Source organism: Lygodium microphyllum, chromosome 3 (genome assembly GCF_053477565.2).
Source record: "Lygodium microphyllum isolate KBCC chromosome 3, Lygodium_microphyllum_v1.1.10, whole genome shotgun sequence".
NCBI classification, from domain to species: Eukaryota; Viridiplantae; Streptophyta; class Polypodiopsida; order Schizaeales; family Lygodiaceae; genus Lygodium; species Lygodium microphyllum.
In genome coordinates, this window is record NC_141137.1 from 48,875,509 (window position 1) to 49,019,687 (window position 144,179).

Consider the following 144,179-nt stretch of genomic DNA (forward strand, 5'->3'; position numbering starts at 1 on the left):
CCATTATGAGGAGAAGCCAAATGTGAGCTCGGACATTGGTTGAGTCCTGACTTGTATATCAGATGAGGTCTATGTGACCGGATGGCAAAAAGGTGACTGTTGTGGGTCTAATCTTTGGGTTAGATGGAGTGGTTAAGCTGGTAGCAACTCGAGGCACATTGCATTGAGTTGCGTGGTAAGGGAGTTAAAAGGGGCCCCTATTATGGGGTCCGGGGGCCGCGGAAGCGGCCCCTGGCTGGGGGGTCCCAGGGAGGCAGCGCCCCCGGCCCGATGGTAAAGGGAATATTCCCTGGCCGACTAGTGGAGGCTCATATGGTAGGTCGGTCAGCAGGCCGACCTAACGACCTTCGCGGGCTATAAAAGCTAAACCCCTTCGCAGCCATCATACACTCATCTTTCACCGAGTCAGAGTTGTTGTTCCAGCTAGCCTTAAACTCTTCACCTATCTTCTGTCTAGATCGCCATCTAAGCTTCACACAGTGGAAGCGCACGGGTGGACAGAGCCATCTTTGTATCAGTTGTTTGGAGTTAAAGAATTTACTGATTCTCCTCTTATCTGTTGTGTACTCTCTATCTCTTTCTCAGATTCTGTTCGCTGCGCCGTGTAATATTTTACACAGAGGAGGCTCTGATACCATGTGACAAATTAGAGTTTGCAACAAGAAGAATGTGCACAAAAGGGAGATGAGAGCTCAAAGTACAAGAACAAAATCTTGCTTACTAAGTTCCTTAGAGTACAACTTGGGTACACTCTTTCTGACCACTGATAGTGACCCATAGGCTATTTATATAGCCTCTGCCAAGCTAGGGTTAGGGTTTCCCTTGCCCCTTAAGGCCATTCACATACATTTACCCTCATAGACCCTTGCTTAGGGCGGATTCCCATGCCTATATTCTAACATAGTGTCCATTTAAGTGGCCTACCATGTCATTAAAGCCTTTTAAGACTTACTAAAATTGGTAGCTTGATCCCCTTCCCTTGCATGCATGCAAAGATCAAAGATTGACAAATGCCTTGGAGTAGGAGATAGGTATGAGATCCAATCAAGCTGCACTCTAGGGGCATCATATGGTTGAGATAGAACATTTTGTCAAGAAGGATCAAGGCATCATCAATGAGGATAGGAAGTGAGTTGAGGCAATGGCTATTGGCAAGGTCTGCTTCAAGGCTTTGGTGGTGCTTTCACTTCAATAAATTAGACAGTGGTATTTTGATATGCTTCTTTTAGTGCTTTTTCCAAATTTTATGGATTAATTTTAAGGAGGGGTTCAACTATTAGTTCTCTAACCCTTTCAAAGGAAAAACTTTCATGCAACATGTTAGGTTTGTGGCCAAGCTATTTTTCCATGGAGGTTTTGGGTTGTACATTGGTATATAAGGGTAACTTGATTCTTTCCATGCTCTGGTCACCCTCCTCCCTAGATACGATTCTACAATATGAATGCCTAGTTTAGATCCCACTCACAGATCTACCAACATGGCTTGATGATGAGATTGCCTCCATTGCTGGTGCCCTTGGAAGAGTACTATATCTCCCATCAAATACCTTTGCCTTTAGGTCCCTCAAGCTAGAAAGAAAGGTCTACATTCATTGGGATTATAGAAGAGATCCTCTTGAGTATCTTAAAGTACATGACCATCAGGGTTTTGAAGTGGTGGTGTAGGGATGACTTGACAACTTCCTAGATTCTTGATATATCTACAACCAATGTAGCCACTTCACCAAAGAATGGTACTTAAAAATATGTTGATGTCAATAAAGAGGTGGTGGGGGAGCCTAAGAAGCATGGCACAAAGTTGGTGCAAGTAGAGGCATTATCGTGGAAAGCTATTATGAATGAATTCCCCACTAGAGAAAGACTAGTCAAAAGTGGAAGGACCCTGCTATTGTGTGTACTATGCAAGTGCCATGAACCATGTTTTCTAGGAATGCATAGAAGTCGAAGACATACAGAGAGCCTTATCCAAGTGGGTGAAACAAGGTAACTTTCACACCAAGATTGATGTACAGGGTGCTCTCTTTTAGGACTATGGGCAACTTCATGAAGCCAATGCAACATTATAAAATATGATTAGAGTCATCACCATCAAGGCTATCTAAAAGCATAGAAAGGCCAAGCTTTTTGGAAAAGTCACTAGGCATGCTACTCTTAACAAGTAGCTATGTCAGAAGGAGATCCTGATAGACTTGAAATGGTTAGGCAAAAAAACATATAATTATAGGGTGTTCTATAAGTCTCTACTAACTAAGTGCTCTCAATTAAGTCTTACCTCCTTTTTTATGAATATGCAAATATACTTTTCTTTAATTCATATATCCACATTATTTTTAAAAAAAAGAGCTCAGTGAAAGTTACTAGACATGCTACTCTTAACAAGCAACCATGAAGGGAGGAGATCCTAATAGCCTTTCAACTTAGGCAAAAAGCATCTAATTATATGGCATTCCATAAATCTCTCAAGAATACTAATAGAGTGCTTCTCAATTAAGTCCCATCTACTTTGTTGGGAAAATGTAAATATATTTTTCTTTAATTTATTTATCTACTTTACTTCTTTATTTTGCTTGTAGGTTCGAGAGGTTCTAAACCACCAAAAGGCCTCCCAAACCTACACATCCTCCAAACCTATTCAAAAATAAAAAAAAATCCCCCCTTTTTTTAACTTCTTTCTCCCCCTACGTCCCTCACCTCTCTCTCTCTCTCTCTCTCTCTCTCTCTCTCTCTCTCTCTCTCTTTCTGGGTAGCAAGGTACAAGGGTAGGCAATTGACTAGCACGGCGGGGGTGGCGAATTGAGTGGTGGGAAATAGGGCATAGCCAATAGGGTGGGGTGTGATGGACTGAGTAGCGGGGGGTAGCAAGGTAGACCACATATGGCAGGGGGCAACAAATTAAGTAGCAATGGATGGGCGGCTAGCCAATGTAGCGAGGGTAGTGGATTGAGTGGCAGTGGCGAATGTGGATGATGATGGAGAAGAGGGAGGGAGTTAGAACATAGAGAGAGGGAGAGATTAAGAGAGTAAAAAGGAAGAGAGAGAATTTAAGAACTAGGTTAACAAATGCAACTATGTAAAGGAGTAAAAGTTCCATATGCAATTCTTGCATGTTTGTTATGTAGCAGTTTTAATGATGGTGTTTAGATATGTGACATGTTTTAAAGCGAAGTGCATTTGTAGATAAGTTTTAGCATTATTTAAATACATGGAGAATCTCGAAAGGAGAATATGTATACTTATATAGTTTGAGTCACTGATCATGATTTTGAACATTCACATTTTTTTGGTATGTTAAATGATGTTTCTTCTTTTCAAAAAACAATACTTTTTACATCTTCTTGGGCGTCTGTATAGGTTGTTGTACCCTGTCACGATTGCCTTTTTATTACGGATGGTGGCTTGCTCAAAATTCCTAGCCTTGTCTATGCTATCAACTATTGCTTCTATGTTAACCTTGAAGTTATCCTCGAATGGATGGAATGTTTCTATATCTTTCTTCATTTTCTTGACGGGATTTCTTCGGTGTTGTTGGATTCTTTTCTCCATGTTCTTCATCTATCCTACATACTCCTTGTCATTTTTCTTACATCTTGTGCTATAGATGAAGTATTTGCTTTTGTGTCTCTGCATCGGCGCTTCTAGACTAGCTCGTGGGTCTTCGTTGTAGACATTGTCGAATGATATATAATTACTTGAGCTAGTGGGGTAGGACTTGTAGTGGTTGAGGCTGCAAGTTTCATGGCACTTGGCAAAAATTTGGTTTATTCTTGGTTTTCTTCTATCTACATTTCTGCGAGAAAATTTGATATTGTTAGTTTTTTTATAATGTTTGAGAAGAAGTCATGTTTGAGAACTTGCATGCTACATAGATTATGTTGCTAAATGGATCAGAATTGGAACCATGTTTCTAGATGTAGACCTCTCTACTCAATAGGTATGTGACCTTGTCGATTGTTATTGCAAGATTGTCACGACCATGGTAGTAGTGGTTATTTTTCATGTAATCTTCTAGTGTGTCCTTGCCTTCTTTTTTCGTGACTTCTACCAATTGGTTAAATCCATAGTGTAGCAGCTCAATTGGGTATGCTCCAATGCCATTTGTTCTTATGTTCAAAAGCACTTGGCCATGCTTGTTCGTAGTGGATTGTCAACCAAGTCTTTGTACTCAAGTTCAAGTATGTTGAGTATGTGTGAGAAATCCTAAATGTTAAGTGCATATAAGTTAGCATTTTTGTTTCAACTAAAAATGAAGGGTGCAAAGTTTGGACGAGATTGTATACTAGTTGCAAGCTTGTCATCTGATGTGAGATGCCATTCATTGTTGAGAATTTGAGTGCATGTGGCCATCAGTTTTTGGAGGTCATTATATGTTACGAAGCCGTTGACATATGTTGATGGCTTTTGTCTAGTGCGTTTGCTTCTCATCCGGTTTTTTGTCACATTTTTGCAATTTTGTGTATTTGCAAGACAGTTCTTGATAGGGTGTTGGATGTTCCAGTGGTTTTAAATGTATAGCTAGAACATCTATATGCATAGGTCAATGTGGTTAGATGAAGTAATATATTTGTATTTTTATACATACTGGGTATCATTTGGATTGTGCATACCTTGTTTGGAGTCATCTTTGTCTTGATGGATATTATATATCTATAAAGGAGAAAATGAGGAAAGCACATTAGTATGTTAATAAATCTATTAGTTAGAGAATAAAATTTGAAAAACACATTAGTGTATTAACAAATAACATTTGAAAGAAGGTTTAGAAGATTGATTAATTACTTGCTACAAGAAGCATATGAGATTGTTGTATGGTAGAATGTGTTGTGTTTAATCTTTGTTTGTTTTTTGTTGAGTTGTATTGTTTATGTACCCGAGTCATGGTATCAAGAAAGGTGTCAAAGTGAAGGCAGATGGATCTAGAAGGCCAACGATACACAAACTTCTTCTTTCGAGTACGCAAGAGAGCATTACATAGACTACTTTGAGCAGAATATCCTTCTTATATGTAAAAGTGTTTTTTGGTTGACTATGGCTCCTTGCGATTTGTGACTGGTGATCGCGTATGCGAGTGTTAAAGAGAACGTGGATTTATGGTACCACTTGCTATTCAGTGCCTTGCGTTGGTGCTTATTGCACTACAAGGTGAGCTATTGGTTCATGGACTAGATCATGACTTGGATTCCTAATATAATTTTGTCGTTTGATGTGTCAATATGGATTATCTTACATATCACACCATTTACTGCACTTATGGTGAGGTCAATGTTCTTAGTTATCATTGCAATCATGCCAATTGCTATCTTGTTTATCTCGTGGAAGTTATTGTCATGTAGCCAGGTCTGCAATGCCGGCTCGTCAATTGCATTCATCTAAACTTTGATGGTCTAGATCTGTTCGACTATGTAGTATTTATGTAGAATATGCTTGTTGTAGTTGCGAACATCTTCCTTGTGTGTGCATATGATTGTTATTTTTGGGTCCACTAAATTAAGGACGTCCTTCTCATTGATCATGCATTGATGTAAGCATTCATGTATCTCTCTCTTTGTTGGACAATGATGCTTGATCACTTATAGAAATTGTAGGAATAGCAAGTTGCGTGCACACCGAATTGAGGTTTGGAGAGTGTGCTACTTTCCATGTGCCTAGTATAATGAGGAGGTGATGTGACATTGTTCGCATAACTTGATTTGATGGTTGTAGATAGACCATAGCTGTGTAAGATTTCCAAATAGTATCACGAGCTTCTCGTTTACTGAATGGACTAAGTAGTCAGTCTTGGCTCACTAACTGATGCACTATTATATCAAATGTTGTCCTTGTTAACATGGAATCTCATCAATGATGATTGCACCAACTTCTTGTATTGCAATGTAGTGTTTGTATGTCTCTTTGCAACTATACTAGATATTGCTATGCATGTACTGGTTTCTTGAATTGGTACTGGACCGTGGTGGATAGGTTGCATAGTCTAGATGCAACTACTCCTATGGTTGTTGTCAACAATGCGCTCTTATTCCTAGCAATGAGGTTGCAATTACAATAATGTATAAGGAAGCTCTTTCCACCACTGCCTGGTGTTCCACTAATGTTGTGTAGGTCGTATGTCGCATCAATGAGGTGATTGTAGACATCTTGTTGTTCTCTTGTTAGAGTACTGTTAGGAAATGTCTGGAACTCTTTCATGAGCTATAACATCCTTATCCTTATTGATGCAACACTACTTTCGTAGTCAGAATCTACTGGAGGTATTGTGAATGTCCTTGGGTTGTATTTGATGAAAGGGATGGCGGGTTTGGTTCGAGAGGTGAGCAAGTTTCTTTGTGTGTAGTCTGTGATAACATTTTGAGTTCTTCCTCATTGGCCACGAGACCACAGAGTTGGCACTCGATATAGTATGATTGTGCCAAGTTCTTGATGCTTATTAGTTCAGACTCTGACCTAAAGGTTATTTAATGTAGTAATGTGTTAAAGAAGAAACCTTCAGTTTGGTGGCTTGGGTGAAATTTAGTAAATCGCACAAGCATTGTATACTCCTCCATGGTATTGCCATAAGCATTGCAAATAGTGGATTCCTAATCATATGCATTGGTGGTTTTGGTGATGATGTAGTTTTTGTGGTAGTGATAGAATGTTACATGCTCTAAGCTTGATGGTCGGGCACAACAAAGGTCTACTGGGTGCATGAAGATATTCCCTATCCTTGTAAGCTTTTGTTTTCATATTTGTGCAGGGGACCTATCAATGTACTCAGTGAATAGGCTTCATGTGACTATCGGGATTTGTAAGCAATTTAACACTGCTTCAATGGGGTGACACTAGCTCGCACAATGCTGCAACGAAAATTAATTTTTGCTTGTTTAAGTCCAAGTCTTGTAGTCCTAGTCTATTGGCATCTTTTGTCTAGATGTTTAACTTTTCGATCGGCTGCACCTTCATTGCATACTTGAGGAAGTAGTAGGAGATGGAAGAGTTCGTTACTCGTAGAATATTCATGTGAGCTCCCCAAAGAAGCAATAGCATTGAGTGATATGGCACAACATTTCATTGCTTATCTCCAAGACGGTAGTAGATATATAGTTGAGTTTCAAGATCTATTGTTGGTTCTGTATTGTCACGTTGTTAGAGGGGTTTTAGTCGAAAGGTTGTATCCACCAGGGATTAGAGATAGAAGGAAGTAGAGAATAGGAGATAGAAGAGAATAAAAAGAATAGACAAGAGGTACACAAGATAAAGACAATGCTCAATGAATCAAAGCACTATGTATCGATAGAACCTGAAATTCCTTATTTGGCACTACTCATAAGCAATCTCCAAGCATTAGATCTCCTGGAGCTCCCTTGTAGACCAAAAATGTGCATCAAACAGTTGCTTCTTCTCTACTACTCATACCACAAATCTGATGGTTCTATTGGCCCCAAAAAAGGGGTAAAACCGCAGGATACCTGCTCATAATTCTTCCAGATCACTCCTTCTTCTTTTCCCAATTCAAAGTGTTATTTTCTACCTATCATTTGCAATCGCAATATGCACGATTTCGCCAATCCTTCTTTTTGCATGAAATCTCCCAAACTGATTGAAAAAGGAACTTGTTTTTTTGCATGTCACCCTATTCTAAAAGTTTTTATAGCTTTTTAGGATATTTACAAAAAAATAATATCCAAAATATCAAAAATAGGCTAAACTTGTCCAAAAATCTAGTATTTTTAAACCATCTATACTATGGACACTGACACTAATGACTAATATGGCATTGACTCTCTACATTAATAAGAAAGTCGGATGACGATGCGCTCTAGAGTTTTTCATATAGTGTCCGTGTAGTGGCACGACATCCACCCCCTCTAAATCTGCACATCCTCCGGTATGTGCCACCGATGCACCACCCGGGTCAAACACCCATAGCACCAACTTGTCGCTTATCATGCATATAAAAAGGCATCCTCCTAGATCATAGATCAAAATACTCAGTATTTGTACAACTCTTGAGCCATACCTAGTACCTCCTCTAGAGGCTATTGATTCTCCATATACATGCTATCAATGCACCCATCAACAAATATATAGTAACATGCCTACTCTTTCAAAGTCCAACGCATAGAAATTTGCTTATATTGACAATTGTGTACCACATCAAACATAAAGTGAGCCTCACTTGCATCCAACACATTCTCGCCATCACCAAAAATAGTAAAGCTATCCATATCTTGAAGCATTTTTGAATTGCCTATCAAGGTCTCTGATAAATCATCCAAAACATTCTCCATTTGTAGACCATTGCATCTAACATCCTCTAAAGACATATCCTCAAGCTCATGAATTGTCTCAAAAATGATAACTTTATCCTACAAATCATGTGTATCCAACAAGTCACCAATCTCTGTTTGAGTCCCTACATCATGTAAAACATGAGCTGCATAAACCTCTTCAGATGCATTAAGAAAATCTACAAATGCAATGGCTGACTCTTCCACTACATGATCTTCCAAGGCATTCATGGTTATCTTAATACCATACTGTAGCTTATATCCCAGCTACTTGCCCTCTTGCTTACTATCCTATTTTTGCTCCTATCCAATCTCTTCCATTACATACTCGAAAGGTGACTGATTTGAAACTTTAGGAGGATCCACACTTCTTCTTGTCACTCTCTTAGATATCCTTGCATTATCTTCAACTCTCTTTTGTTTCTCTTCCATAAGTACATCCGTGTTTTGCATCTTTGCTAAATATGCATCCATTGAATATGCATCTACTGGTGATTCCCAATCAGTTATGTCAGGAATGTCTTGCCCTATATGAGACATTTCACAATCAGTAACTTTCCTCTTTTGAACTGCATGCAAAGCATGTGCCCATATTGCAACCTTCGAACCAACCATCACTTTGGTCAAGCATTCTATCCAACTGTAGACCAAAAGTAGAAGTATGTACAATCACATAAGCATTTCGGATAGCCACGTCTTCCAACAACTTTTGCATACCTTCCTTTCCAAAATTCAAAGCAAGAGGCAATCTCTTTTCTTGTGCATGGATCTTGCCATCTTTCCAAAAGATGCGCTGTCATGCGAAGGCCTCCTGATAAGCATCATAATCCTTCCTTTCATGATACAAACTATCACACCACATACATCTTTTCCCTAGTTTGGGAGCTGCTATCCACCCACTTTCTTCTTGCCTTTCTCATCCAATTTTGCGACCTTCAAGTGAAGATCCCGCATGCCTTTGACCAATTCATCTAATAAATCTTTCTTCCTAACATTAGGAACAACAAGTGCAGCCATAGGATTAGCCACAAAAGTGGGTGGCTTACTGGATATATCAATTTTTTTGCCCATAACAGTGGGCAAGCTAGATACATGTAATCTTTCTCTTCTTCTATGCTTTTTTACCAGTGCAGTAATAGCTTCCTTAACATGCCTCCACTCTATTTTAAGCCATGTCTCTATAATCTAATCCTCTAACAAATCATCAAGCTTCTCTTGAAGCTCAGGATTTGTCGTTTGTAGAAATAATTCAATTTTTGGACTTGCAAGAGTTTGCTATTCTACAAGATTTAACTGCACGAACTAACTTTCAAATTCTCTTAACAACTCTGTAGCCACAAGATCCTTATTGGGTTATAGAATCCACTCTTGAAAAGTCTTGCACATAATCAAACCGGTGTCTTCAATGTAAAATTCTTCCCTCAGTGACTTCTTGAAAGCTTCTTAGTCAGTATCCTACATGTACAATTCAGTAACTCGGGCTTTCAATTCATGTACAGTGACCTGTACAAAATATCGGCTCCATGCAAGTTGAGCCACCCTAAAGAACTCCATATTTTGAGCATAAGTATGCAAATATGTAGAGACATTCCTGCCATCAAACAATTTCATCTCACGGTCTATTGCCAACAGAGCATTTATCACAATAGTTTCTGTTTGAGCAGAAGTCTACACCACCTGTTGTTGTATCTACATAAGCATGTTCATATTCTACACTAACTACTACAAAACATCACTAGAAATTATGCTTGAAGGTTCTCCCATCTTGTCTTTCCTTCCAACGACCTTTCACGTTGGGTTCACCAATGTCGAAGAGGTTTTAGTCGAAAGGTTGTATCCACCGGGGATTAGAGATAGAAGGAAGTAGAGAATAGGAGATAAAAGAGAAGAAAAAGAATAGACAAGAGGTACACAAGATAAAGATAAAGCTCACTAAATCAAAGCATTATATATTGATAGAGCCTAAAATTCCTTGTCTAGCACTACTCAGAAGCAATCTCCAAGCATTAGATCTCCTGGAGCTCCCTTGTAGACCAAAAATGTGCATTAAATAGTTGCTTCTTCTTTGTTGCTCATACCGCAAATCTGATGGTTCTGTTGGCTCCGAAAGGGAAGTAAAACCCTAGGACGCCTGATCATAATTCTTCCAGATCACTCCTTCTTTTTCCAATTCTGAGTGTTGTTTTCTGCCTATCAACTGTGGTCGCGATGTGCACGATTTTGCCAATCCTTCTTTTTGCATGAAATCTCCCAAATTGGCTAAAAAAACAACTTGCTTTTTTGCATGTCATCCTACTCTATAAGTTTTTATAGCTTTTTAGGATATTTGCAAGAAATAATATCAAAAATAGGCTAAACTTATCAAAAAATCTAGTATTTTTGAACCATCCATACTATGGACATTGACATTAATACTAATATGGCATTGACTCTCAAGATTAATAAGAAAGTCAGATGACGATGCACTCTAGAGTTTTTCACACTATGTCCACATAGCAACACGACAAGGTGAGGCGTATAGAAATCCATACTTGCATTTACCGCATCCATTAATTTTGCTTATGTAGCAGGTACAATGGCACCTATGAATTTGCTTTGCCATGATGAGGGCTCTTAGTTTTCTTATCGAACTGTACCTATCATCATTAAATGGAATGTACACGAATATTTTGTTTGTTATATTTGCAAGGTCTACATGATATAACTATAGAATGACATATGCATGTAAGGAGTCCCTATGTTGGATCTCGTATCTAATGACATGGTGCTAGACACGCCCAATACAAGTAGCTCTACCAAGGATGTACTGGTTGAATAAAAGGTGAAACATGGTGTGGAAGAGGATGACACACTCGACGGGACAGTCTTTCAATGAGAATTTAGGATTCAACTCCTTTGCAATGCATTCCAACTTGTTGATCTCGGCCCACCTTGTACTAGTGACCTCGTCTATAGTGAACCTAAGGAACAAATGAGGTATGCCCCATACATTGACCATTGTGATAAGGTCCTTCAAGTTATGTCAATTCTAAGATGGGAATCCTAGTATTGAAGCAAGAACATTATAGTGAAGGATGTGCCTGAAAACCTCCTCATTAGAACAGTGCTTGTTTGTGTGCCTATAGTTGTCGACGTCCCTTTATAGGAAAGTTGTGCTTGTGATGTTTGCAATAAAGATAGCCTGTTTTAGCTAGTAAAGAATCAGGATGTGTAAGGTGTACATAGAGAACAGGGTTGATGCCCACTACATCTTAATGTATTCACTAAGATAGATGTTACCATTGTAAGCGCCATGGCCAAGTGGAAAAAGGAATGGAAACATTGCATTTTCCAAGGTGATATTTAGGCATGGCAAGCTTCTTGCAGGCAAGTTGTCTATCATCCTGAACGTTGATATTCTTTCTACGAGTTGGTTATTATTTTGTAATATGATGCATGCGAACTTGTGTTGATCGTCTCTTTGGAATGCATATTGTTAACTTGGCTCAACTATATTGTCTAGCAAATTGTAACCTCTCTCATTCTTGTGTTCTCCTTGGAGCATTGATTTGAATGGAGAGCTTTCACAATGGAGCTCTATAATCCTTTTGATGGATTGCTTGTTGAGAATGCAAAGCCTTGTCCTTGGTTGTGGATGTTATGTTATAGCCATGTACTTCTGGATTAGTGGATTATGTAGCATGTTGAAAGCGAACATATCCACAATATATGATGTAGTCAAGTCAATTCTAGTAGATAGCCACGAAAGCGATCCATGATTCTAAGAGACTAAAGGATTTTTTAGAATAGATCGATGGGGTCCAAGATTCCGTTCACAATTGCTCTTGTCATTTTGTAGACCAAGATGGATGTATCAATTATGCTTAATAGTTAAACTTGCAATGGATTTGCATTGAGAATTCGTTTTGTGTAGTCTGGGAACAGTGAGACCACGTATTTGTTTCTGTCTTTGTTCTCAAGACATGGTTGGCATTTCATTATCATCATGTTGACTCCATGTTGATAGCATGCAAGGATGGGAATAGTTCTTGATAAGGCCATTGTTACTTGTATTTCTTTTGTAGATGGATTGTTTTTTTGTGAGATGACAACATGATGTTACATTATGACTATACCATAGAATCACACATTGTGTTGCCTAAGATGATTCGAATTTGTCTATGTCATACCAAATTACACCAAAGGTTTTTAGTGATGTTTTTCTACAAGCCATACTTTTTCTTTTTCTAGAAGTCGTGAAGGATGCCCTATGAATTTGTTTTTGTGTAGCATCCATTGATGCCAACGAGAACAATACATTTCAATCATTCAACCGCACTACACTTGTTCATGAAAACAACATGGTATACTTCGTAAATATATTTCCTTAAAAAAGCTAGTTTATGTCTTTCACGTGCAAGGACGATGATTTTCTTTTTTTTTTCTCAATAGTAATTCTATTAAATAAATAAGATCAATAAACAATAACAATACTTCAAAAACTAAATGAAATGAGAAAACGTGCTATATAGCATGCCGAAGAGTTGGCAAATGTATTTTTGTAACTAAATAATTGCATGAGAAGGTGCCATTCTCCCATCCATTCAAAATATCGCATTTGTTGAAGATATACGGTTTCATTTTTTTCAGTACGTTTGAAAGATCATTCGTTATGCTTTCGTTTTTTCCATACATTCAAAAAATCGTTTTCTTTCCCTTTCATTTCACTACTAATTAACTATTAACTAGTACAAATACTATTGATATTACATAAGTATAACTAATTAGCTAATAATACTACAACTATTAATATGTCAAACTTATTAAGTTTCGCTAATATTACTAATAAGTCTAATTACTATTTTTTTATAACTATTAATTAACTATTAACTACTACTAATACTACATAAGTTTAACTAATTTACTAATAATAGTACAATCTCTCTCTCTCTCTCTCTCTCTCTCTCTCTCTCTCTCTCTCTCTCTCTCTCTCTCTCTCTCTCTCTCTCTCTCTCTCTCTCTCTCTCTCTCTCTCTCTCTCAGGTCTTGCCCTACAAACTTTTTTTTTTCTTTCCCTCTAGCAACCCCTGAACACCTCTCTAGCTCCCAAGCCGTCCGCTAGCTTCACCATGCTTTGCCTAATCTCGTCTTTTACAAGCCCTACACTTCACTTTAGCTTACCCAAGTCATCAGTCCACCTCTCTGCATCTACCTATGCAAGTATTCAATCCATCCAACTATGCCTGGTGGTGGTGCTAAACCTGGTAGTGGCTTTGATGTAGTAATGATCAAGTGTAGCTATTGCGGGTCTATCGTTGCATGCCAACTATCAATGGTAGCGCTAAGGGTGTGCTTTGCTAGGACTCAGCATGGCCAGGTCATTATCCTTTGCAATCACTAATTGCGATTCCTTAAAATCAATTAATCGCTTCAGATTCCTTACAGTTCCTATTCTATGATCACTTACTAACTGTAGCTTATGAACTATCTATCGTATGTCAAATAAGTTGATTGTGTGTAGCATGCTTGCCTATTGACTGTCTAGGCACGTTTTTAGCAGTCCATCGAGAGACGTCTAAGCGTCGCTGCTCAGCACTCCCATGGAATGTTAAGGGGTTTTATCCCCTAGGGTTTCTCGAGTCCGTCTCACAATGCATTCGCGGCTGAACCCACTAATACCCAAGCCGAAGCAGATCCATGCTACACTTGGTTCAAAGAGAATGGGAAATGAGAGGGATGCGTCGCGCTCAACCTCTCTACCTATAGAGCATAGTCCCATTCAGGTCCCCTAAAATGGCATGAATTGGGGTTCTAATCTAACAATTTATAAGGGTCGATCGATAAAACCTTGTGAGAAGCCTCCCAGTTCTCTGGGACCACCTTGTCGTAAGCTAGACCCCTCGGGGGTTCCGCCCACCCGCTTCCCTCATTAGGCGTTCTTTAGTCATTTAATTAGGTCCTACTACAATTATGTGTGATATTTAAAATTAGCTTCCTTAATTAAGCCTTTTAGGGAACAGGGTTCATTTGTGTAATTTATAGCATAGACACGAATGCAGAGCAAGCAGTCCTTTTGACAAACAAGTTCAAACAAGTTTCTTAACTTATCTTCAAGTTAATCTTTGTCTCCTATCCATACATGAGAAATTATATGTTCCTTTTGCCCTGCAGAAGTAGCTAGTCCAAATCACATGGTACTGAAATTTCCATCCTTTATCTAGAATAGGATCTTCCAGTGCCACAAACATTTGGGCCATGGAGGTCTTTCAACTCCATTCTGGACTTGGCAAGGGGTATCCAAAGCTGCCCTGACTCGCAAGCTGCCTAGGAGTGAAACATTATTCCCGTGGTTGGCCTTCTCACCACTTGACCTTCGACCTGTGAATCAAGCACTGCCCTTTTTGAGTTGATTTGCTATGCAATCATGGAGGTGATCCACCCATGCAAAATATCCTTCCTTAATTAATCTAGTTAAGAATCAAGCACAATCAAGGCAGTCAATCCTAATGTCGTCTTTTAAGAAAATATTCCTTTATCCCCAAGGCAATTTTTCATCACAGACCCCCACCATGAATTTACCATCAATCACACTTGGAATAATCATCCAAACGACAATCTAACAATTAGTTGAATGTAAAAGCATTTAGGATTTTGTTTGATCAACCAACAAAACCAATGGTATTTTTTCAAACAATGCAAGAATAGATGCGATAACATTTTCATCCACATATTCACTCTCCCCCTTAGGATCTAAGAGCGATACTATGCAAAATTTTACTTAACACTCCTTTCTTTCGGTTAAGGCATATGTTAAGGTCTCATACAACTATAGAAGATGTAAGTTCTATTGATCACTTACATTGATTGACAACACAACCTTCTTTCCAACAAGTATAAAAGTAGTGGTCTTTCCTTTGACTTAAGGTTTCCTAATCCTTGAGCTCTTCACTTGCCTTTGAGGCCTAGAGTTGTTGTTTGTATCTAGCCTAACCCCGAGTTGGATTGATAAACAAAGTAGTTATCAAACGGATCTCAAGGCATCTTAATTTTAATCCTTATGATCATTGTTTGTACTAACTACGCACATCATCAAGATCCGAATCTATCAAACATGAGCTATTGTGATATTAGCAAGAGCTTGGGCAAAGATCTAGAGTTTCTAAAATGAATTTCCTTTAGGCTAGATTGCTTACCATGCAATCCCTCAGGTGTGCAAGCTACAACATATCTGGTGCACAGATCGGACGCCGTATGCACGCGTAGTGAGCATTGGAAGGTCCCCAAGAACAAAAAAACTCTACTTTTGCACAAAAAACAAGGAAGAAAGCTTGCATGACATGAAGCAAGAGACTAATTGGGTACAATTTTCCCCCATGCCTTATGTGAGCGCTCCACAAAGCATGTATTTTATATATTATTAATCTTCAAGCTCAAAAATAGCCCAATTTACAATTAGCACGCTTTAGCTTTTGTGTTTGCTTTTGTGCCACTAAAGAATTAAAGCTATTGGACGCCCAAGGAGTTAGGCAGTATCCAAATACAATGTCCAATACAAATATTTAAATCGTGTGCCCATGCGCATACAAAAATAATAAATAAATATCAAGCGCTTTAATAAATAAGCGCGTCAAAATATTGGCGCCATGCCTAAGATGCGCGCCCATCAAAAATTGATAATAATTTGAATACACGCTATCCTCCAATGCTTCCCAACGCCACTGCTGCTTGCTCTACACATCAACTGAAGCATTCACAATTGTTAGAAAAATAATAAAATTAAACCGACAAAATATCTAGCAGTCTTCAGCTACAAAATAAATAAATTGGTTAGAACTCAATCCTAACCTTAATTTATTACGAGTACGCACTCTAAACTCATAAACATTTATTAATTTAAATATGTATTTTGCGAAATTACCTGCTATGGAATCACCCACTTGCACATTAAATTAATAAGACGCCCGAAAAGGATAGGTGTCCCCATCGACTTTTTGCACAAAGAATTCACCTTGTATACGAGCCCCGGTAATAAAATTTTACGTAATCCACTGCAAAACCTCACGGAATCCACCGTGGAATATGCCTCCTGGTATCAATATCCCTTCAATATGGTGAAAACATACCTACTAATTTGCAAGAAGAGGGAGTCGACAATACCTTGGAACCTTATATGTTGTTTATGTTATATATGAAATTATCGCATAGCATCCAGGTGCAATTAGCTTCTCTTGATACATGCATTTTGAAAACTCGATCTTTTGGATATTTGAAATGAATTTGCACATTAAATTAATAAGACGCCCGAAAAGGATAGGCGTCCCGTTCGCACAAAGAATTCACCTTGTGTATGAGCCCCGGTAATAAATTTTTACGTAATCCACTGCAAAACCTCACGGAATCCACCATGGAATATGCCTCCTGGCATCAATATCCCTTCAATGTGGTGAAAACATACCTACTAATTTGCAAGAAGAGGGAGTCGACAATACCTTGGAACCTTATATGTTGTTTATGTTATGTATGAAATTATCGCATAGCATCCAGGTGCAATTAGCTTCTCTTGATACATGCATTTTGAAAACTCAATCTTTTGGATATTTGAAATGAAATTCATTCTTTTCAATTAACTATTCTCATGTGGTATAGTACGGGGCCTAATGTATCTCATGCGAGAATCAAAGCAAGCATCTAACAACTTGGAAATGTATTACTTATATCCAGTACCGTAGTTGTATTAACAGTGATACCCTCACTCGAAGCTTCATTGTTGATTGTGGGATTGCTATCCACACGTGACATTCTCCACTTGGGGGCCATTCTCAATCTTCCTCTCTTTAAGTGCAACCTCTGCAAGAACTTCAGCAACCTCTTACTCAAATAGAGGGGGAAAATGGGGGAAATAAGCTCGTGGGGTAGAAGAAAAAGGGGAGGTGCATGTGGTCACCCTCTAAGGAGGGGAAGAAAAAAAAAAGAACCTTCTCTCTCTCTCTCTCTCTCTCTCTCTCTCTCTCTCTCTCTCTCTCTCTCTCTCTCAGCAGCGTGCTGGTCGTCCTCTTCTTTTTTTCTTTCATTTTGAGGGGGGGGGGGGGGGGGGGGGGGGGGGGGTTTATAATGGGAGGGAGCTAGGGGAAAGGTGGTATGGGGTGGTGGTGGTGGTGTCTCACCCCACCCACCACTTATCGGTGTGGTGCATGGCAGCGGGGGTTCTCAGCCCCCCAAGTGGCCACAGATTATGGCCGAGAGGGCTAGGGGGGGTGGTAGGCCACGTGGCCTCCCCCCTTATCGTTGTTATCATTGGCTTCTTCACTCCTCTCCCCCCCCCCCCCCCCCCCCCCCCCTGCCACCTGTTTGGCATCGACAGGGGGGGGGGAAAGGAGATTATTTTTTTGTTTTGCAATAATTCAGTGAAAATTAGGGGAGGAGGGGGGATTCCTATGGAACACGCAAAGGGGGGTTTTATTACATTGTGTATCATGATTGAGACAAACTAAACAATGAACCAAGTTGGCACTTACTTTGACTAAGTCTATCTAATTAACTACTACTAATAAGTCTAACTATCATAAGTGTAACTACTAATACTACTAATAAGTCTAACTAATTAACTAATAATATTAATATTACATAAGTTAGTACTAACTAATATATTTACTAAGTATAATACTATAATCTAATCGTTTAAACTAATGGTTTAAACTAAGATGATGAAATCTAGTCTAGTCGTTTAAACTAGTTATTTGAATTATGACAAAACTAACTATACAAAGGAAGGATAAAGACTAACTAATCATGTTGACTAATTATAATAAACTAATCATTAAAAGAATGAAGAAAGGACGAAGATGAAGGAATAAATTGTTTAAACTAATATTTAAAAGAACGAAGGACGAAGATTTGAATCTAACCTTTTGTCTTGCAAATGCAATGACTGACTAACATACATATGCATTTCCACACACTTGTATATGACCTTGCTGATAAAGAGGAGGATCTTGGTGAGTTGCTGAGTCCCAAAGTTGAAATCATGGACTGTAGGTGCTTGTTTGGTATCTTCACACAAGTTATTAATGATAATTTTGATAAAGCTTTTGATGCTAATGAATAGGTCTTGTGGGTTGCTCCTTTGATGTAAATAGAGATGGATATGTCTCCCATGTTGAATCATGAGGAGGGGGAGTGATTACGATAGCATGGACAACCAAAATAGTACATGGGCAACATGTGCCTTTCTCTCTGGTTGTTGCTGATGATTATGATGGCTCTTTTTGTTTTTGTTGTATGGCATGGATTTTCCATAGGTTTGGTAAAGGAGATGGTGATACTTAATGTGTAGAGCATGGGGGTGTACATGTAGTTCATTCAATTAGACCTAACGAAAAGTGCTTTTTAAAACTGATTAACATGCACGAAAGCTGCATCTGTAATTAATGTGCATCTTGAAAACTACTTTTTTTCGTGAAGTTGATCAGCTTGATGAGGGCATCGATGGAGAGTAGTGCATGTCGGCCAAGAAAAAGGCCATTGAGGTGAAGGCATGATCCGAGTTAAAGCAATAGGAGGCCGATGGTGCAAAATTATTAGCACAGTTGCTCACGTAGGGCAGTATGTTGCCTTGGACATACACAGCTTTGGCACGCCTGATGAATCGTTGGGATCGATGAGGATCTTCTTCTCGACCAGATTGTCTCCGTCACTTTTGATTCCAATTCGATTGATGCAAAAAAATACAAAACTTCTTTTTGTTTTTTTTCTCCAAAATCCATTGACTAATGTGAAAAAAAAAATTAAAAAACATTACATAGCTACACCTAGAGAGAGAGAGAGAGAGAGAGAGAGAGAGAGAGAGAGAGATAGAGAAAAGAGAGAAGAGAGAAGAGAGAAGAGAGAATAAAAAAATAGAAAAGAGAGAAGAGAAAAAGAAAAAGAGAAGAGGGAGAGAGAAGGAAAAAAGAGGAGAGAGAAGAAAAATAGAGGAAGAGAAAAAAGTGAAGTTGCCATGCGATAGGGAAGTGAAGTTGCTCTATGCTAGTCCATATTATTAAAAAAATAACCTTAATACTCACCCTTAAGTAGAAGGCATTTTTGCAATGTTTGTTTTTTTGTAAATAACTTTGCCATAATTATCATTGGTTGGTTTAACCTCATGTGAGTATGCATGAGTTTGATTCCAACTTCCATGGAAAATCAGGATGTCCTAATTATAAACACTTTCACATTAATAAAACATCAAGATAGTCTAAATATTTTGCTCGTTAAATAAAAGTATCATTCAATGCGTGCACAAAACGCTAGGCTGCTTCGCGGCATCATGTGAAGCTACCACGAAGCAGCAAAGCAAAGTGGCTCAATAATCCATTTCTCCTCTTTCTCTTTCTCTCTCCCCCCAATTTCCTCTATAAATTATTTCTCTCCTCTCCCTCTCTCTCTCTGCCTTTTTTTTAAATTTTATTTTCTCTCATCTCCTTGTTCCCTCCCTCCCCCCCCCCCCTCTCTCTCTCTCTCTCTCTCTCTCTCTCTCTCTCTCTCTCTCTCATTGTTAAAACATAAGGAGGTAATCTGAAGTGAGAAATAGACTTCTTTCCATCTCTAGGAGCTTTGGAGCCATGAAAACTAGTCTTTCAATACGCCTTTCACACACACACACACACACACACACACACACACACACACACACACACACACACGCGAGTATCACATCCGCACATTGTTTTGTAGTTGTGCTAGTCTAAGCACGTCTTCAACAGCATTGTGCATATTAACTTGTGTGGTAAAATGCATACAAAAGTCTTAGGCTTTCCAGTAATGGCACTGCTATTCTGTTCATGAGGGCGTTATACCTTTGACTTGAGAAGAGAGTGTGGACTATCTTTACTTACAACTAGATGGTGGGATTAGGTATATCAGCCAAGTTGATTCCATTGTTTGTGTAGACTTTCTTCTTATCCATTCCTAGCATCCCATAGTTGTCCCTCTTCGGCCTCTTCTCTAGCTTGTCCACTAGTCCCAAGGCCTTCTCTACAGAGTTTGGGCTAAGTTCTCAACTTCCACCTTTCTCGTGGCATTTCCTTATCTGATTGTTATCGTGGCACTATTCTTATAGGCATCAAAGATCCTCATGAACTCAGTGCATTTGCCAAGGAGGAGGAGAGAGAGAGAGAGAGAGAGAGAGAGAGAGAGAGAGAGAGAGAGAGAGATTTCTTACTAACATTAACTTGCACTAACGTTAATAATAGCATAAACTAACAATAAACTAAATAAACAATCCTCTCTCTCTTTCTCTCTATCTAATAACACTAACAAAACTAATCCTAACTAATATATTCTCTCTCTCCAACCTAACTAACTAACCTATCCCCCCCCTCTCTCTCTCTCAAACTTAACAAAATGCACAAACCAATAATAAACCAAATAAACAACTCTCTCTCTTCCTCTCTAACTAATAACACTAACAAAACTAATCCAAACTAAAAAAATAACAAATACACATTCACACATACATACACACAAAACAAATACAACAAAACTATAGCCCATGCCGCACACACACAGAGAGAGGGAGAGAGAGAGAGAGAGAGAGAGATTTCTTACTAACATTAACTTGCACTAACATTAATAATAGCATAAACTAACAATAAACTAAATAAACAATCCTCTCTCTCTTTCTCTCTATCTAATAACACTAACAAAACTAATCCTAACTAATATATTCTCTCTCTCCAACCTAACTAACTAACCTATCCCCCCCTCTCTCTCTCTCTCTCTAACCTACCCAACTAATAAACTAACGAACCTACCCCTTGTCTCTCTCTCAAACTTAACAAAATGCACAAACCAATAATAAACCAAATAAACAACTCTCTCTCTTCCTCTCTAACTAATAATACTAACAAAACTAATCCAAACTAAAAAAATAACAAATACACATTCACACATACATACACACAAAACAAATACAACAAAAATATAGCCCATGCCGCACAGAGAGAGAGAGAGAGAGAGAGAGAGAGAGAGAGAGAGAGAGAGAGAGAGAGAGAGAGAGAGAGAGAGAGAGAGAGAGAGAGAGAGAGAGAGAGAGAGAGAAAGAGAGATTATCAACTTGCACAATAGTCGTTAAAAATTACTCGAAAGACCAAGCATTGCAAATAAAACTCCTTTGCTCACAAATATACAGCCAAAACACCAACAAAGAGTGATATAATAAAGTAAACTACACCAAGCAAACTCAAAAAGTAAACCAACACATCTCTCTCTCTCTCTCATATATACATAAACCTAACACGGTGTCACTAAATTGATTGCTTATTACGCATTCTCTATTTTTTAAAAATTTATGTTAATAAATTAATGACTCACTTTTCTTTAAGTGTTGAAGATGATCTAGCATGGCCATGAGACCATTTAGAGACTAGTATTCCTAGTGCATCACTTAATGGGGTGACCAGATCAATGTGACGGGGATATCTGGTATAGGCAGTACAAGTTATGAAGGGGGAAAGAAGTGTCTGCCAAGGATAAGAGTGTACACAAGGAGTTACACATAAATGAAGATGGATTAAGTTCTAAGAAGAGAAAGTGCATTAGCATTGTGTATATGTATTTATGTGTGTATCTGGGGATACCTAGGAATGTTTACTTGTGTGTAATGAGCATTGCATTCATTTGGGGTCATCCTCTCCCTTACAAGTCAAGGTTTAAGGTCTTTTCTTTCATTAAGAAAGACAAGAGAGGTAATTCTCTCACTAAGAAAGATAAGAGACATGATCCTCTGAGGAGAGAAGTGATTTTCTCTTTCTAAGGTCTAAAAAGACACAAGCTTTTGTGTGGAAGTCAATCTTAAGGTAGTTGCATGGACCACACAAGTTAAGAGTACAGTTTGGAAGTCAATTTCCCTACTGTGTTGTCAATTTTGTATTTAATGAAATCTCCTTAAGGTGGTTGCATGGACCACAAGTTAAGAGTACATTTTGAGAAGCTGTTCTTTAAAAAAAAGACATGGTGAATCCATTTTTTAAACATCTCATGATAGAAATACGATCTCTAAAAATGGGTCATGTGGGTTATCGAAAACTACGAGATCTATAACTGTTGTGTTTGACGTTTTTTCATCCTAGCAATACACAGAGAGATATCTCAAAATTGGTGCTGCAGAGTAGATCTTGGAACAACCACATCTTGCATGAAGATAAACTCAAGTCTCTCTCCAAGAAAAGAAGCTCTTGAAAGTCTATAAAAGAGAAGGCTCTCCTTGGGTCTGAGAGAGGTGAATGAAGCATCACTTTGCATGCATCCAAGAGGAGAATAGAAGGTGCAAGTGCTGCGGAAGCTTTGCTGAAATCAAGTGCCAAGAGGAGAGCCCTACACATATTGTGTAGGAGAGAAGGAGACTCAAGAAGGATCAAAAGGTGCCAACTTCCAAGTTGTGCAAGTGTTAGTCAGTTGTATACCGTGCAAGGAATCGTAATCTTGTTTCCAATATCTACAAGTAAGAACTAGTTTATGTGTAACGGAGGAGCTTGCTCCTTGTCAATAATATAACTCCACAAGGAGGGGGGAGGGGGGGATTGGCCTATCTTGCAGTCCCTAGTGTGTTGTCAATTTCTCTATCTCTATCTCTATCTATCTCTCTCTCTCTCTCTCTACAACTTTCTTTTCTCTCATCTGTTCTCTCTCAGCGGCAGCATAATATTCACCATATATGTTTTAAGTATATAAGAAAGTCGAGTGTGTATCTCAGACCTTATAACACACTGTACACATAAACTGATAAATGATTAATAAACCTACTAATAAATTAATAAAATAATAACAAATAACAAACTAATAACCAATCAACAAATAACAATAAATAAACCAACAAACTAAGATTAACAGATCTCTCTCTCTCTCTCTCTCTCTCTCTAACCTCTCACCCCCCTTCTCTCTCTGTCTCTCTCTCTCTTTAACCTCTCAGCACCCCCTCTCTCTCTCATCTCTCAGCACCCCCTTCTCTCTCAAACCTCAAACCTCTCACCCTCTCTCTCTCTCTCTCTCTAAACGTCATGGAGGAGGCCACAAGCGTCTGGCTAGCAGGTTTGGTGGGTTGGGCAGGGGGGAGCATTTGGTAGGTGAATGAAAGGCTCTGGCAAGTAGGGGTAGGTGTGACCATGAATGACAACAAAGAGTCTCTCTCTCTCTCTCTCTCTCTCTCTCTGTGTGTGTGTCTACACCGCCATGGAGGGAGGTGCAAGCATCTGGCTAGTGAGCGGGTCTAGCTGGTTTGGTGGGTGGGTTTGGCGGGTGGACGGGAGCGTCTTGTTGGTGAGCACCAAGCTCTAGCAGGCGTAGCCGGTGGGCGCTAGCCAAATGAATAACAGCGAGGAGGCTTTTGTTGGTGGGTGGGGGTGGGTGCAAGCGGACATGGGCCTTTGACATGGACAAATGATGCTTTGTAGGTGGATGACACCTTGGAGCCTTGCGAACGGGGAATAAACAGAGCCTTTGGCTAGTGGGCATGAGTCTATGGAGAAGGCAAATGATGCCCTACAAGTAGACTCGTAACGCACAACGAAAAGGACGTACTTATCACCTTTTCCAATCATTTCCAAACATTGAAAAATTCAAACTGGTGATGATTGAAAAATTCAAACCTTTTTCCGATTTGGGTAACCTCAAGTTGGGGAGCTCTCTAATGCTCGAGTGTATCTTGAATCTATAACCAAAATAATAAAATAGTATAGTTATAGATTACCCCTCGTTAGAAAGAAATACAATCCCTCAAATCTTCAAAATCAAGGCGTGGTTAAAGTTCGCATCGGCCTTTAGAATTCCCTTGTGTAAAACGTGGTTTAACGCTGGCGTGAACAAACAAACGGGCAGGTGCGAGAGAGATTCCACGATCGAGAGAGCGTCACAGAGAGAGAGAGAAGGGGGGGGGGCGGGGGAGCTCGAGCTCTCGGCCATCGTCTCATTTCGCTGTTTCGGAACTCTGTAAGTACGCAGCCTCTCTTTCTCTTTCTCTGTGCAGAACTAGATCCCCGTTGGGATGAATCAGATACGAGGCAGTTTGGATTCTTGTCTAATCCATTATCTAAATGTCGAGCACTGCCTTGCGAAATTTTGCCACATAGTTAACCTGGCTTGCACTCTGTCAGTTTGTCTGAGATCAACAGAAGGAAATGTGCAAGTCAGAATTGCTTACTAGCAGCTTTACTCCATGTGCTGGTTAGGTGTATGCTAGTCTTCCCAATACGTGATTCAAACTGTTAATGGTAATTTGAGGTAGAATTTGAAGGTGTTCTACGCTCTCCCCGATGATTGTATTACGGCCTTGCCTTCAGCGACAAAGAAGATGCTCGAATGGAAATGATGGAGTAGCAGCCTTCCCTAGGCCTTGTTAGAGACAGACCCCTAGTTCAGTGCCGTTGCCTTTACTCTGCACTCAAACATAGGTTCCAGATACTGCACGTGTCACAGTTGGAGAATTTAGTGCAGAGATCTTGTATATGCTTTACATTTCCCATCCATGGTGCAATAAGTGATCAGGTAGCAAAACATGGTACAAGTTTGAATAGTACACCTGTCAATGCATCATGTGCTGTAAATTGGCAAAGCGACACTACCTGTTGATGCTTCATGTGCTGTAGATTGGTAATTGATGGTTGCTACTCCAAAAAGTTCATGTGGACTCGTACCTTTCCAAGATACCTCAAAGCAGGACTTCACCTCAAAGATCCACTTGATGCTGATCACATGGTGAGGTGGAAGAGCCTTTGAAGTTAAGGAGAGAGCGATGGTGTCTAGGAAGGCATGGATTGCATCAAGAGCTGACATGTGAAGTGCTAGGCAAAACGTACAAACCTCATTTGGGAATTCTTAGGGGAGTCTCATATGCAGAATGATCTTGCTATATGAGGGGAGAGGGAGTGGGTGGGTTCGTTGGATCAAACATGGATACTAGGGGGATTGGTGTAGTCAAGGAATGGGAGAGGCAGCTTGGGGTTGATGGTTGTTGTGGTCAGCTAAGAGCTCTTAGTGTGAAGTGATTGAGATGTCATGAGTTAAGTCCATCTCGCTCTTGCAAAACTTAGTGCTCAATATAGCTTAGGAAACTCTTGTAAGAGCATTGGTTTTGATACCATTTGAGGATGCACTAGGGGAATTGGTGTAGTCAAGGAATGGGAGAGGCTTGGGGTTGATGGTTGTTGTGATCAAACATGGATACTAGGGGAATTGGTGTAGTCAAGGAATGGGAGAGGCAGCTTGGGGTTGATGGTTGTTGTGGTCAGCTAAGAGCTCTTAGTGTGAAGTGATTGAGATGTCATGAGTTAAGTCCATCTCGCTCTTGCAAAACTTAGTGCTCAATATAGCTTAGGAAACTCTTGTAAGAGCATTGGTTTTGATACCATTTGAGGATGCACTAGGATCTGTAGAGAAAACATAAAGTGTATGACACTGATTTGCAATGAACTGAGAAAAAACACAAATGAAGAGAGGCGAGAAAGACAGGTAGGATGAAAGTGAGTGAATAGACGAAGTATGCTAGGTGTGATATAGTAGTTGTTGAAGGAGCAGAGAACTGTCTAAGAGTCATTGTGTATTTTGTAGCATAGATGCCAAGTGCTGATGGGAAGAAACAGAATGGTGCCAAAACTTGGACCAAACACAGCATGTGTAAAGAAGCTGTATGGTTTGTGGGGAGAGACACAAAGTGTACGGCAAACACAATTACAAGGAAACTTAGAAACACAAAAGAAGAAGAAGAGTGGAATAATTAAAATCGAATCATGCTGAATAAATCATGTTGATACAATGGAGCAAAGCTCTAAGATGATTGCTCTATCCTGGCTGATCAAGTGGCAGCACTTGTAGGGAATCTGCATGGTGAAGGGAGCGAAATGCAATCCTCCAGGCAGTAGGATGTCAAAGTAGATGGTGTAGAAGGAAGGACAGCTAGGTGTAGAGGGAGTGAAACATGGTCCTTAGGGGCTGTTGGAGTGAATAAGATGATCACTGGCAGTAACCATGTGCTTTGGAGATGAAGAACAATAGGGAAACTTGCTATGACAGTAATTTTCATCGCAGCAGGGTCTGCATCAGCAAAACACAGATCTGCCCAGGGTGTAGACTACTTGGAGGAGCCATGTGTGTGATGCCAGGAAGCAGCTGGACAGCAGAATGCAAATTTGCCAGCTTGGAGAATGGTTGCCAGCAACAAAACAAGGGTTGCCAACTTGGAGAAGAGGGTTGCCAGTAAGCTAGAGGTGGAATGGTAGGTGGGCAGCCAGATCTGCCTTGAAAGCACAGCTTGTAGGATATGAAACAAGGCGTCAGCAGCAGCAGACAGTACCATAGGATCCTCCACAAACTGCAATGTCCTTTGTGTCGGGGTGTAGGCAGCAGTGGAGGCGCTGAGGAATGAAGGGGAGAATGTTAGAAGATGAGATTGTAATCTGAGGTGCCCTATTTATAGGCATTCCACACTCTCGAGTAGTGACCTAGAATATTGGCACCCAACCTTTTTGAGGGTTGTAAGTGTGAAACCAAAAGGGAGTCAAGGAAAAGAAATGCACTTAACGACTGGTTTTCTGAACACCCCCACTCAAGCCCAAAAAGGTGTCATAGGAGGAGTGAGAGAGAAGATTGACCATGTAGTTCAAAATTCCACTTGAAAGGAGACTTGTAGTGAGGAATAGTAGACTGGATGAGTTGATAGTACTCGAAACTCAGCCTCGAGAGAGAAGCCACAAGCTTCATGTCTCCATGGTGATAGAAATATGCGTGTCCTATTTGTAGGCACTCCACACTCTCGAGTAGTGCCCTAGAAGATAGGCACCCAACCTTTTTGGGGGTTGAAGTGTGAAACCAAAAGGGAGTTAAGGAAAAGAAATGCACTTAATCATTGGTTTTCTCATCAACCCCTCTCAAACCCAAAAAGGTGCCCTAGGAGGAGTGAGAGAGAAGATCCACCTTGTAGGCCTGAATTCCACTTGAAAGGAGACTTGTAGTGAGGAATAGTAGGCAGGATGAGTTTATAGTACTCGAAACTCAACCTTTAGAGAGAAGCCACAAGCTCCGTGTCTCCATGTTGATAGAAATATGAAGGCCTAACCACTAAGTCATGGCTGAAACATCCAAGGCCCTAGACTAGGTAGAACCTGTAGGTCCTAGGTATCAATAGGTGAGATGGTAGCTTGATGTCGACGACCACCCCATCCAAGGGAAGATGAAGGAAAAAGCTTTCTCCCAAGGTGTGTGAAGGATCGGACAATGAGTAGGGACGTCCTCTGAAGTTGGAGGAATGGGATTTTTGAAGTTGAAGCAAGATAACCCCCCTTTGAATCCCCTGTTGAGAGAAGGGAATCTAAAAACTCATGGAACATGGACTCCAAAGTGTTCGATGATGAAGGAAATGCAGCTAGTGGTATCAAAGAAGGTAGCTGGGGCTACAATGGAATAGAAGCTAAACAACTCCTAGAGGTGGTCTCTTGAACGTGAGTAGAAGAGGTTGTTAAAATCACATGTATACTCTGATACTGTGTCAAAATAGTGTGACGGGATAGTATACACTCTAGGATTTGTGGGAAGAAACATAGTGTGTATGGTGTATAGCAAACATTGAGAGAAGAAGAAACTCAAAAAAAACATAGAAGAACAATGATGAATCATAAATCATGCTAAGTGAATCAAGTTGATACAACGGAGCCGAGGCTCTGAAGATGACTACATTGTGTCGTCTAATAAGGGGTAGCACTTGAAGGGAATCTAATCTATAGAGGAAGTGAAACACAATTCTCCGGGTAGTAGGGTATAGAAGGTAATGTCGGAGATGAAGGACAATCGTTGCCAAGGGAGTGGAATGTAATCTTTTGGTGCCATCAGAGTTGAGGAAGAAGATCACCAGCTACGGATGAAAACTTTGGAGGATAATGAATCATAGGGCGATTTGTTAGATGAAGGAATTAGATCCTAGATGGACCGAAAAATTGCAAAACACAGCCTAGGTAGAATAGCAGGTGCTTGCCGGAGGTGGAGCTGATGTTGGGAAGTGCCCAAACAGCAAAATGCCGCGTGGGATGATGGCGCCTAGTGATGAGGAAGGTCACCTAGTAATGGAGTAGTCAAATGTAGTAGTAGAATGACAAAGTAAAACGCATCAGTAAAATACCGTGGTAAAATGCCATGGTAAAATGTCAAGTGAACACGGATGTTGTCACAAGGACGTAAAATTTTCGAATGCTTTGCTTTTATTAGAGATATTTGATTAATTTAATAATCAAATGTGCAATGTTGTGATGCACATAGGAGATATTTCATGGTTATTGGCTAAGAACCCCGAGGAAACAGTGGGTGTCAAAGGCAAAAGTTGTAACAAGTTATGCCAACTAGGTTCTAGATGACAGTTGGTGTCAATTTGGCCCTAGGACAATTTGATTGACCTGTAAGTGTCAATGGTGACACTAGGGACTAGACATTAATTAATTAATTAATGCTTGTCTAAGGGTCAATTAAGGCTCAGGACCACTTGGGGTTGCAAATGGCTTAGCCAATTAATTTGTGGGTAGGCACATCTAATTTTGGGCAGGGTAAAAAAGGGTCGAATTGATTTTCAGAATTAATTAATTCTAAAAATTAATTAAATGACTGGAAATTGCTAGAAAATGAAAAAAGAAGGCTGCCAGTTGGCAAAAATTCCGGAAGGCTGTTTGGGGTTGGTACTATAGAGGTTTATTCAATGCATTGAGGCTAAGAGAGAGAGAGAGGAAGAATAGGTTGTTGGTTGCATTTCCCAATTGTGGAGACCATTTGGACGTTGCCAACTACAGGAAATACCTTCCCAGGAGTAGGTGACAGCATTTATGAGCCCTACAAGAGTTGGCGACAGTTTTAATGCAAGTGACAACCATATCTGGCGAGTTTGGAAGTAGGTGACAGCTTTTGGGCTGATCCAGACAAGGGCAACAGCCATTTTGAAGGGTTTCCCACGAAGAAATTCAGAAATTTCTCTCTCTACAGCATTCTCTCACCTTCTCCAGCCTATTCTTTGATAATCCCAGCAAATAATAGCTATTTGGAGCATATCTCAGCCAAATTTGGTGGTTAGCTAAGGAATTTCTGCTGTAAACCCTAATTTATAGTAGAAATTAGGGTTTAGCAGCTACACGTGCTAGCAATTAGAGGCATTGCAAACTGAAATCAGCAGATGGAATTCTAGGAATTGCCAAAGATTTTAGATGCTAGCCTATCCCAATTGATTTGGGGCAGCATTTGCCTAGTCAAGGGTCAAGATTTGACAAGTCTTGGGTAAAGATCAAGGGGCAAATTTCTCAAAAGGCTTGTTGATCATTTATGACAGCAAGGGGCATTTGGATCAGCGGCGGAGAAGATTGAAGAATCTCAGTTGTACTCTCTCCAATTGCAGTACAAGTTAAAGAAATACCACAAAGGGCACGAATTTTGGGGCTAACATAGTGTCCAATGTCCAATGTTGTATGGCAAATTGTGCATTTCAGTTTTGTGAAATTGTTTGGTGCTGTAATTGAGTGCTAAATCAGGTCATTGCTAAGATACCATTAAATCCCTTGACTTGGTGGGTCCGAGGCACTTGATTGCAAGCCAAAAGCTTTATGCTAGTGTTGAATTTGTGCTCAGCTGAGTAATAATAGCAAGATGTCGTCAAACAATGAGATGGAATCAAGTAGTGATGATGCCTCTCAATATGAACATTCACATGGGGAAGAAGGAAATGCAATGCTTGATCTTGGACAAGTCTCATAGTATGGAAAACAAATTGAAAATGTTGCTGTTGGTTAAGATACAAGGCCGTCAAGGCAAAATGATGCTAATGTTTAGCAAGGGGAAGAGGAATTTGATGATCAATTAAAAAATTGAATGAGCAGTAAATCTCTTTGCTGAATTGGCAAAGGATCCTTAATTCACTCGATTTTCAAATGCGTCAAAGAAAGACAACAAGGGGAAGAATAAGAAATCATCTTCTACATCTTTAGGACAGCAAGATGCACCGAAGAAAATGCCAGACTTCTCATGAAGCTCCCAATGATGCTAATGAAGAAAAGTAGTTGGTACCAATGAGGCAAGGAATGCAAATGTAAGGCCATCATGGAAGTGCTAATCTAATGGATTTTGGACAACTGGGTATGCATACAATGATGGGGCAGCTAGGATACTTTGGTTGTAGCATCATTTTTCATGTAATGGTTGGTCAGGAACTTTTATGGGAATTTATAGCACAACTCCTTATGGTATGCAACAACCTATGCATGGTGTGCAAGGCCAAATGTATTCGGAAATGACTGGTAATATGCATAACCCTATGTATGACGGCATCAATTTGATGCATGGGGCAGAAAGTGGCATGTTTGCTTGCATCCCCAAATGCTTATGGGACCTAAGGGATGAGTGCTGTTCATGTAAATGCTTTTTTTGGTGTTAGTCATGATGCAAATATAGCAAATGCACCCTTTTGCAGTAGCCAATGTATGATAACTTGACTCCCAAAGGGGGAGCAAAAGACTATGATGAGGGTGGAAAAGGGGTGAAGTTTGAGCATTTCACCGACGAATCCTTTGAGATTCGGAAGACAGCCACTTTCTTGAAGGGGAATGCATTGCAGTGGTGGTCCATGCTCTTAATGTAAGGTAGAGCATTAGCACCATGGGTACAATTCAAGAAAATGTTTGCATTGAATTGATTGACTAGTACGTTTGAGGTGGATATCATGACAACTTGGAATAAGCTAGATGCAAAACAATGCAAGAACTTGGAGCAAACGTGGACAGTGAAGAGTTCTTTATTGCTCCACTTGAGGGTTATGATGTCTTGCTTGATATGCCTTGGTGCCATTGTATGTATGCGGTGATTGATTCACATGGTAAAGTGATTACTATTTACATAAGGACAAGATCCATACTTAGGATGTAAAGTTAAAAGGGGAATCTGTCCTTGTTGTATTAGTTGTTGCCATTTCCAAAGTAATAAAATATCACCTTTCAACATATTTGGTCTTTACTTAGGATAAGGTTGATAATGAAAATGTTGAGGATATGTCAAAGTTAGAGAAGGATCACATTTCATTTTTGAAAATGTATGTTGATTGCTTTTCTTAGTTACTTTCGGGGCAGCTATTGCCTAAAAGCCAAGAGGATCATGCTATACATCTTATCCTTAGAAGTAGCCCACCTAATAAGCCACCTTACAGAGCAAGTGTAGCTCAACAGGAGGAGATAATGAGTTAGGTAAATGAGTTGTTAGAAAAAGGGATGATTCAGCCCAACTTATCTTCCTTTTGTTATCTAGTGCTTTTGGTGTATAAAAAAGATGGTTTGTGATGCATGTGCATTGACTATTGTGTTTTGAATAAAATCACGATAAAAAATCGGTTTTTGATTCCTCAAATGATGATGCTGTGAATAGATTGTATGGGGCCAGCCATATTCAGCTGTATAGATCTGAAAAGTGGATATCATCAGATACACATTAGACCGAAGGATATGCCTATGATAGCTTTCAGGACATCTTTTGGGTTGTATGAGTATCTTGTTATGCCTTTTGAACTTACGAATGCTCCGCCATTGGATGATGACTGCATATTTAGGTCACATAGGGGATTTGTGGGCATCTTTTTTGATGAGATGATTGTCTACTCAAAGAATGAGACAGAGCATAGAAAGCATTTGGACATTGCATTCAATGAGTTGTGTAAGCACATGCTGGACATTAATGATAGGAAAAGTGATTTTTTTTTGCATGAGGTTCACTCTTTGGAACACATTGTATTGGTTGACGGTATTCGTATGGACTCTATAAAGGTTGAGGCAATATGCTCATCGATTTTTGAGTCTATGCTCCTATTATACGAAGTATGTACATAGTTTTGCTGAAATTGCATCTCCATTACATGCCTTGTAGAAAAAGAATGTACCATTTAGACGGACAGCAGTGGAAATTTCAGCATTTGATAAGCCTAAAAGAAAAGACGACTTCAGATTCTGTGCTTGTGTTGCTTGATCTAAGGAAGTCATTTGTAGTTGAGTGTGGTGCATGTGGGAATAACATTGGGGCTGTTTTAATATAGAATGACCGAGTTGTAGCTTATGAGAGTTGTCTTCTCCATGGTGTAGAGAGAAATTTGCAGATCTATGAGAAAGGGCTCTTGGCGGAAATACTACTTGTTAGGGGCTCATTTCATAGTGTAGGCAGATCGTTAGACATTGAGGTACTTTCTGATGTAGGCAAAGTTGTTAAAAAAGCATATGAGATGGGTAAACTTTATCTCTTTGTTCCATTTTCAAATTATACACATTGATGGTAACAAGAATGTTGTGGTTGATGCACTGTCACCTAAGCCTCAGATTTCAACCATTAGTATGGTAGTGAGTTGGATGCCGTGATTGATCGATATGTGACCGATTTTGATTTTGCCAATATGTATGATCAACTTTGCAATGACTAGAGGCATGAACACTTTGTGCTTAGATATGGTTTTTGATGATGCATGGATGACTATGTATCATAGAGCAATTTAGGTTTAGGGTGATCATTGAGAGTCATGGTTCTCCTTATGCAGGGCATAGAGGGATTGATACCACAATCAAAGTAGTGGAGTATTTCTTTTATTGGCTAGCTTTGAGGCATGATGTAGAGTAGTTCGTTAGGATATGTATCACGTGTTAGAAAGTGAAGCATGATAGGCAAAAGATGCCGAGTTTGTTGCGGCCCTTGCCTATTCTACACAGGTCTTCGCAAAGCATTGTTATGGATTTTATCTTTGAGCTTCCTAGGATATCTACAAGCAATGATGGGATATAGACTATCATTTGCAGATTCAGCAAATAGGCTCATTTCATTCTGGTGAGGAAGAAGATAAAGGTTAATCATATGGTACATTTATTTTTGCACCATGTATTTAAGTACCATGGTATGCCAGAATTGATTCTCAATGATTGTGATTCTCGGATGACCAATATTAGATCTTTTGAGGTGTTATATATCTGAGCATAAGACAAAATGGGAGTTGTATTTGCCATTAGTAGAGTATGTATACAACAATATGGTGTGTAGTTTTCCATTGGCAAATCTCAATTTGAGGTTGTTGAGGATGACAAGAAGTTACTATCTATCTTGCATACTAGGGATAAGATCTTTGAGGCTGATTGCTATGTGGAAAGCTTGGATGCAGCCTATGCAAAGTTAAAGTATGCACTTCAGAGATCTTAGGAAAAGCAAAAGGAGGTAGCTAATTGCCATAGACATGCTTTGCACTTTGATAAGGGTGATTATGTATTGTCGTATTTTGAAAAGGCAAGGTTGAAAAATATGAAAGTAGAGAGAGGTTGTATCCAAAGTTGAGTATGTGATACTTTGGGCCCTTCCAAGTGTTGGAGAAGATTATATATCTGATCCAATTCCAGCCATATCTCCCTAGCCATTGTTAAATGCTCTATATGAGAGATGACAGCTGTAATACATGAGAGAGAAAAACGAGCGAACGCGTGCATTGAGTTTATCCCAATGTGCCTGAGCCTTTGCTAACTCCGCCTTCTCACTGGAAGAGAATTTGGACTCGTCTCGCGAAGAAGGAAGATTAATAGCCTCTGTAACAAGCTCTGCCAAATCATAGGACTCCGATATGGCAAGCATGTAACCCCTCCAGATGTGGTAGTTCTCACCATCGAGCTTTTGATCTGAAAACAACCCCATCTGATTGTGAAAATATAGCCTGCTAGAACTGAGGTTTACTCGTCTTGTTCCCTCTTCACTCGCCGGAGGCGATGAAAAGGTAAAATCTGCACCTGAAGGCAAAAAACACAGCCTACTTCTTTCTCTAACAGCAAAAAAGGCAGTAGCTTTAGCAAATCTTCTCTTTTCTTGCACGCCCACACTTGCCTCAGCCTTGTTTTGATGCGCAGCCCACTTGTCGCACTTGAACGTTGAAAATGCAGCCTTGTGTCGCATTGAAAACTCCTCTCGAGATAGATCCACCCTAGGTTAGTCCTTCAATGCTCTGATACCATGTTAGAGTGAAGCAATGTGGAAGCAAATGACCATGACAAAGAGTGAACAGAGAGAGAAGAGAGAGAGAGAGTGAAATGCAGAAAATCTGCAGTGAAGAATGCTGTATAAGGATGCAAAATTATACACAGGTGCAGAGGAAATACCTGTGTATGTCTCCACCTCGAGGACCTCGATCTCAGTCAGCCCTGAGTATAATCTCCGTCACCAGCAGGCTGAAATCTGTCAGATACAAGTATATAAGACTGTTGGAAACTCAGCCTTATAAAGGCTGAAAAGAATGCCTCAAAATAACCTGAAATAATCAAGTCGGTTGCATTCAGTGCAGACAGTTTGATTGCTGCTACGTGGCACTGCTGATGTGGCACATGAGATGACTAATGACTCAACAGAGATCTACTCAACAATATATCATCTACATAAAGAATGAGAATCAAGAGGTTATTCCCATCTTTGTGGACAAAAAAGATGCTTTTAGTATGTGAATTTTTGAAGCCAAGAGCAATCAAATATGCATGTATTTTTTTGTACCATGCCCTAGATGCTTGTTTCAAACCATAGAGAGCCTTATGCAACCAGCACACTTTGCTCTTTGAGTCTTTTTGAACAAAGTTGAGAGGTTGAGTGACATAAACCTCCTCACGAAGATCACCATTCAAAAAAGCACTATTCACATCCAACCGATGCACATGCCAATCAAAATGGGTGGCCAAAACAATGAGTCCACTTCTGACTGCATAGCTACCATCCAATACTTATCCTCTAAAGCATCATATTTAGAGACAGGTTTCTAATTGCATGCAGTAGCTATAAGTGCTTGCACAACCACGTTACCTTGTGCATGGCGAGTGGCTGCTCTAGTTCTATCAGGAAGTGGAACGGACTATTTGCTGACCTGTAATGTATCTAATAGGCATTTACGAATTATTTTAGCTTCCCGAATAGTGGCCTCTCATCGGCCACTTCATCATCAGCAATGCCTTGATCAATGGGCTGAAAATTAGGCTGTTGTTTTGTATGTGTTTACTATTGATTTTGCTATTGTATGAAACCAGCCTTCCTTCTTGGAATGGGTGGTGATAACGTGATTTAAGAGTTAATTACAGCAATAAATAAATGCACATAAAATGAAATACACACTTTACCATAACATTCTTGGACAGTAGACTCCCTATTGGCTCCAAAACTGGTGCCCCTTGCGGTATTTCTTTAGCTTTCATTCAATTGGAAGGAGTACAACTTGAGATTCTTCAATCTTCTCCTGCTAACCAATTGCTCTTGCTGTCATAAATGACCAGCAAGCCTTTTGGGTCATTTGCCCCTTGATTCACCCAAGACTTCTTCTCCAATTTGACCCTTGGCTGGCCAAGTGGTGCCCCAAATCAATTCGGGATGGGCTGGCTCCTGAAATCCCTTGATAATCTTCAATTATCAGCTCTGCTGATTTTAGTCCCTCGAGCCTTCAATCTTTGGCATGAATCCCAAGGTGGCTGCTAAATCCTAATTTCTGCTATAAATTAGGGTTTACTGCAGAAATTACAGATCAGCCCACCAAAAATGGCTGAAATCTTCTCCAAATGGCTAAGAATTGCTGAGAATGGCTGAGCATAGGCTGAAGGAGATCAGAGAATGTTGTAGAGAGAGAAAATTCTGAGATTTGTCACGAAGAACTGATTAAAATCAGCTGTTGCCCTGCTGTACCAACCCCAAACGGATGCACCAACAACAATAGGAGCATCAGAGACTGTGATCTTTAGGAGAAAGTGCATTAGTAGCAATTGCCATCTTCCCAAGGTCAAGAATATGCAATCTCCATCACCAAAATGGTCTCCAATGGCTGGGAATTGGCTCCAAAAGCTGGCAGCAATAGTCCAACACCTCTTTCCAACAGCTCCAAAAATGAAAAACGAGATTTTCCTCTCCCTTTAGCCCTATTTAGCCTTTCCCCCACTTGTATGGGAAAGTTTTGCCAAATGGCAGCTTTCTTAATCCATTTTCAGCAATTTTCATCAATTTAATTAGTTTTTAGAATTAATTAATTCTGAAAATTAATTCAGCCCTTAATTCATGCCTAGAAAATTGACCTTGCCCATCCAAAAATTAATTGGCTAGGCCATTTGCAACCCAAAGTGGTCCCATGCATTAATTGACCCTTGGACAAGCATTAATCCATTAATTTATGCCTAATCCCTAGTGTCACCACTGACACTTAATGACCAATTAATGGTCCTAGGGGCAAACTGACACCAAAATTGACCTAGAATCTAACAAGTGTAACTTATTACAACTTTTGCCTTTGACACCTATCTTTTTCACAGGGTTCTTGGGTCTTCAACTGTAAAAAAAGTAGCTTGCACCTCACATGTGCATCTTTTAATTGCACATTTGATTAATCCTTTAATCAAATGTCAATTAAACATAAGCAAAGCATAAAATTTTCACGTCCTCGTGACAATTGTAAATATTGAGTTTGCTATTGTAAACCCTCAGTAGGTTGCTGAAATTGACCAAAATCATGTGCACTTTGTTGAAACGATGGCAACAAATTGTCAAACATGTCCATAGGCCCCACATTGGGTTGATTTTTGCAGTCCATGAAGGGTTGGCGAGCATATTTAGTGAATACCATATCTCTACTAACAAAAATCTTGTTTGTGGATGGTTGGTACAAGCGATATCCTTTACTTTCTGCATTGTAACTAATAAAAATGCATTTGATAGCCTTATGTTCCAATTTATGTCTTCATGGTTGTGGCACCAAAGCATATGCCAAACAACCTTACCCTTCGAGTTTGAGGACTACCATAATTTCCCTTTGTTCCTATTGCTGGCTGCAAATGCTTGATTTTCCATACTTACGTATGATGCCGAAATTATGGGAGGGCATCGTCAAACACTCCTTCAGCTGTTGGCGACAATGGCTGTCACGGGGATGAAGTGGATCTTGGGTAAAGAGGCTAAATCGACAGCTGTTGGGGCAGCCACCCTGCATAAGGAATTCAATACCCCCCCCATTTCAGCATTTTGCGGCGGGCAACGTGCACGTGCCTTCAAAAAGTACCCAGGGGTTAGAATGTGGATCCGAGAGTTCTCGAAACCTCCGTTATGTACTAAAAGAGTCCACAAATGGACCTGGGCTTCCAGGACTGTGCGTTGGCTAGAGAAGTACGTCCCTGAAGCACCTCTACTCGCTGTAAGATATCATGTCCGGAAGAAATGGGAATGGCAACACGAGTGTGTGAGACTCGCCTCCTATAATGAGAACAAGCTCGAATGCTCAAGGAATTACCTCTTTCGCACTAACCTATCGGAGAACGTCAAGGCCTCGGAGGAAAGGTTTCTGTGCTTAGCACGGGTTGGAGGGGTGAAGATGGCGGATAGCTATCGACATTCTCGTAAGCAAACCTGCTCTCTATGCAGCTCTCACGAAGTAGGAACCTCTTATGCACACATCCTGCTTTCCTGTCCTGCGTTGACCGATGAACGTGACAGGCACATTTCGGGTATTATAAGTGAAACTCGCAACCTTTTGTCCGGAGGGTGTACCTTAGAGGATGAAGCTACGCTACTCCTTGGTGGGGAGATTGGCGGGGTGTGTTTGCCCAATTGGGTGAGCACTCGTCCGCACTCGAGGAATGTGGTCCCGGGGCATCGAGCATTATATTCGTGATCCCTACCCTTCGCGGGTAGGGAGATGATGATATCCTCCCTTTGTGATCTTGTGCGCAAGCTCGTACTCGTACCAATGATGGCACTGCCTCGCTCAAGCAAGCGAATGCTGTTGGGAGGCAGTGTTTGCTTGAGTGCGACGGGACACCACCTTTGAGCCGACTCCCAACCTTGGGGTATGGCATCCCTTTGAGGGAACCCGCCGGGATCGGCGGTTTTAGCTGGTGAGAGTCCAGTACTACCTGGACCCCTGCACCGGGGTGCTAGGTGCCTACCTATGCTCCACTCATTGGGAGGTGTCTTCCAAGGACTTTGGTTCTGAAGGAAGTAGCGAAATCATAAGCTAGTTGCACAGGGTTCCGCCTTTGAGTCTGTTTAGGCACCCGGCTCAAAAAACAAAAAAAACAAAAACAAATTGTACTTCTTGTAAGAACAATGACATCAATGCATCAAATGTGTATGCCTCAACATCTCCTTTTGCAAGTAAGCAAAGTGTAGTGATGAAACTATGATAAGTATCAGGTAGGTCAACCAAGACTATAGAAACAAGAGAAGCATTGGGAATTGTTTCGTCAATTTTTTGAAGCTTTTCCATTATGTCCTTAACACGTGTAATGTATGCATCCACTGAATCACCCTCTATCATGTGCTCCATCTCAAGTTATTTGTGCAAATAGGCTACACGAGCCTCATTGCATACTTGATACAATGAAGCACGCTTATCCCGAGCATCCTTGGCCGTTGTGCATGACTGAATATGCAAGATAACTTGTCTTTTGTACGAGAGCGCACTCAAACCATGAGCTTGGGCATCATACCTATCCCGTCTCAATTGATTTGCAATGGGATGTGTAGTAGGGCTTGGTGCGGAAGATCTACTAGTGACAGTGGATGAACTAGATGAACCTTTAGCATTTTGTGTTGGGAACAAAGGGTCACCGTGCCTTTTACGGTGTTCGGGCGTGCACACACCCTTATACATGTACTATATATATATTATCAAAAACCTAAAGTGGTACTTTGAGATTGTACCCAGTGCCCACATTGAGTCCTGTGCTCTCTCTCTCTCTCTCTCTCTACTCTGCACTCCCACTCTCATTGTGCCAACCACAGCATTGCGTGTCTTAATCCTCGCGTACTTTGCCGACAAACTGGTATTAGAGCTTAGGTTGTTGGAGCTGTGTTAGGACAATTGTCAGAGCTGCGTCAAGACTACGTCAGGACCGTGTTAGGACAGTCTGTTAGGTTGCGTCAGACAGTCCGTCAAACTGCGTCAGTCCATTAGACTGCATGAGACAGCCGTCAGACTGTGTCAGTTTGTCAGGCTGCGTTAGACAGTCTGTTAGACAGACTGCATGCAGCAGTCCAATCAAGGTAACAGGACAGATTTTTGATTATTTTTCAGAATTTCAAAGGTTTTCTGAATTAAACCTTCCACCCATTGAGGGGCATTCACATGCGTAAGCTTAGTGAAGTTTTGAGCGGAAAAATTGGGGCGTTTCCTAGATTTGGGGATTTTGATGCAGAATAGGACAATTTCATTTAGAAATTGCAAATTTGGTGCACATTTTCCCGGGAAATTTGGGGCTTTTCACATTTTAGTGAAAATTGTCAATTTGACTGAAATTTGTGCACATGGGACATGAGAAAATTGGGGCTTTTGCAGAATTTCATCAAATTGTGCAATAATTGCTTGGTTGGTATATGCACTTGGGTACATGTATTAATGCAATTTGGGCAAATTCGCCTTTGAAAATTTGGGGCTTTTGACCGCAATTGTCAAATTTGTGATTGAGAATGCATTTGGAACAGGAATTGCAGTAGAATTTTGGGGATTTCACATGCAATTGGTGCATTGGCCTATAAATCTTGCTGTAATTGAGTGGACTGCAGTAGGAGACATTCTCTAATTCTGGAAATCAATTTGCAGATCTTAAATTTCTGCAACTTCTTGATTTTCATTGCTGGTTGATACTTGCATCGTACCATGGTCATTTATGTGACATTTGGGCTTGGATTTGCTGACATTTGAGTCAATTTAGTGTTGCAAATCATGGTTGGAAACAGTGACAGCAGCTACTACCTTTTGCACATCAAGAAGCTTGAGGGGGCACACAATTTTGCAATATGGCAAAAACAATTCTACAATGTCTTGGTGCAGAAGAAACAATTGAAGCCATCAAAGCGAAGGGAATAAGACCAATAGGTATGGAACAAGAAGAGTGGGATGATTTGGATGAGCTTACATGCTCTACCATAGAGCTCTTAGCGTCAGACAACTTGCTCTTTAACATTGAGAATCTGAATTCTGTATATGAAATGTGGCAAAGACTTGAGGGATTGTATGCTTAGAAAAGTGCAGCCAATAAGGTTTATTGGCTGAAAAAGTTGACAGACCTTCGCATGAAGGAAGATACAACCATGTTTGTACATTTGAACGAGTTCAACTAATTTTCAATCAGTTGATTGGTTTGGATTTCCACATTGATTATGAGTTCAAGGCTACTTTCTTGCTATGCACTTTGCCTGAAAGTTGGGATACTTTCAGGACAGCTTTGAGTAACTCAAATGCTCAGTTGGTATATTCTAATGTGGAGAGTTCTTTGCTGATGGAAGAACTCAACAGGCAAAATAATTCAGTAAACAAGTCTTCTAATGCATTGCACACTAGGGGTAGATTTCAGCAAAAGGTAGTTTGAAAATAGAGCACGCAACAAGTCTCGTGGCAAAAATGTGGAGTGTCATCATTCTGGCAAGAAAGAGCACTACAAATGGAACTGTTTTCAATTGAAGAAAGAGAGAGGCAAAAGCAAAAACACTGAAGGCAATAAGGCTAAGAAAAAGAACAACCAACTTGCAAAGAAAAACAATGTGAAGATAGAGAAGGTAAATGTAGTCATTCATGAGAATGATAGTGACGGTGATGTACTCCTTACTTCTTCTTTGAGTGTACATGTATTGATTGCAGATTTGATGATGACATGCATACTTGGATACTTGACTTGGGTGTGTCTTTTCATGTCATACCACATCGTGTGTGGTTTTTCGACTATAATGGTGATGCATGTGGTGTTGTCTACTCGGGGAATAACTATGTATGCCAAATTGCAAGTATTGGTAGTGTGAAATTGGAATTTCAGCATGGTTCCATGTTTGTTTTGCATAATGGGAGGCATGTACCTCAATTCAAGAAGAGCTTGATAAGCACATGGCAGCTAGATGACAAAGGCTATCATACCACCTTTGGGGATAGCAAATGGAAAATTTGTAAGGGCTTTTGCATTGTTGCCAAGGGCTCTAAAAGTGATACTTTGTATCCTTCGTTTGTATCTAACGTGCGTGACCATGTAGTTGCTATAGCCGACTAGCCAAGTGTTTCTTTGTGGCATAGTTGGTTGGGACACATGAGTCAATTGATAAAGGCGAAGAAAAATTTGTAGCTGAAAAAGCTCCGTCATGTGTGAATGTTGATGTAGAAGGTGTGATTGGCATCAATGTTGATGGATTTGAACAAATTTCACAAAAGCTCCAAATTTATTTGTTGAAATTTGGGCTTGAAGATGAAAAGCCCCAAATATTTGGCGTGAAATTGTGAAATTTTTGTTTATTGAACAAACACAAAATCCCCAAGGTTAGGGTGAAATTTGGGGTTTTAGGCAAAAGCCCCAATTTGTTTGAAGAAATTTGGTGGCAATTGATCACTAATGCAGAAATCTCTTAAATTTGTGCTTGTGGAGGGACTACGTGTGAATAGGAGCTTGTGTAACTCAAGGGCTATTGAAGGAATTATATTTCATGTTAAATTTAAATTTGAAACTGTTGGACTGTGGGACGCAGGTTGTCGAGGTATTAAACGGGGCTGCTGCGTGAGGTGGGTCAACGCTAAACTGTCGGGGAAGAGGCAACGGGTGTGATGGATTGTCACTTGTGTGCTGAGTTGAAACTATCGAGATAGAGGTGGAATACATGCGAAGGGTAGAAGGGGCTGTCGGTTGACAAAATGTGAATCATTGGGGCGTCTGTAAGTAGACGACACGTGAAATAGACTGTGTGGGCTGTTTTGACCTGTGGCTTCTGGTGCAAGCTGTAGGTGAGTAGGACAGGGCAGTTGGCACATTAGACGTGAGGACAAACTGATCAATGTAGGAATTTTTAGGCCATGGCTGTCAACGAACAGGCTGTCAGCAACAGTACAGGGTCTATTGTTGTGAGCTATAGGGCACACATTTGACTCAGCCAGGCAGCGACCAACAATTGGGGAGATGGTGACTGCACCAGCCATGTTGCTTAAGTTGTCGGGCAACAATAGGTAGTTAGGGATTGTAGGCAAGGAGGAGAGCAGCCGAGCATGAGGCTTAACAGTGGCTGAAAGGTATGACTTGGATACCATTGTTAGGTTAGGGTTCAGCAGCATGCATGCACACATATGCACTCAGTGTGAACAAGTGGACAAGAAGTTAGAAGAGAGTGCTGGAAGGTCACATCCACAATGTGAGAATGATACGAGAGTACAATCTCCAATGTAATAAGTACCACACCCATTGATAGGTGTTCACATGGGGAAAAAACCCCTCTTTAGCTAGAAGGTAAAAACTGCCAGTGGATAAGGGGGCGTACACACTAGAACTTTGGAGGAACTTGATAAATGTAACAACTTAAGGGAATGAGCTTGAGATTGTCTTGAGTGCAAGTGCTAGTTGGTGTACATTCAACAATATGTTTTTTCAAGACATGAGATACTTTATCATGTTCATGGTTAAACAGTAGTTGTGGGTCATTCAGGATGGCTGTATAGGGAGTGTTTACAAGTGGAGTCATTTAACCATCATATGCGGAAATTATAGATGGATGTATGCTTGATAGCATTGATTGTATGTTTGGATGCACTACTTGCAGGTTTGTTCATAGTGAATGCTTTCTTGTGGTCATCATTTATCACTACATAGTAGTTGTCCATTCTTTGGGTTGTATTGAGGGCCTATGTTATTGTCATATGAGATGTTTTTGCATGCGGATCCTTTCCCATGTTTTGTCAATTCACTTGGGGATGTTGTCATCTTATGTATTGTTAGCATAGAATATGGTTTTGGAAGGGCCACATGATAGAGCAATGGCTATATGACATGGGATGTTGTTGGGCAGTTGGTTATACCTTACGAGGGTCCATGTGCATGATCTTGCAGGGTTTATGTTTTGTATCAGATTGGAGATACTAACTTTTGGAAAATAAGAAAAAAATGAGGGAAAGATAACTCTCTCGATAACTAGGAAACATGAAAACAAGGGAAGAAAGGAATTAGATTTTGTAGGTCCAAGAAGAAAGATAGAGATAAGGGGAGAGAGAAAGAACACAAAAGGTAAAACAAGGGGGAGAGAGAGCTCAGTTGCAATCAACAGATTGAGAGAGGGTGTGTGAGAGAGGCACGAAGTTACGGGTTTGTAGACTACAGTACCTACTATCCTTGGCTTTGATGCATTCAACCCTTCTAGGTATGCTCGGAATCCCTGCTAATATCTATTGTATTGTTCTAGAATCATGGTAGCATTGATTAGCATGCATTAAGTGAAATAAAAGCATATTTGTGCTATTTGGTGGGTTTTGTGCACCACTCAAATGGCGATCGCAAGCCTCGGACGGTTGAGTCGTGACTTGGCTTGGACGTTTGAGCCACTTAAGCGTCCACTCAGACCACTCGATCTCATACGACCATGCTCGGATGGGAACCAGTGGGCCTCGAATGGCCGAGTCTGAGCCTCGGACAGCTGACCTTGGATATTTGGCCAAGCTTGGACACTTAGATAGGCACCCCTCATCTAAGTCGTCTAAGCCTGACCTCTTGGATGTTTGAGTCGTGTGAGTTGAGGGATTTTATGTATGTAGATGGGCTGGTTTGCTGATTGTTAGTGTGAACCTTAAAGAGGATCAAGTGGTTTACATGGGAGTGGAGTAGTTGAATCTCTGTTTTTTGCAGCTTGGCATCTTTTGAGCTCTTTGAGGAAAGGCATGTGCTATTTTGCTGAGGTAGACAGCTTGATTTCGATACTATTTTTATGGGCTGCCATGGATGTCATGGGTGCATGTGTAAACAGGACAGAGATTTCAAGGGAAAAAAAAGAAAATTAGTTTCATAGAAATCATACCTATGGTTTGATGTGGAAATGGTTCTTTGGCTTCATAAAGAGGGAGGTTACATGCAAACTATGGTTTCAGGGAAGAACATGGTACAACCTTATTGTTGTTGAGTGGGTTTATGGATTCATATTTGAGATGGAGAGGGCCTTTAGAAGCAGGAAGGTTTGGTAGATGTGTGCCTTTTATCTGGTATGCTATGTTGTACTAAGACTTTGTTTTAGAAATAGTTTGTATTCATCTTTGCTTGAGGCACAAGAGCACTATGTGTATCAAGGTGTGTGCTATCCATAGGTTGAAAGACTTTGGGTAGTTTCAACATGCCTGATCAGAGAAGAGAGTTCTTGTATGGAAGACTCACAATGTTCATTATGTGAGTAATACTTAGACCTTTTGAAGGTGCTTGACAGAGCATTTGATGAGGTTCGGTCGGGTGTCAAAGAGTTTGACAAAGTTCTTGTTCCAAAACAGATACTAGCACACAAGAAAATGAGGATTCGAGATAAGTTTCATGTCGTTCTCTAGTTGATTTTTGTAATTATTCATTCACTGACGAATGTGAAGTGGATGGAAGAGGATAACTTAGCAGATTCACCTTAGAGATAAGATTTGGAGTATTATTTGATACTAGGGGTTCTTTTCATCCCCAGTTATGCACATGCTCTATGTATCTAGAAGTCACTCGGTGATCTTGAATGACTGGTATTGTAGGCTGCCAGTATACTTGCTATTGAGACCTCTAGAATATGTGTTTTAGACACACAAGTTTCTGGAATTGTTGGGTTGTTTTATAGTCGGTGGCTCCTTGAACCAGATTCACAGTCGAACCAACTTGTGAAGCTGGTATGCTTTGAGGAATTCAGCGAGCTTTTGGCTTGGAAAGTCTTCATACAGAAAGCGTTCTAAGAAAGTGGAAAGGCTACCGGTACTAGTCTTCATAATTCTTACTCTATTTATGAGTTTTTTGAAGTCAATTGTTTTTTAATTGTTATTCTTGTTATTATTTTGTTTGGTAATAAGTTGCTTCATAGGTATGCAATTGAGGACGGCTGTAAGTTTTCGAGAGGGGTTTATGTTACAGCCATGAATAAATAGTAATTTAACAATGCACTTTCTCTGTGGTTTAACCCCAAAGCTACTGCGTTAGGGTGTTACCCTAATTTTAACAACATAACCCTAATTTGGAACATAGAGGGTAATGAGATGGAAAGTGTACTGATTGTATGATTTAACAGCAAAGGATCTAGAGTGATCAAGAATCAAACTTTAAATACAGATATAATATATATATAAAAACTACATGACTGCAAAGAGGATTTTGAGATCATTCATCTGATTTTAATTCTGGGACTGATGATGTGGCAGCACATGGATCATATTTATCTGATCACATAATTAATATTTTAATTGAATTAGTTATTTAAATCAATTAAAAATCATTTATTAATTATTATCTTATTTAAAAGATGTGTTTTGCTATTTAGTGTAATACTTGACTTTTTGCACAAGAAAATTTGGGAATTCTTTTCATTAGGGTTGGATCTATGGAGGTAGGGTGGTTGTGGCTGTTCATGCATTAGTGGTGCCTGCCCTGCATCAGGATTCAGTAGTGGCTGCTTTGGACTGAGTTGTGGCTATCTAAGCTGTGTATGTAGCTGATGTCAGGGGTACTAGCTTTCCTGTGAGGAGATGAGGCTCGGTGGTAGTCAAGGTTGTGTTTGGCTGTAATTATGGCTATTTTGGCAGCAGCAACCAGAAACGTCATGAACATTTAGAAACAAAATGTTAGAAATGTGTTCCATAAGTTTCTTTCAAGTGGGGGTAAAATAAGAAACACGGGTTTTTTTATATATAGGGATTTTTAATAGTTTTGACTAGGGAAAGAGGTTCTAAACCTCTATGGGACTCTCTCTTAAACAAAGAATGGCCAATTGAGCTTGAGTGATAGTAGAGTCAATTGAGAATAATACATTACATACCCATGATCCATTATTGACTTGTCACTTATATCAAAGTGTAATGAAGCAAATTAGCCACATTAGTTCATTTTCCTTTACCAAAATAAATTATGTAAATACCTTAGCCATGAGGGTACTAGGGTTTACTACAAAAAGGCAAGAAGTGCTAATGTAGGGAGCTTTTTGACACTTACACTATTTTTCTTGAGATTTCTTGTTCATCACCATCTTGGGGTGAGTACCAAGCTTTGTTTTCTTGTATCTTGATTTTAGCTTCCATGGCTACGTTGTGCTATGGTATAGCGGAAGATGTCTATGGCATGGCCATGATTGAAGGATTTCATGTTATTTCTTGTTATTTTTTTAGTTCAGTTCATTAGTTTTTCTGTTGATTTTCATGGTAGAAGAGACCTTCTTTACATTGGTATCAAAGCATTAGTTTAGATCTTGTCAGAATTCATTTTCATGCATTAGATCTAGTTGCAATGGCTAGGGAGGGAAAACTGCAGTTCAAATTTAGTCACAGAAGTTATTTCCTTCATAACCATAGTTAGACATGGAGATTTGTCACAAAGTGTGACCAAAATGGAGGTTCTTGGCATAAACCAGTGGAAAATGGTGAACTCTAGCAATTTGGGCAGGTCGTGACTAAATTTGAATCAGAAATTTTGGGCAAGATGGACAAAATGGAGTCCTCAAGACTTTTGAGAAGACAAAAGCTTCGTTACTTTTTCTTAAAGAACGATCTATTATTCTTCTCTAGGTCTATTCTTTTCTCCCATGGAAGATGTTTATCTTGAATCTTCCTTCCATGGCAATATCTCTTTTGTAAACTTTTGTAGCACTAATCCTTGCATTCTAAGGATCACTTGGAGTACCATTTTGACTATGGTGCCAACCTTGTCAAAGTTGCTGTGGAATGGCAGGTTATTCTTCTAAACTGTAGGCTTACGAGCAGTCCATTCTTTTGAACTGCAGGCCTACGAATAACAATTGAGAGAGTCATATGCGTGCCTATCTCTGACAAACCCTAATTGTCCATCTCTTTCCAATTCAATACTATCATACTCTCACCCGTTGGTAGCTCTAGTCGCTCTGCAAGAAGCATGGCATTCTTGCTAACTCAACCAATGCAAACATGGTGAATGACTCAACCAATGCAGACATGGCAAACGCACTCTAGGCCCTGCTAAACAAGGAAAGTGCATAGAAACCTGAAAAGAAAAAAAGAAAAACGGACATCCAAGAGCCATGAAATGTCTTCCATCGCTGTGATGATGAAGGGGAGCACAAACCGGCTTGAGAGGGAAATTCGCAAACCCCTCAAGTCACGAATCCCACGCATTTTTCAATTTAGGTGCAAGTACCGACATATAGAGTGATGTATTTTGGCCTACAACATGATGTACTTGGCAAATGACTCCATGATGTATTGACAAATGTTTGGGCGGCATGATATGTGGGCAAATGTATGACAGCATGAAACACTCGTCAAATATGGACAAAGATATGTAGAGCAACATGTATGCTTATTGATGCATTGAAGTACTTCAATTCAGCATGGAAGAATCTGTCAGCAAATGCAAACAGGGATTCATTGTTGGATTACTTTCCTACAGTCACAGTGGGATTAATCAACTTGTTTTGGGTATTTGCAGAGATTATTCAGTACTTGCAGGATGCAGGGAACTGCAGACAGCCACTGAAAATTGCTTACAGAAATTTCCGTACTGAACTAATTTCAATGTTTGATAGCTCATTGGAAAGGAGACATTCTTAGTTTCGAATAGAGCCAAGAAGTTCATCATTTGGATCATTGAAGCTCAAGATATGTGAGTTTTACTGTTGCTGTATATTCAGGACAGGTCATCAACTATGGCCAAATACAAGAAGAAGGATCCCATCATGGATACTATCAATGAAGGATTAAAGGATGACCAGCAAGAAAGAGAGCATGAAGTCTCCCAAGAAGCTATTTACCATGTGAGCCATGATAATGAGGAGGCGGAAATGAGTTCAACTCATGCTGCAGTCAACAATCAAGTGAATGGGGATGGCACAACTCATGTATCTACAGATTCTAATAACTTTCAGCAACTATCCAATGATATAAGGGAAATGAAATCGGGCATTGACAAACTTGTGGCTCTCTTAAGCGAGAGAATATTACCTACATCAGTCCCAAATGTTCCAAGCCCTCCCATTGTTGAGGAGTAGCCAAGGATCACAATGCCTAAGGTTGTGGGCCATTATGAGGTTGGAGAATCATCTAGAGCTCAACCATTTCAATTTTAGCCTTGTTATCAGCCAAAGGTTCACACAAACTCTCATGGTCAAGACCCACAAGAGAGGATCCATGCTAACTCTAAGCATGATGAAGACACACATGGGTGTGATCCTTTCTACAAATCTTTCTATGTTCAACATCAACCATCCCAAAACCTATCCATGAAGAGAAGTTTGAAAAACAAAAATCATATCATGGTCAAGCAAGTGGGGGCAATAATTCTCATGGGCAGCACCATTATAATGGACATGGTCATATCAATTCAACCCCAAATTTTTATGGGCAGCAGCAGCATGTTAACAATAATCATGCTTACAATTAGTCTTCTAAGCAAAGTCCTCATTCTAATTATTTTTGGCCTCATCAAATTAGTGGGCAGTAACCTTTACTAAATGCTGCAACAAATATTCAATCTCCTATGTATGGACAGCATCAAGGAGTATATGGACAACCACATGTCATGGGTAATTCCCTCTCTTAGCCACAAGGACAATATAATTAGCCACATGGATTTGGAAACCCCCATGAACAGCAACAACCATATGCTCATGGAACATGGATCAACGATCCTCAAAGGAAAAATTCATTTGGTGCAAATACTTATGGGCAGCAACATTATAATAGGCAACCGCATCAATTTGAGAGGGAATACAAGGAGAAGATTACCATTTCTAATTTCAAGAGCAATAATCCATCCACAATTGAATTAGAAGAATAGTTTGACAAACTTGATATGTATTTCTCTTTGTATCTTAGACCAGAAAACGCTAAGGTTAAGTTTGCAGCCCTACACTTGGAGGGATATGCACACACTTGGTGGAGGTACATGTCAAGGATCGATCATGAGTTCTTGACATGGGAAGCATTAAAGAGAGCAATGATTGAAGTATTTGTATCTCCAATTGAAAAAGAGAGACTAGAAAAGAAGTAATATGTTCTTGAACAAAGGGGATTATTGGTTAGAGACTATTCTAATCAGTTTCTTAACCTCTCTACGTATGTGGACAGAGTATCCGACAATGCCAAGCGAAATAAATACATATTTGGGCTTGAATCTTCTCTATCTTCGGAAGTAGGAGCCATGAAACCTTCTTCCTTACAAGTAGCTATAAAATTGGCTGAAAGGTATGGTCAAAAGTACAAGAATTTTCTACCAAGAACAAGGCATCATTTTCAGCCAAACCAAAGCACTAGGATAGTTGCTAATTTTGGGCAGACCAAGACTGATTTACAGTATGGAGGAAAGCAATCAAAAACCTACGGTAAGATTCCTTCATTTCCTACAGTTTATGGGTCAAAACAGGGCACTAATTCCAGATTTAATGCTGAAAATAGATTAGATGGAAAAAGGACTGAGATTAGTGGAAAAGTTTCAGCTCCTTTGGTGCAAGGCAAACATGTTTCCAATGACAAACTGAAGGACATGTACGCAAAAGGACTATGCTATAAATGTGGAGAGAAATGGTCTCCGATTATAAAGCAAAATGCAAAGCCAAGAATGTCAAGGTAAGCATGATCTTTGAGGAAGATTCGGATGTTGTAGTAAATGACGGCAATGTATTTCAGCTTGAGAGCCCATTCGCTCTTGAAGAGATGTATGACCATGAAGAGGACAGCCATGAGGAGTTTTATGATTCCATGGATAGTTTTCCATTTGAGTTGGGTGGATATTATAGGATTGTGATCTAGATTCTTTGAGGTTATGCTCTATTTCCCGTGACACATGGAATGGTTCTAAAGGGGATAATACCCTATGCCTTAGAGACTACATCAATGGAAGAACGACTCATATTCTTATTGACATCGGGATTACTCATAGCTTCATAAACACAAAGTCTCTTGATTGGCTGAAATTGAGCTTTCAAGAAATGCATTCCTCTGTATGTATTTAAGTGGCAAACGGAGGTTGTGAGAGCAGTAACCAATTTGCTCTAATGTTCCTATTACTTTATCTTCATCATGTGATACTTCGGTGAGTCTTATTGCTTTGGAAATAGGCGCCATTGATGTGATACTTGGCTGTAATTGGTTGAAGAGTATTGGCAGATTTACCATGGATTTGGAAAGGCTACAAATGGAATTCCAATGGCATGAATAGCAAGTTATTCTTTAAGGGATTGAGAAGAAGAAGTTAGAGGTGATCGGTCCTAAGAATATTAAGAGGGAAATCAATCCTAAGGCATGTATGTTTACTCTTCTCTTGTCTAAGATTGATGAGGATCAGTCCTCTTCAAATCAACCCTTTATACTTCCCAAGGACATGGATCATTGCCTTTGCAAATTGTTGGAAGATTATGATGATCTATTTCAGTCTCCCTCTTCTCTTCCTCCCAAAGGTGAAGTGGATCATCCCATTGACTTGCTTCCAAATACCAAGCCTATCAATAAGCCTCCGTATCGTCTCTCAAAGGTGGAGAGAAGAAGTCGAGCGCCAAGTAAAAGAATTACTTGAGATGGGTCTCATACAACCAAGTCAATTTCCATTTGCTTCTCTCGTTCTTTTGATAAAGAAGAAGAATGGATCATTCTATATATGCATAGATTATCGTGAATTGAATAAGGCCACAATCGATTTGCGATCGGGATACCATCAAATACGTATGAAGGAGGGAGATGAATATAAAACAACTTTTAGGACTGAAAGGAGACTATATCATTTTATGGTTATGCCCTTTGGTCTTTTAAACGCTCCAGTCACATTTCAAGCATTGATGAATAAAATACTTCAGCCACACAAGACAGTTTTGGTCTTCTTTGATGATATATTGATATATAGTAAGAGCAAAGAAGAGCATTTACAGCATGTTAAAGAGGTGTTTGACATCTTGAGGAAGAACAAATTGTTTGCCAAAGCATCTAAATGCACATTTATGACCAAAGAAGTGGAGTATTTGGGGCATATTGTTGGGAAAAATGGTATCAAGGTTGATCCGAAGAAGGTCCAATGTGTTAAGGATTGGTCCACACTGACAAATATCACATCATTGAGGGGTTTTCTTGGCTTGTCTTCTTTCTATCGAATGTTCATAAAGAATTATGTGCATGTGATTGCCCCGTTGACCCATAGGTTAAAGAAAGAAGCTTTCTTTTGGGATGAAATAGCCGACACATGTTTCAATGAGCTTAAGCAACTCCTCATTTCAGTATCTATATTGGTCTGCCCTACCCCGACTTCTCTAAGGTCTTTACCATCTATGCGAATGCTAGTGGAAGAGGATTGGGGGCTGTTTTAGCCCAAGAACATGGTATCATAGCCTATGAGAGCAGAAAATTTTATGGAAAAGAAAGGCAAATGCATGTACATGAGCAAGAGATGTTGGCTATATTATATGTGGTGAAAAAGTGGCATCATTATCTTTATGGGTGCTACTTTAAGGTGAAAAGTGACCATAGGGTGTTGAAGTACTTTCTTTCTCAGTCCAACTTGTCTCCTATAAACAAAGAAGATGGTTGGCAACCCTTCAATCTTATGATTTTGAGATTGCATATATGGCTGGAAAAGATAATATAGTGACAGATGCGCTCTCTAGAATGTGGGCTTGTAATGTATCTACCATCTCTACTATATATAAGGATTGGATTAATGACATACAAGAAGAATATTTGATGGAGGAGCATGTTGCCACAATTATGCAAAAATTACAGCAAGGGAAAAATGAAGACCACCCAAATTTCAAATGGCATAATGGTCTCTTATCGTATAAAGGGAAGGTCTACTTGATCCCTCAAAGTAATTTCAAGCTGAAAGTCCTTCAAGAAATGCATTCTTCGCTCTTGGCTGGTTATCTTGGCCTCTTCAAGACCTTTGAGAAAGTACATAAAAGTTTCTATTGGAAGGGATTATGGCGGGATGTGAAGGAGTATGTTTCCCATTATTTAGAATGCCAATAAAATAAAGATTCTTCTTTATTATCAGCCGGCCTCCTTCAGCCCTTGCCAATTCCACAAGGAAAGTGGACCGATATCTCTATGGATTTCATTATGGGCCTCCCTACCACAAGGCATGGTTGGAATAGTATCTTTGTTGTTGTGGATAGACTTACCAAATCAGCCCATTTTCTTCCTACAAAGACGCAGTTTTCAACCAATCAAGTAGCCAATCAATTCATGGAAGGGGTATTCAAGTTATACGGAATGCCTTCGAGGATTGTGTCGGATAGAGATACTAGATTCATGGGAAATTTTTGGAAGAGTTTGTTTAGTTCCATGGGCACTACTCTTACTCCAAGTACTGCTTACCACCCTCAACACTAATGGCCAAACAGAGAGGGTTAACTGTTGGGTGAAAGCCTACTTGAGACATTTTTGTCATGACACTCAATCCTCTTAGGATAATTGGTTGCATCTTGCCGAATTTTGTTACAACAATACATATCATATGAGTATTGGGATGGCTCAATTTGAGGCACTCTATGGATACAAGGTTCAAATTCCTTCAGCCATGTTTCATGAAGAGGTTAATCCACAAGCAAAGGATGAGCTAGAGAGAATGGAGATGCTTATGAAGAAATGTAAAGAGAATATAAGGAAGGCACAAGATGTCATGAAATCCTATGTTGATGATAGGAGGAGGCACATAGAATTTGATGTTGGAGATTGGGTCTTTTTGAAAGTTCCCAAGTCTCATTATGCTACTCTCAAAGGAGGGCACAACAAGCTGGCTCTTAGATTTTATGGCCCATACTTGGTGTTGGAAAAGATTGGAGAGCTTGCATATAAGCTCAAATTACCTTCTACTACCCGCATACATAATATTTTTCATGTATCACAATTGAAGAAATATGTTGGGCTAGTTACAGAAGTTATTGAAGAGCTTCCACCACTTGATGAAGAAGGACTTATTGTTTATGATCCTGAGAAAATCATTGGGAAGCGTGAGAAGGTTCTTAGGAACTGAACACTTATTGTATTTTTGATTAAATGGAAGGACCTACCTATGGAAGAGTCCACTTGGCAACCCTCTTCATACTTGGATGCTTTTCCATGGCTCTTACAGGAAGAATTATGACAATCTGTGCAGGAGCAGCTTGCTGTATAAAAATACTGTCATGAATTAAATTGCCTTACCAACATCAAGAAGTGGTTTTGATGGTATGGACTGATGCTTTAGGTTGTGTACTTCATTTCTATGCCTTTAACACTCAATTGGACACTCCAGTCAAAAGTTATGGCAGTTTTACGAATTCAGTCTGGTTTGGACAGCAAGAAGTCATTTCACTGTTTCAGATTCATTATGAGATTTCTTCATGGAAAGTGCTTCCACATTTTTCTGGATCTTCATCAACATGATTTGTTGCTTTCTATGGTGATTCAGAGTGTTGTCTTGAGCTTTTGGGATATTGTTTTGGGGCTGTGGCATAGAGATCAAGGTTTTCCTGTGCAAGTAGTGGTCATATGTTTCCAAATTGAAGGATTCTGGGGTCTATCTGTTGTCCAAAGAAAGGGTGCAAGGTATTTGGGCCAATCTGGCTTGATGTCTGGGTGTAAATTTGTGTAATTGTGTTGGAGCAATCTAGCTCCAGTTTTCTTGTGTTCACTGTTTCTTTTGAAGTGCTGAATCTGTTCTACAACTTGAGGTTCTATTGCTCTTTTGAAGTGCTGAATCTGTTCTATAACTTGAGGTTCTCTTGGTCTTTAATTATTCAAAGGCTGGTTTCTTATTATGGCTCACTTGAGAGAGAGCAAAACAAAAACTGTAACACAACATTTGTCTTTGCAGCCACAATCCTCCCAGGTTTTTTTGCAGTTGATGTAGCGTTTATCATCCTTATTTTGGATATGTTTATATAGTTTCTTGGAAAACCTTTAAATACTGGTGGTGTTTACTTACCTTGAATGATTTAACACTAAAAATATTATTAATTGTCATGTTTGGCATGTTTTCTACTGGTGTAGGATAAAGTTGAAGATTATGTCTGGTGGGGCTTATTTACCTTTTGAAGTAGGATACAATCCACATCCAGAGGGAGAAACTTTTGGAGGAAGCTCAAGATTTCCTACAAATGAGGTGAGTTAATGTACATCCTAGTTGAGGATTTTTATTCTGTTGCTTGTTTGAAATAAGCAATTATACATATTCTCATTTACAGGGCTCCCTAGCATAGCCTCACAGAAACTGAGAGTCTACATTTTCTTGGACTATATGTATATTTTATTTGAAAGGGTGGAAGTGTGCTAAAAGTCAGTTAGGACTAGTTCTAGCCTTTGAATGTGTTCTCTCTCCACTTCATCTTTGAAAGTTCTCACCACTTGTAGCAGTTTTTACAACTGGTTAAGAGTCTAGACAGTGATTGGTGATTATGGTGCTTCAATTCTTGCGATGCGACTAGATGGATAAGTATGGGCTGGGTAGGTTTGACAGACTGCTATGGTGATAGAGTGCTATGCATGAGCAGTGAGGGATACCGCATTTTTGAGCTGACCACTCACATAGCACCAACTTGCAAAGTGCTTGATGTTCATTTCTAGGCTGCAGCCTGTATAATGTCTTTTACCATGCTTTGAGGATATGTCTGAATCAGTCTGTTTGGGTACTGGGTGAGTGCAGATGCCTGATGGTTGCTGTGGTGATTTTACACAAGTCTCAATTTATCTGCAGTTTGGAACTAACTTCTGCAAGCTCTTAGGCTTTTGCTCTAGACTTTTACATGTTTGGGCTTTATTTTTGCATGTAAAGAAGAGAAGGGGTGGCAAAATCTAACATTTTAAGTCTTGAAATGGCAATAATTGATATATGGTCTGCAAACCAGAACTCTCACATGCTTTTGCATTCATGCTGATTTAGACTGCCTGCATCCAAGTTTTTAAAAATTTGTAAAACACATCTACAGTCTGCACTAACACATCGTTACTGAAACATTTGCAATATGCATGTTTTTTCTTTGCTTTTCTGGGGGTTGGGGGGGGATCTCAGGATGGTCGCTTGATGGACATTGATACAAGAAACGCCTCATTTCCAACTGTGCAAAGACAAGACGTGTCTGCTAGGCAGGACAATGCAGCAGGCTCTCGGGGCTTCCCACCTGATGCCTCAGCAACGCTGTATGTTGAGGGAATTCCTGCTGATTGTAAAAAGAGAGAAGCAGCTCGTATCCATTTATTTGTAATAGTATGCATTTTGAGTAAGACAAAAGACTATAACGCTCTTGAGTCTTGACAGAACCTTTTACAATTGTTGCAGTAAACTTACCTACTTGCGGCTACCATTCTAATCAATTCACTTAGCTGATAATGCAGACATATTTCGCCCTTTCATTGGGTTCAAAGAAGTTCGTCTAGTCTACAAAGATGTCAAAAGGGTATGTATCAAGTAGCTCATTGTAGTTTGGACTTGCAAAGCCAGTTGATTCTTTGTGTGTGCTGCACATGTTATGGATGCAGTTAACTTTCTTTGGGTTGGCTTCTCGCTTACAAATTTATTTCAGCAAATATAGATCAATATCTCTGAAAGCATGTGATCGACATAGGGTACATAATGGTTAGCCCCGTCAAGTAATTATACATTTGGGTTATCCCAAGGGTGCTCTATTTGCATGGACAGAAATCTATATACTGATTCCTTTTTGTATTGGGCATGGAGACCTTTTGGCGGAACAAATCTAAATAGAAAAGGCCATTTCTTCTCCAAGCTGGTCATAGCTTTGCTCACTTGCATGGGGATCTTATGTTCCTCAACATACATTGACGACACATGTGCTACCTCTCTGTTGATCAATTTTCTAAATCAAGATTAGCTTTCTATAGTCGTGCTAATAGATACGTGCATGTCAATGAACATTTGTGCTTAAGGGTTGCTAGACTAACACTAATTTGGAGGTGGCATGATGGGTGCTTTTAAAATAAAACTACTTGGCTGCCTCTGTAAAGAAATACTTTGACACAGAAACACAAATAACAATTGTACGACAAAGCACAGAATGATAAAAGAACATAGTTAGGGTTAGGGTAACTTAGAGGCAATGAATATAGAAAATAAGTGAAGTGATATAACTACTGAATATACAATGCTCATGCAACAAACACACTATACAGTGAATGAATACTGAACCTCGAACTTGTGTATCTCAAGGATCAGGGTAGGGGTAATGAGGTGGAGTGTGTCGTACTCTGAACGGATTTCGAATTGCGGCAAGGTAGCCTCCGGATGTCGAACACCAGTAAACGCAATAGTGAGAAGTTGGATTTGATGTAGATGATAGTGAGGAGAGAGAAAGACTAAAAATGTAAACTGCAGGGGAGAGAAAAATTAAAAACGTAAGCAGGACAACCTGCAGGAGAGAGAAAGACTAAAAGCCTAGGTTGCAAGAGAGAGAAATACTAAAAACGCAGGAAAAACCAGCAATAGCAGTCAATATGCTGAAATCAGATCCGAACAATGTGTGGTTGGTTGGAAAGGCACTAGACTGTTGTAGAGAGCAATGGCCAGCTTGGACCACAATGTCCTGTGCATTTGGGGTGTGGGCAACAAGCTGAAATACTTGAAATCTGCCAAAATGAGATTATTTTCTACATGGAGAGTGATCAGCAACAATCGCTCTGCTATAAATAGTTGCAAATTGTGGGTGGAAGGCTGGAAATAGGCGCTAGACTGTAGATGACAGCAAGGGACAGTTGAGATTGCAAAGTGATGTGGGCAGTCACTTGAAACTTGCAAAAATGAGATTAAGGGCTGAATGGAGGACAATATACTTGTTTATAGAAAGTTTGGGCCCTTCCAAGTGGGTTTGTGCTTATGGAACACAAGAACTCTCTAGGATCGCATTTTCTTTAAATAAACTAGGTTTTTTAATTAATTAATCAAGTTTTAGGGCGGTTTAAGTAAAGCTAATGCATTTTTAGCTCAACACCCCCTCTCAAGCCCAACAATGGTGCCATGAGAAATATCTTTTACCCCAAGGCGTCCCACCTCAAAGCAGCCAGAGCATCGGACAAAGGATGCGCGTCGGTTGCTCAGTGGCTTACTAAGACTACAAAGGTGATGATTATCTTACCAAGGGAGCCCAAGTGATTACCCCAGAGAGGACAAGGCATCGAATAAGGGGTGCACGTCGGCTGCTCAGTGGCCTACCAAGCCCTACAAAGGCGGATGGAATCAGCTATGGATTGTTTTTTTTTTGTTTTTTTGAAAATTGAAAATTTAATAGGTTTAGCATTAAGTGTGGGTTCAAGGTCCTCAAGTGAACCTTTTCCATAGTCAACTGATTGCACTCTATCTTCCTCATGATTTCTACCATTAAATTGCAAAGCAAAAGAGGTAAAAGACGAAGGAATAAAAGACAAATCTAAAGTACCTTGCACCGGAGTGGATGGAAGAGGATGAAAGAATGGAACATACTATGGATGTTTTTCTCCAACAGGAGGGCCCATCATTGAGGGAGGTCTCAACGGCCCTACAATATCATCAGATTTATGCGCAACATCTGAAGAGAGAAATTCATGCATACATTCATTGAGTAGCTTCTTCTAAAGGGCAATCCTTCGATCGAGCTCCTCAATCTTCTTTCGTCTAAGTCCATGATCACACGATATTCTTTAGTGGAAAGCTTGTATAGCCTTTCTTTCGTGTTATCAGAAGTGTCTTCCACCATATCGGAACTTTGTGGAGCAAGTTGTTCTGCCCACTCTCACTCGGTTCTTGGCATAGGTTGTTTTGGAGACTGAATTGGAGTTGATGTGTTCGAAGTCATTTGAACCTACTATTGTTCTTGCTTCTTGCGGAGAGCTTTAAGATCAAAGGTCTAGATTTCTCAGAGAATACCAGGCTCTGATACCATGTAAAGAAATGCTCTGACACGGAAACACAAATAACAATCGTACGACAAAGCACAGACTGATAAAAGAACACAGTTAGGGTTAGGGTAACTCAAAGACAATGAACATAGAAAATAACTGAAGTGATATAATTACTGAATATACAATGCTCATGTAACAAACACACTATGCAGTGAATGAATACTGAACCTCAAACTCGTGTATCTCAAGGATCAGGGCAAGGGTAATGAGCTAGAGAGTGTGTCATACTATGAATGGATCTTGAATCGCAACAAGGCAGCCTCCAGATGTCGAACACCAGCAAACGCAGCAGTGAGAAGTTGGATCTGATGCAGATGGCAGTGAGGAGAGAGAAAGACTAAAAACGTAGATTGCAGGAGAGAGAAAGACTAAAACGCAGGCTGTAGGAGAAAGACTAAAAACGCAGGAAAAATCAGCAGCAACAGTCAGTATGCTGAAATCAAATCCGAACAGTGCGTGGTAGGCTGGAAATAGGCACCAAACTGTTATAGACAGCAATGGCCAGCTTGGACCGTGATGTCCTCCGCATACCGGGTGTGGGCAGCAAGCTGAAATACCTGAAATCTGCAAAAACAAGATTATTTTCTAAATGGAGAGTGATTAGCAACAGTCGCTTTGCTGTAAGCAGCTGCGAATTGTGGGTGGAAGGCTGGAAATAGGCGCTAGATTGTAGATGACAGCAAGGGACAGCTGAGATTGCAATGTCCTTTGCGAAAGGGGTGTGGGCAGCAAACTGAAAACACCTGAATCTTGCAAAAACGAGATTGAGGGCTAAATGGAGAGCAACATACTTATTTATAGAAAGTTTGGGCCCTCCCAAGTGGGTTTGTGCTTATGGGACACAGAAACTCTCTAGGATCGTGTTTCTTTTAAATAAACTAGGTTTCTTTATTAATTAATCAAGTTTTGGGGTTGTTTAAGTAAAGTAAATGCATTTTTAGCCCAACAGTCTTCGGTAACAAATTCGATTAGGACTGTAAGCAAGTCCTTTCCTGCTTGGGTCGTTGCCCTCAAGTGGGCTGAATGAGATTGGGAAGCATTCACTGGAATGCTTTGTTTCTTGAATTGCTGGTTGTCTCATACAATTATCTTTATCCACATTGCACATTGGGATACATCTTGGATCTTGTTAATGATGATAACTATATGGCTTTCCCCACATAAGGGAGTATAGGTGGGTGGTTTTATTTAGACCGATGCAGAATCCAATGTTTACTTTTAGCCTTTCATCCTGTACCAATGTACCATGCTGAGAATCAATTGAGGTTAGGAATTAGGTTTTGATTGACATCCACATTGCCTTGGATGGTGATATTCATGAAGATGAGGTTATGGATGTCTTATTGCATTTGTCTATGGATAATAGTCCTAGTAGAGATAGCCTCACCAATGAATTCTTTGAGGCTTATGCTACTCGTTTGGTTAAACCCTTGATAGCCATGTGTCAATGGGTCTAGGAGACGGGGGTGTGAAGAAATACCCTAATGCAGAAACATGAATGAAAGCGTACGACAAAGCATAAATCGAAAATGACATAGTTAGGGTTAGGGTAACTCAAAGACAATGAATATAGGGAAAATCTGAATGAATGACTGAATACTGAATATACAATGCTCATGTAGCAGACAAACCGTGTAACAATGAAAACTGTGCCTCGAACTCTCGTGTCTTGAGGACTGAGGCAGAGGTGCTGAGTGGGAGAGCGTGTCATATTCCTGACGGATTCCAAAGGCAGCCTCGTGATGTTGGACAACAGCGAACGCAGCAATGTGTAATACCGGATCAGTGTCGCACATGCAAAGGAGAGGGAAATTAGGAAACCCAGATGCAAGTGATGACATGGCAGCTTGTATGGCAGCTAATTGTACAAAACACATGCTGTTCTGGAGTCGCCTATAGAGCAAGGTGGCAGCCAGCAGTGGCAAACACAGTAGTTAGCTACCACGTGGCAGCTAGCTGCAGGAGGAGAGAGATTTGCTATAGACGTTAGGGTTGGATAGTAGCAATCGGTGGTACAAAATGCACGATGAATGCTGGAAATAGATACTTAATGGATGTAGACAACAACGTGCAGCTTCAATTGAGACGTCTTCTCCGAATGGGGTGTGGGTAGTGAAGTGAGATAGTTTGAAACTTGCAAAAACGAGATTAGATTGAATGGAGGGTAGCATGCCTATTTATATAAAGTTTTAGGACCTTGTACTGCACATCGTTTTAAAAATCTGAAACTGTACACCATTTTAGGATTTTCATTAATTAAGCATTTTGGGGATGTTTAAGTGGCTAATTTAGCATGTAATGCTTATTTTAGCTCAACATCCCCTTTAGGTCCAAAAACTGAGCTAGAATGGAAGGCCAACAGAAATGTTTTTTTGTTCTTTTGTGTTTTTACCCTAAATGTCCCACCCCAAAGCAGCTAGGCATTAGATAAAGGGTGCACAATGGTTACCTAGTGGCCTACCAAGACTATAGGAGCGATGGTTATCTTACCGAGGGAGTCCAAGTGGTTACCCAAAGAGGCTAGGGCATTGGACAAAGGGTGCATGTTGGTTGCCTAGTGGCCTACCAAGTCCTACAAAGGCGGATGAAGCCATAGTGAAATTTTTTGTTTGTTTGTTTGTTGTTGTTTTCTTTTGGGTTTGATAATGATTGTTTCAAAAAGGGGAGGTGGTGATCGAGTAAACAATGGTGGGAGACTAGTAGCTGGATCCAAAGGCTTTCACAAAATAGAAAGGCTTGTATGAGGGAGGTTAAGTGCGCAAGATAAGCATTATAACTGAAGTCTGAAACCAGCCTTCCTTCTCGGATAGGGTGGTAAATCCTTGATTACAATTTAATTACAGCAACAAACAATAAATGCAAATCTGAAAATATAAATTTACCTACTGATCTTGGACAATGCACACCCGATTGGCCCCAAAATTGGCGCCCCTTTCGGTATTTCTTTAGCTTTATTGAAGAAAAAGTTGACTTACAATGGGAATCCCTTTTGGTATTTCAACTCTCCTTGTTGTCCAGACTCCAAAGTGACCAGCAAGTCTTCAATCTATTTTGCCCCTTGATTCAAGCACTCGATTGGCCTTCATCCACTTCATAGACGATGGAAATGCCCCAAATTCAATGGCTGGCTAGTCCTCCACCTAAATTCAGCTGAAATTCACCTTCAGCCTTGTTGAATCCAAGTCTTGGAGCTTCCAATTTCTGGCACGCTTGCCAAGGCTGTTGCCAAACCCTAATTTCTGCTGTAAATTAGGGTTTATAGCAGAGAAATTTGCAATTTCTTAGCCTCCAAGGGTCCGAATGCTGAGATCTTCGGAGCAAGGTTGTCAAATGGTTGGGAGATGAGCTGTCATTGATAACTAGCCTATGGTCACGCAATTCTTTGAACACCATATCCAAGTGTTTTCTATGCCTTGCCTCGTTCTTTGAATAGACAATCATGTCATCAAAGAAAGTTCCCACGAATCCTCTATGTGGCCTGAAGATACGATTCATTATCCGATTAAAAGTGGCAGGAGCAAAAGGCATAGCAAGAAACTCATACAATCCAACAGATGTTCTAAAAGCTGTCTTAGGCACATCTTCTGGTCTAATGCATATCTGATGATACCCACTTTTCAAATCTATACGGCTAAGTATGGTTGCCCCTTGCAATCTATCCATAACATCATCGATCCGAGGAATCGGAAAGCGATTCTTTATTGTGATCTTGTTCAAAGCACGATAATCAATGCACATACGCCATGAACCATCCTTTTTTTGTACCAAAAGCATTAGAGAACAAAAAGGAGATGAGTTGGGGCTGAATCAACCCTTATTCTAACAACTCATTTACCTAAGTCATAATCTCCTCCTGCTGGACTTCACTGTCTCTGTAGGGTGGCTTATTAGGTTGGCTACTTCCAAGGATAAGATCTATGCCATGATCTTCTGGCCTTTCAGGCGCTAGCTACCCTCGAAGTGACTGAGAGAAGCAATCAGCATACATTTTCAAAAATGATATGCGATCCTTCTCTAACTTAGACATGTTTCCAACATTCTTACTATCATCTTTATCCTTAGTAAAAACCAAGTATGCTGAAAGATGCTTTTTCATTACTTAAGAAATGGTAGTTGCAAATACAACATGGATAGATTCACCTTTCAACTTTACATGAAGTGTGAGTACCTTTTCCTTATGCTGAATAGTGATCTTTTTTACACAAGAATCAATCACTGCATACATACAATGACACCACAGCATACCAAGCAATACATCACAACCCTCAAGTGGAGCAATGAAGAACTCTTCACTGTCCACATATCCTTGTATGTGCAATCGAAGCTTTCCAATGAGTGGTGTGACAGGCTCTGCATGGCCTTTACATGCCATTCCAACTTCCCCCATGGGTCCCATCTCATCCTTTTTGATGCCTAGATGGGCGGCTATGTCAACAGAGATGAAGTTGGCTCGTGCAACATTATCAAAGAAAATCAATGCATGTTGATTCCTAATTTTTCCCCATGCCTCTGCACAACTCAGTAGCATCATCATTGGGGTGATCACTAATAACATCGGGCACCAATCCCACTGATGTTTTAGGCTTCTCTCCTTTAGAATCTCCTTGATTTTCTGATTTTCTAGCTTGCTGTCTATTGGGACAGTCCCTTGCAATGTGACCCTCCTGTTCACAAATAAAACATTTATTTGCAGACATCAATTCCCTTGCAATGTGACCCTCCTGTTCACAAATAAAACATTTATTTGCAGACATCAATTCCCTACGTTATGCCAATGTTTTCAGGCTGATATTTAGATCTGCTCCTTTTCTCAATCTTAAACAACTTTTTATTCGGATTATCCCCATTCTCTAGGAAGCTCAAATCCTTCCCACGCAGCAAAGCATCGGCTGTAGCAGTAGTCTCTATAAGCTAAGACATGCTAGACACGGTGGATTTAATACAAAAATCCCTAATTTCTTTGGGCAGACCACAAATATATTTTTCCACTTGCTCATGAAGGGGTACGGGGTGATAAGAAGTAGTAGGCAACAATGCATCCCAAAACTTCTTATTATATTGCTCCAAATTTTTACATTCCTTAGCATCCAACTTATTCCAAGCTGTCATGATGTCCACCTCAAAGGTACTTGTCAACCAATTCGATGCAAATATTTGCTTTAATTGTATCCACACTGACGGTGCTCTACCTTGCATCCAAAGAGTGGATAACCATTGTAATGCATTCCCTTTCACGAAAGTGGTTGGCTTTCGAATCTTTGAGGACTTCGTGAAGTTCCTCCTTGAATAGGTTGCATCAAATTGCTGAATGAAAGTCAAAGCTTTTAGCCTATCTTGTACATCGCTGAAGGACTCAAACTTCACTCCTTTTCCACCCTCATCATAGTCTTTTGCTGCCCCTTTGGTTGTCAAGTTGTCATACACTGGATACTGCAAAAAGGGTGCATTTGCTGAATTCACATCAAAACCAACGTGAAATGGAGTATTTGCATGACCAACATTCATTCCTTGAGCCCCATAAGCATTCGGGGGTGTAGATGCAATACCAAACATGCTACTTTGTGACCCAGGCATCAAGCCAATGCTGCCATACATAGGGTTTTGCATATTTCTAGCCATACCCGAATACATTGGGCCTTGCACTCCATGCATTGGTTACTACATACCATAGGGATTTGTGCCATACATTCTCGTATGCGATCCTTGTCCAACCATAGCATAAAAAATCATGCTTCCACCAAAATATCATGGCTGCCCCATCATAGCATGCACACCTGGCTGTCCAAGATCCATTGGATTGGCACTTCCGTGATGGCCTTGTATTTGCATTCCTTGGCTCGTAGGTACCAATTGTTTTATTTCATTGGCATCTTTGGGAGCTTCAAATGAAGGGTTTGGCATTCTCTTCGGTGCATCTTGAAGTCCCGAAGATGTAGAGGACGTCTTCTTCTTCTTGCCTTCACTGTCCTTCTTTGGAGCATTCAAAAATCGGGTAAATTGAGGATCCTTTGCCAATTCAGCAAAGAGATTTGCTACTGTCCTCATCCGATTCTTGAACTAGTCATCAAATTCCTCTTCACTTTATTGGGCATCAGTCTTGAGCCATGCATCTTGCCCAATAGAACATTTTCAGCTTGCTGTCCATGGCCTGAGCCTTGTCTAAGGTCAGGCATTGCATTTCCTTCATTCCCATGTGAATATTCATATTGAGAGGCATCATCACTGCTTGAGTCCATCTCACTGTATGAAGACATATTGCTGTAATTTCTCAGTTGAGAGTAAAAATCAGCACTAGCACAAAGCTTTGGCTTACAATTAGGTGCCTTGGGCCCACCAAATCAAGGGATTGAGTGATATTCCGGCAATGGAACCATGAAACCAGCCTTCCTCCCCGGATAGGGTGGTAAATCCCTGATTACAACTTAATTACAGCAACAAACAATAAATGCAAATCTGAAAATACAAATTTACCTACTAATCTTGGACAATGCACACCCGATTGGCCCCAAAATTGGCGCCCCTTTCGGTATTTCTTTAGCTTTATTGAAGAAAAAGTTGACTTACAATGGAAATCCCTTTTGGTATTTCAACTCCCCTTGTTGTCCAAAGTGACCAGCAAGTCTTCAATCTATTTTGCCCCTTGATTCAGGCACTCAATTGGCCTTTACCCACTTCATAGACGATGGAAATGCCCCAAATTCAATGGATGGCTAGTCCTTCACCTGAATTCAGCTGAAATTCACCTTCAGCCTTGTTGAATCCAAGTCTTAGAGCTTCCAATTTCTGGCACACTTCCTAAGGTTGCTGCTAAACCCTAATTTCTGCTGTAAATTAGGATTTACAATAGAGAAATTTGCAATTTCTTAGCCTCCAAGGGTCCGAATGCCGAGATATTCGGAGCAAGGTTGTGAAATGGCTGGGAGATGAGAGGGGAACCTGTAGAGAGAGAAAATTCAGAGTTTTGTCATGAAGAATGATTGAAAATCAGTCAAGTGCAGCTGTTGCCCTTCCACAACAGCATGCAGATGCAAAGAATTGAAGAAAATCAGTCATTTATTACTACTGCCCTGCCTCAACAGCTTGTAGATGTTGTCTTCTGCTATTGATTGGTCTTCTTTTGCCCTGGTTGCCTCAGAAGGTCCTCCATTGGCTGCAAATCAGATTAGCAGCCTCTCCTCCCTCTCTCTTGTAGGCTGAATTTATAGAAATGCCTCTCTCTAGTCTCTAAAGACGTTTTTCAGTCTTGCATTAGGCATTTTTCACAAGTGGCAGCCTTCCCAAATGGTTTTTCCAGCATTTTTCATAATTTGAAAATTTATCTAATAATTATTTCGGTGTCTAGAAAAATAATGTGACTGGCTAATAATTAAATTAGCTAGGCAACTTTCATTCCCGAGTATCTCTGCACCATCTTTGACCATCAGATTGGCGTTAGGTACCATTAAACGCCACTTCTCTAGTGTCACCAACTGACACTTATGTCCAAATGGATGACCTAGGCCAACAACTGGCACTGGATACCGCCAAGTATCTATGAGGCATAACTTATAGCAACTTTTGCCTTTGACATCCTGCGATTTCTTCGGGTCCCGTGCTTGTACATTTACTTTAACCCCAGTTGCACCTCACATGTGCATCATTTACTTAATCATGTGATTAAAAATTAATCCACATGTTAGGTGAGGTTTCAAAAATACATGTCTTCATGATAATAACAAACTTTCATCTTGCAAACGCTCGGGTGTTCCTCCCTACCACTATTGGATATTGATGACAAAGAAAGAGGCTAGTGATGTATGAAGCAAATATGGTGAGTATGTGGAGAAGCAAAGCTAAGTAGGCGAGAGAGACTGCCATGTGCAATGCTGCGAATATGGTGGATCTAGAGTCAATTGCTTAGAAAGACCGAAAAGGGATAAATATACACAGATGTATATTTAGAGAAAAAAAACGAATGTATTGGAGTTATGCAAGAGATAATGTAGGTGTGATTATGCTCATGCAAAATGCTATGCAATGGTATCACTTGGACAATGCCCTCGTAGGAAAATTATTCACTCTCCGAAGCACTCTTTATAATCATATCATCTTGATAATGCGGATGAAGATATAAAGTACCGTATACAAAAAATATCTGAAAAAAAATTGTAAATAATATCTTGTCACATCGAAGAGAAAAAAGCTGCTCCCTTTGAATTGGAAGGGAAAGCTAGAGAGAATCACTCTCTCCTCATCAATCTGAAGAAGTAGAGGAGGGTGTACCCAAGTTGATCTTGGATAGAATATATTGTAACACTGGTCGATTTACTACCTTAGTCAATATATTTGCTAAGTTGTTGGATGAAGGCATAAACTCGAGGCAGATGATGCTTAGCTCAACCTGCTCTTTGGTGAAGAGGAAGTGGATTCCCGCATGCCATGTCCGTAATAATCGGATTGCTTGTAAGGGCAATGACACTTTGATTATCACAGTAGACAACGGTGGGAGAGTCACATAGAAATTGAAGTGTCGTGCTAACCATCAAAAGAGTTCCATACTCAGCCTTGGTCATGAAAGCCATCATTCACTCTTGATTATGGCTAGCCCAAGAGATGGGTGTAGGTAAAGAGGTAGACCCATGGGAACGTTGGGTGTTAGGATCTTCTATCAAGTCAAAGTTAGTGTACCCTTGTAAGCATAAACCAATTCCATAAGTTAGGCCCTAAGAATAGGTACATGGTAAGTATCTCAAAATACAAAGACATGCAATTCAATGTGACATCCTAGGTGCATCGAAATACGGACTAAGCAAACTAATTGAGTAAGCTAAATTTGACCTAGTGTGTATCAACCAAAGAAGCTTCCCTACCACAAAAGTATAGGTGTGCTCATCGAAGGGCTAACCCAGGGTATCCTTAGAAAGGTGGACAGTGGAATCAAGAGGTGTGGCCATAGGCCATGTCTGATTTGTGCAATATTGGTTCACTAATTGAAGAGCTTACTTTTGCTATGATATATAAATACTAGCTGTAGATTGTATTACCTCCATCCCCAAAAAATAAAACAACAAACCAAGGTCTGTCATCTCAAAAGTAGAGCAAAGATGGGCCTTAATTTTTGCTATGATAGTAGAATAAGAGCCGGTGATAAGTAAATCATCTATATACAATAGGTTGAGTGGGAGGTGATGTGGAAGAGAAGACGACTTGACATTATGAGAGCCACCTCTTGACGTGGACATCGGAGGTAGTGCCAACATTTCAGAAGCTGGCCTTTGCTTGGTGCCATTCACAATATTTCATAAATTCTTTGTGACAAGAACATGTTGTATCATGTATGCCCACATAGGATACTTGGTACTAACGAGCTTGTTACTGGTGTCAAACATGCCTAACAAAATCATTATTATTGCTAGACATGAGTGAAAATAAATAATATGCTAATAATCAATTGAAGAGAGAAATATAAATCCGTGAATAATATCGAAGCACTAATAGAAGAGTTGTTGGCTACTTCAATGGAGTTAAATAATTCAACAATACTATTTTTCTCTTGCTATTTTCTTGCTGAGGAGAGATAAAAATATTGTGAGATAAAATATTACATGAATAAGGCGGTTGCTAGCAATATGTTGAAATCAAAGTTTAAAGGCTTCAAATATGAAGGTTCAAAACCATTTGGTCATTTTGCTTAAGGGGTACAAGAGGATTGGTTTTTTAAAAACTACTTTTTGGAAAAGTTAATGCCTAAAGGGAAAATTTTATTTGATGGAAAAACTCCATTTAAGACTAGCACTTCATGCACTGCCAAAAAGAACATATCACATTAAAAGTAAAAATACAATAAGAAGTTTTTTCCTCCCATCAATTGAATTTCCCATGGCCCCAGTACCTCTTTGCACTATTATAGTTGCCTTTTTATGTTTTTACAATAAGTTAAGAAATCTATCTAACTCTATGCCAGCAGTTGCTATAAGACAGAGGATGCAAGCGTTATGTAGAACGATTGTGCGCAAAGCGTCTATAGGTGGCTCTTTAAGTCCCTTGTCAAATACTTGGTTGAGGATGCTTCGATTATGTGAACAACAGCAGAATTTGAGAAGATTCACCAAATAAATGCACCCAATAATTGAAGTTCTCGTCAAAGTATGGAAAAATCAGAACAAATAGCCAAATAATGTGATTTTGTTCATGTCAAGGCCAAAGAGAGTGATTTGAGGCAAAAGCCCCAAATTTTGGGTGCCTTAGATGTGAAATTGGGCAAAACCCCAAAATTTACCTAAAGATTGAAGAAAAATGGAAGAAATTGGATGAAATTATTACCAATTAATACCAAAGGCTACGCCTCAAGCTGAATTAAGCCTCAATTTTGAGGGAATTGGTCGAATTTTAGAAAAGCCTCAAAATTTTTGGATAAATTTGGGTAAAATTGAGCTTGAATGGTGAAAAGTATAACTAGCCTTCCTTCTGTGGATGGGTGGTAAATCCCTGATTACAACTTAATTACAACAGCAAACAATTAATGCAAATCTGAAAATACAAATTTACTTATTGATCTTGGACAATGCACACTTGATTGGCCCCAAAATTGGCGCGCCTTTTGGTATTTCTTTAGCTTTATTGAAGAAAAAGTTGATTTACAATGGGATTCTCCCGATTCCCCTTCTCAATCCAAACTCCCCTTGTTGTCCAAAGTGACCAACAAGTCTTCAATATTTTTTGTCCCTTGATTCGGGCACTTAATTGGCCTTCACTTCATAGACGATAGAAATGCCCAAATTCAATGGCTGGCTAGTCCTCCACCTGAATTTAGTTGAAATTCACCTTTAACCCTAAAAAATCCAAGTCTTGAAGCTTCTAGGCATGCTTCTCAAGGCTGCTGCTAAACTCCTAATTTTTGTTGTAAATTAGGGTTTACAGCAAAGAAATTTGTAATTTCTCAGTCTCTAAGGGTCGAAATGCTGAGATCCTTGGAGGAAGGTTGTGAAATGGTTGGGAGATGAGAGAGAAAACTATAGAGAGAGAAAATTCAGAGTTTTGTCGCGAAGAATGACTGAAAATCAGTCAAATGCAGCTACTGCCCTGCCATAACAGCTTGTAGATGTGAAGAAGTGAAGAAAGTTAGTCATTTACTGCTACTGCCCTGCCTCAACAGCCTGTAGATGCTGTCTCCTGCTGTTGATTGGTCTTTTTTTGCCTCTGGCTGCCTCAGAAGGTCCTCCAATGGCTGCAAATCAGAGTAGCAGCATCTCCTCCCTCTGTCTTGCAAGCTGAATACACTAAAAATGCCTCTCTCCAGTCTCTAAAGACGTCTTTCAGTCTTGCATGGGCATTTTTGACAAGTGGTAGCCTTCCCAAATGGTTTTTCTAGCATTATCTATAATTAAATATTAATTTTCAATCTTTAAATACTGAAAATTAATCTAATAATTATTTCAGTACCTTGAAAAATAATATGACTAGCCAATAATTAAATTGGCTAGGCAACTTCCATTCTCGAGTGTCTCTGCGCCATCTTTAACCATCACATTGGCATTAGGTACCATTAAACGCCACTTCTCTAGTGTCACCAACTGACACTTATGGCCAAATGAATGACCTAGGCCAACAACTGGCACCGGATACCACCAAGTACCTGTGTGGCATAACTTATAGCAACTTTTGCCTTGACATCTCATGATTTCTTCAGGTCCCGGGCTCATAAATTTACTCTAACCCCAGTTACACCTCACATGTGCAATATTTACTTAACATGTTAAGTGAGGTTTCAAACATACATGTCCTCATGACAAAAAGCCTCAAATTTGACTTGGAAATTGAAGAATTTTTGTGACGATTTTACCTACATGGGACTTGATGTTGCATTAGTTGGGCCACAATTCAAATGAATTTGGACAAGAGTGAAAAAAGCTCCAAATCCGGAGGCAAATTTAGAGAGAAATTGAGGTTGTCCAGTAAAAATCCCCAAATTTGATTATGGCCCGTTGCAAATTCCTGTAGTTCAGTGAAGAATTCTTGAGAAATAATGAGAAGCCCCAAAATTTTTGATGGAATCCAGGCTGAATTGGGTGATCTTGATTAAAATTTCTTGAATTTTTCCCAAATTGTGCTTCGAAAGAGGCAGATGTGTGAATAGGGCCCCACTTGTTGGAGTGATTAATGAAAGGAAAGTAATATTAAAACAAGCGTGATGTGTTGAGACTATCGGTAGAAAGATAGCAGGTTGTGTGTTAATGTGGACAGGGTGGCTAATCCCAGACAGTGTGATGGTCAGCAGGTCCAGGTGGTGATGAGGGTGGCTGGTTAGCGTAGGCACACGGCAGGTTTGAAGGTGGCATTTGGATTGTAGTGCGTTGGTTGTTAGGTCATAGTAGGGGGGTAACAACAGGTTAGTGAAAGGCAGGTTGTGTGACTAGGGTGTTAGCACAAGGGTCAAGACAAGTGTGGGAGTCAAAGCGGGGAGGCCAGGCAGGGTCGAGGCTGATTGCAAGAGTGCTTGTAGGCTGAAGTCATCAGCATGCGACTAGCATGCAGGGCAACTTCTTCTAATGAATGGCAGCAGCTATAGAACAAAGCTGTGGGCAACAATCGATATGGACAGGCAGAGAAGATGATATCATGGGATGTGGTCACCAAGAATTGAGTCGATGCAGCGGCAATGGCTTGTAGGGCAGCGGGCAGAAGTGTGGCTCTCAATGGCGATGGTTGCAAGTGATGGTGATGAAGGGAAATGGCTTTGATACCACTATTGGCCCAAGTGTGAAGTAATTGCACAATTAATTGATAGAGAATGAAAGATATTGCGAGAATTAATCGACGCACAATAACTCAATCGCAAAATGATAGGTGATGTATTAATGAATAAGAGAGAGTACAATGCTCAAGAATAATGCCACACTTGTGTACTAATGAAGCACAAAGTGTATTTTTATAGTAAAATGAAACCCTAAACAGTTTAATCATCATAGGAAAACCTAATCCTAGTGTCAAACAAACAGTGTCTACTAGGACACTAGGGGCAACAATTGCATTAAATGGTAGTTTAAATGCTTACAGAGCTCGAATCATGGATCAAAGCCTAAAAGGCATCAATGCGTAGCCCATGAGATGGCCTACATTGCCCACCTTGATCTTCTCTGTTAATGGAATGCTTGCAATGGCACAATGAATGTCGAGTTAATACATGGATAATTACTTGAGTTCCACTCATAGTTACATGACTCTTTTCTAGCATTTGATTGTTGGACTCATTTGATTGACTGTGGTAGGAGATTGAAATTGCCACATCAATCTACATCATGAGCTCCAAGAGTTCTCCATTAAAGAAGGGGATGATTTGAAAGTTATGGTGGTTGAATATAGGAAATTAGTCATGGGGTTCACTATCACTAGCTTACTTGAGTCAGATGACGATTAGGTTACGCTATTTTGCGCAGCAAATTATCTTGTTGCCTTGATTGCTAACCTTCTATGAGCCTGAATTTCAACTACTAGGTGATGCTCGGCTGCATGACCAAGCCCAAAGGAAAATCCCCTATTTTCATTCCTATCCCTAGAGGGGACTTTGCTCTCCACCTTTGCAAAGAGAAAATCTAGACTTGGAAGGAACTCTCAAGAATGGAGGGCAAGTCCTAAAAGTTTGATTCCCCTTCCTTAGACATATTTACAAATACTAAAGTAACTAGGCGAAATATTCATAAAAGGAGTAGATATTGTAGTCACTGCCAGCACTTAGGTCATGTGGATGAGGATTGTTGTCCGAGACCTTCTCCCCATAATGATGAGACATTGAGCACACCCATGGGTGGTACTCTCCCTTGGGCTGTCGGGAGGGGGGTCGTCCTCTACCACATGCTCTTGCTCCTTTTGGTGCCCATATGACCTAGTGGCTAGTCTGCTAGTAATGTGACTTACAAACAGCCCCCTCAGTCAGTGCCTTACATGACAATTAAAGGCTTGGTTGACTGGTTGGAGACCACATGTGTTGATGTTTTTTGTCCATGCAGCTTCTCCTCCCTCCCTGTTTCCCCTGACAAAATATTGAAGAATGTGCATGATGGTGGCTCTACCCTTAGGCTAGATTCTTCTTTTGTTCTCCAGTGTAAATTAGGCTAGTACATTTATTAGGTTAATTCTAGCACTTTCTCTTACTCTTTAGCTCTTTAGACTAATTGAGTTGGCCCCCCAGAGGCTACTTTGTTTTTAGGCTATGTATTGTTAGGACTTCCCTTTCTTCTTCTTCCATTACACTTACTCTTGTACTTTATCTTTGTTGTATTTTTACTCTCTGAGCTTAACTTTTCATTCTTTATTAGCTTAGCACCGAAGCATCTCAATATGAAGCACTAGTACGTACGTTCTGGTTTCTTTTGGTACTTATAGGTTGGGCTTGTATTTTAGTCAACAACCAACACTGCAAGTATCCACCAGTCCTAAATGGGTTGGAGATATTGCAGCTCCATGTTTTCCCTTTGTTGAGTCGTACTTCCCTGACCAGCACAGAGGCTTCCCTTCCCAAGGTTGAGCTCCAAGCATTTCTTGATGCTGTCATGGTGACTGCTTTGACAAGTTCATCTAGTTGAGGTGCTTCACTTTATTGACTTCTTTATAAAACTTTTGGCACTGTTGTCAATATGAGCTCCTTCTCCATCGGCATCAACATCCACGGTTTAAGAGGGGTTTGCTTTACTGGGCATGAGTATGCCCCTTTATGGATTACCCATTTGCATTTCCATTGTATATATATGTTGGGTGATAGATGACGGAGAGACAGATCCACAAAAACGATGAAAAGCACGAGTGTCCTTCTCCTCCCAACCACGCCTAGATAAGTGCTGGCCCTCTAACCCGATCCCTTTGCCAGCCGTCAACTTCCTGAAGTCCTACTATTCTTGGACTCCCTTACTCTCTAGGCTCCCCTTAACCCCGTTCGGGCGCCCAAGAGCCCGGACGGTCATTCTCGTGCATGTTCCCCTAGATTTACCTTAATGTGACATTAAATGTCACTTTTAATGTCACATTCCATATTTATGACCTTAATGTGACATTAAATATCACTTTTAATGTCACATTAATGTCACATTTCCTTCCCCTTAAGAATCGGTTTCGTCCTCGAAAACGATACTTTGAAGGTCTAACTGTAAATCGGGAAACCTTTTCTTTAAAGTACTTACTCGCTCCCATGTTGAGCTTTCTTCTGAACAATCTTTCCACTTAACCAAACATTCTTGATAAATAGGATTCCTCGTTCGTCTATTACGAACATTTAATATTTTTTCTGGTTCATGTGGATTAGATTGGTCATAGAATAACTCCTCAATATCATCATTTAAGATTAGATTATCCAAATCACCCAGCTTCTTCCTTAATTTACTTACATGAAAAACTGGATGTATTTTACTACCAGCAGGTAGTTGGAGCTTGTAAGCCAATTCTCCCACCCTTTTAAGTATTATGAAAGGACCACAATACCTTGGTGAAAGCTTTGGACAATGTCCCTTTTTCATAGTTTTGGTTTGTTCAGGCACCTTAAGATAGACCAATTCTCCTTCTTTAAAGGAGATGTCTCTTCGGTGAGGATCTGCATATGCTCTAGCTCGATTTTGAGCTTTTTTAATATTTTCTTGAGCAAATTTTAACATACTATTCATATCCTCCAAAAAATCTTTAGCTGCCTGAACCTTTTCCTTATGCAGTCCTACTGCAAAAGGAGCTCTAGGCTGAAACCCATACATTAACATAAATGGACTATATCCAGTGGAAGAGTGCTTGGCACTGTTATATGCAAACTCAGCTATCGGTAAATACTCTTCCCAATTAGTTTGCCTTTTACTTACATATGCCCTAAGCATATCTTCAAGAATTTGGTTAACCCTTTCAGTTTGCCCATCTGTTTGCGGGTGATCCGCCGTACTCATGCTAAGTTTAGTATCCAATTTCCGAAATACCGCACGCCAAAAATGGCTATCAAATTTTCTATCCCGATCAGAAACTACAATCGGTATATGTTCTCTACGAACAATCTAGCCAATTCTGGTGTTTTAACATCAGTTGAAGTTGGAATGAACCTAGCCATTTTGGTTAACCTATCCACAATCACCCACACAGAGTCGTGCCCCCTCTGTGTTCTAGGTAAAGCAACAATAAAGTCCATGGAGATACTCTCCCATTTTCCCGAAGGAATTTCTAATGGATGGAGAAGTCCTCCCATTTTTAATTTTTCAGCTTTATTAACCTGGCATTTATTACATTTGACCACATAGTCAAGGACGTCCTTATTCATTCTAGGCCAATAGAACTGCCTTTTAATAAGACTATAAGTCTTATTAACTCCTGGATGTCCCGCACTAGGGGTATCATGACACTCAAAGAGTATCTGGCGCCTTATTTCTATATCTTTCAGGACACATACCCTACCCTTGTAGAGTAAATAACCATTATCAATGGTAAAATTCTTCCACTTGAATCCAGGTTGAGCAACCCCTGATGCTCCATTTCCTTGTTGAACATCCTCAGATATTCCTTCCTCAGTAGAAGCACTTTCAGTTGGATCCCCATTTTTTATTGCTTCCCATATGTTGGAATATGCCAGATCAACCTGGCATTTCCCTTTTAAAGATTCAAGCAAGTTGGAAGTGAACTGAGTAAAACTCAATTCATTAATGATGGGCATTCTGCTGAGTGCATTAGCTACTATATTATACTTTCCTTTTCTATATCTGATCTCATAGTCGAACTCTTGGAGGAGTTCGGCCCATCTGGCTTTACGCCCGTGTAAATCTGGTTGATCATTAAGCCACTTAATGCTTTCATGATCCGATAAAATCAAAAGTTTGGCACCATATAAATAGTGCCTCCATTTCTTCATTGCATGTACTATTGTATACAACTCCCTCTCATAAACAGAATAATTCTGTTTTGCACGATCTAATTTCTTGCTTTCAAAAGCAACTGGTCGACCTTCTTGTAATAAGACCGCGCCTATTGCCTTATCACTGGCATCAGCTTCAACCACAAATGGTTTATTGGGATCCACTATTAATAATACTGGAGCTGTAGCAATAGCTACCTTAAGTTTTTGAAAACTTTCATTTTGGTCTGTTCCCCAATTAAAACTTTTCCCTTTCCCTTTAAGTTGGTCTGTCATTGGAACAGCTATTTTGGCATAATCTCGAATGAATCTACGATAAAATCCAGATAAACCTAGGAAGATCTGTAGCTCTTCCAGGTTCCTTGGAGGTGGCCATTCAATAATTGCCCTTACTTTTTCTGGATCCATGTTGATTCTCTCTTTCGAGATTATATGCCCTAAATATTTGACCTCTTGTGCAAAGAATTCACATTTAGTTTTCTTCGCATAAAGGGAATGTGTTCTTAACAGTTGGAATACTAATTGTAAGTGTTCCAAATGTTCTTTTCTTGATTTACTAAAGATCAAGATATCATCCAAGAAGACTACTACAAAATGTCCTAGATAGGGCCGTAAAACATTATTCATCAGCTTCATAAAGGTAGCTGGTGCATTAGTGAGGCCAAAAGGCATCACCAAAAATGTGACATTAAAAGTGATATTTAATGTCACATTAATGTCACATTTCCTTCCCCTTAAGAATCGGTTTTGTCCTTGAAAACGATACTTGGAAGGTCTAGCTGTAAATCGGGAAACATTTTCTTTAAAGTACTTACTCGCTCCCATGTTGAGCTTTCTTTCACAGCCCGTTGTCTGGTGCTCACGCGACGTTACAAAGACTGACGGCCTGACTGGCGACTGACAACCTGACGAATTTCTGACAGTTTGACGAACGATTATCGATCTGAGACATAGAACCATAGGCTCTGATACCAATGATAGATGACGGAGAGACAGATCCACAAAAACGATGAAAAGCACGAGTGTCCTTCTCCTCCCAACCACGCCTAGATAAGTGTTGGCCCTCTAACCCGATCCCTTTGCCAGCCGTCAACTTCCTGAAGTCCTACTATTCCTGGACTCCCTTACTCTCTAGGCTCCCCTTAACCCCGTTCGGGCGCCCAAGAGCCCGGACGGTCATTCTCGTGCATGTTCCCCTAGATTTACCTTAATGTGACATTAAATGTCACTTTTAATGTCACATTCCATATTTATGACCTTAATGTGACATTAAATATCACTTTTAATGTCACATTGGGTATTTGGAACAAATGTATATCTATGATTGTAGGCATCTCTCCAAAATGAAAACCCATGCATTGTATAGCATCTTTAGCAATTGCTCACCTAGAATGCCAAGTAGCTCCATGCTGCAGTTAGCCTCATTTACCGCTTTACCTCTTCATACTTCTACTTCAGCACCCTTGCCACATGGCTGTTCTTTAGAGGGGATCCTACTGTCCAATTTGCCTTTGCAAAAAAGGAAAAGAAAACATAAGACCCATTCACTTGGGCTACCCAAGAGAGAAGATGTACATTGTCTCTCCAATCCTATTAGGTTCTTGGGCAGTCCATCGTGACACCCTTTTTTTGATGCCTTTCTCTTTCCCCAGCACCCTGTTGGTCTTGAGAGGGTATATTGAACAAGTACAATTGAAGGCCTCAATTAAGAGAAAATTATTGTGCAGTTCGGCCTAATATAACTGCACAAAAACAGCCCCAAAAAGAACAATTCACGAAAAATTCATCTCATTTGTGACAGTTGGACAAACGGCCAAAATCTCCTGTAAGAGGACGCAGCCATCCTTCATCCCCCATGCCCACACTTTCTGTGCAAGCTCTCCTTCACCTTCTTGATCATCATCATCCTTTCATGTCTTCATCAGATGCCTTGCTGCTGGTGCTGCCACCCCTGATGCTGGAGCTTCTGCCCTGCCATTGGAGCTGCTGCCTCACCTGTTGCTGCTACTGCCAAGCCTCTTGGTGGTGCTGCCCAGCTGTTCAGTCCTTTTGGCAGCTGCATTTCATGTGTAGGCTGCTACTGGGATTCTTCTAAACCTGCTGCTTCAGTCGCTTGGTTCCCCTCCCCTTGCCGTGCTGTGTTTTCATCTCCAGCACACATCTAGGGCTACATTTTGGTTATTAGCTTCTGCCCCACCTGTCAAATATGCTCGCTGTGTAGTACATTGCTGCCTTTTCATTGTTGCATCCTGAGAGACAGCTGCAGCCTGCAATTGGTCATGCGGCCTGCTGCCGTGCTGTTTTCAGCCCTCCACATCAGCTTTCTTCTTCAAAAATTGTTGTTGGACAGCTCTGCTCCTTGAGCTTCCTCGGTTGTATCTTTTTCTTCATCATTCATTCATTCTTTAGTCTTTCTTCTTCATTTTCATTCTCGTCTAAGTTCACACTGTGTTAGTCATATTTGTACACTCTTAGTATTTTCTCTCTAAACCTAGTGTATCTTCACTAGGGCATCCTTGCTTCATTCCAATAGTGTTGTTCACTCTATAGAGCTCTTGTGGTGCATGTACTCTCTCTTCCTGTCTCTGAGAGAGAGAGAGAGAGAGAGAGAGAGAGAGAGAGAGAGGAGAAAGAAAGAAAGATGTATTTACACCTCCAAACATCCAAAATGTCCTATGAGATAAAGAAACAAGTACATATGATCATGTCGTCTTGACTCAGAACACCAATGAAAATGAAAATGAAGATGGAAAATGAGAATACTTGTGAGTGTGTGTGTGAGAGAGAGAGAGAGAGAGAGAGAGAGAGAGAGAGAGAGAGAGAGAGAGGTCTTTTGGTACTTGTGTATGCAGCCTGGAGGAGAACCATTGGTCCTTTGCTTCGTTGACTTTGCAGATGCAAGGTGTGCAATGACAGCATTGGAGGCATTGCAAGGTACATTGCGTGAATATGAGAAAGAATTTATATTTTTGTGGTCTTTATTTTGTTCAATTCAAGGATGTGTGCTTTTTTTTCCATTGTTGAAAGTTTCATTTTAGATGACACTTCTATGTATATTATCTATAATAAGAGATTGTTTCTAAGCACTTGGTTTCTCAGAACATATTGATAACTCATTGTTGGGTGGGTTTCAAGAATGTGGAATTTTGCTTGTAAGAGACTCTTGAGTTTTGAGAGCATATGGGGGATGTGATGGTGTAAGTCTCTATGTTTAGAAAATTTGAACCTTTGAGGTGGATATTTCCTAATCCATGGACCATGGGGTATCATAAAGTTGTTTGATAGAACCGGCGTTCAGCTGAATACGTGGTAGGAAAGGATAGCTATGTTGATCCATCCTTAGGGAACTATCCATACTTTGAAGATTTACAAATTATATGATTTTTATATTCATCTTTTTGTATAGGTGAATTTTCTATCAAGTAAAAATAATACAGGAGTACTCTTTCTTGTATGTAGAGAATTTTGAACCAAGGAGGTACATGGTGCTAAGATGGTTGTGAAGGGGAATAGGGAAAGTAAATTGATCCTCAAGTTTATCAAAATCTTTCATTTTTCTTTGCATACTTTAGAGTTTCCTTGTGTGGTTTGAAGTGACCTTAAAAGCACAACAGATCTCATTCTAGTAACACCCTTAACTAGTAGGCAAGGCGACATTAAAATTATGACAAAGGGCCATTATTACATCAGCCCATTGTTTTTTGGGTTTTGTTGTTGGCTGTCCCATGGTTAATGTGGACAAGTTGAGGAAATCTTGGGCAATATACAAGCTTGATTGAGGGTGAGTCAGTTGTTTGAAGAGACTCTAACCCCCTCTCTTATATTGGCACACATGTTTTGCATTGATTTTGCATTGTTTTGAACTATTGATTGTTGCCAACTTTTATCAGACTTTGTACTCTTGCATTAAGTGGTATTTGGGCTCTGTCACCCCTCTTTGCTTTTGTCAAGAAGCAAAGTGGAGGTTTTCGAGATTTTAAGTTAAATGTCTGTTGGGTTTATTGACTATTTTGCCTTATTTGACCAAGCTTGTGCATTAGGTGGCGGCATTTGGGCTCTATCATCCCTCTTTGATTTGCTCAAGAAGCAAAGTAGAGGTTGATGAGCTTCTGAGTTAAAGGTCTATTGGGTTTATTGACTATTTTGCCTTATTTGACCAAGCATGTAAGTTGAGATTCTGTTGAAAGGTGTCCAACTGTTCAAGTGCTAAATCAAAATATCCCCCACCCTCTGGCCTCAAAAAAGAAAGAAGAAAAAAAGAAAGAGTGTGCCCAAGCTTGAACATAGTTGTTAGGTCAGAATTTGCAAAACCGTTTAGTGAGGGTTTTAGAGAGAATGCACCAACTGGATAGACATTGGCACGTACCATCTTGAACCTTGTCCTAACTAATTTTGGGCCTAGGAATGCAGACTGTAGTTGTGCATTCAAAATCTTCAAACTCAACTTCTAAGTGTCTTATTTAGTAACCATGTATCAACTCAAGTTCTGGCAGTTAGGAGCTGAAAAGTCCATTTCTAGAATACCTACAAGAGCCTAGATGTTGCATTTGGATCCAAAAAGTCATGAAAAAGTTCATTGTTTGATTTTAGCCAAATTTGCATGTGCTAGTTTTGGCTCAACCAATGGCCATCCAAGTGCAAAGCACTAGTTTCCCAAACAGATTGATCCTAGCATTGGTGCAGCCAATTTTGTTTTGATTTACACTCTAGGCACCTCAACCAACGGCCACGTGAAAATTTTGGCTTGAGCTGCTAGACATGCCCACTAAATCAAAATGTTTCATCTAAATTGTAAGTCCAAGTTGTTTCTTTTCCATCTTCTTGATAATGTAGATGAGGTGAAGTAGAGGAAAAGTCATTGGCATTGAAAAGACCAACCCTTTGGTCTAGTGTTTTGGGTCACACCACCAACCGAACAATCAAACTTCTCCCTAGGCATTAGGGACTTGCCATGGTCCCTTCTCACAAATGGTATACACATGGAATGCATGCAGTGTTGAAAGATATGACAAATGATGTATGCTCTAGGAAGAAGAGATGCTCTGTATCATCCCATAAGCACAATGAGGAGAGTGGAACAATGATAGATGACGGAGAGTCAGATCCACCCAAAACGATGAACAGCACGAGTCTCTTCTCCTCCCAACCACGCCTAGATCTGTGCTGGCCCTCCTACTCGGATTCCTTTGCCAGCCGTCAACTTTCTGGAGTCCTACTATTCCTAGACTCTCTTACTCTCTAGGCTCCCCTTAACCCCGTTCGGGCGCCCAAGAATCCGAACGGTCATTCTCGTGCATGTTCCCCTAAATTTACCTTAATGTGACATTAAATGTCACTTTTAATGTCACATTCCATATTTATGACCTTAATGTGACATTAAATATCACTTTTAATGTCACATTAATGTCACATTTCCTTCCCTTTAAGAATCGGTTTCGTCCTCGAAAATGATACTTGGAAGGTCTAATTGTAAATCGAGAAACCTTTTCTTTAAAGTACTTACTCGCTCCCATGTTGAGCTTTCTTCTGAACAATCTTTCCACTTAACCAAACATTCTTGATAAATAGTATTCCTCGTTCGCCTATTACGAACATTTAATATTTTTTCTGGTTCATGTGGATTAGATTGGTCATAGAATAACTCCTCAATATCATCATTTAAGATTAGATTATCCAAATCACCCAGCTTTTTCCTTAATTTATTTACATGAAAAACTGGATGTATTTTACTACCAGCAGGTAGTTGGAGCTTGTAAGCCAATTCTCCCACCCTTTTAAGTATTATGAAAGGACCACAATACCTTGGTGAAAGCTTCGGACAGTGTCCCTTTTTCATAGTTTTAGTTTTAGTTTGTTCAGGCACCTTAAGATAGACCAATTCTCATTCTTCAAAGGAGATGTCTCTTCGGTGAGGATCTGCATATGCTCTAGCTCGATTTTGAGCTTTTTTAATATTTTCTTGAGCAAATTTTAACATACTATTCATATCCTCCAAAAAATCTTTAGCTGCCTGAACCTTTTCCTTATGCAGTCCTACTGCAAAAGGAGTCTTGGGCTGAAACCCATACATTAACATAAATGGACTATATCCAATGGAAGAGTGCTTGGCACTGTTATATGCAAACTCTGCTATCGGTAAATACTCTTCCCAATTAGTTTGCCTTTTACTTACATATGCCCTAAGCATATCTTCAAGAATTTGGTTAACCCTTTCAGTTTGCCCATCTGTTTGCGGGTGATCCGCCGTACTCATGCTAAGTTTAGTATCCAATTTCCAAAATACCGCACGCCAAAAATGGCTATCAAATTTTCTATCCCGATCAGAAACTATATTTGCTGGAAGGCCATACAATCGGTATATGTTCTCTACGAACAATCTAGCCAATTCTGGTGTTTTAACATAGTTGGAATGAACCTAGCCATTTTGGTTAACCTATCCACAATTACCCACACAGAGTCGTGCCCCCTCTGTGTTCTAGGTAGAGCAACAATAAAGTCCATGGAGATACTCTCCCATTTTCTCGAAGGAATTTCTAATGGATGGAGAAGTCCTCCCATTTTTAATTTTTCAGCTTTATTAACCTGGCATTCATTACATTTGACCACATAGTCAAGGACGTCCTTATTCATTCTAGGCCAATAGAACTGCCTTTTAATAAGACTATAAGTCTTATTAACTCCTGGATGTCCCGCACTAGGGGTATCATGACACTCAAAGAGTATCTGGCGCCTTATTTCTATATCTTTCGGGACACATACCCTACCCTTGTAGAGTAGATAACCATTATCAATGGTAAAATTCTTCCACTTGAATCCAGTTTGAGCAACCCCTGATGCTCCATTTCCTTGTTGAACATCCTCAGATATTCCTTCCTCAGTAGAAGCACTTTCATTTGGATCCCCATTTTTTATTGCTTTCCATATGTTGGAATATGCCGGATCAACCTGGCATTTCCCTTTTAAAGATTCAAGCAAGTTGGAAGTGAACTGAGTAAAACTCAATTCATTAATGATGGGCATTTTGCTGAGTGCATCAGCTACTATATTATACTTTCCTTTTCTATATCTTATCTCATAGTCGAACTCTTGGAGGAGTTCGGCCCATCTGGCTTTACGCCCGTGTAAATCTGGTTGATCATTAAGCCACTTAATGCTTTCATGATCCGATAAAATTAATAGTTTGGCACCATACAAATAGTGCCTCCATTTCTTCATTGCATGTACTATTGCATACAGCTCTCTCTCATAAACAGAATAATTCTGTTTTGCACGATCTAATTTCTTGCTTTCAAAAGCAACTGGTCGACCTTCTTGTAATAAGACCGCGCCTATTGCCTTATCACTGGCATCAGCTTCAACCACAAATGGTTTATTGGGATCCACTATTAATAATACTGGAGCTGTAGCAATAGCTACCTTAAGTTTTTGAAAACTTTCATTTTGATCTGTTCCCTAATTAAAACTTTTCCCTTTCCCTTTAAGTTGGTCTGTCATTGGAACAGCTATTTTGGCATAATCTCGAATGAATCAACGATAAAATCCAGATAAACCTAGGAAGATCTGCAGCTCTTCCAGGTTCCTTGGAGGTGGCCATTCAATAATTGCCCTTACTTTTTCTGGATCCATGTTGATTCCCTCTTTCGAGATAATATGCCCCAGATATTTGATCTCTTGTGCAAAGAATTCACATTTAGTTTTCTTCGCATAAAGGGAATGTGTTCTTGACAGTTGGAATACTAATTGTAAGTGTTCCAAATGTTTTTCTCTTGATTTACTAAAGATCAAGATATCATCCAAGAAGACTACTACAAAATGTCCTAGATAGGGCCGTAAAACACTATTCATCAGCTTCATAAAGGTAGCTGGTGCATTAGTGAGGCCAAAAGGCATCACCAAAAAATCATAATGCCCATATCTAGTACGAAATGCCGTCTTGGAAACATCTTGTGCCTTAATTCTTATTTGGTGATATCCTGATCTTAAGTCTATCTTTGTGAAGAATTTTGCCCCTTGCAATTGATTAAAAAGATCTTCCATTCTGGGCATAGGAAATTTATTCTTCACCGTTATTTTATTAAGTGCTCTATAGTCAACACAAAGTCGCATAGAACTATCTTTTTTCTTTACCAATAAAGTTGGTGAAGCCCAAGGTGAATTACTAGGTTGAATAAACCCTTTATCCATGTAATCCTTAATTTGTTTTTCAACTTCTTGATGCTGTGTTTCACTTAATCAATACGGTGGTTTTGAAATTGGGTGTGTATCCTTATCTATATCAATTGGGTGATTTATATCACCCCTATCTGGTGGAAGGCCACTTGGTAAATCAAAAGGAAACACGTCTTTAAAATCATCTAACAAACTATTCAATTCATTATTAACATTCAACTCACAAACATAAGAAAAATGTTGCTTTATATTACAGAAAGTAAAAGTATTATGTACAGGAAGAGACCATAGCATATATACCTCACAAACTTCCTTCTTTATCAGCTTCTGAATTTCAGTAGAACACAGCAAAGGATTATCAGATACTTCATGTTCACCTTGAATGATAAAAGTCTTACCATTCCTTTCAAATTCCAGTGTATTATGGTGATAGCTATGTTTTAGGATGGTTCCAATCCCCATAGCCACTCCCTCCCTAGAGCAATATTAGCTCTTTCCATGTTCATTATTTGGAAATCACGCTTATCTTTATATCCTTGAATCTCGATTTCCAAATTGGGTACCGTTGTATCCCATATTTTATTGTCTTGGCCTTGCATCATACAAACAACATATTGATGCTCATTGTTTTGTTGGGGAAGTTTCACTTTTTTGACAAGTGCATAATTTATAAAATTATGTGTGGCAGAGTCATCAATCATGACTCTAACCCGTTTTCCAGCTATCAATCCATGTACTCTAAGTAAATCATATGGCCCAAAAGTAGGCTGCCACATAGAAGTTGACATACAACACTTATGTTGTATATCCATGTGCAAGACCTCTAAAGATTTATACTTTTCATGGCCCTTTAATTCTAAGGTCTGCACTACATGGATTTGTTTTTCTTTTCCCTTGCCCTTGTCCTTATCCTTTCCTTTGTCTTCTCCCTTTTTCTTTTGAGGGCAATTCCAAGCAGCATGGTTAGGGGATAGGCAATTAAAACACAAATTTTTTTTTTTTGGCCTTATCAAAGTCATTAGGACTTAACTTTAGCCTCATATATGGTTTCTTTTCAAAAGGTTGTTTTTTACCCTTGAAAAATAGCATTTTCCTTTTAAATTTGCTCACAAATTTTGAGGTTTCCAATTCCTTAGACTTGGGCTCCGTATCAGTGAGACTAGTGAGTGTGCCTGGACGCGTACTATCTTCATAAATTAATGCAAATTTAATTGCCTCTTCCAATGTCTTAGGTAAACTCCGTTTTACTTCCTTTTTACAGGCTTTATCTAGTCCCCTAATGAATCCTCTTGTTTTTTGGAATTCATCTATTCCTTCCAGTTTGAGGATTATCTCACGATATTCCTCCAGATATGTCAGCAGGGGTCTGCCCTTTTGTCAGACATAATCCTAATCTTCCCAATTTCTTTCCATTTCATTTTCAGGAAGAAATTCTTTTAAAAAAACGGATTCAAATTGAGCCCAAGTTTCAGGTATTTTATTCGCCTCCTTTAAAGTTCGCCACCACTTATATGCTTTGGGCCCCAAAGTTAAACTAGCCTCCAGTGCTTGGAGATGTGGTGGGGTATTTTTCAATTTATATAAATCTTCCCATTTTTGGAGGAAATTAAAGATTGTGTCTTTATTCCTATCTTTTTCCTCCCCGTAAAATTGAGGTGGTTTCATATCCTTTAAAACTGGATTATCCCTCAATTTATGGTAAGTTTGGGGTTCCTTAGGATCTCACATAGTCACATCTAAATCTTTCGATGAAGATGGGACATTCGAGGTTTCTATCTTATTTTTATCTCTTTCCAACAATAAAGTTAATTGAGATTTTATTTCAGTAAGTGTTTGGGTTACAAATTCCATTTGAACCCCCTGAGTTTGCACACGAGCAGTAAGATCATCGAATTGCTCTCGCGTGGCAAAAAATTCTTCCCATTGTTCTTCTTGTATGTCTGGTTCATGGGGATCTACCATAGGTTGATCCCCAGAACTAGAACTTTCCATTACCCTTTCTTTCCCTTTTTCTGCCATTAATACACTGGAATTGGAAAGCAAAAATAAGAAATTTGCATACAAGTAAAGTACTTTCCTGATTTTTAATGGCAGACAGTGGCTTCAGTCGTGTATGATATTTTTCCGTCTGTCTCACAGCAGTTGTCTCACGCACAGCAATCATGACACATTTTGCCTCCGTTGAGCACCATCAGATCACATTTTGCCTCATGGCTGATGCCTCACGACTGATGCAGCTGACGCCTCATCTTTTGTTGACCAGAAACGGAATCGTGTTGTCTCTCGCTGGTTCGTTCTGCAGGCGTTGACCAGAGACGAATCCCCTTTTTGCCTTACGCTAGTCGACGGACCAGAAACGAATCCCCGTTTCTTTTTCGCCTTACGCCAGTCGTTTCTCCAAAAAAAATGTCACTTACGTGACGTGGCGCTTCTCCCCTTTTATTTTCCTTCACGGCGCGTCGCTTGGTACTCACACGATGTGACGTGGCACTTCTCCCTTTCGTTTTTCTTCACGGCCCGTCGCCTGGTACTCACGCGACTTTACAAAAGACTGACGGCCTGACTGGCGACTGACAACTTGACGGATTTCTGACAATTTAACGAACGATTAACGATCTGAGACATTGAACCATAGGCTCTGATACCAATGATAGATGACGGAGAGTCAGATCCACCCAAAACGATGAAAAGCATGAGTCTCTTCTCCTCCCAACCACGCCTAGATCTGTGCTGGCCCTCCTACTCGGATTCCTTTGCCAACCGTCAACTTTCTGGAGTCCTACTATTCTTGGACTCTCTTACTCTCTAGGCTCCCCTTAACCCCGTTCGGGCGCTCAAGAGCCCGGACGGTCATTCTCGTGCATGTTCCCCTAAATTTACCTTAGTGTGACATTAAATGTCACTTTTAATGTCACATTCCATATTTATGACCTTAATGTGACATTAAATATCACTTTTAATGTCACATTAATGTCACAAACAACCCAAAGGCTATATAACCATGTACTTGGTTCTTATTTCAATGTAATGCTATTGTACTTTATACTTCCAATCCGTATCCTTGTCATGCCCTACTCAAGATTGTGTTTATGAGTCCAAGCACTTAATCTTGGAACCTAATTCACTTGAGTAACAATCATTGTCTCTTGTCTATGTCATCATGGTTCATGTCTATGTATTCTATTTTCCATAGCTAAACCATGGTCAAGATCCGTGTTTCTCAACATGGTATCAGAGCCATGGTGAGCATGGCCAAGCTCATAAAACTCTTCCTTCAGCTCCTCTTCATCTCTGGTTAGCTCATTGTCAGCTCATGAGCTCATTTCTCACTCCAACTCCACTCTTTCCTTCATGGTAGCCATAGCCAGCTTGCACCTACCCTACTTGGAGCTAGGTATCTCTTCATATAAGCCAAATCTCTTCAAGCTTCCTTCTGGAGATTTGTTCCTCACCTCAGATGCTCCTCTATGTCACATTGACATTGGTGATTTATAACTTCGGAATTACTGAAATTCGTCGTCGTTGTCTTGTCTTCTGCGCCTATCACTGTTCGTGCCGTTGATTCTCCTCTTGCACGCCGCGGTTCATTCTGCAGCTATAGGGCATTTGAAGCCCATCACATAATCTTTCTCATAATAAATTTTGAGCCCAAATAGTCCAATGTGGGAGTGTTGCTATAACAGAAAAACCAATCCTGTCCTAAAACCCTAAACAGAGACTTCATAGCCGTTTTACTTCAAGCTTTTTCCACTTCATTTTCTCACTGTTCTCAGCTCAAGCAACCCTTTGTTACTTAGATCTGATCAGTCCCCAACAAGTTAACCCTCAAGAAGAAGATTTCGAGCAGTCCACTTGAAGATCAAGAAAACTACTTGAAGATTAAGTATCATCAAGCTTGACATCAAGTTTTTCACAGCTAGTATCTTTTGATACTAATCTAGTGCTTCTTAGCACTTGTGTTTTTTTGGCACATTCAAGATCATCTAGTTTGCTAGTTTTACTTCAGTTCTTGCACTGACAAACGTGAAGATTTTTAATATGGAATGCCCAATAGATTAAATTCCTTGTAAGCCTCAATCTCATTGTAAAAGGATAGAAACTGCGCGAGTATACTCGCGATAAGACCTCCTACAAAATGTTTAAACTTGAGCAAATAGCCAAATTCAATGGTAAAGGCTTTCATGTCCGGAAAGAAAAGACAATGTACCATCTTATGAGGAAAGACCTTTGGGATCTATTTGAGGATGATAGAGGAGATATAGATGGTAAGACGGAAGATGATAAAGACAGGTTTGTTTTGAAGTAGTCTAGCTCAAGACAAAAGAGTGGAAAAAAATGAACAACAAAGCTTTAGGCATCATTGCTTGGGGACTATTTGATGATGTATTGCACAATATCTCCGACATCAAAGATGCAAAAAAGGCATGGGATGAGCTTGACAGGATCTCTGGAACTCAAGCTAAAAACTCAAAAGTAAAATTACTCTTGCAGTTCTATAAGCTAGATGTAAAGGATAGTGCTTCTATGACCATGTACATTAACAAGTTTAAGAGTCTAAAAACTCAACTTGCAATTTTAAAGAACATAGATGAGGATCAAGCTACAACGGTGCTACTAGCAAGTGTAAATCAAGAACCATATGAGACCCTTGTGTCTACCCTAAGTAATGTTTCTAATCTCTCACTTGAAGACATTGAGCATTCTCTACTTGATGGAGAAAGTAAACTTAAAAACAAGGATGCAAAAGAAATCATCTCAAAGGACAATCTCTTGTACACGAAGGAAACTTATGGAGCAAAAGGATGTGGACGAGGATTCAACACCACCAACAAGTATCGGGTCACATGTCATTATTGTGGTAAGATTGGGCACATGGCCAATGAATGTTTCCACAGGAAAAGAGCACAATAGGTGCAAAATGGTGACCATCAAACTCAGTGAAGAAGATGCTTTTGCTATGGATAATAACTCTGACAGATTGTTTTGAAGAAATTTGCATTGCATCTTTCCCATAGTGGATTTGCTTTGGTTTTAAAAACAAAGCCCCTTGCCAAAGATGTAAAGTTTCAAGCTTTAACTTGGCTAGGTTGCCTATGAGCTAGTCTCTTGGGCCATGTAATCATGTAGGGGGGCGAAAGCGAGCAAGTGTAGGAACTCATCATTTGAGGGGGGTGTTGAAAGATATGACAAATGATATATGTTCCAGGAAGGGATGCTCTGTATCCCATAAGCACAGTGAGGAGAGTGGAACAACCCAAAGGCTATATAAGCATGTACTTGGTTCTTATTTCAGTGCAATGCTATTGTACTTTGTACTTCCAATTTGTGTCCTTGTCATGGCCTACTCAAGATTGTGTTTATAAGTCCAAGCACTTAATCTTGGAACCTAATTCACTTGAGTAATAGTCATTGTCTCGTCTATGTCATCATGTTTCATGTCTATGTATTCTATCCTCCATAGCTAAACCATGTTCAAGATCCGTGTTTCTCAACGTGCAGGCCATTATTATCAAATATCTGCATTCCCAATGCTGAATCATTGCTGTGTAGCCAAACAGTGGCTGTGAATACCCCAAATTTTGTACCCAAACTGATCCAAACAGCAATTCAAAAGTCATTGGCATTGAAAAGACTAAACCTTTGGTTTCGTGTTTTAGGTCACACCACCAACCAAACAATCAAACTTCTCCTTAGGCATTAGGGACTTATCATGGTCCCTTCTCACAATTGGTATACACATGGAACGCATGCAGGCCATTATTATCAAATATCTGCATTCCCAATGCTGAATCATTGCTGTGTAGCCAAATGGTGGCTGTGGATGCCTCAATTTTGGTACCCAAACTGATCCAAACAGCAAGTCAATGTTGTATCGCCACTTGTAGTATGACTTTGAAAGGCATGAGAGCAAAAAGCCCCAAAAATTTCTGTGTAAATTTCGAGAAATTGCAGAAATTAAGAGTTACTTATACAAGTAACGATCAATATTGGTGGTGCATCTTGAGTTTTCAGCGCCAATCAGAGCCAATTTCAGCAAAAGCCCCAAACTACTTCTGCAAATGTTGATGAGATTGCACAATGTCAGTGATTTTGTGTTGGAGTGTGCAAACAACCTTGAATTGAGCAAAGGCCCCAAATTTTTGAGGGCTTGGGATGCTACAGGACACCAGATGCTTTGCAACTGCTGGGCAGACTTTGGGCTATACTTAGAAAGGCGGCTGAGAAGTAGGGCTGCAATGTAGCACCCTGGAGGGGGACCTTGGTGGCACTGTTGGCTGTAAGTGCAGGAGCAGGTGGCAGCGCTGTACAAGTAGGTGATGGCAGCTCTGCTGAAACAGTGGCAGGTTGGACAGACACCAGGTGGCACTGCCGGAAAAGTCGGTGGCCAGCATAGAGTAGCCTAAGCAGGTTGGCGTTGCCTGGATAAGGTGTAGACTGGTGGTGATAGAGTGCAGGGAGGTGGTGGCAGGGTGCAGGCAGGCCGGCAGGTGACTGTAGGGAGGCAACATCACAGTTGTAGTACGTGGCAGGGCAGCTGGTGGTGGTGCTGCTTCTTCTTCCAAAAAAAGCAACGCCTGCAGCTCCTTCTCTTACAGAAACAGCAGTAACTCCTCCTTTGGCTAACAAGACTTTAGGCTGGTGGCACCAACTGAGTGATGGTGAGGTGGAACCCGCGAGACTAGCTTTGATACTAACTGTTGGAAACGGAGGAGAGAGAGAGAGTGTGTGAACACAAGACAGTGAACTAGAGTGGATAGTGTTCGCACACTCAAAAGATGCAAGTACTAGAATGATATAATGGAAGTACAATAGGTGTAAAGTAAGTTAGACCTATCTCTAACTGAAATGGAGTTAAACTAACTTCGAAAGTAGTGACACAACTTACTTGTGTTTTCGCACCACACACTAAAACATTGGGCATCGCCCAAAATTGACTAATTCTAACAAATTTGATGGAAATTTTGTTCACGTCCAAGACTTTGATATCTAGCAAAGAAGAATTTTGTCTTCAACAACGATTTTAAATTTTCAACTAGTTGAGATGTTTTCAGAGCAAAAAGCTTAGAAGCTTCTTTCTTTAGAAAATTGACATGTGGCATCTAGAATACGACATATGTCACCTAAAGTGACAAGTATCCTTGCACTTGTCATTTTGCTTATGTCATTTTCAACAAACACTTGTCTTTTATAGCTTTCACTTTTTACTTTCGAGTATCCAAGCTTCACACTTGTATATTGGAAGTCTCTCTCCAGTTCAAGAAGCTCTAATGGTGAAATTTCAGCCACATGATTTATACACTCCTATGTAATACTCACCCCAGCACTTTCTACTCAACTTGGTCAAATCAAAGCATGAAAGAAGAAAATCAGCTTGCTGTTTGGTGTATACAAAAATTAGTAAGCCCTAATTTTTAGATTTGCAGAAAATCAGCCCCCATTGTATATGGTTCAAGTACTTTGTGCATGTGGTTGGTTTCAATAAACTCCTATAAATGGGGAGGGCTGGTTCTCCTCTCATCGTGGTATGGATGGAGATTGTTGGAGAGACCCGTTGTATCCATGATCTCCAAAATGATTAAATGCAAGGTCTGAATTCCATATGAGATCATTAGAGCAGAGTTAGCAGTTACACCAATTGTAGTAGAGGATCTCACTCGGTCCGCCGTCATCTACATATATAACTTATGGGATTTACCCCAATATAGATATGCTTGACTGGCTCTTAAGTCCTCTCCTTAGCTTGCTGGAGAGGGTGTTACTTCGTGTTGGTATGCATAGATGTCAGCCTGGTTTGAGTTACATGGCTTCAACATGGGCAAACTATCCCCCTTTCAATACTTCCTAAATGCTCCATTCCTTACTTTGAGCCAATCAAAGATCGGCAAGGTCATCAAGTTAGACATCACCCAACTAGACACTAGGATGACATGGTTAACACTAGTATATGAGTTAGGGACAAAGACATGGTTGTCATGTATGAAAGGTATGATATGGTACGGTACGATAAATTACGGTACTAAATGGTAGCTTATGATTTTATAAGATACGGTACGATATTAGTATGAAAAAAAAACTAAAAATTTTAAAAAACTATAGATGATAAGACACATGTTTAAAGTGAAAATAGGCTATAGCTATGCCATTACAAAATAAGATCAATGTTCATACATGATACAATTGTCATAGGAGTCGGGAGTCAAACGAGTCACAATTCATGACAGACTCAAGAGTCGATTGGAATCTGCCAATTTGGATACAATTATCAATGATACATCATCATCATCATCATTTGCGTGCTCATCAAGAGAGTCTAAAGATAACTCCTTGGCATCAGATGATGAGACACTCTCATATTCATCCTCACTAATGAGGTTACCATCATCATCAAATGATGGCTCCCTAGGCAATGGCTGTGGAAATGTAGGCAAGGGAGGGATGTCATCATTAGGGATGGGATGAGAGCTACTAGAGCCCCATCTCACATATGTTTGCAAACCAATCGATGAGATCAGTCTTTCTCCTCAGGTAGGGTGATAAATAACCTGATCAAGCACTAATTACAAGTATAAAATTCACATAAACTGAAAATGCACACTTTATCACTTAAATCTTGGACATTGGATACCCAGTTGACCTCAAAATTGGCATCCCTTGTGACATTTCTTTATCTTATATTGCAAACCAAAGGAGTACAACTGAGATCCTTTGATTTCCTCTACTAATCCAAGTGCCTCTTGCTATCAAAATTAACCAGTAAGTCTCCAAATCAATTTGCCCCCTTGGTTTACTTAGGGATAGTATAAAATTCATGTAAACTGAAAATGCACACTTTATTACTTAAATCTTGGACATTGGACGTCCTGTTGGCCCCAAAATTGGCGCCCCTTGTGATATTTCTTTATTTTATATTGCAAATCAAAGGAGTATAATTGAGATCCTTTGATTTCCTCCACTAATCCAAGTGCCTCTTGCTATCAAAACTGACCAGCAAGCCTCCAAATCAATTTGCCCCATCGTTTACTTGGGGATTGGCCTTCACCTTGCTATTCGAAAGACAAATTCAGCTCCAAATTTGATATTGGTTGACTAGCCTCTTGGATCTCCTTGAAATTCCTCAATTTCAGCTGTTGAAATTCAAGTCCTAGGCTCTCAATTTTGAGCACACATCCTGAGGTAGTTGTCAAAACTCTAATTTTTGCTATAAATTAGGGTTTATAGTAGAGATTGATTGAAATATCTTTCTATGATGGTTCAAACTGCTGGAAAATGCTAAGATAACTTGAGAGAAGATAGGGGATGAGAGAGAATGTTGTAGAGAGAGAAATTCAAAATTTCATTGCGAGAAACATTGAAAAACTATTTTTGTCTTGCTCAAACAACCATGGAAGCTGTCATCTACAGCTTAGGACTACCAAAAAGACTGTTGCTCCCTCGTGTATGCTATCATTTGTACCAAAAGGAGCTTGGGCTGTTGTCACTTGCTCCTGGAGGGCTCCAAATTGTTGTAACATACTGTAGGACTAATCCTTGGTGGCTGCAAATCACATTGGCAATCTCTCCTTGGTCTCTGACAACCTCCTTCTCTCTCACAACGACTGGAATAGACTTCCACAAATTCCTAAAAACGTTTTTTCCACTTTCATGGGCAAGTTTTGCCAAGTGGCAACCTTCTAATTTCATTTTTCAGGATTATCCAACTTATTAAATTAATTTTCAGAATATTAATTTAATATTTACTCAAGTGCCTAAAAAATTAATTTCACCAACCAATAAATAAATTGGCCAGACCAATTTGTGTTTCAAGTATCCTTGAGCAATTATTGACTCTTATGCTGACATTAATTAATTTATAAATGTCAGTCCCTAGTGGCACGACCGATACTTATTGGACAAATAATAATTTAGGGTCAAAACTGACACCAACTAGCTTCTAAAGATCTGTACCAAAAGGAGTTTGGATTGTTGTCACTTGCTCTTGGAGGGCTCCAAACTACTGTCACATGCTGTAGGACTAATCCCTGGTGGTTGTAAATCACATCGGCAATCTCTCCTTGCTCTCTAATGACCTTCTCCTCTTTCACAATGACTCAAATAGATTTCCATCAGTCCTTGAAAACGTTTTTCCCACTTGCATGGGCAAGTTTTGCAAAGTGGCAACATTCTAATTCCATTTTTCAGCATTATCCAGCTTATTAAATTAATTTTCAGAATATTAATTTTAAAAATTAATTTAATAATTATTCAAGTGCCAAAAAATTAATTTCACTAGCCAATGAATAAATTGGCTAGACCAATTTGTGTTTCAAGTATCCCTGAGTAGTTATTGACCCTTAGGTTGGCATTAATTAATTTATTAATGCCAGTCCCTAGTGGCATCTCTAACACTTATTGACCAAACAACAGTCCTAGGGTCAAAACTGACACCTACTGACTCCCGAAGTCCAATTGGCATAACTTATCGCAACTTTTGCCAGCTTATTAAATTAATTTTCAGAATATTAATTTAATAATTACTCAAGTGCCCAAAAAATTAATTTCACTGACCAATGAATAAATTGGCAAGATGAGTTTGTGTTTCAAGTATCCTTGAGCAGTTATTGACCCTGAGGTTGGTATTAATTAATTTATTAATGTTAGTCCCTAGTCGCACTGCAAACACTTATTGGCCAAATAACTGTCCCAGGGTCAAAACTGACACCGACTGACTCCCGAAGTCCAATTGGCATAACTTATCACAACTTTTGCCTTTGACACCCACTGCATCCTGAGGGTCCTTGGCATGTTACTATGGAATACCTGCCATGTGTATCACATATGCTTAAACAACCTTGCAGATTTGATTACTAACTTAATCAAATATTATTAGCAAGATTAAAGCATCTCAAAATTTTACATCACACTCGAACAACTTCTCATCTTGGAGGGTGTCGAATGACCATGTCCCTACTAGCAACTACCGCAACTTGAACTCCTCGAATTGGTCAAACTCCTTGCCCATGAGCATGTTGGCTACGAGTGTCGCGAGCGTTTGTTGCTATGAGCTCTCTATAGAGCTCTGCAAAGATTTGTTCCTCCTCCTCATCAACCTCTTGGTGTACACTCGGAAGAGTGTCGCTTGTCAACTTGAATGTATCAACATTCATCTGTACAATGCACATAAGATTATAAATATTAAATTGTTAAGTATAAAATTGAAAACAACAAATTTAAACTTGAGTTAACCAAAATGATAAGTGTTTACCTGTTTTAGACTATCCATGGTTATCATGGGCTTCATCATGTGTAAGTTAGTGCGGCAATAGAATAGTGGCTCTTACTGTCGTGTGCTAAGCCGATTGCGAATCTTCATGTGAATGAGAGAATAGGTACTCCAATTTCTCTCACATGCACTCGAAGAGCAATCTTGAGCAAGGACTCTCATGCCAAGGGCTGAAGAGTCTGCAACACATATTTGAAATTCTGCCACCAAAAGAGAGGCTTCACAAGTAACTCTCTTCTCCAACAAGTGGGAGAAGCAAAAGCCACATACCCTCCTTGATTTTCATAGCATCCAAGCTCCTCTAGAATTGTGTTGGGGCCATCCATGAGACCACATGAGTGAGATATGCAAGGTATTTAGAACAAGACTCTCTATCATCCATGACTGTTGGAGACTTGTAGGCCGGATGTAATAGTGCTGCAAATCCAATGATGGGCTTACACATCCATGCCCATGACTTCCTGATTACTATGCAAGCCTGTGCCTCCACCAATGTTGCTCTAAAGAAGTGAACGAGAAGGCCCATGGTGGACCCATTGCAATCACTCATACGTAACAGCCTATAAAAGGGAGTCGCGGCAATCACGATCCCACGGACTCTCTACCAGAATTGCTCATCGAGGCACAAGTGCTGCATGGCTTTCACCTCCTCTATCTCATACTCATCGCACTCATTCCATGTTGGGTGTAAAGGCCCTCTGTTCACTTCGTATTGTATTATTTATTTGTATATGTGAATGCACCCTTGTGGGTAAAAGCCCATAAACAATATAAATACATTCTTTATCTTTGTGTACCAACACATCATTGGTACACAAAAAAACTACACATCCTTCACATTTGTTGCTGCCACTTCTAGGCTTTTGCTTGCAACTCTCCTCCAACTGGTATCAAAGTGCACATTCAAGGTAGTTGGTCGTGAGCACACATCCCGAGGGAGCAAACTGTTCATGAGTAGTTGCACGCATATTGATGCAACATTTTTCAGCCTCTGTATTGGCTGGTTGTGCATAAACAGCAGTGGTGTATTGCTGATAAAGCAAGGACAGCAAGTGTATTTGGTGGTTAAGCTTGGATGTTTGCAGATTCTTTGGCTGATATTTGCGATTTTGGCAAAATGGCTACAACTTCTTCCAATTCTGACACAAGAAGTTTAATGGAAATCAAACGGTTTGATGGTCAGAGTTGCGATCGTTGGAAAGATGGTATGGAGGGTATTCTTTTCTTGAAAGATTGTGAAGATGCTTTGCAACTAAACAAGCTTGCACAGATGCCAGATAAAGATTTGGCTAAGATGAACAAGAAAGCAGTGGCCTACATCAAAATGGGCGTCACTAATGATACCCTTATAGATATCAAAGGCTTGGATACAGGTTATGCTATATGGCAGAAGTTGTAGACCACTTATGAGATTACCATACTTGTCAATCAGGTGCATTTAATGTGGAAGTTGGTGAATGTGTGGCTGGATGAGTCCAAGCCAGCTTTTGAGCACTTGACTGCATTTACAGGTATTCTGAATTAGGTGAAGGATGCAAATCTTGACTTTGATGATAAGCTAAGAGCTATTTTCTTGATCATGACACTCCCAGACTCATGGGAAACACTTCTGGTTTCTTTGAGCAACAATCCTAGTCTCACATATGATGGTGTGAGAGGGTCTATTCTCAATGAAGAGATTAAATGAAAATGCAGTGGTGAAGGCAGTAGTTCAGTATACAATGTCAGAGGTAGAGCTGATAAGATGAATGCAAATGCAAGACAAAGAAGCATAAGTAAGAGTAGAGGGAAAGAAAAGCAGCAAGATGTTACATGTTATTAGTGTGGCTGTAAAGGTCACAAGAAGCCTGATTGTAGATACTTCAAAAAGGAATAGGAAAGAAAAAAGAATGCAGGAGACCAGAAGAAAAAGGAGGAAAAAGCTGATGTATGTGAGGGTTCAAATGACAAAGAAAAGTTCAATGTGACCTCCAGTATTGTCATTGAAGAACTATTTGATGCAGATGGTGATGTACTTTGTGCTATCAGTGATGCTCTTACTCTTCATGTTCAAGACATGTAGAGCAGATGTTATTGATGCATTATTGACAGTCGATGATGGATTGACATAGACATGGATAGTAGACTCTGATGTTTCATCTGTATGGGCAGTGCTGCATATTTTGTCTCATTCATTGATTACTGTTCTAGAAAAATTTGGATATATTTATTGAAAAAGAAAAGTGATGTATTGGCTGCATTTAAGTCATTTCATGCATATGTAACCACTCAAATAGAGAATAAGATTAAATGTCTCAGAACAAATAATGGAGGTAAGTTCACGTCTACTGAATTTAAGTCCTTTTGTGACTTTCATGGTATCAAAAGGGAGCTTACAAATCCATACAGCCCTTCCTTGAATGGTGTGGCAGAAAGATATAACAAGACATTGTGTGAAAGAGTGCAATGCATGCTGTCCACTGCTAATCTCCGTCATGAATTTTGGGGGTGGCATTAAAAACCGCGGTACACATTTGCAACCATTCTCCTAACAAGTCCTTAAAGAATGGCATCCCTGAGGAGGTTTGGTTTGGCAAACTGGCCTCATATGACCATCTACGTATCTTCAATTTTGATGCATTTGTACATGTCAGGAATGAACCGAGAAGTAAGCTTAATGCTAAGTCTACCAAGAGTATCTTGATGCTAAGTCCACCAAGGGTATCTGTATGGGTTATGATGATGAAGGTGAAATGGGCTATAGGGTATGGTTACCTTAGTTCAAGAAAATTGTATGTAGCCGAGATGTGGTGTTTAATGAGGCAAAGTTGTTGAAAAATGCTTTGGCCTATGATGAAGACTCCAAGAGAGTCAAATTTCAGCATGTAAAGCCACCCACTATGTCAGAAAAGGAACCTCATGATGCTTTACTGCAGGCTGAAATTGATGATCAGCAAGTTATTTTTTGAGTCAGAAGAAGTTGAACAGCAAAGGGATGCTCATGAAGGTGCTGGACAACAAGATGTAGGTGCTGGTCCACAAGATGAAGGTGCTGAATAGCATGAACAGCATGCTGAACATGGTTTGCAGCAGCCTGAAAATGTTGAAATTAATCGGCCTCCTGATGTAGAGCCAGTACTAGAGAATGTAGATCATTGGGTACACAGGTCTACTCGTTTTAGAAGGAAGCCACTAAGATTTGACTCCTCTTTGCATTATGTTATGTTGATAGATGAGGGTGAGCCTCTTACTTATAGAGAGGCAAAGTTATGTAAATTCAGCAATAAGTGGGAGCTTGCAATGCAGGAAGAAATAAAATCTCTGTATGCAAATAATACTTGGGATCTTGTATCTCTACCCAAAGGAAAGCTCTTCCAAATAAGTGGGTGTATAAGGTAAAAACAGTTGATGGGAAACCCAAATACAAGGCAAGATTAGTTGCCAAAGGTTATGCACAGAAGGAAGGTATTGACTTCCAGGAGGTCTTCTCTCCTGTCGTGAAGATGACCACTTTACGTTTGCTATTTGCTCTCATTGCAGTACTTGACTTGGAGTTGTACCAAATGGTGTCGGGGCACCACCGTCTAGCATAGGGCGGCGGACCACACCTCATAAAGGCACTCCAACAACAACCACACATATAAGCAAAGCGAATTGAAGAAGGCTTTTTCAACTGAAGCGTACTATGCTTGCAATACATCGCAAGCACCTTTACCTTCACTGCGAAGAAGGTGACAACTAATATAGCCTTATGGACTACCCTCTTCACCCATTTGAGCTTCCCGATGTCCTCCATGAGCAAGTCCAAACAATGACTTACACATGGAGTCCACACTATTGAAGAAAACTCGGCCTCAAGCAAATGGCCCATGCACCAATAATTGGATGCATTGTCGGTAACAACTTGCACCATATTTTATGGGCCCACCTACAACCACGTTATATATGCATAAATTCAAAATTATGATAAGGAAAGCTTCGGAGGGACATGAATTCAATATTATAATAATGAAAGCACTAACTTTAAAAAGACAATGTATGCCTCAATGATAGCTTGCCGAATGTGGCGGTAGATGAATGTGTTGGTTGTTTTGCTTTTTCTCTTGCTGGTGTTTACGGCTCTTAAAAAATATGTGCCGAGTGAACATGAAACAAGTACGTTGATGATGCCCCGTTTCCTACAGTCTCTCCATCCGGCGGGGAGAATGGAGCAACTATATTTTGTCCATGTGGCCCGAATAGGATCAAGGGCTCTATGAATCCTCTCCTCCTCTTCATCAATCTTCTTCGTCCTCATGTCATTGTATGTAACACTGCTCCATCCTTCACATGGGTCGACTTTGGCAATGGTTCTCACCATCTTTCTCCATTGCTCATGCTTTAGGACAAAAAATGTAAGATTGCACTTAATCACCATGTGTGCAATCTCAATGTCCACTTGTCGTTGGCTTTCTCTAAGAAAGGCAACCAATCCAACCATATGACCGGGAGCTTGAGAGAGGAAGGATTGCCTTCTCGGTATCTGCATGAGCCACTAATCTTTGCCTTTTGCCAACGTTGGAGCGAGAAGTGGATGTGGAGTTGGTACCACTAATGGTAGAGGCCTCACCTACATTGGTTGAAGATACACCTACATTTGAGGCTTTCTCACGAGTAGACATAGGTGTGGGTGCCGTCGTTGATGTGCCGTTTCCTCCTCCTCTAGTGAATCCCTCTCTCATCTTGATGAGAATCTCATCCGCAATGTGTTGAGGGTTTGCCTTGCATACGGCAACTTGCTCCCCCGTCTTGGAAAGATGTTGATGAAGCGGGTTGCACCACTTGTGTAGCGCTTTCTGCAATACTTTCATGTCCAATGGTGGGAGTTGGACTTTTTTGTGTCCTCCACATGGATGGCATGCAAGTTGAGGGCCTCATGTTTCTCGCATGTCATGATGTCGAGGCGTCGAGATGAGGCTCGATGGAGAGAAAAGAGTTGAGACTCGTCACTCCGATCACAATGATACTTGAAGAGGGAGGGAATGGCAAAAAGAGGAGAGAGTGAGATCTTTAGAGGCTTGAAGAGGGGCGGGGTGGGGAGATGATGCTTGAAGAGGGAGGGGATGGGGGGAAGAGGAGAGGGGAAGGGGAGATGATACTTGAAGAGGGAGGGGATGGGAGGTTGATGATTGGAGACAAGAGGAAGGGAATGAGCCTTGAGGAGAGAGTGAGACTTGAGAGAGTGTGCAAATGAGCCCCAGGTCCAAGGACCAACACCCATCCCTTTTTGCCAAACACTGCTCCACGAAAATGCACCGAAATCGTTCTAGATAACCTGTTTTCGTTCATAGGATGGATGGCCAAAACGTGCCTAAAATCATGTATGGATTCCTAGATTCTGTATGGTACGGATCCATTCGTATGATGTACGGAGGCCACATGTCACGAAGATGGCTTTCTATAGAGAGCATCTTCTCCACACTACCGATAGTGGCTTTATTGTCTACATGAGATTTATTAAGGCCCATCTCTCCCAAGAGATCAGATGTGCTAGTGGCTACTTGCGCACATCCTCACATTTGTTGGAGATTGAGATTGGTAGATATAGATCCATACCACCCAAGTAGTGTATATGTCGGGTATGCTAGCTTGAGCCAAAGATCGAGGAGCATTACATCTACGGTTGCCCAACTCACTGTGAGATATGAGACGGCTTTCATTGATGTTTAGAGATGAGTTTGGTCCACGATTGAGAGTCATTGATTATGTAGATCAATGATGACTTGGCCTCTTCCTCCTTGAGATGCAATGGCTTAGAGAGACATTGAGGACCTATCTAGATGCTAGTGTGAAATGATCTAAGGATCATCATGCATAACCTTTTGATGTGTATAGTTGTTGCTCGGTTGTGGGAAAGCTCCTATGGCTGGTCCACGCTAGGCTAGAACTTGCATACTTAGTGTTAGTGCTCAGTTAATATTTCAATGCACCAAAACTCTTCCATTGGATTGCATGTTTGCATGTGTTGAGATGCATTAAGTGTACCTGTTCTTATGGCTTCCATTTTGGTAAGAGTTTGATTTTGCAGGGTTTCATTGATTTTGATTGAGCAAGGGACCATGACATCTAGCATTTCCATGGTGGCTATATATTCCTTTTGGCCACGGCTCTCATTGTTTGGTCAAGTTGTACAAAGGAGACAATTGCCTCCACAATCGAGGTTGAATTTTGGGCTCTCTATGATGGCACCACCAAGGCCATCTATTTGAGGAGCTTCTTGGTGGAGCCATAGTTCTTGTGCATCATCTTGACTGTGATCTATTGCAACAACTAGAGTACGATAGCATTTGTTAATAATCCCTTCATCAGTCCGTAGACAACACATATCAGTGCTAGGCAATATTTGCTTGGAGTTCGTACCATCATCAAATACTTTTGCAAATATTCTAATTAAACTAGCCGACTAGTTGGTCCTTAAGTATGTACTTCCAGAGATTGAAGTGGGTGCTCCCTCCCCTTCGATATTGGCATGATAGGGAGAGGGGGTTCCCATAGCTTTTCCTTCCACAGTCCAATGGTGAGAGGGAGCAACTTCTTCTCTTGGTGCATTACAAAATTTTGGTCTCACTATTCTATTAGCTATATTTATACTTTGTACCATAATTTGTTCGCATCTTAATGATTATAATTGTAAAAGGGCTTAGGGCACTTTAGTAAGTGAACAATTTCCCTATTAGAGCATTGTCCAAATGACACCGATGCATTTGTTCTATTTGAGCATGACACTTTACATTACCCCTTGCATCAAATCTTGTGTTGGCATTGTGCGTTTGTGGACGAAGCCCTTTGGATGAAGGGAAAATTCAAAAATTGTATTTGCAAGCACCAATCCAAGGATAAAAATGTCATTGCATTTGTGCATAGTAACCCTTTTCCTTTATCGTAGAGTGATTGACTTTTGATACACCATATTTATGCACATCATATAGCAGTCTCTATGGCAGTACATCGTCATATGGCAGCATATGGGACATACCTCTGTACTTCTTAATCAACAACATCCTAGCGGGTGATTGGATATGACTTTCTGTTCTGTGATGTTGGAGCAAGCCATCCCTTTTTTCCGTGTGGACACAAATTTATATGGAAAAAAAGGATAGTTCAAAGTGGTTTCATGGTCTTTGCTAGTCTTGATAGGCCATTGGGTAGTCGACGAGTACCCTTTGTTCAATGCCTTAAGTCTCTTTGGGATGGTTCTTTAGGCTCTTGAGGTAGGATAACTATTGCCTTTGTAGTCTTGGTAGGTTCTTGGGCAGTCATCTAGCACCCTTGAGCTGATGGTGGGAGCTATGCTTGCAAAGCCTCTTGGGTTTCGGTTTTGGGCCTAAGACAGGCTGTTAAGTGTAGTGACGGGGAGTGCGAGGATCGAGACACTCAGTGCTTGCTAGCAGTAGAGAGAGTGAACATGATTTTTTGGGTACAATGACGAGTGTACCACTTTAGGTTTTTAGATATATATATATATATGAATGAAAGTATAAGTGCTAAGGGTGTGTTCACACCCGAGCACATTTAAAAGGCACGAGGATCTTTATTCCCCAACAACCTCCCACCTAAAGGTAATGTGCCTTAAGAGGAGAAAAGAATCAGCTAAGTCTAGGTATGTACAAAGCTAAAATACATATATCTATCCAACTCCTATCATCTATCGACAATGAGCAAACCGCTCTGTTGGAAGACCCTCTGTGAGAAGGTCTGCAGGATTATCATCTGTATGCACTTTGACAAGCTCAATGATCTTGTTGTCAAGTACATCTCTAATGAAGTGGTACTTCACCTATATGTGCTTCGTCTTCGCATGAAAGACGAGACTCCGTCCTAGCATGATAGCACTCTAACTATCACAATGGAAAGCAAATAACTTTGTAATGCCAAGCTTTCCCACCAAACATGAAAGCCATAAAGTCTCCTTGCATGCCTCAGTGGTAGCCACATATTTTTCCTATGTAGTAGACAATACAACACACTTTTGTAGCTTGGAGATCTAAGAGGCGGCTCCTCCTGTGAAAGTAAACACATACCCAGAAGTGGACTTTTTGCAATCCGCATGACCAGCATAGTCTGCATCCGTAAAGCCAACGGCAAATACCTTCTGCTTTTCAAAGCAGATGTACAACTCCTTTGTGTCTTTGAGGTATTTCATAATGCCTTTCACTACTTCCCAGTGCTTTTTACCAGGGTTTGCCATGTATCTGCTAACCATTCTTATTGCAAAGGCAATGTTAGGACATGTAGCAACCATAGCATACATCAAACTGCCAACAATTGAAGCATATGGTATCTTGGCCATTTCAGCCTTCTCATCATCATATGTAGGGCTGTACTCTGCACTGAGTTTCACATATGGAGGCAATGGAACCCCAATTGCTTCCCTTCCCTCCATATTGAAATGCTACAAAACCTTGGAGATATACTCTTGCTGAGATAGATAGAGTAATCCTTTCGACCTATCTCTGAGTATTCGCATGCCAAGAATGTGATTTGCATCACCAAGATCCTTCATGTCAAAGCTTCCATAAAGACTTTGCTTCAGTGAGTTCAAGGCATGAGTATCCCTGCTAGCAATCATCATGTCATCTACATACAGAACCAAGATAATCAGGCTGTCATCTGCCACCTTCTTGGTGTACAAATAGTGATTCACTTGACTTCTATGAAAACCTTGAGACTACATGAATATATCAAACTTATGATACCATTCTCTTGGTGCTTGTTTCAGTCCATACCAACTCCTTTTGAGTTTCCATACCATCTTCTCTTTCCCTTTTTCAACAAACCCTTCAGGTTGCTGCATATATATGTCTTCATGCAGATCACCATGTAAGAATGCAGTCTTTACATCCATCTTTATGGGCTCCATATCTTCAGCTGCAACCAAGCCCAAAATGGTTCTCAAGGTAGTCATCTTGACTATAGAAGAGAAGATCTCATCAAAGTCAATTCCATGTTCTTGCTTGTATCCTTTCGCAACCAATCTTGCTTTGTACTTTGGTGAGGAACCAGAAGTGACCATCTTGTAAACCGATTGCATGGAAGTGTTTTCTACCCTTTAGGCAATTGCACCAAGTCCCAAGTGCCATTTTTTTCAAGAGATTCTATTTCTTATAACATGGCTTTATATCATTTCTTGCTATCTTATCTATCCATTGCTTCCTTAAAGCAAGACGGTTCACCACAGTCTGTCAACATGACATAATCAGCCACATTGTTTGCACTAGGAATGAATCTATTAGGTTGTCTAGTAGCCCAAGATGATCTCCTAATCCAACGATCATTGTTTGCTGGCTGTTGAGCATTTTCAGCTTGTTGTTTTGGCATTTCAGCCTGCAAATTAGCATTAACAGCTTGTTGTCTTGGCTGTTCCTGCACATGTAGTGGCTCATTATCATGGGCAATAGCTGGCTGATCATTTCCAGCATTATTTTTTGCATTTACAGGTTCATTTACAGCAGGTATTTACTGCTGTACAGTGGACATATTTTGTTGTCCAAAAGGTATTTTTTCTCGGAATACAATCCTATGGACCTTCTCAATCTTTTCAGGCTGTTTATGCATGTGATCTTCCCGGAAGATAACATCATTGTTGCATACTACTTTCCTTCTCGGGATCCCATAATCTATATCCCATTTCACCCTCGTCACCATATCCTAGGAAAATGCATTTACAGGACTTTGGCTGAAGTTTGCTGCGTTTTTCTTTACGAATGTGGACAAAAGCCTCGTAGCCAAACACTTTCAGGTGAGCATATGAAGGTGGCTTTCCTGACCACGCTTCTTGGGGAGCCTCCCTTCCAAAGACCTGTTTGGTGATCGATTAATCAAGTGTACGGTTGTTATAATAACCTCCGTCCAAAAACCATGGGGTAATGCGGCATGAGATAGCATTGTATGGACCTTATCTTGTATGGTCCGATTCATACGCTTTGCAATGCCATTTTGGGGTGGATTATGAGGGGCAGTGAGCTCCCTCTTTATCCCTTTGTTGTCACAAAATGCTCGAAAGGCCTTGGACACATATTTTCCACCATTGTCAGAGTGAAGATACTTGAGTGTCTTATCAGTCTGATTTTCAACCAATGCCAAGATTTTTTTAAACTTGTCAAGCAGTTCATCCTTGCTACGAATAGGGTAAACTCATACCTTCCGTGTAGCATCATCGACAAAGGTGACAAAATATTTCTTTCCCCCTAAAGATAATCTTGGTATCTGACATACATCGGAATGCACTAACTCTAGAGGAGAAGATTTTAGTGAAAGAGACTTTTTATGAGACGTCTGTGCATGTTTACCATAAACACAATGATCACAATGCTCAAAATCAGCATAACGAAGACAAGGCAAGTAACCCAAACGAGAGAGCACTTTCATTCCAGTTTGACTCATGTGTTCCAACCGGCCATGCCACAAAGAAACACTCGGCTGCTCAGTCACGGCAACAATATGATCACTCACACTAAATACATGAAGAGGATACAAGGTATCACTTTTACAACCTCTGGCAATCACTCTAGATCCCTTATATATCTTCCATTTCCCATCACCAAAGGTGGTATGAAATCCATCATCATCTAGCTGCCCTGTGCTAATCAAGCTCTTTTTGAGTTGAGGTACATGTCGTACATGCTGAAGTGTGAAGACAGAACCGTGCTGAAAGTGCAACTGCACACTGCCAATACTTGCAATGTCACATGCATAGTTGTCTCCAAGGTGGACAACACTATGTCGACCCCTTGTATAGGCAGAGAACCACTTATGATAAGGAGTGACATGAAAGGAAAAACCTGAATCAAGAATCCAAGTATGCATGTCATCATTTGTATCTGCAAGTAAAGCATGTGCACCAAAGTGTGAAGAGACAAAGAACATGTCATTTCCACTGTCATTGTCATGAGTGACTACATTCAGGTCTTCAATTTTAACCTTGCTCTTCTTAGGTTGACTCTCTTTCTTCTCTTCCTTGCTATCATCTATCTTCTTGTTCTTTCCTTTCTCTTTCTTCCATTTGTAGTAGTCACATTTAAAGTGACCCTTCTTGCCACAATGATGGCATTCAACATCTTTGCCATGTGATTTACTATGTCCCTTGCTATCGGATTTGCCTTTCTGCTGTGATCTGTCCCCAGTATGCAAAGTATTGGAAGACTCAGTGGATGCATTGTTCTGCCGATTCATTTCTTCCATGAGTAGAGCACTCTCTACATCAGCATACAAAAGAATCGCATTAGAATTACTCATAGCAGTCCTGAATGTATCCCAACTCTCTGGAAGAGTGCAAAGCAAGAATGTAGCCTTAAATTCTTCATCAATCAAGAACTTCAAGGCAACCAGCTGGCTGAAAATGGAGTTAAACTCACTCAGGTGAGTAGACATTGCTGTACCCTCTTTCATACGGAAATCCATAAGCTTTTTCAACCAATACACTTTGCTTGCAGCACTCTTTTGTGCATATAGTTCTTTTAGTGGAGTCCAAGTAGCATATGCAGAATCCAAACCTTCAATGTTAAACAACAAGGCATCAGAAATCAATAGCTCGATGGTTGAGCGTGCAAGCTCATTTAACTCATCCCAATCGTCATGTTCCATATCTATGGGTTTTGCCCCTTTTGTCTTAATTGGCTTTGCCTGCTTCTTTTGCAACAGGATATTGTAGCATTGTTTTTGCCAAACTGCAAAGTTATGTGCTCCTTCAAGCTTCTTTATATGCATGAGATTATTGTTATCACTGCTACCAATGATTTTCAGCCCAAATGTGACAAAAAAATTCAGCAAATGCAGGCCCAAATTGTCACACAAGTGACCAAGGTACAAACAAGTACCAGCCAGCAATAAATGACCACATAGAAGCAGAAATTTTAGATCTGTAAGTAAATTCTCAGAAGCACCAAACCATGTGCTACAGCACTCCACAACTGATTACAGCTGTTCCAAGGGCAAATACATCACATTACATGAGAAGTCCAAATTTTAGCTGCAATTTCTGTTGTACATGTACCCACGGGCATAAAATTTGACACGCATAGTCAAAAGCCCCAAAATTTTTGTACTCAAAGCATTAACCATACATTTGAACTATCTCTAACATGCATAGAATAGGCCAATTTTGCCAAAATAGAGCAATTTAAGCAAAACCCCCACATTTCATTGACCAATTTGTCCCAATTGTATTAATACATGTTCCGGAAAGCATAAATCGGGCAAAATTAGAAAAATTTCACAAAATTTTGCAAAAGCCCCAAAATTTTCCGGTCCAAATGTGCACCAATGTCGGCCAATCTAACTCAGCTGAACAGAATTTCACCAATACAATAAAAGCCCCAAATTTCATGGGTCCAATGTTGAGAAATTTCACTCAGATGAGCAAAATTTCAATAATTTTGGCGAAATCCCTAATTCAAATGCGCACAATGTTTGCAATTTCTAACGTAGATGCCTCAATTTTGCATGAACAATACTTAGTTTGGAGAAGCCCCAAATTTCTGGGCCAAGATTGCACAAATCTGACCTTTTGAGTTTACGCGCACAAACCCCGGTTAGAGGGAGGAGTTTGAAAAAATATTATTTGAAGAAAATAAAGTTTTTGGATGACAGGTCTGTTGACCCGTCAGGATCGTCCTCACCCCACTGGTCCCGTGTGTCGCACGCCCCGCTGAAGTTGCCGCTGGTCGCCCTGACACCTGGCTGCCGTCTCCCGTCCGCAATGTCCTTCGTGCAGCCCCGTTGCACAGGTTGTTGCCTCCAGCCCCGTCACGCAGCACCGTTTTGCAGAAGTCGCCCGGTTCACACTTGCTATCGCCCTGTCGGGGTTTCTAGACTGTCGACTGACAATGCAGCACACACACGTGCATGAGATCAGTGGCGACCTGATGATTTCACACGAGCGAAACACTAGAGATGTCTTGCAAGGGCTCCGAGGAGCGCGAACAACTTATTTGAAGATCTGATACCAGTTTGTAGTGACGGGGAGCGTGAGGATCGAGACACTCAGTGCTTGCTAGCAGTAGATAGAGTGAGAGAGAGAGAGAGAACAAAGTAGTCAAGAGAGTGAACACGATTTTTTGGGTACAATGACGAGTGTACCACTTTAGGTTTTTAGAGAGAGAGATATATATATATATATATATATATATATATATATATATATATATATATATATATATATATATATATATATGAAAGTACAAGTGCTAAGGATATGTTCACACCCAAACACATGTAAAAGGCACGAGGGCCTTTATTCCCAACATTAAGCTTAGCTCATTTTAAATAGGCCCAAAACTCAAAATGCTACAGAGTTTCTATTTCCCACGAGTAGACACCCAAACTTTGGTTGGATCTACATCTATAAATAGAAGGGCTGCCCAGCCACTTAGTCTATCCCTGTTTTGTAGATTTACTCTCCTTTATACATCCTACTAGTGTCCATACCCCTCTCCGGTGGATATCTCTGTTTTGTGGAGTGCTGTCCAGCCATCTCGAGCCGTGGTGCCCTGTTGGCAATTGTTGCCCATCATCTAGACATCATCTTGGAGCTGCTTCTCTTCATCAACATCTGGGTTTTGCTGTACAACTACCGCCGAGCACACCAGCCATCTCCAGGAGCAGTTGCCCCTCAGCCAGGACTGCGTTTCCAGCCAGATCTGCTTTTCTGAGCAGCTGCTCTATGTTTTCACTCTGCTTCAGGCTGCCTTGCTGTCATCATCATTCTTTGACCTGTTCCAGATAGATTGCATACTCTGATTTGCATTTACAGCAGCTGATTCCTCAGGCTGCCTGCTGCACATGAGAACCCATTTAAAATATGTCAAGCTGGTTGTATTCACTTTAGCATAGTGTGTTTTTGATCATTCATTCACATTCTCTTTGAGTTATGTTTCACCTTTGAGTTCTACTGTTTATCATTGTATTATTGACATTTACTCTGTGTTTATCTTCTTTGTTCAAGTATTTCCTTACAAACATTGCATTTGTGGTGGCCTAACTGTTTTCATTCATGAAGACTGGCCTTCAAGCCCACTAGCGCACAGCTCTCTGTGTATCCTAATATCTATATGGGCCTCATTCCTATAGGATTTTTATCAAGAGGGGTTCACTTTTTGAGGATGGAGTGGTCCACATTGGGCTGGTCATGTCAACATGCATAAATGTACTATCGGAGATGCTTACTCTTGGATCCAAAGCTATCTCATATAGTAAGAAGCAGCCAAACCTGATGGTTTCATCTCTTCATTGTTACTAGATCTGGATGTCTCGAGTCTTTATGTGGGACAAGCTTCATCACATGACATCAATGCCCTTCTAACATCATTGAAAGTTTCACAACAGCTGGTCTTTGTATGTTTTTCATGGAGAAGAAAACTTGAGCCAAGGAACTTGACACTCATGATCTACACCTCTACTTTGGGAATTTATGGCTTCCTTTCTACTCACAAGCCTGAAGAGCCTCTAGGCATGAACTAGGACAAGTCTCTTTACGCCATCAGCTTTGCCTCTTCCATGCTGAACCTATCATCAGCACTTAGCCCATATATTGAAACCTGGCATCTAGCCATAGCAAGCAATGGGTTACTGCAGTTAAACATTGCAATGGTTTTTGACAGTGTGAGATGGGATTATAATACTGCATTGATGGCAAAAGCACTGGCTTTATAGGTAACACCATGAACCACATCTTAGGCAAAGGATGGTCAGGCACTTTGCAAATAGATCAGGCAAAAGTATCATTTATTGATGTGACAAAGGGTCCCTAGTTACTAAGCTTTGGGTGTGTATAGTGGTAAGATTTTTGTCAAAAGGTTCTGCTTCGAACTTCCTATAATTTAGCCTGATCTAAACCTCCTGAAGGACATGTTTGAAAGATCTAATCTTTAACTATTTGCTAATGCAGCCAAATTTATGCCCGTCACATTCACCTGAAAGTTGTTCTTTGAGCTTCCATCTATTGTCATTTATTGATGACACTGATGATCTTGGACTTTCACCCAGCTCTGAAGTAAAGCATTAGTTGCATGCAACCAATCTCAGTCAAATTCATATGCACCACCTTTATAAGCATCTTGTGTGTACAATGTAGCAATACACTCATGTTTTCATTGAAGCTTTAAGAATACTTTCGATATTGAAGGATCGTGCAGGTTCCTCTGGTCTTTTCTCCACACCCAGGTAATGAAAATCAGCTCTTGGAGAAACGTCCTTTTCTGTAATGTTCATGAAGTTATTGTGGGAATTGGTGTAGTGGCTGATGCATTTGACTAATTTAATGCCTTGCACGAAAGTAGGCTTACTTTTTGTTCTGAATTCTTTGTTGAGGGAGTAGTATTAAAAGGTGAGGGCCATCCCGAGGTTGTAACTGCGAAAACTGCAGGACAAACTTGAAACTTGATGATACCCTTTTCAGGTTATAAATTGGATGAGAATGACAGGGATGGACCATCATTAAGGTTGCAGTTTGCAAGAGTTCCTGGTCCTCGCACAGGGTTCCCACGAGATAACCCTGGTTCAAGGCCTGACTACCGTTTCCGAAAGGGCTAACAAAGCCATGAAGGCTGGCCTGTATCTGCAGGGTTGTCAAGTAAAGTGTGGCAATCTTATGCATCACTGTCCATTAATCATTGTTGTTGCCTTCTGCTTCCAATCATCCTCCCCTTTATTACTGCAAATGGTTGGTTTAGCTGGCCACGCCTTACTAAGTCAAGTATACTTAACAGTTGACTGGACCCAATCAATCATGCAATGGGCCATACATGTTTTGGCATTTTTGTATGCAAGGGCCACTATTTTAAGATGGCAGTCGGTTTCTTAAAGTCTCGTGTAAAATAATAGGGAACATATATAACTAATGCAGAGGCTTGTGATCTCATATGAACTAAACATTTCATGTCCCTGTCGTTGGACTACCTCTCATTTTGTGCAGCATGATCCTATAATGCTCTAGAAACGACAAGGCGGCTTGGGTGAATTGAAGCACATAAGATGCACCTATATGGAATTCTCCTTACTTTTACCATGTCAGTCTGTTGTTACGCACCAGAAAAGTAACAATGATGTGACGTAAGCCACAAACAGTGAGGCGTCCTTTAACTTTGGATTCCTTGGGAAAAAGATGAGAACATTAGGAAGAGAAGTGGCTGGATCATCAACTAGTGCGTTCCATATTGGCCCACCATTCGCTTGATTCATGATTGTTACAAAGGGAGACTTTCTTGTCACACCCTTTTAACTCTCCTCATCGTACCTTTTCAAAGATCAAAGATTAAAAGACCATTTACGATGCCAAATTTTATACCATGCCTTCTTGACTTTTTAAAAATTCAATGCTTGAATATAACATAGTTTCCTATCTTACAAGAGCGATAATATTAGCTTAGCTTCAAGTGTGTCCTCAAAATATCCTATTTATTTTGAAGGAGAGAACGCAAGGATTGTAGTTTGTGTGCTTACTATTGTGATCTCAATTCTCTCCTCAATATCTATCTTGAGTGTATTCTCACTTGCTTATTATTGGAAAGAATGACGAAATTGCAAAGTGAGAATATAAACAATTTTGAAGAAGTAAGAGTAGGCTCATTGCTCTACTGTACTAGATAATAAAAAGAAAAAAAGATGTAAAGGGTAAGATGTGTACAACCCTAAGAAACAAAACCTTTTAAGGAGGGGAAAACAACTTAAGAGTTGTATGCACACATTACTAGCATATAGAATGCTCCAAAATCCTATTGGGAGCAATGATGTTAACATGCACAAGGATATGGTGGATCAATTTATGAATGCTAAGATGCTCCAAGGCTCGCGAATAGTATCAATTTCTAGGAGTGTGTGAGTGGATTTGTCAAGTTATCATGTGTAGGCACATATGCCAACATATCTTTCTTATTGAGAGCCTTTCCCTCTCAGATATGGGGAGGCCAAAGTATGGAAGATTGGATTTTTCACTAGTGTACATAGTCGTAGGGAATGATGCATCAACACCCAAGTGAGGAACAAGTCATTTGGGCTAGACACTCCATCATAGTTGTGAAGGCTTCCTCATGGTTATTTCATACGTGAATCAACCATTATATGTCAATTTTTGCTTAGCTATAATGTACATGATATGTTAAGATAAAAGAATTGGTAGTGGACACTTGTAGTGTTATGAGAACTTGCTCAGCCACAAATCAAAAAAACATGTAATTGTGGATTATCACCATGTGGGTAGAACAGAGCACAATGTTGTGTACCTTGAAGCATCAAAAGATCCTCTTCGAGGCTTGCTAATGTTTTGAACTGGTCTATACAAACTTGCTTATATGTGATAGTGACCTATTGATATAACAATGATTGATTACACCACTTGGATCTTGAAGAGTGATAAGCCAAGTTCTCCAAGAGTAGCCATATGCTTATATGCAAATAAGACCAAGCCTTCTTAAAAAAATTTAGATGTACTTAAATTGTCGCATAATAATGTTATCATTTTGTTGCGTACATCGAATGCTCAAGTAGAAGTGCAACACTCTCATGCTTGGCATCTTAAATTAGAGTATGATTTGGATTTGAAAGTGAAAATTATACCCTTATTTGGACTAGTGAGTAGTAAAATAGACACAAATTAATGACCAAGAGAGAACCTCTTTCTTTGCTCACATAGAATGTACTCTCATGTGAACTATTGCAAAACTCACAAGCAAATAAGTATGGATTTATGCTTTCATATTAGGCTCAAATGATGGTCATATGTGTAGATAGAAAAGTCTCATCATAATCCCCTTTTAATGAGCAAAATATTTATAGTGATCCATCATACCATTAGATTTCATCTTCAACTTGTAGACCCATTGAGTATCGACTCTTTTACATGGCATGCATTCAATTGTCACTTTGTTTTGCTTGTTAAAGTGAGATTATTTTATCTTTATCACAAAAGGTAGTAAGAGCATAACTAACAATAAATTAAGAACAAAAATCCACATATCATGTCTTAGTAGATAAGGAGCAACCAATGTATTGTCTTTGATAGTTTGTAAAGATCATTCAGGTAACCGGTTTGACTCATCAATTGTTGCTCTCTTCAAGTAGTGCCTCATCCAAATCCATTCTATCAACAAATTGGTAAATGGAAAATATATTTGGTTGCACATGAGACTGTGTATCTCATTCTCAACCACAGATAAGAACCCGTTATAGTACATAAATACCTCTAACTTCAACTTCACGGGGTAGATCCATGTAAACCTATTGTAGTCATCAATGAATCTGTAAAGATACAAAATAGCCACCAATTGAAGTTGTCCTCATAGGTACTTGAAGGCTGTCATTCATAAACATAATTATAAAACTAGCTTTTGTGATTGCAAAAATTGACAATAAGTTATGTTTAATGCCAAGTACATAAATTAGAGAGTGAGTATATTGTCATAAGTTTGACTTTTCCAATACAAACAAAGCATTGGTAACTAAGGTCTTTATGTTGCACAATTTTATCAATTGCAACAGGTTTCTCCTTGAGATCCTTACTTTTGTAAAATATCCCTCCATGGAGTCACACTTACTTGTATGCTCACAATTTGTGCCTCATTATGACAAGCAAGTAGGCAACATGTTGCTCATCATGCGCTGATAGATCTTGGCGAGAGCATCCCAAGCATGCTTGGAAGGTTTACATGGTAAAATATGAGATATGATTGTTGTTTTGGGAAATAGAGCCATTAATGGATGAGCTTTTGTGCCCTTTGCATCCTTTGTCAATTTTTGTTCAGTAGTTTTCCACATCTAGCATGTTAGTACTAGGGCCTACCTTATCCTCTATTATGCCTTTATATGCAATAGTAGCAATAGATCAGTCAAGAGGCCCCTTAATGCGTACATCAACATCCCATCACCCTTTAGTAAAGTAGTGGTAATGAATACATGTCAGGTCATATAGGACCTAGTGGATGGTTGGTTTCATCATATAAGACCTAGTGGATAGTTGGTTCCATCACGTTTTTAATTACTTTATGGAAGGTTATTCCTTCACATATCTAGTCATATTTAATTATCACTAAATTTTTCAAGTCACAATTATGAAGTATCCTCAAATTAAAGAGGTGGTTTATATGCTTCCAACATTATAGGACCATAGAGAATAGTTTGTCCAATCAAAAATTTCATTAATTCATAAAAGACTTTTTATACATTAATGTTTTGATATCTCAAATATATCAATTGTAAAGTATCCCCAAATTAGGGAGGTGATATGTATGGTTCCAACATGGAAATGACTAATATAGAGCCATTGTTCCTATATTACAACTAAATGAATTTTTTTAACATATAGAAAAGACATCACAAGAGAAACAAGAGGAAAATTTTTGAAGTTGAAGAGTGTAAGAATATTTTAGTGTATGATTCAATCACCGTTATGCAACAAAATGGCCGCAAAACAAAAAATGGTAGTTATTAATACATGTTTCCAAAAATACCCTGGAACTATTTGCACACTCCAAAACATGCCATGAAACATGTGTTGTTGTGAAAAAAGTTGGAAAGCTGCATCTCCTTGAGACCTAAGGTCGAGTTTGGTGTAGCAACATGATGACTTTTGCACCCGTGTAGTTTGCTTGTGTGTGGGTGTGTGTGGGGGGGTAGGTAGGGCAGGGCAAGGGGCAAGGGTCGGTGTGTGGAACGGAAACTCAAATACCAATTGTTGGAAACACTGTTAAGATAGAAAGGCAAGAATACAAGGAATAATAGAGGAGCAATAGGAACCTTTATAGCTTTACTATACAAGATATTGAAAAGGAAAAGATATAAAATATAAGTACACAATCCTAAAATGGATGTTAACCTCAATGAGTGCTTATTGGTGGAACATTGGATGACACTCTTATTAATTTAAGAGTAGGAGAGAAGGAGGAGAAGGACTTCTCTTCAACTAGTCCCTCACAATCTCTTCCTCACACAAGCTCACACACACACACACACACACACACACACACACACACACTCTCTCTCTCTCTCTCTCTCTCTCTCTCTCTCTCTCTCTCTCTCTCTCTCCTACTTTTCACCTATGAGTGCAGATATCAGATGAGAGATGGATCTATATGGTAGTATGCTACTTTTCACCACGAGGGTCCAGATATGCTACTATGCAGGGTGATATTTAGGCCAGAGATTCCCCCTCCCCTTATTCACAGCTCTCAGAGGACATTATTCTGTATTCTAGTTTGGGTGAGGTCTTCCTTATGGGGGACTTCAACGGGCGCACACAGAGCCGACAGTGTGAGAGTTTTGATATGGAGCAGTCAAAGATCATGAGAGCATTAGACCTTGAGGAGTTGGGGATCAGTCGGGAGTCAGCAGATACTGGGCCAAACGCCACAAGGTATGGAGGGCATTTACTTGAGCTTGGTAGTAGACATCATCTGGTTATTTATAATGGGATGGCACGATGGCCATATTCAGGAGGTCTTACATGCTTTCCACATGGGGGGGCGAGAGTACTGTAGATTATCTACTCGGACCGATCGATGGGATGCATACTATCGAGTCCTTCGGCCTTGGGAGACTTCCACTCGGTGCCGATCACACCTTTCTCAGTTTCTCACTCCTCACCTCATTACCATCACAACCTGCAGATATCATACCCCACATGCATACTACCACACACTTCACTCATGAGCTCTCACATGTTTACTCACAGCATCTGGAGGAGCACATCACGTCACTTGATCCATACGCACCCCTTGATACATTGACCACTGATATCACATGCATTCTCCATGATTCTGCTACACTCAGTTTTCCACATCACACATACACGCACCCCCCTCGGACCGGTACCATGCCACAGAACAGGTGGTATGATGATGAGTGCAGAGATCTACGTCGACAGCTACACGATTTGGAGGCCAGAGGAGAGATCACACACAGACAGGTGCACAGACGCATGCACCGCTTGACCTACCGTAATAAGCGGGAATGGGAGGAGGAGAGATATTGGGATATATACCACCTTCTTATGAGCAGAGATTATGCAGAGGCATGGAGGCAGATCAGAGAACCACGCTCACCCACATCGATACATGACCCTGCAGTATGGCATGGATACGCACAGAGTTTATATCATGTACCCGCACAGCCGCTGATACCCACACCATGTACACCGAGACCAGGTTTTTCATCCTTTTTCACCACTAATATGGTGAAACATGCTATCTCACGGTTACAGCATGGCCGCGCTCAAGACCAGTTTGATCTTCAGGCAGAGCATATTATATATGGCAAAGACACATTGGCTCCACTCATTGCTCACCTCTTCAACCGTGCATTGTCTGAGGGGTTCCCTGACTCGTGGACAGAGCATACCATTGTACCTATCCACAAGTCAGGGGATCCTATGGATCCTAACACGTATAGGACCATCATGATTGGGCCAGTTTTGGCCAAATTTTATGGCACGGTGATGGAGGAGGAGCTCAGCACGCTGGCAGAGAGAGAGTGCATGCGCGCATCCGCACAGGCAGGGTTCAGACGGGCATTTTCTACCATAGACCACATCTTCACCCTCCGTTGTCTGATCGACCAGACACGAGTGAAGAAATAGAGATTGTATTGTTTCTTTGTGGATTTCCGCAAAGCCTTTGACACGGTTCCGAGAGAGAGGCTTTTCAGACGCCTACTTGATCTGGGGGTGGATGATGACATGATGTGGGGTATTTATGCACTATATGAGCGGGTTACTGGCAGAGTCAGATGTCCGGGAGGTATATTAGATCCCCTTGTGAGCACCATTGGTGTGAAACAAGGATGCCCACTCTCACCGACTCTATTTGGGCTATACATTGATGAGATAGCAGAGTTTATTCAACAGCGAGCCGGTGGAGGTATAGATCTCAGTGGAGCCACAGTTCATATCTTACTATATGCAGATGACATTGTGTTGGTCTCAGATTCAGCTCAGGGATTACAGCAACATTTATTAGCATTGGATGATTTTTGCATATAGAGAGGCATGACAGTGAACCTTGGTAAAACCAAGGTTCTTATATTCCATACATCAGCTCAGATACGCAGACAGAGTATTTTCATGGCAGCAGGAGGGAGTATTGAGGTCACTGGATCATATGTATATTTGGGAGTCACCTTTACAGCAGCTTCAGGGATTTTCTCGATGACACAAGCAGCTCGTGACCGCCTCACTAGAGGATACTCAACATTGGCTCTTATGGAGCGACAGTGTCATCAGGCACATTTCCAGGAGCCCCGCACCAAGGGATGGGCTCTTTGATACTCTAGTCACTCCAGCATTGATGTATGGAGCAGCTATATGGGGGCCAGGCCTTGCCGATTATGTATGGACATTGATGGAGAGACCTTAGGTGATCATGATATCTAGATTGATTCGCAGCAAGGCCTCAGTCCCACATGACATTGTGCGAGCAGAGCTTGCCACACCGCCCATGCTAGTAGAGGCACTATTTCAGACAGTCTGCTTCCTACACAGATTTCAGGATATGGACAGAGATCGCATTGCATACAGAGCATATATGGCATCTCAGGAGATGGCTCGAGCGGGGGATACCACATCATGGTATGCACAGACTAGAGCTTGGTTTGACAGACATGGGTTGGACATTGATAGACTCCCACCTCTTCTATATGATACTCAAGCTCCCACTTACACCCTCTCTCTCTCTAAGAGGAACAGAGTCATCAAACAAGAGATATGGCATATTTATATACAGAGGACATGGGTCAGCCCTGCACAGCCACTGCCATAGAGGATGGCACATTATTATACACAATTCTTGAGCATATCAAAGCAGGGATTCATAGAGATTCCGAGATATATGCAGATCTATATGCCACATCGATTGAGAGTTCTTATTGGACAGCTCAGGGTATCATCACATCAGCTTATGATTGAGAGTGGCAGAGCCAGTGGCATCCCACGGGAGGAGAGGATATGCCCCCTTTGCAGATCATAGGTGGAGAGTGAGGAGCATTTTGTTCTCAGATTCCCGGCATACTCAGAGTTGAGATCTAGATACACATTGAGTAGCTCACTTCAGGGATGTATGACTGATATGGATCAGAGATCATTTGGCCGTTTTCTGGGAGAGGCATGGCACATCAGAGAGCAGAGCACACAGCGGGTCCCAGTCAGAGAGGGGCCCACCCAGACGACTATTACACAGTTCTTTCAGACAGATAGAGTGAGAGCTACTGTACCAGCCTCCAGCCAGACCTCTGGGCTCACACTATAGCAGGCTGAGGACCAACGTACCCGACGCCGCACGAGGATCCGTGGGTTTCGGACCCCACAGCCACACCGATAGGAGATCCGAAGGATTCTTGATCTACATCGACAGCAGACTGAGATCTGACGACACTCGACACACTGGATCTCAGACCTCCAGTTTGCTCTTTCTCCACCGCCGATGTACCACATCCTGCATCCAGGAGGGATCACCTGCTATTAGCAACTTCGACGACTGCTACTACATCCCAGGATAGTATATCTCCTTGCATCTGTTACATATACACATCGCACCACTTTATCACAGCCGACAGTTGTTCCCCTATCACAGCCGACATTTGTTCCCCTTTTGTAGCCATTATCTGGAGTACCAGAGCTACATACGCACATACACATACACGACACTTATCACACTCACAGCATCGTATTTTCAGTTTCCAGTTTTTAGCTTTTCATTCAGTACTTTTATTTTGGATAGCTGGACCTCATCAGTTGTATCACAGTTTGTCTCATAGGCCAGTTTTGGTCTTTAGAAGACGTTAATATAACTTTCTTTCTTTTATTTCTCTCTCTCTCTCTCTCTCTCTCTCTCTCTCTCTCTCTCTCTCTCTCTCTCTCTCTCTCTCTCTCTCTCTCTCTCTCTCTCTCTCTCTCTCTCTCTCTCTCTCTCTCTCAATGGTGCATAATAAGTTTAGACGAAAGGGTAGAAACTGAACTCCAAAATTTGCACTCACAAAAATGACCTCTCTGTAAAGCTACATATTATGTTAGAGTTTGGTTTCCCACTTGTTGCAGATAAGAAAGATTCCCTTTACTAAAGTTGTGAAGTCTAAGATCTATGCACTCCACATCAAGTCAACATTCACTTAACCACCCACTTGAAGGTTCTTCCTAGTAGGATTTCCTTCTCAACATCCTTGTGGGTTTTGAGTACATAAAACATTATGGGTATGCTTCAATGTCTATTGTGATGAGAATCTTATAGTTCCCCCATATGGAATATGGAGCTTTCATGTATGGGTTGATGGTGGCATTAGCTAGTACAAGTTTAGGCCACTTGATTTTAATCCATGCATCATAATCTAGAATATTGAATTTAAGACCTTCATCATTAGAACCTTCGTCAATGAGAGCATCTATGATGTGCTTTCTCTTTGCTATGAGTTTAACCTTAAGATATGCAAGCATCACTAGCTCCTCATTGTAAGGGGCACTTGCCTTAGCCTTGACTTTTCTTACTGGAATATGTGACCCTTCACTTTTCTTATAGCAACCACACCACCCCACCTCACCTCAAAAAACCCTGCTCAACCCACCCCACCTCACCCCCCCATGACAGGGCGCATCCCCCCCACCCCACCCCCAAAAACCCCGCTCCATCCAAACCACCCCACCTCACCTCAAAAAACCCCGCTCAACACACCCCACCTCACCACCCCTAAAAAAACCCCGCTCCATCCACACCACCCCACCACACCTCAAAAAACCCCGCTCAACCCACCCTACCCCACCTCACCCCCCCCCCCCCCCCACACCACGACACGGCACACTCCCCCACCCCACCTCACGGCACACCCCCCCCCCCCCCCCCCACACCACGACACGGCACACTCCCCCACCCCACCTCACGGCACACCCCCCCCCCCCCCCCCCCACACCACGACACGGCACACTCCCCCACCCCACCTCACGGCACACCCCCCCCCCCCCCCCCCCCCACACACACAGGTCACATAGATCCAATGGTAGTGGTATTGGATGTTTGCATTTATGGAAATCTTGATGCATATGAGTGATGCCACATTCATTGCATCTTTGTGAACCTTATCTTCTTGGAGAGGTTGATATTGTCAAGATTGTGGGAGAGAAGGAAGGAGTCTCACTTGTAGCTTTCTTGCTTGCACAATGGGGAAATACACACACAGGTGGAGGCTGAAAATAGTTTTCCTCTTCTTAGTTGTATAAGCCAAAAAGAATACACATACAAAGAAATAGAAGAACCCTATATATGGGTCTCAAACCAAACTCAACTAACTAAGGTGGCATACTAACTAAGCCACGAACTAGAGTAGATAAGGGTAGCTGTCATCTAGCTATTATTCATGGGCGGTGTACCAACCGCATCTGCAGCTAACAAGTCGGTGACATAAATGCACAACGGTTACCCTGGCATATCACGAGTGGAGTTCGATATCTCAACACTCCCCCTTGAGCTCGATCCCAATTCCTGCACACCAAGCAGTTCTCTAAACTTGTGCAGCTTCTCTGCGCCCAATGCCTTCGTAAATATGTCAGCTACCTGACCTATGCTGGCATAAACTAGATCAATAAGACCTAGTAAAACTCTCTCTCGCACATAGTGATAATGCACCTCAATGTGCTTTGTTCTAGCATGATAGACTGGGTTATTTGCCAAGTATATACTACTCATATTGTCACAATAAATGACAACTGGCCCATCTGTAGACTGATGCATATCATAAAGTAGCTTATGCAACCAAGCTACCTCACATGCAGCCATTGCTGCACCCCTGTACTTAGCCTCTGTGCTCGACAAGGCAACTGTAGGCTGTTTCTTGCTGCTCCAAGTGACTACAGCTCTCCCAAAAGAGAACACATATCCACTGGTAGATTGTCTATCAGAAATACTACCAGCCCAATCACCATCAGTGTATCCATGCAACTGTATATGAATCCCAGTCTCATAAAGTAGTCCATACTGCAATGTGGACTTCACATACCTGAGTATGCATCTAGCCGCATCCAAATGCGGTTTCCTTGGAGCCAGCATAAATTGACTTACCAATCCAACAGCATAGCTCAAATCTGGCCTGGTAATAGTCATATAAATCAAACTTCCTAATATGCGTCTATACATAGTAGGGTCTTCCAGAAGCTCACATGCATCTGCACTCAGCTTCACATTCTGCTCCAAAGGAACTGAAATAGGCTTACACCCTGTCATCCCATATTTGGACAGCATGTCCAATCCGTACTGCCTCTGCAAGAGCCATATCTCACTTGGTGATCTAATCACCTCAATGCCCAAGAAATAACGTAGCTCTCCCAAATCCTTCATCTCAAACTTCTGCTTCAATAACATTTTCACATGAAGGATATCTTCATCACTGTCACCTGTGATAATCAAATCATCACAATAAATGACAAGCAGCATAATACCTTTCTCTTTTTTTCTCACATAAAGTGAGAAATCTGCCTTGGAAATTTGAAAGCCAATAGTGACAAGATACTATCCTATCTTGTCAGACCATGCTCTAGGTGCTTGCTTCAAGCCATACAAGGCTTTCTTCAACTTGCAAACAAACTCAGGATGAACAACATGCACATAACCTGGTGGCTGCTCTAGATAGACCTCTTCTTGCAAATCACCATGCAAGAAGGCATTCTTTACATCCATCTAATGTAAAGACCATCCCTTTGATGCAGCCATAACAATGTCTGCTCTTACGGTTACCATCCTTGCAACCGGACTGAATGTTTCTTCATAATCAATTCCATATGTTTGTGCATACCCCTTGACTACTAATCTTGCCTTGTATTTATTCACGAAACCATATGCATTGTGCTTCACCTTATAAACCCACTTACAACCAATTGCGTTCTTATCTTTAGGCAAAGGTACCAATTCCCATGTAGCATTTGCTTCCAAAGCATCCATTTCTTCATCCATGGCTTTCTCCCATTTTTGTTTTCCCATGGCTTGCTCAAAAGAAGTGGGTTTTGGTTCCTGTACCACTTTGACTATATAGGCATAATGAATGGCTGTAAATCCATCATATTTCAGCCTATCTACATGATACCTAGCTCTAGTAGACCTGTGCAAAGTAGGCTCACTTTCAGGTGCTCTCAAAACATCCCTTGTCTTCCTTACTCCAGGTGTAACAATAGAAAGAATACCCAACTCATCATCAATGCTCTGTTATGAGCCAGACCTGCATTCACATCAAACATGGGCTGATCTACCTTCTCTTTTCCTTTTCATGAAACCTGCATACCACTATCTGCATTTTTTTGAGGAGATTCTCCTGATCTCAATCTGCCTGTCCATGGCGAAGAATGTGAACCACTACTAGAGGACACTCCATGTCCACAAATTTTTTGTGACTGCTGCTGTGAATTCTGTGCAGCATTACCATTATGTGCATCTACATCATCAATCACATTTACTGGTTTATACCAGCTACTCATCTCATCAAAAACAACATCTCTGCTCACTGTAAACTTACGAGTAGAAGGGTTATAGCATCTATACCATTTCTGCTAGTAACCAATAAAGATGCACTTCTCAGCTTTTGGATCCAACTTGGATCTCAACTCATGTGGCACATGAACATAGGCGATGCAACCAAAAATCTTCAAATGAGAAATATCTGGTTTCCTACCAGTATACCTCTCCTCTGGAGTCATCCCATGTATTGCTGCAGTGGGAGTCCTGTTCATTATGTAGACTGTTGTAGCAATTGCTTCAGCCAAATAAAAATCTGGCGGGTCTTTTTCGTTGAGCATGGCATGAGATACCTCTCCAATATGCCTGTTTTTCCTTTCTGCAATTCCATTTTGTTGTGGGATATGACTGCATGAATATTGCTACTTTATGCCATGCTCCTGCAGGAACCTTGTAAACTCATTTGAGAGGTACTCTCCCCCTCCATCTGACCTTAGGCATTTTATTTGCAGGCCTGTTTGTTTTTCAACCATAGCTTTAAGAGTTTTGAAATGCCCAAAAACTTCACTTTTCTTTTTCATAAAATACACCCAAACTTTTCTGCTATAGTCATCAATAAAAGTGACAAAATAATGACAGCCTCCAATAGATGCAGCTTTAGTAGTCCACACATCAGAGTGGATTAATTCCAATGGCTTCTTACTCTCTTGAACATGTCTAGGAAATGGTTTCCTTGCCTGTTTTCCAAATTGACAGGCTTCACATACCTTATGTATTTCTGCAACCTTGAATTTAGGCAATCCTGCAACAATATTTCGGGCCTGCATTGATTTAAGTCGTTGTACATTAACATGACCAATGCATTTATGCAAGATATCAATATCTGCAACTACACCGGTTCCATGTGCAAACATTGCTGCACTCAATTCAGACATGTATGCATCCAATGTAAACATTTTGCCCTTCTTCTTTCCTTTTGCTATCAAGCGAGCTTTATTTTTCATATCCTCAACAAAGCATCCATGAGGATTAAATTTGACCTGCAAGCCCTACTCAACCATTTGACCAATAGAAACCAGATTCTTGGTGATATTCGGAACATGAAATATGTCTGACAGGTATTTCTTTTTCCCATCCTATATAGACAAAGGAATTTTTCCAATCTGCATAATAGGATGTGCAGTATCATCACCAGTCTCCACAAATCCTGGTTTTCCATTTTCCTTACATCCTGCATCCATTCTGCATGACCTGTCATGTGGTTTGATGCACCTGAGTCAACATACTACACTTCGTTGCTTTCTTCTGCACTTGTCACAGAATTGTTCATGTGCTGCACCATAAACAAATGCTCATTTCTGTCATCACCCTGTCTACTAGAAGATGCATAATTCCCTTGTTGCAATTTTCCATTCATGATGTCATTCTGCTTTTTATAGCAGTCTTTAGCCATATGACCCATTTTACCACAATAGTAGCATTCAACATTGCTGTTTGCATTTTGGCCTCTTTGCCATCCACAACAACCTCTTTGGCTCCCCCTGCCTCTAGAGTTACCATGTCCTCCTCCATAGGACTGGTTTTCTTGAGTTTGCTGCATATTTTGATTTCTACCACGGCCTCCAGATCGGCCTCCTCTACCTCTGTCTCTACCTCTTCCAGCATTTGAGTATAAGAATGCTTCTTTTGAAGTTCCTCCTGAAGAAGATGCACCACCATTTCTCTGCTCCTCAGAAATTAGAAGAGCAATCAACTCCTCAAAATTAGGAAATCTTTCACGAACGGAAATGGATGTTCGGAACTGTGCATAATCCTTTCCTAGACCATTCAAGGTCACATAAACTAAATCATCATCTTCCACTAGCGACCCAATGGAAGCAAGTGCATCTGCAATCTTCTTCACCTTCATGTGGTAGTCATTGATGCTCATACTTTCTCTTTGCACATTGTGCAACTCTTGCTTGAGCTGCATTTTCTTGGCTTGCGTGTTTGTGGTATACATTTTTGACAAAGTATCCCATGCCTCCTTTGACATACTTGCATCTTGAATATGCACAATCATAGAGTCTGAAATGCTGATAGAGAACCAGTACATAACTTTCGTGGCTCTCTCATGCCATGGTTTAAATGCCTACATTTGCTGTTGATTGGGAACATCAGGAATAACCAGTTCTTCTTCATTTCCTGCAACGAATTCCCAATATCATTTTCCCATAAGGAAATTCGTCATTCTAAACTTTCATGCTTGGAAGTTGCTCTTGTCAAGCTTTTCAGTGACAATCTGTGAAAGAGAATTAGGCGCCATTAGAGAACACTGCAAAAAATTCTGTCACTGCAAAGAACACAGCTTCAGCCTCACAAGGGAAAATCTGCAAAACTGACGAAAGTGGTATTTGACCACACAATCACTTCCTAGTGACGATTTTGCATCAACAGGCAACAAGGATGATTCTGTAACTCCCAATGTCTCTGCGCATAGGCATAGGATGCAATTTCTACAGTAACTTTTCACCGACCTGTAGAACAATGGTCGCACAGCATAAAACAGGGCCTTGTCCTGAGTACGTGTAGAAAATTTCCGCCTCCAAAACAGGCTCCGAAATGGCCTCAAATAAAAAAAACAAAGCAACCAAGGACTAAAGCCCTTGCCCGCAGCATATACTGCCCTCTTGCTACACCGCGAAGAGTGTCTCAATCTGAGACAATGCACTCTTACACTTTCCGGTTATGCTACCTGCAGAGACTTGCTCCCAAAACAGAAAAATGAAAGCAACACTGGTCCTTTTACCAGAACACCGCGAACTTGGTTTGCTTTCTTGAGCTCCTTACCACGAATAAGGCTCTAATACCATGTCAAGATTATGGAAAAGAAGGAAGGAGTCTCACTTGTAGCTTTCTTGCTTGCACAATGGGGGAATACACACACAGATGGAGGCTAAAAATAATTTTCCTCTTCTTAGTTGCGTAAGCCAAAAAGAACACACATACAAAGAAATAGAAGAACCCTATATATGGGTCTCAAACCAAACTCAACTAACTAAGGTGGCATACTAACTGAGCCACGAACTAGAGTAGATAAGGATAGCTGTCATCTAGCTATTATTCATGGGCGGTGTACCAACCGCATCTGCACCTAACAAGTCGGTGATATAAATGGACAATGGTCACCCTGGCATATCACGAGTGGAGCTCGATATCTCAACACCTATTTCTTCAAAAAATTGTTAAACATATGCCTAGATTGATTATAGTTTCAACATTCAAATGAGTGGTGGTTGGGGGATTTTGGGTTGGGGGGTGGGTTTGGGTTTGTACCCCCAACTAGTTGTGGCCATCCAAAAGGAGGGGGAGGATGATTATCTAGGTCACATAGATCCAATGGTAATGGTATTGGATTCTTTGCATTTAGGGAAATCTTGAGGCATATGAGTGACGCCACATTCATTGCATCCGTGTGAACCTATCTTCTTGGAGAAGTTCTTGTTTCTTCAAAAAATTGTTAAACATATGCCTAGTTTGATTATAGTTCCAACATTCAAATGAGTGGTGGTTGGGGGATTTTGGGTGGGGAGGGGTTGGATTTGTACCCCCAACTAGTTGTGGCCGTCCAAGAGGAGGGGGAGGATGATTATCTAGGTGATGATTGCGAGGGGCATGGGCTTCATGTGGAGGATATTGTTAGACATATGCTCAGGTTTGACCTTCAATTGAGGTTAGATGCAACACAAGCTCCTCCCAACCCCCAATATATTCAAACGATAAATATATAGTTTATAATTGAATAATATACACCTTTATTATATAAACAAACTCCCATTGTGGGATCATCCTAGGAGAAGAGGCTGAAAGGCGCAAAGAGAATGTTGGGGTAAACACACATGTGCCTAGCCGCTCGTGTATTAGTTACACGGACATTACTCGCATACGTGCACACATGTACATTGCGAGTGGCGGGTGCCCATCACTATCACTTCCTTCTTTATTCTTTCAGTGACATTTGAATAAAAGGAAGGTCGGACACACATTGTGAGTGCTGGGGTTCCCACATCCTCTCTCTCTCTCTCTCTCTCTCTCTCTCTCTCTCTCTCTCTCTCTCTCTCTCTCTCCTTCCACCATAGCTCTCTTACTTTTGCTCCATGCTTCCACTTCAAGGCTCGCTTCCTTCAACTAGTATCAGATCCATCTTCTCGAAGAGCTTGAGCTTTTGACCTAGCAGCTTGTGGAGAAAATCTTCATCTCATAGCTTTAATGGTAGCCATGGATTCTTCACCTCTCTCTCTCTCTCTCTCTCTCTCTCTCTCTCTCTCTCTCTCTCTCTCTCTCTCTCTCTCTCTCTCTCTCTCTCTCTCTCTCTCTCTCTCTCTCTCTCTCTCTCTCTCTCTCTCTCTCTCTCTCTCTCCTTCCACCATAGATCTCTTACTTCTAATCCATGCTTCCACTTCAAGGCTCGCTCCCTTCAACTAGTATCAGATCCATCTTCTCGAAGAGCTTGAACTTTTGACCTGGTAGCTTGTGGAGAAAAGCTTCATCTCACAGCTTTAATGGTAGCCATGGATTCTTCACCCCAAGGTATTCATTGAGCTCTATCTTCTACCCAGCTTCTACCTCCCCTTTGCAACTTGTTCCAAGGCATCCCTCAGTTTGTTTAAGAACCTAAGAGTGCTCCCAAGGCCTCAATATCAGTAAAGCAGGAGCAACAACAGTGTGAATTGTGCCTGCTGATGTCCACTCCATGATAGTTTCAGTTTCCAACAGCCTTATTTTTGCTACGTTCACCAAGTCCTTCATGAATCACTTGAAGAGTCAGCTTTATGGAATCAAGGAGCCAGTCGATCTCACAAGCCCACTTGAGGTCGCACGAGCTATCATCACCATTAGTTGGCCACAATTTGTTGCTAAATACAAGACCTCCACGGCCGTCGAGATCACTTATGCTTCTCAAGATGTCTATTTGATGTCGAATCATCTAGGGATGTTATGCCAATGTATTGAAATGCTATGTAGTTGCTTTTAGCACCCCTTTGCTTGGTTTTATAGAGGTTTTTTCATTGCTGTAATAACCAGGATTGAAGCTCATTTGATTAGTGAAATACCTACTACTTGGGTTGATGTATTGATGCTTATGGTTTGTGTTATATGCTTGGTTATGCTTCCGAATTGCCTTTGAGCTAAGATTGGAGCTTTGAATTTTGACATTAATTTTCATTCACAGTTATGTATGGTTATTTGATGCTCTAGTAAGAGCTTTGCAAGTTACTTGGCTTAGATGCTCTCGGATATATGCTACTTGGATCTTGGATGTATGGATGCCTTCCACATGATGTTTTGAGTTTTGTTTGCTAGAATTTCCATCCAGTGGCAGTCACTTCTTGTCATTTGGATATTACATGGAGCTTTTGATTACATAGTTAAGCTTGAGGGTCTTACAATGAGATCGTGGGACTTCGTGACATGTACATGCTCTTGTCATGCTTTATGTATGCATTTGATGCTTACTGGGCGGATCTGACATTACTCTCGGGCCGGCACCTATCTCTATCACAATGTTGTCAGTGATGTATGCAGCTTGATTGGTTATGTATTGAGCTTCCATTACAGTGTTCAGTCCGTTGTGCCTTTAGCTGGTCTCTTCTATTACTTATGAGACTCACTCTTTGCATGATGGTTATGCCTATGGAGTGTATCTCAGTCTCACACACTAATTCTTTGAGAGTTCTTCGTGCCAGTTGCATATGCACTCACTGCTAGTTGAAGCTATTCCTTAGCAGTTGCAGTTTGTCTTATATCAATGATTGCCCCTCTTTCACATTGATTCCTTACTAGTGTACTTTATTTTCAGCATGGTGTAATTGCAATTTACTGCATTGTTTATATGAGCAGTCACCTTCATTTGACAAATCTTTGCACATTGAGTTGATGGGACAGTTCATTATTTGGTCAATACCCCTTGTTTTTAGCCTGGTTTAGCAGTGGTTTTAGGGCTGTTTGCAATAATTATAATAGCCTACTTTGACAGTTTGTGCACTTGTTTGCCTTTATTATGGTGGTTGGTGGCTCAAGTGATAGTGCCATGTTTAATATTGACAAGTTGGATGGCACCAACTACATCTATTGAAAGGTCCAAATTTGACAAGTTTTAGTGCAAAAAATGCAGGTTAGGCCTTTGAAACATAAGGGTGTCAAGACCAAACTTATTGGTGTAGAGGATTGGGCCAAATTAGATTAGCTATGTAAGTCCACCATCATATTATCCCTCTCTAAGTAGGTGCTCTATAATGTTGTCTTTGATGGCCACCCTACATGGAAATTATGGGAAAATATTTGCAATGTGTGTGACAAATAGAGTCCTGCTTCTCAGATGTATTGGGGTTGAAGCAACTCATAGACCTTTGCATGGACGAGGGCACTTCTATGTTAGCTCACTTAAATAGTTTCATTCCATTATCAACCATTTTTCTTCACAGGGGATTGAATTCAAGGGTACTCTTCTTCCCTTGTTTTTCTTAGTTACATTGCATGAATCATGGGATACATTTCATACTATTATCTGTGTCAACATACCTATTGATGGGTTACAGTTGCAAGATGTAGAGGGTGCACTCTTGATTGAAGAGGTTAACAAAAAAAATGTCGATGCTTCCCACACCTCTCATACTTTGACAATTAGAGGCAATAATGGTCAGAGTGGTAATGACCGTTGTGGGATTGGTGCATAGATCAATATTCTTTCTACCCTCTAACCTCAATCCTTCCATTGTATTCAATGTATTCACACCATTTCTTTTATGACTAGGTTGATACTCATCTTCGAAATCAATATGGAGATGGTATCAACATTTGCAATCATCCATGTTTGCAAAAGAGTTACCAAGAAGTCATCCAACATGGAGGTGGTTAGTCCACCAAACAAAACTTCGACAATGACAAGGGAAGACTTTCACAGTGTCATTGAAGAGAAGATTTTGAGGGGTTGCAAGGCATTAAAGATGACAATTGCATTCAATACTTTCATAATCAATGATTAATAAGAGAAGTACAAAGGGGTGAACATTCCCCCAAATTGTTTTTTTAATCTTTTGAGAATGTTTTTTTTTTAAATTGCATTACACTTTCTCCTCAATTTCTTACATGGCCAAAAAAAGACATCTGATCTTTCCTAATGCTTCCTTGGTCTAGAGATCTATTAGATGGCACAAGGCATTTCCATATCCAATTATAGGTGTATCTCCATGCTTCTTTTGAAGTTTTGTATGGTCGAGTGATGGCCCAAGTGACGGCCCATTTCTTACCCTATAATTGCCTCGACATCTTTTGATTTAGCAAAAGGAGGATTATGTTGAACCTGTTCATCAATAGTGCAATCAAAAGGGTGTTGAACCTTTTGTTCATCTTCTTTTGAATTAAAAGTCTCAATTTCAGGCGCATCTCCAAAACACACCTTCTGTTCTAGCGCTTTAAACATTGCCAAGGAGATCCTTCCACCCACACCAATAACTTAATAAGGAGAGCACCTGCTGATGGTTAAGATTTCAAATCTCTTTTGGTGGGAAAAAACACGTAGCAACCATGACAATCTAAAGCTGATGGCTAATTTCTATGAGAATTCAATTTATTTACATTGTGTAATATAAGACTAGTTGCATGGCATGCTTCATGACTGTCCATATGGCTGTTTAAGCTTCTATTTTAATTTTCCATTGTTGTAGCTTATCTAATTCGTAGTTAATCAGGCCATATGATCCCTACTTGTGTCATTCTTAATTATTCAATTAGCATAGAAAAGAACTGGCATGAATGTTGCCTACCAGTGTAAAGCACCAAGGACCTTGGGTCCAAGTTGGTTACTATCGGAGAACCCTTTCTTGATGCTACCATGTACAAGTGTCTTATTGAATCCTTGATCTAGCTCATCCATACTAGACTTAACATCTCTTTTGTTTTATAAATACTCCTAGTCAAGCTCATTGGAGATTTTCTTTGTGCGTGTTGCACTACTTACAGGGGACTTAATCATGCAAGATCATATACATTAGGGGACATTTGGACTCAAGTTTGGGCCTTTTAGTTTTAGAGAGAGAAAGCTAGGGTGAGAGCTACCATTACGGTAAAATAGGAATCTTCCAATTATTAAGTCTTTTATCTCTTATTTAAAGATTTTGAAAATAAAGCATATTGAGGTATTTTTGGAGCATAAATTCATGGAGACAAATTACAAGTGGTATTGATACAATTAAGATGTTAGATAGAGATGTTTCTTGTCAGTCCCATATAACCTTGTGGTCTCCCTATCATTTTCTCAAAATTCTTGAATAATACAACCAAACATAATCCATCCATTATAGTATTCCTCTCTTTTTCTAGAAAATCTCAAACGATTAAAGAAAGTGTATACCCTTCCTTCCTTTTTGTATAGGATTTTCTATTCTCTCTTTTCACTTGATGTCCTCTTCTCCTTCATCTTCTATTCCAATGGAAGTTTCATGTCCTTGGCATCCTTCGTGAGCAATCACAATATATATGGATTTTGACCCTGACAACAATAGGTGGATTCCTACTGCCCATCATTGTTGGTTCTTGGGTCATGTTACATACAAAGAAGAGGAGAAAATGTGAAAATGAATTCATTTACATTTACAAGGGGTAAGTTAAGGATTTCAAGCTTGAAGGACTAGGAAAAAAAGTCAAGGAGGTGCTTATACAACATGCATATATGCACTCGGAATTGCGCTTGCAAAATTGGCCCACTAATGTGCCATGCCATAGACCAAACTATAAGTTTACTAGAATATTTCAATAAATTTCAAACTCGGTTTTACGTTCTAAGAATTTGCTAAAGTTTATCTACATTTGCAAATATATATCTATCAAACCTCAAAGATTGGCAACCTATCGCGAAAGCATAGTTGGAATCTTTGATGCATTTCATAGCTCTATTAGTAAAGCACTTGTATAAAGAGACCTCAAACTGGTCATTGGCTGAGGAATGGTTTTTCTTTTATGATAAATTTTACAATGCACCATCAAGTATGATAGAATATGGATCTCTCAAGCCTCTTTCGCTCCTAGCTCTATATAGCACAAAGTGACCAATTTTAGATCCGAAATCAGGTGAATCATTTAGGTTAAAGATTTATATAGATATTCAAATATATCTATGACCTAATATAGCGAGTTGACATGTGAAGATCACAATGCTCCTATGCAAATTGAAGAAATGCATAGACTTCTTAGGTCAAAGTTGGGATACAAAGGAAATGTGTGAAATTATGTAATTACATGAGATGGCCCCATTATGTGGATAGAAAGCTTGTAGCAATTGATAAAGTCTTATAGAATGATGTTGATAATCCTATGATGATGTTAGAGGTTTCGTTAGAGGATGAGCTTGTAATAATGCTGAGTGTAAGGGCAAATGTCTCCTTATGTCCAGTGTGAATAGACCTAGCAAATGAGGACATAAGTGCCCCTCGTATTTATTCATTCAGGTGCAATGGTTACAAGATAAATAGGATATGCAATCCAAAAATGTGTGGCATTGTCTAAGGTACATGTCTTTTTTTGCTAATAATGCTAATCATTGTGAACCTTATATGCAAGTGTCCCAAAGAAAAGAGAGAAATACTTTATGTGGTGAAATTATGACAAAACAAGTTTTCCTCTTGCCGCAACCTATCTGATAAGAATATGCAATAGTTGTAACAAAGATAAAATGCAATACAAAAATATTTTGAATTCTATTATCAACAATGGCAACTAATTACAAGGCTATGTTTATATACAGAAAGACAACCTTTGATGTGTATACAAGTTCGTGGTATATTTATAGTCTTTGCATTTTTTCTACATCTAAACTATCAAAACCTTAGCATACTATCCTCTGGCTCCACATCATCCAAATGTATAGTATTTGGATAGGATTTAGTCTTTCTTTTTTCTCTGGGAGGTGGGCAAGGTGGTAGAGGTGCATACACATGTGGTATTAAGACATTCCTATGCATTATGCAATTAATTAGATTATTGACCATCTCTTCTTTGAATAGAAGAAGGCTGTCATCCATGTAACTTGCCAAATGATTGCCCTACATAAAATTGCATAACATCTTGATAACCATGAAGTCATTAACGAACACTATACTAAGCCAATTTAAGAAAAAATAAACATACATCACTGGTTTGGATCCCAAACAGATGCTCTAGGAGCAATTTGGCATTGTAACAAACTCTCCATTCGCAGTTATGGCTATCACCTTGTTGTGGCACTTTGTAACTCACTATACATATATTCTTTAGCATGTCATTGTCTTGGGTGATGGCCTTGAAGCTTTTAATGAGTTTCTTGATGGATCTGTTTTGATAAAGGAAGAGAATGTTAGTACCTCTCTCCGAGCCTCTCTCTCTTTCTTCCCCCCTTTTTCTCTTTCTTCCCCTCTTCTTCACATATCATGATATCCATAAGTCGAGTTGGGCAAAAAAATCTCTTTTTTGCAATATCAAATACTATTAAGCTCCAGTCAGATTTGCAAGGCAAGGAGGACAACAAAATAGATTTGAGATACTTTAGAAAAGTCATACCAAATAATTCCTTACCTTTCGTGGTATGCCATCACAAGATACCGCATGAGATCTAAGTTATAGTCTCGGTACCACAGGCATACATCCACAATTGACGTCCTCTCCTAAATCATGATTGTAGATAATAGGGAGTCTAGGATGAACACCTTGTCTTGCTGATCGAACCATAGATTTACAAGAATTAAGTTGCAAAATTAAACAAATTGTAAGTTTTAAGCCATTTGAGACCAAGAAAATCGTGCAAAAATTTCCATGTATTATGATTTAACAAATATATCTTAGGATGGCATTCATTACACGATCATGGATCTCATTATTGAGGTCTACAAGCACCAAAATGTCATCCTCTCCGAACTGGAGGGCACTTAAGTCTTGATGTTGGTGTGGCCTTCATAGAGGCAGTAGGACATCAATAGAGGGACCAAGTATATCAAGCATCTCATGGTTCTACTTGTGCAAACTAGTATGTCTCTCATGATTCTCATTGAGATCACATTGCTAGCGTTGGTCTCCTTGGCCTCTATCTCTCTTGCATCTCCCCTCCTTGGCTAGTCACCCTCTGAGCGTTTAGCCTCACATTGGATGGGAGTCTGAGGGTTTTGTGAGCTCAACGACCTTCACCTTCCTATTCCTTCTGAGGGGAGGGATTTTCAAAACTCCCTTCATTATTCTATTGAAAATGCCATCTTGACTTAGTAATTTGCGGTATTTGAACCTTAGTAGGCAAAGGGATGTGAGGCCCCTTGGCATTACTGTAACTCTATGCGCATGAGCTACAATAATGTAGGAATCTTAGAAGAACTCCACCATGAAGTCTTCCGCAACTTCATGCAAGCAATATAGCACCGAGGAATGCTATCTATAGTCCACCAAATTGCTTCTATGGCAAATATCTTTCAATCCTTTTGAAGGGGAGCTTGGAGAGTTGAATGCTCTTCCCAAAGCCACTAGACACTCACTACTATACACACTCTTCCCAAAGGCAGATCCCTAGCATGCAATGTGAGGGTCCTATGATGATACCATCTTGGTGGTCTACTTTGTCCTAGCCATCTAAATGAGAAAGTAAAAATACAATGTTAAAACTCCATAACATGAAAGGACAAAAAACTTAAAAAATTGGATGAAAGAGGTTAAACTCACACTATTAAGGGCGGCCTGAACAATGAGAAGGGGGGATTCTTGAGATTTTAGGCCCCCCTTCCCTTATATTGTGCTGCACACTCCCCAACTTGAACAGTGCAAGGGGGTTCCTTGAGATTTTGGAAAACTGCCCCCGCCCCCCCCCCCCCCCCCCCCCCACTTGCATTGTGTGGTACATCCCTCGTGTAGGGGGGGGATCATCAAGATTTTGGATCCCCCTTCCCCTCATTTTGTGTCATACACCCCTTAGACCCAAACAAGACAAGGAGGGGTCATCGAGATTTCTGAACCCCCCTAGGGGTCCTTGAGATTTTCAAACCCCTTCCTCTCACGTTGTGATATACACCCCCTAGACCTAAACAACACGAGGGGGTGTGCACGTGTTTGATACATGATTCTATAAATAGTTGAGCCAGTGATAGATCTACTTTCATTTTCAAGATCTCTCTCTCTCTCTCTCTCTCTCTCTCTCTCTCTCTCTCTCTCTCTCTCTCTCTCTCTCTCTCTCTCTCTCTCTCTCTCTCTCTCTCTCTCTCTCTCTCTCTCTCTCTCTCTCTCTCTCTCTCTCTCCTTAATTTTTCAATATCTCTCCTCTCTCCCCTCAACTTGTGTTGCATGCCCACATGCTCTCTCTCAAGTGGTTGAAGACCTTCCTCTCCTAACATGTGGCCCTTATCCTAATAATTTTTTATTGATTTTTGTTGCATTACAACAGGTGAACCACACAATGCAAAAGTGGGGGACTCGCAATTTTTGCATCCCCCTCTTCACATTGTGTGGATCTTGGGGGTGATCCGCAGAATGCAATAGGGGGTTCTGGAGATTTGTATAGCCCCCCTCTTCACATTGTGCAAGTCCAAGAGATGGCCCACACACAATGTAAGGGGAGGGTATGGAGATTTTTGCAACCCCCCTCATATTGTGTACCTCGAACCTATATAACGTGAGGGGAGGTTTGGATATTTTTGCATCCCCCCTCCCCCTCACATTTGTGCAAGTCCCCGGCGTGGCATGCACAACACCAAGGGGGCCTCAAGTATTTTGCACCCCCCTCCCCCTTGCATTGTGCGAGACCTACACAATGCGAGGGGCCAATCTCGAGTATTTTGTATATCCCCCTTCGCATTGTGCAGGTTCTGAGGGTGACCTACAAAACATGAGGAGAATCCTCCAAATTTTTTCATCCCCTCTCCCCCACCCATGTTGTGTGGCCCTCCAGATGCTACGGTTCCACCTTCGGACCTAATTTTGATTGGAGTTTTTTATGCGCTTATGTGTTTGTAGATGGATGCTACTGAGTTGCAATATGTGTAGGAGGCTTAAGAGCCTATGAGGAGTGAAGGCATTCCTAACTCTCCTCCAGAAAAGCATAGGAGAAGGGAAGGTACCCCTACAAACATGCTTTTAGATTTCCTTTCTCAAGCACAACAAGAACATCTATTACAATAGGTATCCCATGTATTTTACATTACTATCTCTGTGGAGGAATGGATCAAGGCCTCATGAGTATAACTAAAAGAGTAAGAGTCCACTTTTGTGGAGTAGACATCTGCTGGAGAGTTTCATATCGAGGGACTTCGATACATTCATAAGAACGATGTCTTTCTCGAAAAGGCCCAAAGGAGAAGGTTCAACAAGGATTTTGGAAGGGTTCCCAAGAGCATGAAGAAAGAATATTTACAATGCCCTATACACAATCAGAAGTGCCATGTCATTGAATACTTCCACGGATTTGTTTGCTTTCTACATGTGGTACCGGGGGATGAAGGGAAAGAGCCTATCTAAGACCCAGAACATAAACCACAACATGTTAAAGTAGAGATTGACAAGGTGCAAGAGGTCTCACAACCAATAGATGTGGCAAGTGAGAGGGAGTAGAGTGGCCAACTAGATATTGAAGCTTTGAGAAGGGAGAACATAGACATGGGTGTAGTGAATGAGCAAGAAGAGGCTAAGGAGGACAATGGTAATATTCCTATGGCTCTACTACCTAACTTCCCTATTGATGAAAGATAGTATCTTCTCCTATTTGATCTCCAATCCCTTTTTAACATCAAGGGGCGGACCACTACCTACTAGCTATCATTGCACAAAATCTTAAAACAAGGATGCGCTCCAATACTATGAGTCAATCCTTCCTTCAAGAAAGAGTTTGAAGCAACACATGCAAAATTGAGCATATCTCACTTGGGAAGATCAAACAAGGACTTGGCTCCCAAGTCCTTGCAAATTTACCAATCAAACATTCAAATATGGAGTGAGAAGTTGTTAGTTTTATATGAAAATCAAAAGGTTTATTTTACAAGCTATGTTTATTTGGATACCAAATTGATTTCCACAAGAATTTCCCTATAATTCACCAACTATGTTTGCTATTTTTTAGCTTTTAGGAAATGAGAATGGGTTCATTGGTCGAGCAGTTGGTTAAATGAAAAGGAGGTCTAGGCAAGGACTCTGCCTTGGACCACTATATTAAAGCCTCACCTTTCCAATTATAAGTTTTCAAGGGACAATGCAAAATTTTATCTTCTTACATTGAGACCCTCTCAAGATATCTTGGAGGGTATCCTACTATAGGTGGAATGCAGAGAAGATAATGTATTTAGAGAAATAGGAAGCTTTATGAATTTTTGGCCAGGCCTTGGTTACTAGGTATGGCATAGCAAATACCACTTGGTGTATGCAACATTTGGCCTGGAGAATGGTATCAATGATCCAAATATGCTTGTAGAATATGAAAAAAGGCACCTAATACCATATTAGAGAATTTGGGAATCTCCCAAGTTTCACTTTCAAATGAGTAAAGATTTGACCAAGTGGCTAAATCTTAACCCCATATTTGAGAGTGGGACTTGGGGGGATTGCTTACGTAGTATCTAGGGGAAATTTCACCTTCAAGTAAAGGGATAAGATTTGACCATGTGTCCAAATATTAATCACATTAGGATTTCCCAAACTTTATGAAAACTTTAAAATTCTTGAATATGTAGTTACCTACTTAGAAGTATATTAGTTCCAAAAATTCATGTATAAGCTTTAAAATAACTAGAGCAACAACTATATGATGAAGTTAGGACATCTTCAAAGTGACTAAAAGTACATGAGTGAAATTGAGCATTGAATTGTTACTTTATCAAGAAGTATATTTTTTTAAATGAGATATATTCTATTATGTAAAAGATCATTACAAAGATTGATAAGTGTTCCTTTGTGGTAATATTTCTCTACAATTCCTCAACTATTCATTCCATTATATATGGACTTATGAGGAATTGTTGTTTATAGGTATCCATGGATAGCCTTTCCTTGTCTTTGTCTAGTTTGTCTCCACATAGTATGTTTCACTACTACATTAGAATTCTCCAATGATTCCTTTCTTCTATGTCTCTCCAAATATTACATTACTTTGTCAGTTTTAGATATTCTCAGTGCTTCTTTCCTGTTCACTCGATGGATAAGCTTTCTATAGATCCATTAGTGTAATTCTTCCAAACTGTTGGCTTTCTCCACTCTTCCACCATGTCTTGTATGGTTGAAATAGCAAGTACAAGCTTGATGATGGATTTTTTCCATACCTTGAGTTGACCACACTGATAGACTACCATATTCTTTGGCAAACCAAGGGGTGTGATTATATATGATGTGCTATGAAAGAATAAAAAATGATGCAATATTAGTGTTGCACTCTCAATTAGGCAGTTGTACTTTATCAAGCATTGTAAAGACAATGTACCATGTAGTGGGTAATGTGTTGATATGTCTATCCATTAACCATTGACTTTTTAAACTCCTCTAATGCTATTGCAAATGCCTGATAGTCATGTGAGTTCCACACCTATACATCACAAAACGTAAGGATCATATCTATAGACTTACAAACATTTGCCTGCATGATTGTGCTCCACCACTATCAGCATGGTCAACAACCTCATATTATAGATGCACTTCCACCTATTGAATTGAATTCTCTAAGTGAATGATATTGCTTAACAAGAATTATCAAAGGGTGCTACATATTAAAATTTTCTTGCTTTTACATCTCCTAGGGAAAGTTTCTTTGGTATGTCTTGACCCCGTCTTCAGTCATTTTCTCATCCTTTTCAATCTTCACATTTTCACCATGCAAACCAATGTCATCTGACAATGCCTTCTAAAGCTCTACAATTGCCTTGACTTGTGCAAAACTAAGTCGCATTGTCCAGGCAAAATATGTAAAAAACCAATTTCTCAACGATTCTTTAGAGTGCATTCATTGTAAAAATATGGATTCTAGACAAGGGAATATCCAAAATTTCTCTAAAATTTGGATCTTTTGAGGTGCCCAATAGGTGCCTTTTTCCAATTATTTTATCAAGTTCCTTTGTAGCACACATGAAATGTATGCCTAGGCTCTTTGAATTGGCTCCTTTCGAGACATTGTACATGTGCTTCAAGGTCTTCAAATCACCTGCTAGATGCCACTCTACATTGAATCTTTCGAATCCTTCCACATCCATGATTCTCTGTCTCCTTTGTTCACTAGTAATTTGAGGTATACTTGTCTTGTGGTAAATCTAATGCAAGGTTTCAAAATTCTCAGACATAACCTGGAATACACTCATATTATTACAAACATGTGACACAACCACACCATTAGCATAAGTAAGCTTCCAATATAAGTGCATGGCTTGCCTCAAAGGACTGTAGAGGGAATGTATTATTCTCTGATTGGACACTAAACCATTTTGGATTTTGCCTTGAAAGTGTTGGATCAAGTACCATGTTCATCAAGGTGATGGTACTCCGTTCCAACTTTGTGTCAAAAGACGTGGATCTAGAGCATGGGGCATGAGCTATGGAGGATGGAAGATATAGACAAGAATCATGTAGACATAGACATAGACCAGATCAACTATCACACAAGTGAATTAGGTTCCAAGATTGAGACTTGGACTCATAAACACAATCTTGCGTGTTTGACAATGACATATACACTTGATTGAAGGACAAAAGTACTATGACATTGCATTGAAAAGTGAACCAAGTACATCATTATATGGTGTCTGACCTTTCTCCACTCTCCTCACTATGCATGTGGGATTCAGGACATCTCTTCTTGGAGCATACATCATTTGTCATTTCTCAACATCCCCCCTCAAATGATGAGTTCCTAGTTTTACAAAGCAAATCCACTAAGGAAAACAAAAATCCACTATGGGAAATATAATTTCTTTAAAACAATCTATCAGAGTTGTTGTTGATGGTGGAAGCATCTTCTTCTTCTTCTCTTTCATTCATGAACTGATTCTGATGGTAATCATCTTGCACATGTTAGGCTCTTTTCTTGTGAAAACATTCACTAGCTACATGGCCACTCTTACCACAATAGTGACATATAATCAGATCCTTGTTGTTATTGTTGATGAATCCTCGACCTCTTCCTTTAAGTCCAACAACTCCTTTGGTGTATAAGAGGTTTTCCCTGGATGATGGGACACTATCTTTTGCATTCTTGTTCTTCTCTTTATTCTCTTCATCAAGAAGAGAGTGCTCAATATCTTTTTGTTACAAATTGCTGAGAGTAGAGACAAGATTTTCAAAAGGATCCTGGTTTACACTAGCAAGGAGTAGAGCAATGGCTTCATCTTCATCTATTGTTTTCTTCAGAGTAGCAAGTTGAGTTTTTAGACCTTTGAATTTGTTAATATGCATAGTCATTGAAGTGTTGTCTTTTATGTCAAGCTTATAGAATTGCCTTAACAACTTGACCTTTGAGTTTTTGGCTTGACTTCCAAAGATCCTGTCAAGCTCATACCAAGCCTTTTTAGCATCTCTGATGTTGCTAGAGATATGGTGCAATACATCATCAAACAATCCCCAAGCAATAATTCCTAGAGCTCTGTTGTTCATCATTTTCCACTCTTTTATCTTGAGCTTGTCTTTTTCAACGAACTTGTCTTCATCATCTTTATTCTTGCTATCTACATCTCTTGCATCATCCTCAAATAGATCCCACAAGTCCTTCCGCATAGGGTGGTACATGGTCTTCTCCTTCCAGGCATGAAAGCCTTCTCCATTGAACTTGGCTATTTGCTCAAGATCTACCATGTTGATTAGCTTCAAATAACCAACAAAAGATTTGTAGTTCGATGTGTCAAGAGACACAAGAAGATTAGTGTCGAATTGATACTAGTTGAGTATCAATGGATACTATTCTTTGAGCTTAGTGTTGGATGTCGATGCTTGATCTGCTTCTTGTTTGTCGATTTCTGATGAACTTTGTGTATGACTTCTGAGCTTCCTTGGGCACTTCCAAATCTGCAATGAACTTCAGAGAGTGTAGCTCAGTGATTAAAATCAATGTTGATAGCTTTAGTGAGAAGAAACAGTGAAAATGTCAAGCTTTGAAGCTTTAGCTATGGAGTCTTTAGGGTTTCTGACAAACCCGACTAGTTTTTTTGTCACAGCACCTTCTAGAGGCAATTGTTTGATAAATCCTTTGATGGGGAAAGAGCTCATGAGACAACCTTCAATTGCCCTATGGTCCCAGGTGCTTGCAACAATAGTAGTACAACGAGAGGAAGCACAAATTCGGACAGCGAAGACAAATTTTAGCAATGCCAGCTTACACAGGAGCTAACATCGAGCTGTAAAGTGATACAGAGAAGCGTCATGAGGTGTAGAGGATATGTCTAGAAGAAAGCTTCAATAGATATTGCCTGGTTTGGGAGATTCAAAAGCTCCAAGTGTTGTAGGTCCGGTCTAGCTATGGCAACCATGAAAGCTCGAATGAAGGTAGAGGTGAAAATGAGATCAAAAGCTAGCATTGAGCTGGACTAAAGTTAAGAAAGCTTGAGAGAGCAGAGAGGAGAGCTAGATTAAGTTGGGTCATGCTCAACTGAGCTATGATACCATGTCAAAAGACGTGGATCTAGAGCATGGCATGAGCTATGGAGGATAGAAGATATAGACAGGACTCATATAGACAATAGACACAAACAAGATCAATTGTTACACAAGCGAATTAGGTTCCAAGATTGAGACTTGGACTCATAAACACAATCTTGTGTGTTTGACAATGACACAGACACTTAATTGAAGGACAAAAGTACTATGACATTGCATTGAAAAGTGAACCAAGTACATCATTATAGTCTCTGACCTTTCTCCACTCTTCTCACCATGCATATGGAATTTAGGATCTCTCTTCCCAAAGCATACATCGCTTGTCATTTCTCAACACTTTGTGTCCTTCACAAACTGAGCTCGAGTATAAATTTTAGAACACCATTGCATTCATCTTGAGTCACCTCAAATAATTAAACAGAGTATGATCGTAAGGGCTCCAAGCTATAAAATATTTTATATTTTTGAAAAAATGATAAAAGTTTAAAATGTTATGTTTTTAATCATTTTTAATGATTTTTGAATTATTTCTCTCTATGCTAAGGTGGAATTTCTTACAAGGCCCAAACTTAAGTACAAATCTTCCCTAGTGTGGAGAAGAGGCCACTCTTGCCTGTTGGATAGAGTGACTCGGGTTGGGCAAGTGATGTGGAGTCAAGACACTCCACTACAAGTTTTGCTTTATCCCTCATATCAAGAGCTATCTCATGGAATGGTAAGAAGCAACCTACCATGGCCTTATCTTCTACGAAGGTTGAGTACAATGCTCTTTGTTCTATAGCTCAAGAGGCAATTTGACCCTATCATTTATTGGTGGAGATTGGCTTTCCACAAACAAGACCCACACAACCGTGCATGGATAACAAAACTGCCTTAGCTCTAGTGAAGAACCCTATGTTTCATCCTCACATGAAGCACATAGAGGTTCAATACCACTTTGTTCAGAAATGGATCATGGATTTTGAGTTAATAATGGTCTATTGTTCCACAAGAGGACAATGCAGCGGATCTCTTCATCATGAAACCTCTTTCACAAGGTTCTATGCTTCATTATATAAGGTTGTTGGGTCTTTTGACACTCCCAAATCTAAGAGGGGTGTTAGTCTACCATATGCTGTGAGTGTGTCATCTCCTAGTTGAAAGCTTCGCCGGTTATTATCTTTTTCCATTCAATCTTGTGTACATTTCTTTCTCGGCTAGTGTCAAGTATGTTCACACTAAGTAGACAACCATTTTCTAACCTTGTCAACCAATCCTAAATGATTGTGATTAGACCTAGATAGTGCCATGATATCATTTTCGTCACCAATTAGTGCTAGTCGACGAATTTTCAACAAGCTAGCTCCTATTTTTGGGGCCGCATATAATTGGTTAGCCAATTCAATTAGATTCTTGATATTTATAAAGCTACCTTGCTTTCAACAAGATCACGTCTACAAGTTGCACATTCTATCTTCGTCTCCATCCTCATCTCCAAAGCTGCCATCATCTTCAACATGATCCTCTACCCTCACTAATGCTTTCGACTGCATGCAAGGACTAATTAGTCCATCATTACGTTTAACATTTTTTTCTAAATTTGGTGCAATTTTCTCTTTCATTCTTATTGTCTTTCTCTTCTCCTTTTCTCTCCATGCTCATATTTTTCTTTTGTTGTACACTCTCACATTAGCCTACATACAAGCCCAAGGTATCCAACAAGAGGTGTATTGTCCTCTCATAGACATATCCCATCAAAGCTCCATCCAACTTTTCAATTTACATTTAGAAGTCGCTTAATTATATCTTCACAACATTTGAAAACACTAACTAGATTATTTTGTTTTGTTTTGTGAGTTGGGTATGCACAACCACGTTATGCAAGCACTACGTTTGAAAACGCTAACTAGATTATTTTGTTTTGTTTTGTGAGTTGGGTATGCACAACCACGTTATGCAAGCACTATCACCAAACCCTTAAGCCCCATATTTTGTCAAATTAAACGTATGTAGTCCAACGGTTAGGATATTTATTAACTATATAAAACATATTCAAAATACACCTTCCAAAGATTACAAATGACAAAGAGTAAGCTCCTATACTTTCTATAACTATACCTAAGAACAAAACCCCTTTTAATGTAACCATGTGCTATTTTACTTATTTCAACTTCAACTCCACGAGGTGTGGAAATAGGTAGCCATTCACAATTGGCTATTGGCAAATGGCTATTCTAGGCGTCTATTCGCACCTGGTTGCAGCGAATGTGGGTGGAGATAGGACTAAAAAGTCGCCCTTGAGGTTGTGCTTTTACATTCAACACATTGATATCTTGGGGCTAGAATTGGGTGTTAGCGAGGCTAGAATTGGGTGTTGGCCCTATTAGGTGAATTCGGTAGAGAGGGTACTCCACATGTAATAAAGACTTTCTTAACTAAATTAATGCTTTCATGGCCATTCAGGCACGTTAGAGACCAAGAATCACCGAAAGCGTTGGTAGGCAAAAGTTGGCACTCTTAGAAATTACAAAGTCACTAGTGTGAGAGAGAGCGCTCGTCTTTGACAAGCCAGAGCGGGATAAAGAAGGGCAAGAAAGAGAGACAATCAAAAAGCGGAGGCAAGGTGGGCTAAATCGGCTGCCGCCCTTTCTTATGGTGCTTGGCGCGCCGTCGCTTGCTAAGTTTAGGGGCGTACTGGAGGCGGTTTCTACATTTAGCGGTGACGTCAGCCAGGTGCTGATCCGGATGCTGGTGATGGTGTTGCGGGGGCGCCGCCGCGGAAGCCGCCAGCTGGAAGGACATCAGCGCCTCCTTGAACCGCCGGAGGCCCATCAGGGCCCGCCCCCGCCGGAAGAGCGCCTTGGCCAGGGACAGCGGGGCCCACGCCACCTGGAGGCCCCGTAGCAGGGACAGCGAGGCGTCCGCGTCCTCCAGCGCCGCAGACAAGTGGGCCCCTCCGCCGAGGCGGAGCCGAGCCTCCGCCCGGTTGGACAGCGCCACCGCCTCTTCCTCCCTCTCCGCCCCTGCCCGCGCCCGCTCTGCCGCCCGCGTGTACAGCTCCGCCGCCCGCAGGAACTCACCCCTGCGGAAGTGCCGGTTTCCCTGCGCCCTCAGACCGGCAGCTGGCAGGCCGTCGCCTCCCACTGAACCGCCACCCTGCCCTTTCTGCATCACTTCTGCCGCACTTTCTGCAGCAATTTCCTCCATAGCTCGCTCTAGTTCCTCCCCATCTGTGCTTTGCTTGTCTCTCCCTCCCTCCAACTTCTGATCTGCAACCTTCAACACCGCCATATCTGACTCTCTCCTCCAACATGCCTCCATCAAGCACTCTTTCCCGCCCCTCAATGCACCATCTCCAGAGACTTCCTTCACATCACCCCACCTGCTTTTATCAATGTCCTCCATTACCGAGGCTTCTTCTGCACAAACTGAACCATCTGCCACTTCGGTCACATCATCCCCCCACCTGCTTCGAGCAATCTCCTCCATTACTGAGCCTTTCTGTGTGCAACTTGAACCATCTGCCATCTCCTGCACATCATCCCTACACCTTATCTCAGCAATATCTTCCATTGCTGAGCCTTTTTCTGTGCAAATCGATCCATCTGCAACCTCTTTGATATCATGGGTGTCCTGCTTTCCTTCGAGCTTCCTCCATTTGACCTCTGAGCTCACGTCCATGGCAGCATTGCCACCACTCACGACATGCTTCTCTACTTCCTTCCTTAGTGCAGCATGTGGACTCTCATATTCACTAACGACACGCTTTTCTTCTTCCCTTCTTAATGCAGCATGTAAGCTCTCATTTTCACTG

The 144,179-nt window shown here is 40.4% G+C and overlaps 2 protein-coding genes across 2 annotated transcripts in view; one reads left to right on the top strand and one right to left on the bottom strand.

Moving 5' to 3' along the window:
* Window positions 1-24,014: 24,014 nt before the first annotated feature.
* LOC148038308 (nuclear speckle RNA-binding protein A-like) lies at window positions 24,015-110,675 on the top strand. Its single transcript, XM_087670438.1, has 6 exons — window positions 24,015-24,209; window positions 54,190-54,301; window positions 55,208-55,382; window positions 55,531-55,592; window positions 77,788-77,869; window positions 109,777-110,675. The coding sequence occupies exons 2-6, from the start codon at window positions 54,206-54,208 to the stop codon at window positions 109,908-109,910; spliced, it is 549 nt and encodes a 182-aa protein (XP_087526564.1). The 5' UTR covers window positions 24,015-24,209; window positions 54,190-54,205; the 3' UTR covers window positions 109,911-110,675.
* Window positions 110,676-142,450: 31,775 nt separating this feature from the next.
* Window positions 142,451-144,179, bottom strand: part of LOC148038309 (uncharacterized) — a 3,646-nt gene continuing 1,917 nt past the window's right edge. Inside the window, exon 2 of the mRNA XM_087670444.1 lies at window positions 142,451-144,179. This exon is cut by the window's right edge and continues 1,003 nt beyond it. Coding sequence (XP_087526570.1) covers window positions 142,994-144,179 — 1,186 coding nt within the window. The 3' untranslated portion in view covers window positions 142,451-142,993.

Excerpts from the sequence above, each read along its gene's own strand:
- LOC148038308 (XM_087670438.1), top strand. The coding sequence starts at position 54,206 with ATGTCTGGTGGGGCTTATTTACCTTTTGAAGTAGGATACAATCCACAT. Across the intron at positions 55,383-55,530 it reads TAAAAAGAGAGAAGCAGCTC|ACATATTTCGCCCTTTCATT; the intron begins GTATCCATTTAT and ends CTGATAATGCAG. Across the intron at positions 77,870-109,776 it reads AGCATTGGAGGCATTGCAAG|GTTATAAATTGGATGAGAAT; the intron begins GTACATTGCGTG and ends TACCCTTTTCAG.